We start from the raw sequence: 136,627 nt of genomic DNA, 5'->3' as shown, positions 1-136,627 counted from the left end.
ATGAGTACTAGTTAGCCTTTTTATCCCCTTATAAGGCACCTTTCCCTTTCTTTTTCTTTTTCTTTCTATTTTTTTTTAAATTTTGAAATGAATATGTTATATGCCATTTGTCTTTTTTTCATATTCTATCATGTCAGTTGTCTCTATATCAGATACGTTTTTCATTTCCTCTTGGTTTTTCAATCAGTGGGTGATGATTAAATCATCAGTAGTTCACAGTTGGGCTGTGAGCGAGCTTGGTGATTAGGCATTGAAGCTAAATTCGGAAGGTATAGTCTTGGAAATGAAAATAAGGTTTTCACAGACATCTGCCATTGGATGGAGAGTATGAAGGTTGATGTTTAAGAGTCAGGATCGTGCCATGCAAGGACTCGCAATCTAATCTATGAGGCTGAGACCACCCTTCGTGTTGGCTTTGTCATGTATAAAGGCGATCGATGATTGTGTAATATTAAAAAGCAATTTTGACCAAAGTTAGTGAGTGGATGGATGCTTGACGTCAAATGAACAATGATGGCCAAAAGTAGTGGATGGATATTTGAGGGAGTGGATTGGTGTGTGACATCAAAAGAACAATGTTGGCCAAAGTCGGTGGATGGATGCTTGACATCAAAAGAACAATGTTGGCCAAAGTCGGTGGATGGATGCTTGACATCAAAAGAACAATTTGCCAAAGTGGTGGATGGATGCTTGACTCAAAGAACAATGTGGCCAAAATTGGTTTGGAGTGGATGTGTGACATCAAAAGAACAATGTTGGCCAAAGTCGGTGGATGGATGCTTGACATCAAAAGAACAATGTTGGCCAAAGTCGGTGGATGGATGCTTGACATCAAAAGAACAATGTTGGCCAAAGTCGGTGGATGGATGCTTGACATCAAAAGAACAACGTTGACCTGAGGGAGTGGATTGATGTGTGACATCAAAAGAACAAAGTTTTGTTGGGGTGGTGGACGAACGTGTGACATCAAAGAGATGTTTCAGGTCTGTAGTACGAACCTAGTCAAAGTACAAACCTAGCCAAGACACAAATGATTTACGTATGTTTACATATCTGCGGATTAAATCCTGACCCCTGAGGGGAACAGCATGGTAGTCGTAAATGCTATCCATTAGACAAATTCTCATAATAATAATGAAATTATGTTGTTCTAATATTCGCAGAGCTAGAATTAAAATGGCAGGATATCTTCTCCAGTAGTTTGTAAAATTCTCATATTACAATCTTTCAGACAAAATATACAACAGAGTGTTCGAAAACGAATCCACTAAGATGCGAGCTTGGTGATCAGGCAATGAAACTCGGAACATATAGTCTTGGAAATGGAAAGAAGGTTTTCACAGACATTGATCTCCCACTGGACGGAAAGTATAAAGGTTGGGTTTTTTTATTTTTTGGTTTATTTGTTTTTTGCATCATCATGATGATGATTTAAAACTTTGAAAGGGGGGGGGGGTGTTAGGTTGTTGTTTTTTTGTTTGTTTAATTGGTTTTGCTTTATTTTTTTGTTGCTTTTTTTGGTTTGTTTTTTATTGTTATTATCTGTTTTTATGTGTTATTTCTTTTCAATAGTACCACTACTTTTAGTGATGTTTGATCAATTGTGGCAATTGTGTTGACTTGTTATTCTCCTTCTCACCTCACCTCATTCTCCTGAACAAGGTAGTCGTAGAAGAGACATAAGTGATGATTTTGCAGTAAGGGCCCTCTTTCCTCACCTTATCTCATAAACGGACTATCCACCTTGTCCATTCCTTTGCATTATCCATCCTCTCCTTCTGCCTCTCTCCAAGGTCTCTTGAATACTGGGTTTTGCAAATGTCGCATGGCCAGAAACATGGCCCAATTATGACAATTTTCTTCTTTTGACCATAAACAAGAGGGAATCCTGTGGCCCTGTCAGAGAAGCAACTCTTCTGTAACCTGTTCATTTGACGTATAGTTTGTTCATATGGCGCCAAAAATGCGCCTATAGAATTTATGCTCGAATTCATGTATCCTTTTTAAGATATCTGAATTGTGACTTGTTCATGTAATTTTACAAAAATGAATCAATGTCCTCTTTTTTTTATTTTCAGCTCAAGGAAGATCTATTGTTGTCCATATTAAAGATAAAGGAGCAGCGCGTTATGCTTGTGCCGATATCTACCCTGTCAGCAATTTGTACTTGAACATAGAGTTTGATACACCACCTAAAGTTGACCTGTACGTTTAAATCTTTTGTAGTCTGAATGTGCAATACAGCAGATATTATTGTTACTTCATTATTTTTTCCCCGTTAAACCTAAACAAAAGGCTGATTAATATTAATTTGATGAAATACATCCTTTCTATTGGTCTGTGTGTATGTTTGTGTGTGTGTTTGGTGTTTGTGAATGTGAGTATGTATGTGTTTTGTTTTTTAATCTGTGTTTGTACGTGTGTGTGTGTGTGTGTGTGTGTGTGTGTGTGTGTGTGTGTGTGTGTGTGGTTAGATCGTGTTTAAATCTAATTTGCTGACTGGCTTCAGTAAAATGGTATATAAAAATCCACAAGGTAAGAATATTTCAATTGATATTATATGGAGTTACTAAACCCAAAAGTCCTACAAAATGTCTTCAGTACCTTGGCTTCAGTCATGGCTGTCTTGAATATATACCGATCAGTCAAAATAGTAGGCCCTCCAGACTCTGAACATAATCATTTATAACAGCATTTACTTAATTTCACTCATTCTCAATCCAGCAATGGTTATGCATTTATTCATTTCCGCTATGATTGTGTAACATTGAATTCTATGAATGTCTTGTTAACAAAGTCTGATAAAAATAGACAGCTCGTAACAGTGTAAAATTTTGGAAATTTTAAAAGAATAATTGTTAAGGTTCAAATTGTTTAAAGTTATATTCCCAAAAAGCTAAGTCCCTAAACATAATGGTTCAACCGAGTATTATTTTCGTTTTCTTATCTCTGTTTTAGTGTTGATTCATATGGATACAACAGTGTGTTTTTGTGTTACAGTGAGATAGGTGTAACAAGCCATAATATTAATATCACAATACCTGCATTCTGATATGGAAACTAACCGATCACTGCAGTAAGCTTTTTGTAATCAAGAATACAAAAATATAAATAAAATCTGACTGCTCGCCATCTGACCTCACCTCATTCTCCTGATCGATGTGGTTGGAATGGAGACATAAGAGATGAGTTTGCAGTGAAGGCCCTTCACCCAAGTCTGTCCTCAGCTTTCCTCATTAATGTTGAATTGTCCAACCTTGTCCATTCCTTCATATTGCCCATCCAGCATTTTTTCCTCCTCTTCTATGGTCGCGTGCATAATGGTTTTTGCCAATGTCTCATGGCGAGAAACATAGCCAAACCAATACTATTTTCTTATTTTTAATATACTTACTTACTTACTTACTTACTTACTTACTTACTTAGGCCGCTCCTTGGGGCGCCCAACATGAGCCACAAGTCTTCGCCATTCTGTCCTGTCCTTCATAAGCGTACGCAGCTCCCGGGTGTTGTCCATTCCTGTGTCATCTAGCAGACAGTCAATGTAAGTTTTATTCTGCCTGCCTCTGCTTCTGGTTCTCTCAGGTGGTTCCCATAGCACAAGACTGCTTGCAATCTCCTCCTTGTGTCTCCAGCAGTGCCCCGCAAGTCTCAGTCTTCTCTTTTGAATCATCGAGGTCACTGGGGGGAGGTCACTGTAGAGCTCTTCATTTGATATGTGCTCTTTCCAGCTTACATTGAAGGCCATCCGCAGCATACGGGTGTATCAGCCGTCCAGTTGCTTCTCAAGGGCTTTAGTAAGAGTCCATGTCGCTGCTCCATATAGAAGCACTGACTCTACTGTTGCCAGGAACAGTCTCTTCTTTATTTCCCTCTGTAGGTTTGAACTCCAGATTTTCCTGAGTTTGTGACAGGCACTCCAAGCCAATGCTTTTCTGACAGAAATATAAGAGAAACTGCTTTGGGTCCAACCTCCTAGGTACTTGAAGTTGTCAACTTCCTTCAGCCATTCTCCATTCTTTTTAATATAGACAGGAGTAATTCCTGTCATCCATTCAGATAGACTACTCTTCAGTAAACCTCTTCGTTCAATACCTAAAATGCGCCTATAGAAATTATTTTTGAATGCTTGTATCCTTTTTAAGATTTCAGAGTTGAATGTCCAGCTTTCACAACTATATAAGAAGATTGATGTGACAAGTATCTTATTTACTTAAAGTTTAGAACGGAGTGCCATATTCTGCTTTTCCATATCTCATTCAGTCTTGCCATTGCTCTCCTGTTTTTAATTTTGGTTGTTGAGCTACCATTGTTGGTGTTACTAGCCCTGTGGTATTTAAAAGATGCTGTCTCTGATCTTCGACTACGATGTTGTGTTTGGAGTCGTCCATCACTTTGCATTCATCTTTATTTAACTCATTCCATGCATGCAGTTGCTTTGATGACCTGCAATAAGTTCAATGTTGTCGGTAGATCTGAGGTTGTTGATAGAATTCTTTCATCAATTGAAATGGTTGAATGGAAATGATGTAGGGTTTCAATCATGAATTTCTCCCAGAATAGTTGGTTAGTATGGGAGAAAGTAAACAGCCTTGGCACACTCCAACTGATATTTTGAAGAGCTAGCGGTTTGGTTTGTCACTGATGAAACTTTTGTAAAGAGCCTCCATAATTTGTACCAGCCCCCCTTCTATTCCAAATTTTGTAGTATGTGCTATAATCTGTTGGGCTACACATCCTATCAAAGGCCTTCCTAATGTTGATAAAATTGTGGAAGAGATCTCTTTGAATTTCCATATAATTAAGATTCTGAAGTTAAATACTTGCTCGACAGTATTTCTTCCAGGTCTTAAATTTCTAGTTCCCCTTCAAAATGTTCTCCCATTTCATATTTTAGACGGTCAAGTATTATTCTTAGTAATATCTTGCTAGTATGGCATATCAGGATCGGTGTCCTACAATGCCGTGCCCTTCTTGGTGAGTAGTATGATGTCAATTTTCTAGGCCATTCTTTAGTCTGCCTGATTTTTTGACATAGTTTTGGCAAGATGCCAGTGGCTATGTCACCTCCATGTCCAATCCAGGAGATTTATTGTCTTGGAGGTTGCAGATAGCTTTTTCATTTTTTTTTCTCTTAGCACTGTCAATGGTGACATCTGGTACCTTGGCAAAAATCAAGCAACTTGTGTTATCCAATTGTCACACCCCTTGCTTTTATTATATAAGAAATATTGATTTCAAAGTAAAACATTTTTAAGAATTAAAGTTCAGATGCTAGATGCTATCATTCTGAATCATCAAATTAATTTGTCCATTTCAGACGGGAAGCAGCACGTTTGTATGGTAAAATCATCCATATAGATGAAGACGAAATGGTTGTCCAAGTCATGTCAACAACAGATAAAGTGACAAAGGCCCGTGTTTACTTTTTAGGTAATTTCAATTTCGGTATCATTAAAACATTTTTTTTATGTGTGTACACAAATCATGTCTACATTGCTTCAAACTTAAAACTGTCAGTTCCCAATAAGTTATGTGTGCTATGTGTGCTTTCCTCTTTTCTTCTTGAGCAGCTTGTTTTTCGCAGCTTACAACTCAAAGCCCCATTGTAACTTGTATCTAGTTGGTAATTTGGAGAAGAGCAATCAAAAAAAAAAAAGAGATTAATGCAAACTATCCATCAATTTGATGATTTTTCTTAAATGCATAGATTGAATATTTTCAGCAAACATAACAAAAATTATATACATGTAGTATGGGCCTGTAGGAAATGGCATCTAAATTCTACTTGTTTTAACGTCAAAATACAATAATGAGAACGTATATACTTAGATAGAAAAATTAAAAGTACTAAATAAATAAGTAAATAAATAAATAGATAAATAGATAGATAGATAGATAGATAGATAGATAGATAGATAGATAGATAGATAGATAGATAGATAGATAGATAGATAGATAGATAGATTGATGAATGAATAAACGAATAGATAAATTAAGACATTCCTTACCTCTCAAATCCTATTTCAACTCTTTTCCAAGAAATATATTTATGAATGAAATGTTATACATTTTCTTAAAGCGAAAATTCTCCGTAACCAACCTCTCTGACAAGATATCACTTTGGGATGGTGTGTCACAAATATTTTCAATCATTTTCACATCATGCAACATAAGATATAGGACACAGCGATAGACATAGGCTAGCAAGTTATTTAAGGTGTAAGAAACAGTAACGCTTGGCTACTATACTTTTATAATTTAATCATTTCCTGTTCTATCCACATCAATACACTCCGCCATTCTCACAAAGTAAGATCATTTATTTTTGTATTTATGAAAAATAAATAAATAAAATAAAACAAACACTTTTTATCCCTTTATCCCTATCCAGGTAATAATAGGGAAATTATGAAAGCAAAGTTCAAAGCTTACTTTGAAAAGGAGGACAATCGGAAATACTTTGGGAAGTACGCCCCGTTATCAACACCAGAAGGACCGGCAGATGGAAATAAAGCTGGTAAGATTGGACAATTGATTTGTAGTATAGCAATATAAAATTGATAATAAATGTGTGGCGTTTTTGGGAAAATAATCATAATAGTAATATTAATTGTGATAATAATAATAACACTAATACTACTAATAATAATGATGATGATAATGATAATAATAATAATAATGATAAGGATAATAATAATTATAACAATAATAATAATATAATAATAATAATAATAATAATAATAATAATAATAATAATAATAATAATAATAATAATAATAATAATAATAATAATAAAGAATCCTATATAATATTGGGGTGAAAAGAGAGGAGTAGGAGCATCATCGTCATCATCATCATTATCATCATCATTGCGATCATTGTAATTCTGACATATTTTTTCTTTCATTTTAGGTGGTTTGGTTGTGTCTTCAGTTTTGCTATTGGTGACACTGGTTTTGAATGCTGCAGTCTTTCACATCTAATTCAGTCGAGATCCAGCTTGACTACTTTATCTGTAAACCTCCCTCAAAATGAAAAAGGAATAGTTTACATGAAATAACAAAATTATGTTGAATCTTCTTAATATCTTAAAAAGTAATGAGATTATTTTTGCCACTCACGATGTAAATCAAAGATTAATTTGAACTAATCTATACAACATTACTACTATCGTCTTTCTTTAAATAGAAGTGAGTCACTTTCCTAATATCAATTCATATTGTCGTGATTATTTTCAAAGATCAAAAATTGGAAAAAGGTCAAGGTCATCTATTATAAATTGTGTAATGATAAAACCAGTAGGAAAAGAAATCCTCTGTCATTTCACTTGAGATGCTTTGAATTACAGCTGCAAGTCGCCGCTTTATATGTTGTGTGATCAAATGCCTGATCGAAAGAAATCCTTCAATTAAAAATAAAAAAAATGCTCTTCTTGATTGTCAATGTGTATCATATTTTGTTGAACAAAAATACAGCTGTTCATTGAAATTCCGTGGGGTAAAAAGGGATTTGTCTTCTCTTCATAATATAACAAAATGCTTTATTCAGATTCATACCCTTACCTTGGAATTTCATGGAAATATTAATCATCCTTGAATATTCAGGGAAGATGAGTTTATTGCATAGGTTCATTATTCAAATGAGTGATTTTTCACACCTCGGGAAATGTTCCTTTTATTTATTTGTAAAAATCCCGCGGTGATTTGGCATTGGTTGATGTTTGCAAAAGGGGAACCATTTTTAATTATTTGAATTTTAGCAGTGTGTAATCGATGCATTGAGCTATGCAATAATATTAGTGATTGCAAACGCCTCTTTGACGAGTAATATATGAAAATTATTTAGAAGAGAGAGAGAGAGAGAGAGAGAGAGAGAGAGAGAGAGAGAGAGAGAGAGAGAGAGAGAGAGAGAGAGAGAGAGAGAGAGAGGTGGGGGAGGAAGAAAGAGAGAGAGAGGTAGAAGATATTCAAAAAATGTATTACCATCAGAAGGCATGGAAATCATTTCTGTTTCTTGTGAGCTTTCATATCTGCACAATTTTTTTTTTGTTTCATCAAAACCTGCAAAGCTAACAAAAGCAATAATCCGTCGAATTCAATACTGTCAAATGTTTATGTATACACGAGACAAACATACTGCCAATTTCATCACTCTTTTGTTAGCTTATGTGATATTTATGAAAAAGTTGATGTGTTATAATAATCATTTTTTCATCGTATCATTGGAACACCTTCAAACTGGGTGGGGTTTCTGACCTCCCACAGTGGACAGGGAGATACATACTGTGTCCTCTCTCTCCCTATATCTATTTTCCAACATGCTTTGTCTTTGTCTTGGAATGAGATTACTTGGTTTTGTCCTGGCCCTGGCCGGAGTCCTGGCTAGGAGGGAAACAGTCAAATGCATAGTTATTGTTTTGGGAGATATTTTTTTCCTTGTAAATCATCTCTCTCTTATGTATTATTATGTTTGTTATTTTGAATGTATAATATAAGCATTTGAGTGTTTGTTTTGTTTGTTTTTAAGGGTTTTACGGCGCTTGCAACACATTTAGGTTATATCAGCGCCAGTAAAAAGGAAGAAAATGGGATAGTAAAGAGTTATAGAATTACAATTAAAGCACCAAAGAAAAAGTAAGACATAGGGGAACTGGGAACAAATAGGGATCAGATGTAGATTCCAAGAGCATACCGCCAATGTACTTAGTTTGAGATCACCTAAAAGTCTCATCCAGACACAAGCACAGGTCCCAACTAAGAGGAATACACTCAAATGTTTACCAATTATATAATATAATATGTAAACTAAACATAATACAATGTATAACAGAGAGATGATTTACAAGGAAAAAAATATCATCTCCCAAAACTATAACTATACATTCGACTGTTTCCCTCCCAGCCAAGGAGCTCCGGCAAGGATCAGGACAAAACTAAGTAATCTCATTCCAAGACAATGACAGGAAACAATTGGGAAACGGGTATGGGGGGATAGAAGACAGAGCATGTACCTCCCTGCCCACTATGAGAGGTCAGGATCCCCACCCAGGCATTTGAGTGTATTGAGTGTTGGATTTTGAGCTTGTATCCGGTTGAGATTTATAGGTGATCTCAAAGTACATTGGCGGTATATGCTCTTGGAATCTACATCTCATCCCTATTTGTTCCCAGTTCCCCTTAGTCTTACTTTCTCTTGTGTGCTTTAATTGTAATTCTAGAACTTTTTACTCTCTCATTTTTTTACTTTTACTGGCGCTGATATAACCTAAATGTGTTGCAAGCGCCATAAAACCCTTAAAAACAAACAAAAACAAACAACACTTTCGAATCAATTCTAATTTACTGCTTATTGGATGATTTTGTTTTTCATCTTTAACTTACAAAGTGTTGAATGATAGATATATCTGGATATGATTGTTTGCAATTTGCCTTTCGAATTGAATTTGAAATTAAATAACATATGACAGTTTTAACTTATTTCCCACGTATTCCTTTCACGTGTATATATTACATTATATAATGCTTTTGTATTTTATTTCACTTCAGTGTATTTCTTATTACTTTGTATTTCACCAGATACACTTTTAATTTCCTATCCCACCTCTCCTGATTGGAATGTTGTTTTGTTATACTTTGGTTTTTATTCAGAACCCCTTAAAAAGTTAAAGACAGTGATGTTGGTTCTTCTGATGTACAAGTCATTATATAACAAAATATTTTATTAGATTTAAAAATCATTTCATGAAAGGCAAAGCGGTTGTTTTTGTAACATTCATATCCTCTAATTTCAATGTCATAGCACAAGTTTAACCACATTAATTGCATATTAATATGATATTATACCGTATTACATATCTAGGATGTCTATTACTCTCTCTAAGCACATACCATGTGCTGTAAAATTCTTTTAGCTAATATTAATATTAACCAATTAACATTAACTTCTGTACTTTGGAATGGCCAGAAAGCTCGTTCTTCAAATATCGATTGATTTAAATGACCCTCATCTTTCAAAAAAACAAAACTTTCTAGCATTGGACCTTGCGAGGTCCCAGGTTTGAGAGTTAATGCCAAAATGAAGATCATTTAAATCAATTGATATTTGAATGACGAGTATTCTGGCCAAATTTTTTAATACTACTTGACATTCAAGTGTACAGTACTTCACTGCCCTTCCTTTACAATGACTAACCACAATCCATTTTTGGAGGGGGGAGTTAGTGGCAATAGTCATGTGATATAAACACACTGCTGAAGCCGCACTGTTATGGGTGGGGGTGATGGGGTATTTTCTCAAAACCTACTCTTTCACACTTTCACAGCTATAGTCGGATGCCCACGATATGCAATATATGTGCTTAAACTTGTAATAAAATTCAAGTCATTCCAATTGATGTGAAAGATTTCAATAAATTTGTATGAAAATTTACCCCGGCAAAAAAATGTATGCAATTGTAATTGTAATATAATATAAGGTATCCAATACAACGTATCCGTTTATCACTTGACTTGACTTAGATGCCTTTCGCGTCTCGACCGAAAGATCGGGTCGCCTTGGCTGTTTCCAGTATTTCCTGTGTGAGTTGTCTCCAATATTGCCGGTCCTCTGCTAGGGTTCTCAGATTTTCAAGGTCCCTGCCGTTATGAGACTAATGCTTTGTCCAAGTGTTGTGAGGTTTTTGTTTAGGATCACAGGGAGTGTTGTGATCGGTCTTCCTCTAAAAAGGTTCCCGTGTTTTTGGAAATATCCCGACATGGCTTGGTTAGCTGGTATGTTTTTGTCCCTGCGTAGTATGTGACCGAAAAGTTGCCATCGTTGTTGTAAAATGTCAAGGGAGATTGGTCTTTCTTTTGTGATCTTATAGAGTGATTCATTTGAGATCTTTTTGGGTATTTGATGTCCAGTACCCTTCTTAGCTGTGTGCGATGGAAGGCATCCAGATGTTCTTCTTTGGATTTTGTCAACGCCCAAGTGCCGCAGTTATACAGAAGTACCGGTTTTACAAGAGCACGGTACAGTTTCAGTTTGGTTTTTCTCTTTATTTTGTCACCTCTAATCCATACATTGGTGAGTTTACTGAGTGTGGCGTTTGATAGCTGTTTTCTTCTTTGTACATCCTCGGTGTCTCCAATTAGTGAGCCGACTTTCTTTGTTCTTTTCCATTCCTCTTTGTTCCTCGATATTGTTGTAAATTCGGTTTTATTGGCATTGACTTGGAGGTTATATTTCATGAGGGTATTTTGTATGATGTCTATATTTGCTGGTGTTGATCCAATAAAATCTACATCATCTGCATAGGCGATTTCTCTTGGGATTGCATTCTCAATATGAGTCGTTGGTTTTGGAATGACTTTTCGAACTTCTTTCAGAGCGTGTTCTAAGTATATTGTGAACAGAATCGGGCTCAGACTATTTCCTTGGGGGGTCCCGATGTTACTTTCGAACTGCGTCTGTTTTGTGGCCCCGTATATCCTTGGTTGTATCTTTGTGTTGCTGAGGAGAAATCGGATTATTCGGAGCTCGTCTTCGTCTACTATGTCTGTTAATATCTCCAAAAGTTTTCCTCTGTCGATCGTATCAAAGGCTGCGGACATATCGATTCCGGTTATTGTTATGGATATGTTTTCTTTGAGTGCCTTTGCTGCCAACCATTTATGTGTCCATACAACGTCCGATGTGCTTCGGTCTTGGCGAAACCCGCTTTGGCTATGTGATAGATATTTTTCTATTTTCGGTCTAATTCTGTTGAGGACAATAGTTGACAGTGTTTTTCTTATGGTATTCAGTAATGTTATTGGGCGCATATCCGTTTATCTGCTTTGTAATCCACATTTAAAAAATATGATACATGAACCTCTAATTGATCAAAATCGTTCCAATGATTAACATTGACAGAGATATTTTAATACCATGTAGAGGATCTAAATTGTTTAGGGTTTGGTTGTAGCTAAATATGTATTTATTTCCATGTCACCTTAGGTAGACTCATGTTATAATACCATATAGAGGATCTAAATTGTTTAGGGTTTGGTTGTAGCTAAATATTTATTTCCCTGTCACCTTAGGTAGACTCATGTTATAATACCATACAGAGGATCTAAATTGTTTAGGGTTTGGTTGTAGCTAAATATTTATTTCCCTGTCACCTTAGGTAGACTCATGTTATAATACCATACAGAGGATCTAAATTGTTTAGGTTTTGGTTGGTCGTAGATAAATATTTAATTCCATTTCACTCAGGTAGACTCGTCTGTTTTCGTCTTATTATCACTACAAGCAATATCCCGATTGCGATATATGTTCGAGATAGTTGGTGTGCAGAGCAATCGAAGAATACAGAGCACACCAAAGTGAGTTTTAATTGTATTCCATTTTAAATGTTTGCTCTGTTGTCATCAAAATTCGACAGGATCTCGCTATGTGCCTTTATTTGTTACAAAAGTATTTTTCAATGAAAATATTACAAAATCGAAATATATTTTCAATGTTAAAAAGTGCACACATGCCAAAGATCTATAACCATTCAAAGCTTGTAAAAATTTCCCCATACCCTGTTTTAATTTTAAGTGATCTTTGCTTTATAATTACGTGATCTTAACTCACTTAGTCAAAAGACTATTATTACTTATTATTTTTATTATTATTATCATCATCATCATTATTATTATATTATCATTTTTATTATTATTATCCTCATTATTATTATTATTATAATTATTATTATTATTATTATTATTATTATCATCATCATCTCTACAATCACCGTTACTATTTAATCATTATTATATTATACATAAAATGAAATGTATTATTTTTATTTTATGATTATTTATTTAAAATAATCATATGTTTATACTTTCTGTCTGAACTTTATCTTTGAGACAAATTTTTGTTTGTTTGTTGCTTTAGGTCTCTTCCAACACAATTGAGGTTATATGAGAGACCGCTGAAACAAAAAAACAAGCAATCTAACAAAAATAGTACAAATGTCAATCAAAATCATAACCTAAAGATATCATAAGCTAAATTATAAATAACCAAGAACAAACAGGCAGAGGATTTACAGGAAAAAAAATATCCCCTGTCAAAAATACAATCACAAACCAAAGAAGCAGGATAGGCTAGTAAAGAGAAGAAGAAACGACATCACTATCGGATCGTACACCCATGCGAACATCATAGGTATATGATTCAAGGGAGACAAATTGTTAATTTTAATTACTGCAAATATGTACAAATATCTGTCAAATCTCATAATTAAATAAATGCTATGTTTCAATGCTTTTTATCTAATCAAAGTTGTGTAATTTTGTGTCTTTATTGTTTGAAAAGTATGAAATCTGTGTTCAAATTTGTATTGCTTAAATGTCTTTTCCAATTGGTTTCAAGGGTTTAAATAGAGAACTGAAGTAGATTCCAAGCACAAACTATCAATGTGGTAAGTTCAAGACTTCCAATAACTCCTATCTAGACACAAGTAGGAATATCCAAATGCTTACATAATATATTCAGAACAAAAACTTATAAATGCATGACAGACAAGTATCAATCTTAAGGAAATCCTTGGGCCTCAATTTGGGTGTCGAAATGACTCGAATTCAAGGCAAAATATGGGACACGGCAATTGCGTGTATGCTATTTTTTTTTTAATTCATTACGATGCTGTTTATCAATGAATATGACTGAAAGTTGGCACACAATTAGTAAAGAGGTCATTTTAGATTATGTTAAACGGCAAAACTTGTGCAATTACTAGAACTAGAAGAACGTTAAAAATAGATTTTTACTCTTTGGAGTAAAATATTTCTAAACCTACCAAGAGGAGATATTTTGTCGTTAAGGTTATATATGCACAGTTCTTCTATTTATGTTTCAAATTTTATTGGATTATGATATGTACTTTTCACATAATATCACAAAACATCAACCCAATTTGCCCTTCAATGAGTGAGAAGAGGAGGTGGATGACAAACACAAACAAATAATAGTAGGTGTGGACGGTACATAGCCATTTAGAAATTAAAGCCACGAGGCCCATAGGCTGGAACTTATCCTTTTTTTTTTTTTTGATTTTCAACTAAAAATTGACAGTAACAACTGACTGCCACCCTTTGGCTAGAAGGCCAGTTAATCGGAGAGTACTTTAAGCCAGATCTAGCTGAGTAGACCGAGATATAATATTGCCTTCTTAAGTATTTGAACCTGATCCATTTTAGCGAGTCTTGTGCTCTACAACCATCAAGGCAGTGAGTGGATGGAATGGGGAACCGTCGACTTCTTAGCTAAATGATTTCATATTGGGATGTATGCCAGTAAAATGTATGTATGCTAGTAAAAAAAAAATACATATTGTACTTGTAATGCATGTAATGGATATTTGGTTTTTAATTTCTGTTGTTGTGAAGAGAAAGAGGGATGTAATGAAAGGAAGCACAGCATGGTATTAAATAACTGCACTAAACGGATATAAACTATAAATTCACATCACTGGAAAGGCAGTAAAATGTTTATGTAGTAGTAGTAGTCATTCAGAGACAAGAGGCCTATGGAGCTGGAGTTTATCCCAGTTTCTATAGAGTAAAACAGACAATAACAATTGCTTTCTACCCTTTGGATAGGATGCTAGTCTACCGCAAAGTACTTTTTTGCCAGACCTAACAGTCAGACCCAACTACCCAATCACTGCTGGGTGGGCAGTGGGAGGGAGGAGGGGGCGGGTCAGAAAAAAAAATCTCGACTTCACCAGGGATTGACCTCAGTCCTTTTGCATGTGAAGAGAGTGCTCTTTCAGCGGAGGTATCAGGACCCCAAAGTGTTGTATGTGGGAGTGACAAAAAAAAAGTAATGAAACCAATGGTAAATGTATAGCTATAAGGTAACATCAATTGGCTTTACACTGAAACCGTTGATATGAAAAATATTGAAGATGGATTTGAGAATTGTTATCTTCAGCTTGAACGAATACCTGAAATAGACCTTTGGATTAATTTTGAGCAAATCTGCACAATGACGATACCACTTTCCTTGACACAAGTTCTGTTGGTATGACAGATTCCTTTTCATCATTGTAAACAGGTTTTCTTGAGCTTGCTCCCCCTTGGCAAGATAATCTGGAATTAACATTTATTGGCTGTCATTTTAACTGATCACTGGCCAATTATCTCTTGTTTTTGTTTGCCACGCAGAGCAATCATCATTCTTATAGATCCGATCATATTGTCACAATAAGTGTTTCCTAGTCAAATATGTGTCGTCATTATACAAGATATTTTTTAATTAGTGTTAGCGATTTTTAAAAAAGAAAACATTATCAATACATTCATGACCTATGCTGCACTGTGTGCCAATCCATCTTCTCTTTATAACCTTTTTTTTTTAATTTGAACATCCACTTTTGTAACACGTCTGGTCTGCAAATTTATTCACTGTCACTTTTGAAATCATGATGTGTTAAAATTTAAAAAGACAAGATTAAAAAAAAAAGATTTTATAATATTTTAATTACACCATAAAAATAAATAATTATTTATTCTATATAAATGAAGCAATAAATATTAAATGATAATACAGGTTTAAATAGGGTTTTGTTTCTGATACTAAGGTTCAAGTACACTTTGGGCATCAACAGAATAAAACAGTTTTAAAAATTAAATTAAATTAAATTAAATTTAAAAAAATAATAATAATAAAATAAAGTTGAAAAAAGAGGAACAGTAGTAAGTCGAACAAGAAATCATGAGTTTTAAATAGTATAAAGATATCTTGGAATTTTATAAATGTTACAAGGAATAGAAGTAAGTAAACTAGCCTTTTAACCATCATGGTATCTAATTTGACATTTATCTAGGGCATCTGAATTTAAATGTGAAAGTGCGAAAGAGGCGATTTTGTTGTTTTGTTTTTTTTTAAAGGGTTTTACGGCGCTTGCAACACACTTAGGTCATATCAGCGCCAGTAAAAAGTGAGACATTGGGATAGTAAAAAGTTTTAGAATTACAATTAAAGCACCCAAGAAAAGGTAAGACATAGGGGAATTGGCTCAAATAGGAAAAACAGATGTAGATTCCACGAGCACACTCTCAAAGTATATAGTTTGAGATCACCTAAAGGTCTCACCCAGACACCACCACAAGATCCCACGAAGAGGAATACATTCAAATGTTTAGAAATCATATGTTAAAAATTAAAAATAATACATAACAGAGAGATGATTTACAAGGAAAAAAAAATACCATCTCCCAAAACTAAAACTGGACACTTCCCTCTCAATACTCTCAATCAACCAAAGACTCCTGCCAGGTGTAGGACAATTTTAACTGAAGACACGATGAGACTATCAGTTTGTGTTCAGGGCTTTCATGATATTATAACAAAGAAAAAAGAAAGATAAAGAAATATTTTAAAAATAAAAGATATCTGCACTTACATGAGAAAGGAAGACATGAGAGGACAGTTCCAACAGAGAATGGAATTAGATTCAAGTGTAAACTATTCGTGTGCCTGGTCTGAGATAATCAAGAAGTCTCATTTAGACACTTAACAGAGAATAATAAAGGAGGGCTACACTCAAATCGTTACAAAGTGCATAATACATAAAAAAAAAAAATACTAAAGAGAGATAAATTTACAAAAAGATCTATCCATCTGACTGATTCTTTCCCTGCAAAAAGAATTCGGCATTGCCTGTGTGAAACCAAACGGCATTATTCCAGATCAAGGACACAAAGCCGTAGGGAAAGGAAAAGTGATAAAGGAAGATAGAAGAGAGAGTAAGAGTGTATACTGATGAAGAATCCATCGATTGAAGGACAGCCAAGTTGCCACATCCTAAGAGGGATTCAACCTACCAAATTTATATTGATGAGATTCAAAGATTTACTTAATTCTTTGAAATAATAAATATTTACATACTCACTTTGTACACAAATTATGTTTACAAATCTGAAAGAGGAGTGCTCTTCTATCAACAAAAAAATATAAATGAAAAACAAATAAATCACCGGTTTTGTGGACATCTCACACCATGACCAAATACTACACTGTAAAAAGTAGAGCAGTTCCTTTAAAATGATTATACATAATTAACAATTGTCTACTACTATTTGGATTGGTCCATTGCAAAGCACTTTGTTCTTGTTTCAAAGGGTCTTTAAATTGCTCATGACCTATTAGCTCATTTTCAGGGAAAAGTGATAAGAAAATTTAACAGGTTATTGATTTGCGATTATGGGTATCCCAGAAAAAAGTAAATCAAATAAAACCAGTTCAAACAGGAAGCTAGCGTCACAGTGGAACCTGGCTATTTTTTGTTTTTGTCTTTTTGGGTTTTGCGGCACTTGCAATGCATTTAGGTCATTTCAGAGCCACTAAAAAGACAGATAATGGGATTGTCAAAAAAAGTTTAGATTTATTAAAAGCAAATGAGAAATAAGTAAGACAAAGGGGAATCGTTGTTTATGCGACACATTTAGGTCATTTCAGCGCCAGTAACAATGAAGAAAATGGGATGGCCAAAAACGTTATAGATTTACAATTGTTTGTTTTGTTTGTTTTTAAGGGTTTTACGGCGCTTGCAACACATTTAGGTTATATCAGCGCCAGTAAAAAGGAAGAAAATGATAGTAAAAAGGATAGCAAAAAGTTCTAGAATTACAATTAAAGCACCCAAGAAAAAGTAAGACAAAGGGGAACTGAGAACAAATAGGGATCAGATGTAGATTCCAAGAGCATGCCACCAATGTACTTAGTTTGAAATCACCTACAAGTCTCATCCAGACACAAGCACAAAATCCAACAAAGAGGAACACACACTCAAATGCTTACATTATACATTCAAAATAAAAATAATAATACATAACAGAGAGATGATTTACAAGGAAAAAAATATCATCTCCCAAAACAATAACTATGCATTTGACTGTTTCCCTCCCAGCCAGGACTCCGGAGCCAGGACTCCGGCCAGAGCCAGGACAAAACCAAGTAATCTCATTCCAAGACAAAGACAGAAAGCATGTTGGAAAACAGATATAAGGGGATAGAAGACACAGTATGTACCTCTCTGCCCGCTATGGGAGGTCAGGATCCCCACCCAGAGATTTACAATTGAAAGCATACAGGAAACAGTAAGACAAAAAGAGGAGGGATCCAAATAGGGAACAGATGTAGATTCCAAGAGCACATTATCAGTGTACTTAGTTTGAGATCACCTAAATGTCTCATCCTGACACAACCACAGGTCCCCACTAAGAGGAACACACTCAAATGTTTACAAATCATATATATGTAACTAAAACAAGTATACAGTGCATAGCAGCGTGGCTCAGTGGTACGGTCTTTGCTTCCTACCCGAAAGGTACCGAGTTCAATCAACCGCAGCTGCGTTGTGTGGCCTTGAGCAAGTCACCTCGCCCTAGCTCACTTTGCAGCGCTGCTCTGCGGCTGACGCCTGGGTTATTCCAGTCTTCCCTTGGAATAGACCCTAAAGACAAATTTCCCCTTGGGGATGATTAAGGGAATTTTTAAAATTTTTTTTTAAATTTTATTATTTTACAAGAAAAATAAATATCCTCTCCCAAAACTCTTAACTATACATTTGGCTATATCCTTCCAAAACCAAGGAATCTCATTCCAAAAAGAGATAGAAAGAAGTTGCAAAACAGATATAATGGGATAGAAGACACAGTAAGTGCCTCCCTGCCCTCTATGGGAGATAGGAATTGTTCAAAAAGATGTAGATTCCAAAAGCTCACCATCAGTGTACTTAGTTTGAGATCACCTAAAAGTCTCATCCAGACAAAAGTAGGATCCCACGAAGAGGAATACACTCAAATGCTTAATCAGAAAGAAGATGATTTACAATGAAAAAATATAATCTCCCAAAACTAACATCATACATTTGACTGTTTCCCTCTCAGCCAAGGACTTCGACGAGGGGTAATACAAAACCAAGCAATCCCAATCCAAAACAAATACAGTGAGCAACTCAGAAAACAAATATAAGGGGGTTGAAGGAACAGTAAGCGACCTCCTCCCTACCACGGAAGGTCAAAAGACTCCACCAAGGCCAAGAACCTGGCGACACTGCCAACTTGGCCCACCAAGGTGTTCACAACTTTGTATTGTGCAATCTATCACGATACAATGTAATCAAAGTTTTTGTTTTTTTGTTTTTAAGGGTTTTACAGCGCTTGCAACACATTTAGGTTATATCAGCGCCAGTAAAAAGGAAGAAAATGAGACAGTAAAAAGTTCTAGAATTACAATTAAAGCACCCAAGGGAAAGTAAGACAAAGGGGAACTGGGAACAAATAGGGATCAGATGTAGATTCCAAGAGCATACCACCAATGTACTTAGTTTGAGATCACCTATAAGTCTCATCCGGTCACAAGCACAAAATCCAACAAAGAGGAATACACTCAAATGCTTACACTATACATTCAAAATAACAAATATAATAATACATAACAGAGAGATGATTTACAAGGAAAAAAATATCTCGTAAAACAATAACTATGCATTTGACTGTTTCCCTCCCAGTCAGGACTCCGGCCAGGATAAAACCAAGTAATCTCATTCCAAGACAAAGACAGAAAGCATGCCGGAAAACAGATATAAGGGGAGAGAAGACACAGTATGTACCTCCCTGCCCACTATGGGAGGTCAGGAATCCCACCCAGATGTAATCAAAGTGATTTTTTGTTCAATGACAAGTAACAAAAATGAAAGTTAGTTACTCAAACTGAAATCTAATTGGCAAGACTTTTAAGCAGCATTACCATCACTGAATCATTATAACAAGAGAACGATGCTTGATTTTACTGTGCGTTGCAGTGCAGAAAAAAATATTATATACAAATTATAAAACATTATCCCCGTGTGGTGTCCGGGGTCCCTCAACTGAGAGGGTCAAGAATAGCCCAACGCCAAGCCAGCGTGTCGTAAAAGGCGACTAATGGTGTGTGATTCCCCCATCTTTGAGTCACCTGGTCCTCCAGGTTGGGGGTTGGCAAAGGGTTAACACCCCTTTCCGTTAAACTCAAACCGTTACAGAAACACAGACAGACAAACCAAATCCTTTTTTTAGCTTGGGCGACCGAAGAGTTTCTGGAATTACAGAATTTATGAAGGACAACAGACAAAGCCGAAAGGACTCTGCTGACCCGATGACGTCTTCGCCAAACAAGCAGCTTCGAATTGCGTCGTGGAACGTTCGCACCATGTATGAAGCAGGAAAAAGCTCTCAAGTTGTGACTGAGATGAGAAGATACAGGCTGCATATACTTGGAGTAAGCGAAACCCACTGGATACAATCCGGACAGAAACACCTCAAGTCTGGGGAGAAGATTTTATATTCAGGGAGAGGGGACGGGATTCATACACAGGGAGTAGGAATAATTCTAAGCAAGTTTGCCCAGAAGTCACTGAGAGGATGGGAACAATGCGGAGAAAGGATCATCATGGCGTCCTTTACAACACGGAGTAAGAAGATCAGCATGAACATTGTACAGATCTATGCCCCAACAAATGATGCAACAGATGAGGACAAAGATACATTTTATGGTCTGCTACAACAAGTCATTGACAAGTTGCCAAGGAAAGACATCAACATATTGATGGGAGATGCTAATGCAAAAGTGGGACGGGATAACGTAGGCTATGAAGGTATCATGGGACGTCATGGCATGGGAGAAATGAATGATAATGGTGAGAGATTTGCAAATTTCTGTGCATTCAACAGTTTGGTGATTGGAGGATCAGTGTTCCCCCATAAGAGGATCCACAAAGCAACTTGGGTCTCACCAGATGGTGTGACAGAGAATCAGATTGATCATTTTTGTATCTCTCGTAGATTCAGACGTTCATTGGAAGATGTGACAGTACGGAGAGGGGCAGATGTTGGATCAGACCACCACCTGCTATTGGCAAAGCTTAAGCTCCGACTTAGAAAACACGGGGCCAGATCACATACAAGAAGAAAATTCGAGGTGAATGCACTTGATGGGGAAAAGAATGAGGAATTCAAACTACAATTGAGTAATAGATTCCAACCTCTTACTGAGCTCGAGGAGGACATAGATGTAGAGTCACATTGGGCAAAGATCAAGGAAGTTTACATAACAACTTGCCACGAGGTATTGGGGGTAAAGAAATCGGAACATAAAGAATGGATAAGTCCAACCACCTTGGACCTTATTGAAAAGAGGAGAACAAGGAAGGAACAAGTGAATGCAAGCCGAACAAGGGCTTCAAGACTGGATGCACAAGAGCAGTATCGAGCCATAGCTAAGGAAGTCAAAAGATCTGTGAAGAAAGACAAGGAAGCATTCATGAACAGACTTGCAGAGAAAGCAGAAGCAGCAGCGACTGGAGGACACATGAGGATCCTTTATCAAACTACCAAGACACTTGCTGGAAAATATGGGAAACCAGAGGTACCAGTCAAAGACAAAGATGGGAAAACTATTTTTGGAAAAGAGGCTCAATCTGAACGATGGAGGGAACATTTCAACTGCCTTCTGAACAGACCACCACCAGACAACCAGCCAGAAATTTTGCCTGCAAGGAATGAGCTACCAATTAGCTGTGATCCACCATCGATAGCAGAGATTGTGGGTGCCATTAACAAGATGAAAAGGGGGAAAGCTGCTGGACCAGACCAGATTCCACCGGAGGCTCTAAAAGTTGATGCGGAAAGAAATGCTGAGGCCCTGCACCCACTATTTGAGAGAATCTGGAATGACGGGATATTCCCAAAGGATTGGAAGGAAGGACATCTTATCAAGCTTCCAAAGAAAGGGGACCTCAGTAATTGTAATAATTATCGAGGCATCACTCTTCTTTCTATCCCAGGAAAGGTTTTCAACCGTATTATTTTAGAGAGAATTAAGAATGCAACAGATGCTAAACTGCGGGACGAACAGGCAGGTTTTCGGAAAAAACCGTTCAACCACCGACCAGATTGCCTCTCTGCGAGTCATAGTGGAACAGTCTATAGAATGGAACTCTCCTCTTATTGTCAACTTTCTGGATTACGAGAAGGCTTTCGACAGTATTGACAGAGCAACATTGTGGAAAATTCTGGCACATTATGGACTCCCTGAAAAGATAGTAAACCTCATTAAGGAAATGTATGAAGGATCAAGTTGCAGGGTTGTACATGAAGATCAGCTGACTGACAGCTTTGAAATTAAGACTGGTGTCAAGCAGGGATGCTTGCTCTCTCCATTCCTGTTCATCCTTGCCATTGATTGGCTAATGAAGGAAACCTCCAAAGGGAGAAGAAATGGGATACAGTGGACCCCCTGGACACAGTTGGATGATCTGGATTTTGCAGATGATCTGGCTCTTTTGTCCCACACCCAGGACCAGATGCAAGCAAAAACCACAATTATAAACAGCCTCTCGGAATCAATTGGTCTAAGAATACACCCTGCAAAGTCAAAGGTCTTGAGGATAGGTATGCGTCAAAGGGAGCAGATCAAAGTAAAAGATCAGGAACTCGAAGATATAGACACTTTCTGCTATCTCGGAAGTATAATTGACAAGGATGGAGGCACGGAAGCAGAGGTGAAAGCACGAATAGGAAAGGCACAGGCTGCATTCACATCTTTGAACAGAGTTTGGAGAACTAAAGATATCTCCCTTCAACTAAAGCTAAGACTTTTCAACTCAAACGTGAAGTCTGTCCTACTGTATGGATGTGAAACTTGGAACGCATCACAGGCATGTATAAGGAGGGTACAGATTTTTGTAAACAGGTGCATGCGTAAGCTACTCAGAATAAAATGGATGGATAGAATAAAAAATGAAGAAGTATGGAAAAGAACACAGCAGAAACCAGTAGGAGAGGATATAGGAAGAAGACGATGGAGGTGGATTGGACACACGCTTAGAAAGAATGACTCAACTATAACAAAGAAAGTATTGGACTGGAACCCTCAGGGCAGAAGATCAAGGGGAAGGCCACGAGGAACATGGAGAAGAATTAAAGAAGCTGATATACAGAGAAGTGGTAAGACCTGGAATGAGATAAAAAAGTTGGCTCAGGATAGAGAAGGATGGAAACTGTTTGTCTGTGGCCTATACCCTGACCCAGGGTGAAAAAGGCAATGATGATGATGATAAAACATTAAGGGTCATGCTCCATACTTGATCAGCAAGGCTAGCAAAAATTGATCAGCAAGGGCTAGCAAAATCTTTTATCTTAAAAAATACAAGCAATATACTATAATAATGCTATAAAGTCATATAATCTCTTTCGACTGTGGCAGGTAGAGAGTAACAGATTAACACAAGACTGAGACAACAAACAAAAGGAGCATAGATACCAATAATATGCCAGAGCTGGAATTTCTCATTTCTAAGAAGACCTTTAAAATATCCTAATAGAATTTTTGAAACTTGTTTTCTGTTTCTTTTTTCATTTTGTCAACTGATAATTAACATCTTTTATGACTCGATCTTATAATTATATGTTTCTTCCATTTAGTATTGGGCATTATTCTTTTTTCAAAATCATTAGATTTTGAGCATCAATCTAGGGTACAAGAATCATCATCATATTGATACAAGAATGCATAAGTACCTGTTGAGACTACGCATAAAACTTACAATATGTTTTCACTCTTACAGGTGCATCATTTCAATGTCAAGAAATGCTATTTGATCATTTTGATTGGTCTCATTAAAAAAAAAGAAAAAGAAATCAACTATAGTTTTCCATTAACTCATCTGTACCAAAGGTTTGCCCTTCACTCTTAATAGAGCACAGGCTGTCAACCTCTATCCTGGACTTTCCTTTCGATTTCTTCCCAGGGGGTTGACTTTGAAGCCTCAGCATAGAACTCTGCAGCTATGAGGCAACAAACCTGATGTTCTTTTGCCAGAGGGTACATATACACTTTCATATGAACGCATGCAATAAAGAAAAACACCCAAGAAATATATTACAAAATACTGACAAGAATATTCTAAAAAGTTTTGCATGACTGAAAAGTATGGCAATGCTGTATGTATTGTGACCGACATTTGAATCAAAACAAAAAAAAAAAGAACATTACCACAATTTGTTTTTGTTTTGTTTTGTTTTTAAGGGTTTTACAGCGCTTGCAATACATTAAGGTCATATCAGCGCCAGTAAAAAGGAAGAAAATGGGATAGTAAAAAGTTCTAAAATTACAATTAACGCATCACCCAAGAAAAGGTAAGACAAAGGGGAATTGGTTCAAATAGGAAACAGATGTAGATTCCAAGATCACACTATCAAAGTACTTAAATAGAGTTGCCCAAATGAGTCAATAAAATGGAGATAAAGATAAAGGGAGTAAATCTGACTCATGAGTCAGATTTACTCCCTTTATCTTTATCTCCAAAGTACTTAGTTTGAGATTAGTCTTATCCAGATACAAGCACATGTCCCAACTAAGAGGGATACACTCAAATGTTTACAAATCATATATAATATGTAAACAAAACAAAATACAGTGCATAACAGAGAGATGATTTACAAGGGAAAAAAGATCATCTCCCAAAACTCTATACATTTGATTATTTCCCTCCCAGCTAGGGTATCCAGCCAGAGCCTGGACAAAACCAAGTAATCTCATTCCAAGATAAAGATAGAAAACATGTTGGAAAACAGATATAGGGGATAGAAGACACAGAAAGTGCCTCCTTGTCCACTATGGGAGGTAAGGAACCCCACCCAGTTACCAACATTTAGAATCTTGTTTTAACAGCTTGTATTCTAACAATTTTTAAGCAGTAAATTGTGCAGGGCTGACGAGAAAGCAGCTTTTATAGCAATATTTGTTGTGTTTCTATTCAGCAGTTTTTGGTGGATCATAAAAGTGTTTAGTTTGTTTTTCAAAAGACAATAGATCTTTCTCTCTCTCTGGATGTATATACATATGTGTGTGTGTGTGCGTGTGTGTGTGAGTGTGTGTGTGTGTGTGTGTGTGTGTGAGCGTTTAAGGTTTTTACGGAGCTTATTTAGGTCATATCAGCGCCAGTAAAATGGAGGACGATGAAACAGACCAAAAACATACAAGATTTACAATGAAAAGCATACAAGGAAAGACAAAGGGAATGGTTCAAATAGGGAACAGAATTAGATTTCCAGAGTATACTGTCAGTGTATAAAACTTGAGATCGCCTACACGTCTCATCGAGACATGATCCCACTAAGAGGAATACACTCAAATATTTACAAAATACATCTAAAACAAAACTATAACAGTGCAAAACAGAGAGATGATTTACAAGGGAAAAAATCATCTCTGAAAACAAATACAATACATTTGACTGCTTTCCTCTAAGCCATGGACTCCCACCCATAGCCCTGGCAAAACCAAGCAATCCCACTCCAATACAAAGAGAGAAATCAGCCTGGAAGGGATAATATAGGAGGAAAGAAGACACAGAAACAGTGACATCCCCACCCACCATTGGAGGTCAAAAGACCCCACCCAGATAATACATCTAATTTACTAGTGCTCAGGAAATGGAAAGATAAGTGGCGATGAGTTCTAATAATAACAAGAAGAAGAAGAAGAAGAAGAAGAAGAAGAAGAAGAAGAAGAAGAAGAAGAAGAAGAAGAAGAAGAAGAAGAAGAAGAAGAAGAAGAAAAGAAGAAGAAGAAGAAGAAGAAGAAGAAGAAGAAGAAGAAGAAGAAGAAGAAGAAAAAAAGAAGAAGAAAAGAAGAGAAGAAGAAGAAGAAGAAGAAGAAGAAGAAGAAGAAGAAGAAGAAGAAGAAGAAGAAGAAGAAGAAGAAGAAGAAGAAGAAGAAGAAGAAGAAGAAGAAGAAGAAATGATTTTTATATAGCGCCTTACCTTATCAAGCTCAATGCACTTAATAATAAACGTAAAATCAGTCACTCCAACATGCTACATAAAACTAAGCAATATAAATATCTTGAAATGTTTCTTTTTAATGTAACACTGTTTAAGATGATTAAAAAAAAAAAATTCTGTATTATCACTGCTTCTTCTGATATATCTTGGAAGGGAGTACCAGAAAAGGGGAGCCAAATATTCAAACGCTTGCGAGTCATTTTTGGCCTCACAAGAATGTGATTATTAGACTTCGATCATAGAAGAAAACACAACTAAATATTAATGTATCTGTATTCAATCTTAAACTACAGGTAGGTCCCATAGTTACAGGACTTCCACGGAAAGGGGTCAACTCAATGTTTCCAAATTATATATTATCTTCATAACCTAAAGAGTAAATGACATGTGTAAAGGACAAATGATTTACAAGACAAAAAGTAATAAAATAAATTAAAAGAATCATCCATTTGACTTCCTACCTCTCAGCACAAAATCCAAGGCAGAGCATGGGCAAACTAAAGTAGAATACCAGAAAAAAGAACAAGGATACAAAAGACAGGGTGGACAAAGGGTACAGCAAGTAACATCCCGACCCATAGAATAAGTCAAGGATTCCTTTTCATGGATCGTAGCAACAACAAAAAAAAAACAATGGTAAGAACTGGCTTGTGATAAAACCAAACACATTCATTCTTGAAAGGTCCTCATTAATATTTCAAATATTTTCAGAAGAGAGGATTAGGCATAATATGTAACCTTCTACCTAGATCTGGTGTTATGTCGGGGTGAACCAAATACCAAAAATGAAATTACAAGTCAAATGACAAAAATTATTACGATTATTTTTTCTTTAAAACAAGTTAAAAAACGATGTGCACTCTCCTAAAAAAATAAAATAATTTTAATAAAATTATATAGTTTAGACTTTGAAATAAATTTCCAGTGTTTAGGTTCCCTCGATATAGAAACTTGATTAAGCCAGAGGGTCACAAATAAAAGTGATATGAAAATCACATGACCTTATACCGACGAGTACAAATATACAGGTCTGACATTCCTAATGCAGTTATGGGCCTAGTTCAGCATTGTTGTAATGGACAATATTTTGCATCATTTTTTGAGATTTCCATTACAACAATGAGCCCATAATGAATTGGGTTACCAGACCTGCAAAAAAGTTCACGTTGTCCAATACTAATCAAAATTAGACCCAGGTTTTTCAATGGTTGACTAAAAAATCAGCTTCTTTCTCAAATTTATTATATTTGTAAAACATTCAGCATTATTCTTCCCCCAAGAGTTGTTAGTTCTGTTTTGCATCAGCTCAATTTATGACAGTTATCGATGTTGATGAATAGAAAGTAAGACTAGATAATTCCCCAGGTAGGCAAGTTCTTGTGTAAAATAGTGATTGGAGCTAAGATGTTTGTATTTTTGACATTGCTCTCTCTGACACTTTATAACCAGTTTTCAAATTTCAGCATTATTAATCAATGGTTATTGTTTTTTGTTTGTTTGTTGCTTTAGGTCTCTTCCAACACAATTGAGGTTATATGAGAGACCGCTGAAACAAAAAAACAAGCAATCTAACAAAAATAGTACAAATGTAAATCAAAATCATAACCTAAAGATATCATAAGCTAAATTATAAATAACCAAGAACAAACAGGCAGAAGGTTTACAGAAAAAAAAATATCCCCTGTCAAAAATACAATCACAAACCAAAGAAACAGGATAGGCTAGTAAAGAGAAGAAGAAACGACATCACTATCGGATCGTACACCCATGCGAACTGGTTATTGTTTGGAAATGACTCAAGAGTCAAATGTCAAATCAGGCCACCTTGCTGATCAAAAGTATCATAAAGTGTAACAAATTTAGAATTAGAGTTTGATAAGATATTATCTTCTTAAATAGCCAACACCATTTAGTGAACTCATAGTTCTTGATTAAATAACATATATTATAATAAATAATGTAAAGTAATAACATTATATACACTGTATAATCACCATACTGAGAATCCATACTATAAATTGGCAAAGGTTAAGTTTCTAAGCTGATGACATATAAAACTCAAAAGTTACAATCTTCAAAAACTTAATTTTCCGGAGCATCAGCAGAGAAGTAGAGATGGAAGAGGGGATTATGATGAATCTTATTTGAAATACACATAAAGGTATTAAACAAAGCAATACAGTTCATCAACTAAACTTAGTACTATCATAATACAGGATGACAAAAAGCAATGCTTCCATCCACTGCTCCAGCAGCTAACAAACAATGTGCAGGTGAAAATGTACTGGCCAAAATATTACTCTTAAGTAAAGCACAATTTGAAACTTCTACTAAGCCACGGGGAGAAGTAGGAATGTTGTCACAAATTTCTCGACACTGCCTATCAAAAGCAAGAAGTCTTACATGATTACCATAAGGTGAAGCAATAACTCTCCCATCTGAACTAAATGATTGTTCCTTAATAAAACCACGACCAACGTTTGGCTCTTCAGAATAACATAATAACCGTGGTTTGACATTTCGAATTCTTAACTGTTCTGGTCGAAGTGATCTGCTGTTTTCTTGCTGCTGACTATTCATTGTGTGAACAATAGCCATTCGCCGTCTTTGCCACCTTGACCGTAATGGTATTGGCATTGTTGATGGAAAGTCTGTGTCATCCTCATTAGAAATGAGAAGGGAAGTAGAGTCAGGGTGAGAATCTATAACAAAACTAGTCCCAGATGACTCTAAAGCATTATTCAAAGATGAATCTGGGACAGAAGAAGCTGAAGAGCTAGGATGTAATGAAGCATAGGATGAGTCCTCTGAAGTTTGTGATGAAAAATTAAAGGCAGAGGAAGGAGACTCTCTTCCATTGCCTTGTGTTGATATCATTCCCCCAGTCGATCTATCATCTTCACTTTCATCACCATCATCATCATCACTGCTGCTGCTAGAAATTCCAGTAATGCTTCCAATGCGTATTGTCCTACTACTGTGCACATCAGCTAAAGTTTGGCCTTGGTCATCAGCTATGGTGTTGCCATGATTAAATGTTAACACAGGTGGAAAAGAGCTCCACAGGGCATTAATGGTATTTGTTTGAGATGAACGCTTTCTCCTCTTTCTTTCTGATGTGTTTGATGAGTCATTACCTGTATCTAAATCTTGGTCCTTTCTTTCATCAGAGATATGCAATCCAAGATCTGTTTTATTACGTGGAGGTGTTGACTGAATATCATGAACACAAGTCCACTGAAATAAAATTGAAGAAATTGGATAGATTATCAATTGAATACAAAGTATTAAAAAAATATAAATTTATGTATAGATAAAATGTTTGTTTGACTTTCAGTGACTGTGGCTTGGTACACTAGACTTGGCACAAAACATTGTAAATCCAACGGGCAGCATGCCTTCTTTCAGCAGTTGCATTAATTGGTGAATAGATTTGTTCTTGTCGGTGGTTTTTCAATATTTTTTGTTGTGGCTGGAAATTATTTGTTCTATGTTGTGAATACAAGAATGGCCAGTCAGATTTTTATCATGTTCCTATTGATACCTTATGTAGCTTGTGGTGTGTTGGGAAGTATGCATTAATTAGTTTTAGGAAATGTTGTCCAATATTGGTACTGACGTTAATGTCAAAAGGGGGTTAAACCAAGTATTATTAGGTGTCATTCTTTTATTTTACATTCTTCACTTGTATATTTATGTTTATATGAGGGGGGGAGGGGGTCCTAACCCAAACAGGACATTTTAAGCGCATGCTGTTACTGGTGTGTCTAAAGTGTTTGTATGTGTTGTGTTTTATTTAAATCAAGACAATGCTTTTGATGAAAAAGGGAAGATCTTGATGTTGTATAATAAAAATGATACAATTTCTATTTCAGCTTATGACTATAGTTCTGGGAATACAAATATTGATATACCTATCCTCTGGTTGTCTTTCTTTATTTTTATATGATTGAAAAGTATGCTTGACTCACATAAATTATTTTGAAGTGATTTCTTTAAAAGCAAAATGGTTTTTTTTAAAATAAAAAAAATACGCACAATGAGTCAAACAGAAGCCAAAAAGAAATAATAATAATAATTACCTCCATATCCTCATCCAATGTTGTATTGCGGGATACAACACACCAATCATAAGGATGGATCTGTGCAAGCAGACAAGGAAAAACAAATGTTAACAAGATAACATCTATCATGAGAAATAAAAGCTAATTAATATTTTTGAAGAGACAGCACGACCCTTTACAACATTTACCCAAATGCACATGGATTTCTTTCATAGTTTGATTAAAATGAGTAATTACCTCATATTCTACAGCAGTTTCTATGATGAGCTTCTAAAAGACATGATTTCTTTGAAATTCAAATAATGTGCAAATATTATAAAACAAAAAACATATTTAAATAAATTCATCAATCTCACAAAACCATATTCTTCCAAAAGCTCATATCATATGAATTAAGAATTTAAACTTAACAAATAAAAGTAACATCCAAAATCCATAATCACTGGTTTTTTATTGTGTGAGCATGTCATGAATTTCAGAAGCTAAAATCTTATCATTGTTGTTAAACTCTAAACAATATAAGAAAAAAAATATTAACAAAGATACCATCAGTATCAACGATATTTAATCAGATGTAGGCGATGAAAAGCATGTACAGTGTATAAAAATGATCTTAATTAAATGAAAGCAAGATGTCAAGGTTTGATACCGATGGCCAAGAACATACATATTTTGAAGGAAATGCATGAAATTATAGAGGTGAATAAATCCATTATTTTTCCCTTTTTTAAATTAAAAAAAAAAAATTGTAATACAATTAACAGACCTGATCTTACAGAAGCGTATAATGAGAACCATACCTGGAGAGTGGCAATAGATTCTGCATTGTCATTGTCTGGGAAATCACACATAAACTCAACCCGGTTTCTTCTGCGAGTAAACATGTAGTTGTACTGTAGGGCATGGTGCAATGGAGTGTTCATCAGTTGCATCAGGCGGTACAGATGTGGCTTGAACCTAAAAGTACAATTAAATCTTTAAAATTTTGAAAACAATTAACAACCACTTCTTTAAAAATGGACTACAGTATAGTAGTGTACATAATTGTATTTTACTATATTAGTAGGACACCTAGAAGGTGTAATGCTACAGATACAATTGTTATGATAAGCAGTTTAGGCCCTCAACTAATTTTTGTCCCGCATCTTTTGTGTTCGGCCAAGCATTAGAGTTCAGTAAGACATTGGTTTTCAACATTCATGAAAGGAGAACCCTCTGGATAGACTGAGTTTATTAATTAATGTGATTTATAATCAGGTTTCCAAAATGTGATGATTGACAAAAAGTTTTTGTTAGTTTTCAAAGATAGAGAAAGATAAAAAATAAAGTTATTTTGAAGAAGAAAAAAAGATGAAGAATGGCATAAAAATGCTCTTTCATTTCCCTTTCTTCAAAGACTGTTGACAAATGTTTGTTTTTTTAAAGTGAAGCAATAGCATATAACTAGAAGGGTTTTGACATAAATTGAAGATGGTGGAGAATAAAAAATTCAAAGGAAGCACTGAACAAAATGCACAGAAAGGTGTATATTTTGAAACTCTTTGGAGAGAAACGTTCTAAAGCCACCTTTTATGGGATTTCTTTTTTAGGTTTAAATTTTTTATCAAATGTTAATTTTTAATTTTTTTTTGGTGTGTTTTCTAAATGTAACTGTTAGGTTTTGCTGATAATACTTTGTCTTTACATCACAACTTCATATTTAATCCATGATCCCATACCCAGCTAAGTCCTGTTTGAGATGATCCAAATCCAAATCATGTATGAGAAGAAAATATCCACCAAGAGTAGAAACTATGAGCTTGCTTTCATCCATTGTCATCTTAGTTCTCAAGGCACCATTGATATAAAATACTGGCTCTGTACAATCATTTGTTGAAAAGCTGAAATGATCATTTTTTAAAATGACAATGAAAACAAAAATATGTCTAATAATTCCTAACTAAAGACGGATTCATGAATTTCATGAAATATGAAGAAAAAACTTAGTAAAAAGAGAAATCATCCTGACAAAAAAAAATTGACCACCCAAAACCTTCAAGAGATTGTGAAAGAAAATTTTGCGATTGACATCTGAAGATTAACTTTAAGTGATACCCTGGAAGAAAAGGAAAAACGGCAAAGTGTGACAGAAACAGAAAACGGCACACGTCGAAAGACCTGGAAGATACTGTGTTGCTTTGGTTTTCTAAAGCCATGACAAAAAGCTGCCTATCAACGATGATCTTATTTTGACCAAGGCCAAACAGTCAGGTGATCAACTCATCAATGATGTCATAGACTTACTATACAGCAGAGGTAAATTATTTTTATCTTCTTTTCTATCTATATCTAACTTTCTAACTTCCCCTCCTTCTCTCTCCCAATTTCTCTTGCTCCCTCTCTCTCTCTTTCTTTCAATATCCTCTGTTCTCCTTCTTTCTAAATCCTCTCATCTCCTCTCATTTGTTTTAAGTTCTTGTTCTCCTCCTTTCGATATCCTCTGTTTTCCTCCTCATTTGTTCTAAATTCTATTTGAAATAATAATTTTCATCATCCTCGTCAATGTCACCACAACAATTCCATGTTTTCATTATTAATAATTCTTGTTCTCTTTCTAACTTTTATCATTTTTTACTTCACAGGATGGCTGACCAAGTTTAAGCACTAGAATGACATCAAATGGTATAATGTTGATGGCAGGGCTTTATTGTTGACATTGAAAATCCACTTCTTGCCATCAAAACACAACTCTGTTCTTAAGTCTCTGTCTTAATAATGCGGGAGTTAACAGAAAATTTAAAGCATTGTACAGATGACATTAGATGCAATTCTACCTGGAATGCATGGAAGAAGACAAGAAACAAGTGGGACTGGATCACTTTGGAATGTATCCAAAAAAGCATGAAATGGGGTTACACCAAAAACAGAACAAATCATCAACAGGGTGGCATCGACATCACGACCAAATGAGGACACTGAAGACCAAATGAGGACACTGAAGACCAAATGAGGACACTGAAGACCAAATGAGGACACTGAAGAGGATAACAGTGGTGAAGAACAGCCTATCACCACAGAGTAATTGGTGAGAGAGGGTTGTGACTTTATGAAAGAGTGCATGCTACAAAACATCCCTCTATGCTCTCAATTAAACACATTAAGTCAGTAATCAAGCTCCTTGAAAAACTATTCCATGTAATGAATCCAAAGAAACATCAAAAAACAGTAAACACAAGTTCAAATTAAAAGAATGAAATTCATAAAGTATGAATAACAAAATCAAACCCCCACTCTTTAAAAAAAAAGACAAAAATTTTAAAAATATATAAATTAAAAAAAAAACAATTCATATAAATCACACATTGACCAATATAGAAACCAGTATAGTCCTATTGTTGTTTGCTGCAATGATAAGCTAGATTACAAAGGTCTGAAGTCAAAAGAACATATACCACTTTAGGTATTGATTCCTCTATCTGGATGTCTCTGTAATCCGGACAAAATGCTTAGAACTGAGGTGCACAGATTATGATGATGTGATGGTACATTAAATTTGAAAGAAGCAATGATTAGATAATCTTACAATCACACCCATAATTGTATCCATACACACACACACACACACACACACACACACACACACATTTAAAATAAAATGGTTGCACAAGGACCAATGCTGATAATGATGAAATTAAATCAGAATAACATTTTTTTAATTTTTTTTTTTTAAGGATTTTACGGTGCTTGCAACACCTTAAGGTCATATCAGCGCCAGTAAAAAGGAAGAAAATGGAATAGTAAAAAGTTCTAGAATTACGATTAAAGCAGCCAAGAGAAAGAAAGACAAAGGGGAACTGGGAACAAATTGGGATCAGATGTAGAATCCAAGAGCATACCACCAATGTACTTAGTTTGAGATCACCTATAAAAGTCTCATCCGGACACATGCACAAAATCCAACAAAGAGGAATACACTCAAATGCTTACATTATACATTAAAAATAAATATAATAATACATAACAGAGAGATGATTTACAAGGAAAAAAATATCATCTCCCAAAACAATAACTATGCATTTGACTGTTTCCCTCCCAGCCAGAACTCCGACCAGGGCCAGGAAAAAAAACCAAGTCATCTCATTCCAAGACAAGACAGAAAGCATGTTGGAAAACAGATTTAGGGGATAGAAGACACAGTATGTACCTCCCTGCCCGCTATGGGAGGTCAGGATCCCACTCAGCAGAATAACATAGAAAAAAGGATGAGTCTATAATTTCTAATTGCAAACGGTATAAACGAATTGAAATAACGTTGTTTAGTGTGAAAAAGTCTTCGACTTCTGTTAATGGGTTTGAGGGCTGAGGATGTAGATCTTTTTATTATTATTACTAAGATTTTCATAGAGTTTGTCGAAAGTATGAGTGGTGTGTTTATTGGCCGTTTATTGATGCATACTTAAGACATGTGTCAATTTTTGTTTCAAAAAAGATGGTAAGTAGTTCTTTGTCATATATGTCATGACTTAGGAATGGATCAAATTAAAAAAAGAGCATGAAATCATGAATACCAATTTATGACAAGACCTGTTTTGTTGTCCAAAACACAACAGATCTCAGCCCTTGTATGTGTCAAAATACAATAAAACCTAGTTGTTTCAATAGAAGATGACATTATTTGCTCAATTATGTTTTTCATTTTCTTGTAAATTTTATAATTTTGAACAAAACTGCTTTAAAAAATTAAGCAAATTTTACACTGGTTGGCAAGACTAAATCTTTATTTTTTATATAACAATAAAACAGTCCTACTTGTTGATGTCCCATGCAAATATATTCCCATCAAATCCTGATGTTACAAGCTGACCACTTGATGAGGCATACTCTATATTCTTCACCCAACTGGAGTGTCCTCTTAAAATCCTCAACTCTTTAGTAATAAATCGACAATCCCAAAGTCGAACTGTATTATCATCTGAACAGGTTGCAAACACGCGATTGTCCAAGAACCTGAAATAATCAAGTCAAAGCATTTCACTCAAATTGTGACTTAGGATTGAAAGTATAGCTTTGCTTATAATGACAAAAGAGATTATTTTCCAACCAGCAGAAGTTTGGGAAGTTTATTTATAACTGGCACAGTGAATGTCGATGGCTAGTTTTAAAAAAATCTTCAAACTATCATGTCATGGCAGCTTTTTGTAAGAAATGAGGAAGACTTGAAATAATAAAAACAATTCCTTAGATATTCCTAGATATGGCATAAAATGAATTTTTAAAAATAATAAAATAAAGTCGCATCTCTTTAATCCAGAATTCTGTCATCAAGAAATCTCTATTATCCTTCTCTCTCTCTCTCTCTCTCTCTCTCTCTCTCTCTCTCTCTGTTATCCTTCTCTCTCTCTCTCTCTCTCTCTCTCTCTCTCTCTCTCTCTCTCTCTCTCTCTCTCTCTCTCTCTCTGTCTATTTCTCTCCTATTATGAATTACAATCCTACTCAATAGAAACACAAACGTTTATAATCCAAAACATTTGGCTTCATTCACTCGCATCCCCATGAAAGCACAATATTAAAGCTATAGCTAGCCTTGGAATTTATTCATCTACCTATTTGGGGGTTTGAGAGAGTGAAAGAATAAGATTTATAGAGAACAAAAATTTGACTCAAAAATGCAAAACCCTAAATTAGATTTCAGATTTTGGACAGACTCATCTATTACTATAAATATTTTGAGAGGCATTTGAATGCAAAATATATATCTCTGTATACAAGTAAAAAGCACTGTGGAGTTATCTTACGATGTTAAAAACATAATTATTTTAGACATTAGACAATGAGTTCATTTTTTTATTTTTATCAACACTTGAATTTTAAATTCTTTGTTGATCAACCTATTAACTTGTTCATTATACGGGCACCTATGCTTGTAATTAATATAAAGGGCTCACCTGACACAATTTACACAGTCATCATGTGTATTATACCTTCGTGTAATCAATTTTGCATTCAATGGATCATACAACATCATACACCTGTGCTCACATGCTGCAGTAAGTATTTTCCTAAAAAAAGAATAAAAACCCAATAAACAATTATAAAGATTTCTTGTTACTGCAACATCGTCATACTTGAAGTGCTATGTCATATACTGATTTTCAATACAATAATTTTGAACTAGTCGCCAATAGCATGCTGTAAATTAAAATAGAATTAATATTTCACTTTATCACGACAATGTTTCCTTAGTCTACTTCATTGTAGTGAGGCGGTCATAGTAAATTCTCTCTGAGAAAATAAAAAGCAATCTCAATAAAGCATTTACCCATCTGGAGAGAAACCAAAACCAAACACAGCTCCCCAGTCTTGGCCTTTATGATGTGTGGTTTCCGTAATATGTGAGGTCTTGAAAGAAGAGTAAAGAGATGAAAAGAGCCAATCTTGTTTTCCAGGCATAGGTTTTCTTCCAATTTCTTGGCCAAGCATAGAATTCAGTTGAGAGTATCTATCACTCCACGCCATTGCAATTTAGTCTGTAGAGTTAAAAACCCAAAAGTATGATATGGTAAAGTTAGTAGCAGAGGTGGTGATGATGATGTGTTGGCGGTGGTAGAAGTATTAAGATGATGATGATGGCCATGGTGGTGGTGGTGTAGATGGTTGTAATGGTAGACATAGCAATGATGATGTGAAGATGGAGTAGAAGTTATAGTCACGATGATGTGGTGGTGGTGATGGTAATTATCATCCTGTATTAGGTGTTAATGATCAAATCAATGAGGTGATGGTGGTGGTAGTACAGTCCATTTCGGATAATCGCAACACCCTGGGATCAACGAAAATCTAGCGATTAACTGAAGTTGAGATTCCTGTCAACTATTACATCATTTTCCACCTGAGTTAACACAGGCTAGGGACCGTCCATGGCCTCATTTTTTAAAATGTATTTGTTTTGTTTTGTTTAGATTGTTTTCTGTTTGTTTGTTTGTTTTCTTAAATTTTATTTTCCATTTATTTTTATTTTTGTAAATTCCATCATTTTCCCTTGCGCTTGACATCACTCAATTCCCTAAAAAGGCATCAATGGTCGTCTGTTTTCTTGCTAAAGCCAGATGTTTGTAAATGTGTTGCTCAATAGATTTGTATGATGGAAGCAAATCTGTTAAAGAGTCTTCTTGAATGAGGCAATGGAGATTTTTCATGAGGTCTAGCATTTCTGTATTTAACAAAAGTTCCTCCTATCTAATAATAATAATAGCGCACATTTGTTAAGCGCAGCTTTTCCCGCTATATAAATGCAGGCTCTGGGTGCATTACAATGACATACACATATATCAAAAATATCAAAATACCCATGCACAGCATGATTCCACTCACAAACCCTTACTTACACGCGTGTGCGCACACACACACACACACAATCACAAATGATTTTTTTTTAATTGCACGAGTGCGATAATGAGTTTGCATCCTGGATACATCATCATAATCATAACATAGTAGTGTGAGTGTGAGTGTGAGCACCATTAGAAGCTGCTGCCTCACATGTACTCTTTCTTATTTTCATAAATGATCTACCAGAAATATTACAGGCAGAAAAGGCCCTATATGCTGATGATTTAGTTATGTCTATGTGGTACACTACGAAAAACCTACCAATAGACTAAATGAAGATTTAGGCAGCTTAGATTGAAACACCCTCTACTTGTGATAATGATAATGATGATAAATTTAAATAGAAGCTTAAAGCAAATAATTGCAATAAACCAGTCTACTCATATTTACAAAGAGCCATCCTGTTTCCAATAAAAAAAAATAACTCTCCATACAAGGTCATCGACTCGAGAAAGAAGTAAACCCAACACATACAGCCCATCATTTAAGTGCCTAATTTAATTTTATCACATCTCTAAATGATAAATGTAATAATAATATGGATCTATGATCTATCTCTAACTTCACTTTAACGCAAATACGTCGTATGAACCCAGCCCCAACTCGAGATATATTTTGCTATGGCTATGCTTATACCTTCGTATCCTCATAAAAAGTAAATTTCAATCCATAATTCGTGAGATTAGAGTTAGAGACCACTCTGAGAACAGAATCGGCTTGTTTATTAGGTATTAATTTCTAAGAGCAGAGTTTTAGAAGAGACTGAAGCATAGAATTAAACGAACTCCTTGGACTGAAGCAACTAGGTTTCAGAGAACAAAGAACGGTCACTCTGAAGGTTCATGTCCTGTTGTTTATTGTTTACCATCTTCGCGGGACAACATGATTAAAATTACGGTCGTTTCATTGAGAACTGCAGATCCTATTAGGCATTGAAGCATATCTCATTATCATGCGTGTAGAGAATGATTAATTTCATTTTAAGTGTGTGATACTGAAAGGAGTGTTGTTTAACACAACACCACACCTGCCTTCATAAAAGTAAACGCAACATTGGACTATTGTGAAGTGAAATTGAACAGACTGCACGGTGAGATAGGTAGAGACAAAGTTTGACAATGTCAAAGTAAAGAAATTGCGGTGTTCTAACTATCCCAGCCTGCGCCACTTTTCTTTCTTTTTTTATTAATAGACTTCCACCTTCTACACTGACCACTCCGGATAATCGCAACACCTTGGGATCAGCAAAAATGTTGCGATTATGATAGGCTGCGACTGCGGTTATTCAGAGTCGACTCTGAATAACTGTCTACGGTTATTCAGAGTCGGGGAGTCCAATCTGAATAACTGTAGACAGTTGACTCTGAATAACTGTCTACAGTTATTCAGAGTCGGGGAGTCGACTCTGAATAACTGTAGACAGTTATGAGTGATGAACTTCCAGTTACCAACCACACGGTTTTTCTGGGGTTTTTTCTTATCTCCCACCTCTGTTTAACCCTACGGGAAAAAATCGTTTTACTTTTTGGTATTTTCTTGTCTCTTCTGTCATGGCAGTTTTTTGCATTGCGGCCGCAAAATTTGCAATTTTTTGCAAATTGTCGAGATTTTGCAAAAAAAAAAAAGAAGAAATATTTTTTAAAATATAGTGGGGACCAGTGATGATAATCTTCCGCTGATTTCTGGGATTTTAGGATTTGTTCATAAATGTTCCGTTGTTATTTGTCATGTCAAACATTTTCTGCTCAGTGGTAGTTCAGGGGGAAAAAAAACAATAATATGCCTTCTATCATTTTTTGACACCTCTGCTCAGTTGCATGAATTTTGGTGACACTCCTTTATTTATGACGTTAGTCTAGACACGCTGGCGCCAAATGTCAAAAAGTAGCACAAGACACACGGTGGCCATGAATGAGAAGATGACCGAAAAGGAAGGGGATGGAGCAAATTGGTGTAAATATTTGTGTACTTTTTAGCTGTAACATGATAATACATTCATTTGACGATTTTATAAGGTTTATAAGCGTGTCTTTTTTTTTTTCTTCCTTTTTAAGTTTGGTTTTGTTTTTGTTTGATTGTTCTGAATTTGTTAATAGAATTCATTACAACTTGTGTCTAATTATAAAACAATATTTTTAAAAAATCAAAATCAATTCATTAATTCTCTCTCTCTCTCTCTCTCTCTCTCTCTCTCTCTCTCTCTCTCTCTCTCTCTCTCTCTCTCTCTCTCTCTCTCTCTCTCTCTCTCTCTCTCTCTCAGCCACCCTTCTATCTTCATATTACGTTTATAGATATCATTTGGTAATAGAGAGATATTATGTTAGGCTGATCGATTTAAGAAATGGTTGTTTATAAGCTAATCTAAATTTGCTTTGTTGATGGAATATGTTTTGCAATTGATTAAAGATTCTTATTTATAAGCGACTGAAGTTGAAAAATCGCCAAGTTTTAAGAATTTGGCACTAAAATTGCCAAAGTCACAAAATAACTAGTAAACTGGTATCAAATTGAAAGAAACTCATCTCGCAAGAACTCAACTCGATAATTTGATAGGCTACTCGTCTCTAAATATCTGTACACATGGTTATCCAGGGTCGACTCTGAATAACTGCCTACAGTTATCCAGAGTTGACTCTGAATAACCACTTCGTTATGATATTATTATCAGAAGTTGAGTCTCCTGCCCACTATTATTATTCACTATCGAAGTCCTTAGGACTGGAGGCCATTGAGAGGCTGTCTATCGGATCCGCAGAAATATGCGATTTTGGTGTCAAGAATCAGAAGAGGAGAGGAATTTCCTCCTTTTACTTTAAAAAATGGTGGCGTTTTTATGCACCTCCGTTGGAGGTGTACAAAAGGCTGTCATTATCCCCACGAAATTTTGTTATCCCCAGACATGTATTTGAAACTCCGCTCTTTTAAACAATTATCCACATTCAGGAATATGGAATGTTTCCGAATGCACATAGAAATAAGGAAAGTTAATAAAATATCTATAAAAACATAAAATTAACCAACATTAAATCAGTTGTTACTACATATATACACAATATGCGTCGACTTCGAAGTGGGTGTCATGGCTGAATGGTTTAGTCGTCTGCCCTGGAAGTTTTACCAGAATCGACGTTGTGGGTTCGAATCCTGGTTCCGCCCCTTTTTATTTTTTTAAAATTTTAAATTCCATCTTCTTTTTACAGAACGTTGCAAGTGAAAAATGTCCCATCCATCCTCCCCCCACCTTTTTTTTTTTAAACTCTGTCTCTCTCTCTCTACTCTCTCTCTCTCTCTCTCGCGCTCTCTCTCTCTCTCTCTCTCTCTCTCTCTCTCTTGGTTCCTTTCTAGTTTCTAGCAAATTGTCATATTCCTCCCCACTCCGATCTCAAAAAGTGTCTAAAAAGAATAAATGATTAAAAAGCAAACCAACAGAAATATTCAGAGAGCGACCAATTAGTCGGATAGAGGAGAAAAAAAACAAACAATAATTTATTTTTTTTAATTTTAAGAAATTCATGCTCAGAAACGGAACAAAAGGCCAAACAAAAAGGAGAAGAGAATAGACTCGCACAAAAAAAAAAAAAAAAAAAAAAAAAAAAAGAGGTGGGGAGGAGGATGGATGGGACATTTATCCCTTGCAACGTTCTGTAAAAAGAAGACGGAATTAAAAAAAAAAAAAAAGTGGTGGAACCAGGATTCGAACCCACAACGTCGATTCTGGTAAAACTTCCCAGGGCAGATGACTAAACCATTCGGCCATGACACTCACTTCGAAGTCGACGCATATTGTGTATATGTAGTAACAACGAAATATCGTTATCCCCAGACAGGTGTCTAGGGATAACGAATTTTCATTATCCCCAGACAGGTGTTTTTATGCACCTCCTATAGTAAATTAATGAAAATGAAAATGAAAATGTTGCTGCATACGTCTATGAGGTTTAAATTGTAGTGATTACCGATGTACATTTATACAATTATAATAAATTAAAGAATAATAAACAATAATTTTTAAAATCAAAAGTAAAAAGAAACATGGCCCACAAATACTGATCTCAAATAAATAAATAATTTTAAAAAATTAAAATTGAATTTTTTTTTAAACCATGATAAAATGCTTTTGAAAAAAAAAAATTATGTCTTTCTCAATAAAGTAAACTTTTTTTTTTTAATGTCTACAATGGGAATCGAACCCAGTACTTTCAAGGTTAGAGTCTGACTGAGCTACAGAGCCAACTGACTGTTCATCACATTTAATGTCTTTCTAAAACATTATTTTACCTTCAATGCAACTTCTATTTTTTGGTTTTATATTTCGATTTTTAAAATTATTATTTCTATATAAATTTATTAACAAAAACATCCTACATATGTCACAATATAACTTTCGCAATGTCCAAATACAGAAACATAATATCGCTGATGAAATTGGGTGGGATGCTCATGCGTGACGGAGGTGTATAAAAACGATCCGTTAAGATACACAGTCAGCGGAGGTGCATAAAAACACTACGTTAAAAAATTATATTCCCCCTGGCAGTGAAAGACTTCATGTATCTAGGTGTGGTGGAAGATATAGTTGCAGTTTCCCAGAAGTTAACTAGAGTATCACCTCAATCTAAAAGTGGGGGTTTGTGCTGTAAAAATGGGGCTTAATAAAAAGGCAATCATTCAAAATTTTCCTCATGTTTCGCTTTTTGTCACCATAAGCACTGATCAGGGGTAATTCTCTGTCACAGATTTTGAGTCTTTTGCACAAGAATAAGATTTGAGCAGTAAAATCATTTTAACTTTGGAACCATTTATTCTACATCAAAAAGAAATTATCATATTGAATTGGTTTGAAGAACTATTTGTCTGCGCAAAGGGAAAATTGAGTTATTAATTTTTATTTCTGAAAAAATATCAGACTGCCCTGCTGAGAACAGTAGACAAGATCAACGACAATGACTTCTACAGAGACAGAGAATAAAACAGATTTTCCTGTGATAAAGAGGCTTGAAGAAGTCGTGGTGAATAGGATTGCTGCTGGTGAAGTCATTCAAAGACCCTCGAATGCTTTAAAAGAAATGATAGAGAACAGGTAATCCCAGGCCCAAGTGTCCACTGAGTTTGTGTGTGTATGTGTGTGGAGTCTAATCAATCTATTAATTCAATATTAAAAGTCAAGTTGCTATGTTCGAAGTCATAGGCTAATTTCAGTTCATAGTTCATATTTTCTTCAATGTGTTTGTTACAAACAACTACACCCTTTTGACTCAATTTTTTAACTGGTAAAATGTTGAACTGTATTGTCTTCCATTCAAACATGAATTACTTGACTTATGCCTCTTGGCTCCTGCGGAGCATAGGACCTCAACAGCACTCTTCTATCTTCTGTCCTTGGCACAGACCTTTGCCTCACTCCAGGTAAGATTGGAGATGCACAAATCTTGGTGAAGGCTTTTCCTCCAAGTCTGTTTTGGACGACCCCGTTTCCTCTTGCCCTGTGGGTTTCATTCGAGAGCCTGCTTGGTTATGTTACAGGGCTCTTTCCGCAGGCTATGGCCAACCCATCACCACTTTCTGCGTCTGACCTGGACATCCATTTGTTCTCGGTTTGTTCTTGTCCAAAGGTCAGCATTTGGCACTTTGCCATTCAAACATGATGACTGAAAAAATGATTAAAATTCTACAGCATTCTTATTGCAGATTTATATTTTTGAATGTTATCTTTTACTTTCAGTCTTGATGCTGGTTCTACTAATATTCAAGTGACTGTTAAGCAAGGTGGTATGAAACTGCTGCAGATTCAAGACAATGGCTGTGGGATAAGGGTAAGAAATGAATAACATTGTGAATAGATTCATTCAATATTTCTATCACTGCAATTCACTCCACTTAATTGCACACCTTTGGGAATTGAGGTAAATGTGTTGATTAAGTGCAATGTGCGATTAAGGGAATGGAATATTTAATATAGACTTGACTTGACTTAGATGCCTTTCGCGTCTCGACCGAAAGATCGGGTCGCCTTGGCTGTTTCCAGTATTTCCTGTGTGAGGTGTCTCCAATATTGCCGGTCCTCTGCTAGGGTTCTCAGATTTTCAAGGTCCCCTGCCGTTATGAGACTAATGCTTTGTCCAAGTGTTGTGAGGTTTTTGTTTAGGATCACAGTGAGTGTTGTGATCGGTCTTCCTCTGAAAAGGTTCCCGTGTTTTTGGAAGTATCCCGACATGGCTTGGTTAGCTGGTATGTTTTTGTCCCTGCGTAGTATGTGACCGAAAAGTTGCCATCGTTGTTGTAAAATGTCAAGGGAGATTGGTCTTTCTTTTGTGATCTTATAGAGTGATTCATTTGAGATCTTTTTTGGGTATTTGATGTCCAGTACCCTTCTTAGCTGTGTGCGATGGAAGGCATCCAGATGTTCTTCTTCGGATTTTGTCAACGCCCAAGTGCCGCAGTTATACAGAAGTACCGGTTTTACAAGAGCACGGTACAGTTTCAGTTTGGTTTTTCTCTTTATTTTGTCACCTCTAATCCATACATTGGTGAGTTTACTGAGTGCGGCGTTTGATAGTTGTTTTCTTCTTTGTACATCCTCGGTGTCTCCAATTAGTGAGTCGACTTTCTTTGTTCTTTTCCATTCCTCTTTGTTCCTCGATATTGTTGTAAATTCGGTTTTATTGGCATTGACTTGGAGGTTATATTTCATGAGGGTATTTTGTATGATGTCTATATTTGCTGGTGTTGATCCAATAAAATCGACATCATCTGCATAGGCGATTTCTCTAAGGATTGCATTCTCAATATGAGTCGTTGGTTTTGGAATGACTTTTCGAACTTCTTTCAGAGCGTGTTCTAAGTATATTGTGAACAGAATATAGATGCAATTTTATTTTGTCTTAATCAAATGTAGCATATTTTTGATACCATCTGATGATTAATTAAGTTGAATGAACGTATTCATATTGCGAAGGTTTTAGAATTCTACAGAATAGCGGTTCAAAATTTTTGTTTGAATATATAAGTGACAAAGTGAAATTCTAAGACATTTTTGGAAGGGAAACAGATAAGCCAAGCTTTAAATGTGATTTGGATAAAAGGGTTACACATGGGGTAATGAAAATGGGAGAAAAAAATACTTGAGCTTTTATATAGTGGAATATCCACTAAACCTGCTCAAAGCGCTTTACAAGGGGTCCCTGGCCAACAGCAACACTTAACATGTAGGACGTTACATGACGCCTGTTAGGCAATATTACAATTTTTTTCTGACAAAGACAACGCTGTTAATAACTAGATATTCATTTTACACCGATAAGAGAATGTGAGTGAAGTGCCTTTTCTAAGGACTCAACTATACGCCGAGGCTCGAACCCAGGACCTTCCAATCCGAAAGCGAGTGTCATACCATAAGACCTATAGCTGCACAACTTGCATTAGTAAGCAGAACAAGGATATTCGTATCAGGTTTTTTATATAGATAAGGTTGGAAAAGTTGAAATTTTAATCCTAATTTTACTCTTCAGATTCAAAACTTTTGATAATCAAAATCAGAATAAAATTGATTAAATCAGTTTTGTTTTACTCACCAGTGGATTTATTTCCAAGTTGCTGCACCACCACAACAGTTCTAAGACAATTTTTAGCAGTGATTCGTATGACACAATGTAGATCTTTTATCTTATGTCTTTCTTTTTTTTTAATCTTAACATTTCATATCTTTTGTTTTTTTTTTTTTTTGTTTTTTTTTAATTTCAGAAAGAAGACATGACAATTGTTTGTGAAAGATTCACAACCAGTAAGCTTCGTGAATTTGAAGATTTGAACTCAATTAGTACTTATGGTTTTCGAGGGGAAGCCTTAGCCAGTATTAGCCATGTTGCTCATGTGACAATCACAACCAGAACCCGATCATCCAAATGTGCCTACAGGTATTTGTTTTTGTTTAGATAATTGCTAAATTTCAGGTGTTATGCTGTTATTCGTACTCAAGATAATTGTTTTTTGTTTGTTTTTTTTTCATCTCATGAGACTATCTGTATCGAAATATGTTATTTTATTTCAGGTTGTGGTTGTATCAACCTAATGAGAACATGATATGGCTGACAGTCAAGTGTGGAGATAAAGATAAAGGGAGTAAATCTGACTCATGAATGAACAACACAAAACAAATGACGTTTTGGCCTTTGGCCTTTTTCAAGTAAACACAAAATACAAATATATTTATATTAGATTTTCATAATATTATAGGCGAAAATTTGTAAATGTGTGTGTGTGTGTGTGTGTGTGTGTGTGTGTGTGTGTGTGCAATGGAAGAGAGACAGAGAGAGATAGATAGATCTATCTCTCTCTGTCTCTCTGCCATTGCACACACACACACACATTTACAAATTTTCGCCTATATTATTATGACAATCTAATATAAATATATTTGTATTTTGTGTTTACTTGAAAAAGGCCGAAACGTCGTTTGTTTTGTGTTGTTCATTCATGAGTCAGATTTACTCCCTTTATCTTTATCTCCATTTTATTGACTCATTTAGGCACCTCTATTTATTAGTCAAGTGCAGGTTTGTGGTCTTGTGGTATGACAAAGGACCAGGGGTCGAGTCCCACTCTGAGTGGCGCATAGTTGAGTTCTTGGAAAAGGCTCTTTACTCACATTCTCTCACGGTCCTGAGGTGTAAAATGAGTACCTGGCCATTTACAGCCTTGTCTCTGTCAGAGAAATTGGAATATTGCGTCTCTGTCAGAGAAATTGGAATATTGCCTAACAGGCTTCAGGTCTCATCTTACGTGTTAAATGTTGCTGGAGAGAGACCCCTATTGTAAATTTGTACAAAATGTATATATGTGCATAAATCAAAGTTTGAACGTGATAAATCACACTTTTGCCTTGTGTTTCTTCTATTTTGTAAAATTTATTTATTATTCATTAACAAAACACTAGGACGCTATTTAATCAATTTTATATCAGATTAAAATGTATGATGAGATTTACTCATGTAAATGTAAGGGAGCTAACGAGTATGCTGTACAAGTACATTGGAAATTATCGACTACTTTTGATAAAGAATCATTTTGGGCCAAAGTGTTCATGAATGGATTATAACAAGATTCACACACACAATTCACTCCAAATATCGGAGCATACTCAATGTCTCAATTGTTTCTATGATACATGTTTGTGTTGAGAATATTGGCTATTAAGCTTAAATGCTGGCCAACTAACTTTGCAGGTTTGTGTGTGTTGAACCCGTGACCTCCAGAAGTCAGGGAGAAGTAGCTCTAGATAGACTAGAATTTGAAGCTACTTTTTTTGGGGTCGTGGATAGCTCATACAGTAGAGTCACAATCTCCCCGGCCAGGCGGAGTTGTCATAATAATGATAATAATAATGAAATTTATTTATATTGCGCCCACTCCCCTATACAATAAATCTCTAGTCATACCAGTAAGGTCATGGGTTCGAGCCCCCCTCACCACTGCAAAGTTTGTATTCTCTATTGCCTTCTGGCACTTTCCTACTCACTTCATTTCTTGTTATTATCAACATTAGTGCCTGCTCCACTCACTTTTCTGAATTATGCATGGATTGCATTTTTTTTTTTTTTTCCCTTTGTAAAGTTGGTCGTTATGCTTTATACTACTTTACTATTTTTTCTTTATCAACAGAGGAAATTTTTCGGATGGAAAGTTGAAAGAACCCGTGAAACCATGTGCTGGAAACTTTGGCACTCAGATAACAGTGAGTACTGCATTTTTTCTACCCAGATTTTATTATAAGTTTCTACTAAAACTCCCATCAACACTGTCATTAATTGACAAAATCTTCCTGTTATGAAGTTCTTTTATGATTGAAATTTCTACAGTGTGTTAGGCAAGAAGACTTTTCATTATTCAGGATATACTGTGTTTTTTAAATGATAGGTGTTGGGCATATCATAGCAATATCGATATATCAATATAAATGATGATATCGAATCATATCAATTTCAAAATGCCTTATTGATACTAGGCTTATTACTCTTATTATTTGTCTCTCTCTGGTCTTTATTTTGATCATATATATATGATCATATATATATATTTGTTAACATTTTATTTTACTTTAAATGATTGAGATAAATGATATTAATGATTTTGTTAAATTGCCATATGTATTTCTTATCAGTTGTAGATCCAATGAGTTTAATATGAAGTTTGTGCTTTCACGTACAAGTTACTTGTTATCAATATCAATTATACTTTTCATAATAATTGTATTATGCAAGACTTATACTGCGTTATTTCTTTTAAATAAACATTATTCTTGTGCTACCCACACTTTTCTTGATGTGTTGTTACATCTTTAATGATTTACTTATTGTGTCTAATATTATCTTTGTAGTATTATGCTTCTAACATTTTTTTTTTGAGCTTTTGAAAATAAATGTGATTCATAATGATGGTACCAAAAACAACACACAATAATCACAATAATAGAATAAAACTTAAAGAAACATTTTTTTTTTTTTTTTTGCAAATTGGAGGGGGGGGGTGTAGCGGATTTATCAAAATAGGATTTTTAATTTTCAATATATTGATGGAAAACTCATTGCATAAATAAATATTGATATGATATATCATATTGTATCGATATAAAAAATATTATGATATCGCCCAACACGATTACAACTTACCATTTTTGTCCTAATAAACCGACAGCCACAGGGTGGGGGGGTGGATTTATTGGGCACTCATACATGTCGATTTTTATAAAAACACAATTACATTATTCATTGTTTCCTAAATCTTTTATTACTGTGTTTTAACAATGTGGCATTAATTCTCTTGGTAACAACGTCCAAAAACGTTAAATTTTAAATTCTGCGTTGAGTATATATAACATCGCATTGTATCCATTTTAGGTTGAAGATCTGTTTTACAACATAGTTACGAGAAGAAAAGCCTTGCGTAGCCCAGCTGAAGAACATGCTAGAATAGTTGATGTTGTAAGCAGGTAAGAAGTTTTATTTAGTTCTTGATATGTCATAAAAGTAAGGCTCAAAAACGTGAGGTGTTGGGTACTGGAAATTGCTCACAAGATATTGCACTTACGGTTAATGTTTCTACGAGGGTGAGTCAAAAAGTAATGGGACTCTGCTTATTTATGTTAATCATCTCTCTTTTTGTAAATGTTCCTTTGTATTGGAAACTGTCTCTGTTTTGAAAGGATGTTTTTATGAATGAAAATGTATATTGTTCATTATTAACTGATTTGGGATTTGTTTTTATTCCAGATATGCCATTCACAACTGCAAAATAGGATTCACTCTTAAGAAGGTATTCTCTGGGTTTCTTAAAATGTTGGATACTCTCTTCATCAAAAGCTATTTGATTAAAAAATATATACCATATCACATCATATCAGTAATAGGGCTTTAGAATGGACCGAGTGTTCCTAAAATGCCCTTAAAACATAAGTAACAATATATTGGATGTTACACATTGCATATCTTTGAGATAAAAATATTATAAGGGGATGAACCTTTTTTTTTTTTTTTTTTTTTGGTGCTGGCTTCCGGCGACAACAGACGTGTTGTGAATGTTTACCTATTTTCTACACATATTATTATTATTAAAATCCTATAAGAAAATTTTTTTAAAAAACAACAAAAAACATCCATTCTTATTTTTGACATATCATGAATGCTCAGTCATGTATGTATTTTAAAGCAAAGAGTTTCCTCTCAAGGGCGTTTTGAATAGTCATTAATATCTTGAGCATTATTAGTTTGAAATTTCATCATGCTGTGATCCAAATCAAAGTGTTGTAGTGGGTGGTTGGATGGGAGCATCACCCTTGAATCGTATACCTATGATGTTCGCATGGGTGTACGATCCGATAGTGATGTCGTTTCTTCTTCTCTTTACTAGCCTATCCTGCTTCTTTGGTTTGTGATTGTATTTTTGGCAGGGGATATTTTTTTTTTCTGTAAATCTTCTGCCTGTTTGTTCTTGGTTATTTATAATTTAGCTTATGATATCTTTAGGTTATGATTTTGATTTACATTTGTACTATTTTTGTTAGATTGCTTTTTTTTTTTGTTTCAGCGGTCTCTCATATAACCTCAATTGTGTTGGAAGAGACCTAAAGCAACAAACAAAAAAAAAAACAAAAAAAAAAGTGTTGTAGTTAAGAAGTTTTTAACAAAATTCTTTTATCTTTTGGTTTTGATGACGTTTACTTTTTACTACTCATGGCGTGAAGAAATTTAAAAAAATAAAAGAGTGACATTTTGTTGATATGAATAAAACTCTCATTCTTATTTAGTTTAATTGTGGTTAAGAAACGGCACTTTGTATTTATCTTATTTCTAAATAGCAAGGAGAGAGTATGGCAGATGTGAGAACTTCCCCATCCTCTTCCCATGTTGACAATATTCGTACAATTTATGGTGTTGCCATTAGTCGGTAAGTCTCATGAACTACCATTTGGGAACAGAAAAAGGAAAAATGATTTTCTATCCAATATCCGGTGTAGTAAAAATTTCAAAATTTAGCAAATCAAAAATAGCAATTTGATGATAATAGTAATGATAATGATGATGATAATAATAATAATAATAATAATAATAATCATCATCATCATAATAGTAGTAATAATAATAATAAAAGTGATGATGATGATGATGATGATGATGATGATGATACAAGATAGTAATAATAACGCACATTTGTTAAGCCCAACTTATCTCACTATATGCTGGGACTGGGCATATAGAAGTTAATTAAATTCTTATATGTGAATTTAATGATTGAAATTATTGTTAGAGGTTGATTAAAGATTAAGACTTTTTTTTGTTAACATAGCATGTTTAACATGCCTTTCTGTGGAATGTCGTCTTTGAATTAACCTAACTTTTCTTGTTTTGTTTTATTTATTTTTTCCAAAAGATGACTTTTGCCTCTCTATATTGTTTTACAATCTTACAATAGGTACGGAAAACCCAAATTTAGATTATATAATTGTTGTCTTTAAGTTGCATTCAATAGGTAGAACTTTTTTTCCTGATTAAAATGGTATAAAAATTATTAAAATTGGTTAAAAATTTAAAAAGATATGTTATTTCGAAATTTGTAGAAAATCGCCCAAATTTGGGCTGCTTTGAAGGCAACCTTTTGTCCGTTTTCAAAATGCCGTATTTTCATAAATATTCAAGCCAGACCTCTGTATCTTTCTAACAATACACATCTTTTTATAAACAATATGTGTATTTTTTTCCTGAGCTCAACTCTAAGTAAAAAAGAAATAATTTGCCCCAAAGTAGCTGACAAAGCCAAAATTGTCAATTTCAACACGAAGTTTCGAAATATCAGCGATTGTGCCCCTTGTCTGAGCCGGCGTATGAGTGAAGTGAATACGGCAAATTTGTAGCTGTAGTTTCGTTTTCAGTTGGCTGGTGACTGCAAAGCTATAAATCTTGCTTTCGTATACATCATTTTAAAGCTGAGATTTTAAACTTTCTTTTGATACCAGAATCGTCCAAATTTTCAAATTTTTCTTAATTTTTTTATCAAATTAAAGTTTTTAACTTGAAACTTCAAACTTTGAAAAAGATCATAAAAATGCGAATCTGGTATCGAATGAAAGCTTGTTCAATTTTCTTTCTGATGCAGCCATTGGCGTTACTATTAATAGCGCTGACGCGAACAGCCGAGCGGAGAGAAAAGATGACCGTCAGTTACGGTGTTCGAGTAGCGGAGCGCCGGTTCAAAAATCGGAGTTTAACCCTCTTCTTCAACTCAAAGCCATAAAATAACGGCAAATCCTATGAAAAAAGCATAAACATTTTTTAAAAGATGAAGATTTGAGATTTAATCTGATACCAAACACGTTTTATTTGACGGACTGAAAATGAGAAAAAGAGAGTGACGATTTGAGTTGAAATTCTCGGTTTGCCAATAAAGCCATGACTCGATAAGAGGGTTTGCCGTACCTTCTTACAATTTAAAAGTGATATTTATTTACACTTTGCCATTGTGTAGAGAGCTTTTGGAAGTCAATCATGAAGATGCAAAGTTGGATTTCAAACTGCATGCTTTTGTCACTAAGGCCAACTATTCAGTGAAGAAGTATACATTTCTCTTGTTCATCAACCGTGAGTCTATATCTTCCTATTTACAATAAGTACTGATTTTTTTTCCCCTTCTTCTTTCTTTCTTTTTAAAAAAAAAAAAAATTTTCTTTCTTTTCTTTTTTTTTTTTAAATAATTGATTTTTTTTTTTTTTTTTTGGTCACTTGCATAGTTGGTTTCCCTAACTATAGATAAAATCAGTATGTTTGATAGATATTTTAAAAACTTATCAGGTACACTATCTCATTTATGACACAATCTGACGATATATTATATAAGACATTTAGGGTTTTAATCATTCTAAATTGTTATTTTTTCCCCCCTTAGCATTATTCTTAATGCATTAGCTTTCTGATATTTATATTGATATGTTCTAGTATCTGTCACTGTGTCTTTTCGTCATTCACAGATCGGTTAGTGGACTCTAGTGCCATCAGGAAAGCTGTAGACACAGTGTATCAAGCTTATGTTCCTAAAGGAGCGCACCCATTCATTTATATGAGGTTTGCATTTAGTGATTGTCCTTAGCTATGAATAATGTAAAATCCCTTGTACTGTATATTCTATAAGCGATTTTATTTGGACCACCTTTTATTTTGATTTAACTCCTAAAAGCTAAACAAGAGCAAGCCCAATTCCTCTTTTTGTCCAGCTCATCGGTTATTCTTACTGAAGTACTTTTGACAAAAGGGGTTTGATAAATTATTTTACAATTAGCGTGATCGATACCCTACCTAACAGATTCTTTTTTGTTTCAAAATTTCAGTTTGGAAATCAATCCCAAGAATGTGGATGTCAATGTTCATCCCACAAAACACGAGGTTCATTTTCTTCATGAAGATGCCATCATAAGTTCCATTTTAGCAGCTATTGAAGAGAAATTGCTGTCCTCAAACACCTCTAGAACATTTTTTACTCAGGTATTCATTTGGACACCTTGCACACTTTTATGCTTTCCTGCCTGTTGAACGAAAAATATGAAACTGCTTTTAATTCTTTTTTTTTTTTGTCGAATTTCTAAGCTTTGGCAATTTTCCTTTTATTTTTCTGATGAAAATTGATGACAATATTCAGATTTTACTCTCTCAATTGAACCACATTTTATCTATTCATAAAAATTTAAACAGCAATCTATTTTGAAAATGAAGGGATTTTTGCCTCTTACCTTGAAGTTTGGAAATCAGAAAAACAAGTAAAGGCTTGTGTTTTATGTTTGCTGCATCAGGCAGGATTTTATTTGTCTGAAATAAAGTTTAAGTACATGAACACACAAACATTCTTCATCGCTCATTACAATACAAACATCTTGGTTATTTTGACTCTAAAATTTTGTTGTGGGTTAAAATGTTGATCTTAGGAAATTAGATCTACATTTATTTAGGACCATTATTGATCCACCATCTCATTACAGTTGTATGTTATGACGAACCAGATACTTGAAATGGAATTTAAATTCTTTGTTATGAAATTTGAGGTAAAATTGATATGCTGTTAATGAAGAGAGAAATAGTAATTTCTTAGACTTAAAAAAAAAACACCAACATTTATCAATCTGAAAATTTTGACTTGAGATTGAATTTTGAGCACTGGTTCACCCAGACATAATAGCCTTTTTTTTTTAAAGAAAAAATAAAATCCTTTCACTGTACATTGCAGGCATTGTTGCCAGGGGTATCTGCAGATTTAAAATCAATTGAACAAGAGAAAGAAGGTGAGGCTCATTGATATTATGCTTAGAGTTACTAATTAAGGTTACAAAAATCAATCAATATAAACTCAAAGATGAATTAAATGTTATTCAATCATTATTTGCAATAATATCAACACCATTCAAGTTTAACTGTGCAAGCCTAAGTATGACATTGCATATTTCTCCTGCACACTTAAAATCAGACATAGAATATCGTCTGTGAAGGCATGGAAGAGTTAAAATTGCCTCAGAGTCTAGATTTTGGGTCAAAGATTTGGAATAATTAAATCTTACTGATGAGTTTTTAATGCCTTTTTTAAAATGGTGTAATGTGATTAGAAATGACAGGATGCACCGTGTGTAATTAATGTGGGTTTTTTTTGGGGGGGGTTTACTGTAGGAGTCAATTTAAATAATAGCTATCATATTATTCAGCCTATTTTTGTCCACTTATTTACATCTTATTAGTCAATGGTTTATCTCAGACACACTTTGTCAATCGGTTTTATTTTCATAGATGGCAGTAAAGAGCCTGTGAGAGCTCATGAAATGGTTCGCACTGACAGTCGAGAACAAAAATTGGACGCATTTTTAGGACAAACTGCTAAAAGTCATTCAAGCACTAAACCAAAACACATGGAAAAAGATACTGTGTAAGTATTTATTGTCTTTTAAAATATGTATGATCGAGGCTCCGCTTATTGATACATCACACCGGAAAGGTTTTGGATATCTTTTAAAAGCTTGACTGATGCAACTCTCTCTATTTGAACAGCACCAGTGAGAGAATACTCAGGCTGCAAAAAATTCAAAACAGTGTTGTGAGATTAGTCTTAAATGTTTAAATAGCTTCATTGGCTTCCAGTTAAGGAGCAAATATTATACAAAGTTCTGGTATTGTGCTTTAAATGTCTTAACTCGTATCAACTAACTTATCTCTACTTATCTCATCGATCCCTTTGCTTGTCATTCAATGGAAAATTGCTTGCCACTCTAGAAAGATTTCTTACTTGTCATGTGGAAGACACTCTTTTTCTAGAAACATCCCAACCCTCTGGAACAAACTTCCAAAAGATTTAACTGGTAAAGCGCTCTCTTAGCACTTTCTCTTGGTGTGGTGGAATGCTCAGCAAATGCAATGTATTATTATTATTAGTAGTAGTAGTAGTAAAGTATTATTATTATTTGTGTTATTATTGCTATTATTATTATTATTATTGTTATTATTATTATTACTATTATTATTATTATTATTATTATTATTATTATTATTATTATTATTAAATATTCCAGAAAATCTCATTTTTCTTATGAATGTGGTATTTTCACCAAATGTTTTACAGTTGGTTATTGTTATCTCTCGATTTTTTTCATGACTCGCTATAAAGGTTCCATGTCATTAATGATTTGATCTACAGCGTACAAGAATCTATTGCAATGAATGAGGATAGCAGTCAACAGAATACCAAAAGGAGAGCCATAAAGCTAACAAGTGTAGCAGAGCTTAAGCTGACAGTTCAAGAGAGTCATAGCCAAGGTATTTCTCTTCATGTTATGATTATGATTATGTGTTCGTTGGTTCATGCTTTTTGAATGACCAAAATAAATGTGTGAGGCAATGGGGGACAAAATTTCAACCAAAAGGAGCACTGGAATGTACACACATCTATTCAATTAGTTATGGACTCTGTAGCTTGAACTCGTGAAAACAAATTATTGGAGCTAACCATGTATAATTTATAGATTTTTATCTCAACACTGACAGACTGGAGTTCTAAATAGATATGTAAATGTTGCTTCTCGAAGCTCGAAGAAATAGATAATAATGTGAAATTGAATGTAAGCTTCAATTTAATTATAAAAACATATCAAATGAACGTTTCAGGTTTCCCCTTTATGTTTTTGTAATTAAATTGAAGCTTACATTCAATTTCACATTATTATCTAAAAAGATCTGTGAAATAAACCCTAAAAAACTCATCGTTAGCAAATGGAAAAACAGTGTTGCCATACTCTGAAAGAGCATGTTTTTAAACTTTTGGCTAGAACTCATGTCCTTCATATATCGATTCTGGGTGGGGATCCTGACCTCCCATAGTGGGCAGGGAGGTACATGCTGTTTCTTCTATCCCCCCATACCCGTTTCCCAATTGTTTCCTGTCATTGTCTTGGAATGAGATTACTTAGTTTTGTCCTGATCCTTGCCAGAGCTCCTTGGCTGGGAAGGGAAACAGTCGAATGTATAGTTATAGTTTTGGGAGATGATATTATTTTCCTTGTAAATCATCTCTCTGTTATGCATTGTATTATTAATGTTGAGTTTACATATTATATTATATGATTGGTAAACATTTGAGTGTATTCCTTTTAGTTGGGACCTGTGCTTGTGTCTGGATGAGACTTTTAGGTGATCTCAAACTAAGTACATTGGTGGTATGCTCTTGGAATCTACATCTGATCCCTATTTGTTCCCAGTTCCCCTATGTCTTACTTTTTCTTGGGTGCTTTAATTGTAATTCTATAACTTTTTACTATCCCATTTTTTCCTTTTTACTGGCGCTGATATAACCTAAATGTGTTGCAAGCGCCGTAAAACCCTTAAAAACAAACAAAAACAAACAACATCATATATCGATTGATTAAAATGACACTTATCTTGCCCAATACTCTCAAACCTGGGACTTCACGGAAATTCCATATTTGAGAGAGTTTGACGAGACAAGGGTCATTTTAATTGATTGATATTTGAAGGACGAGATTTCTGGCCAAAAGTTTAAGTACTTGTTTGTTTTCATAGAATGGCAGAGCAGTTACCATTTTCTTGTTTGTTTTGGGGTTTTTTTAATCACCTTTTCTTGGGCATCTGCTCTTAACCAGATAATTTCACATTAATTCTCAGCACAAACACAAGTAAAGTGCAGCGTAGGATAGTGTGTTTAAAATTGGATGTAGATGATTGTCGGTGTTTGACTCCATAAATGGAAGTGCCATAACTAAAGTCAAATATCCAGTTTGAACTAAAAGTTAATGTGAAATTGTAGCTGTCTTTTGCATGTTGAAGAAGGATGTTGGCAATTTGTATGTTTATTATTCATATGTGGCACACTGCCTCCATCCAGTGTTAGGTCTTTGAGAATCAGTTGATGAAAAGCTTCCATAGTGAGCAGGTCACTTACTGTGTCTCCAATACCTGTATTAGATCTGTTTTCCAACTTGCTTTCTCTCTTTGTCTTGGAATGAGATTTTGATTTTGTCCTTTACCTTGTCGGAGTCCTTGGCTGAGAGGGAAACAGTCAAATGTATAGTTATCTGTAGTGTGTTGTTGTATTTGTTGTTTTGAATATATAATGAAAACATTTGAGTGTGTTCCTGTTCTTGTGTCTGGATGAGACTTTTAGGTGATCTCAAATGATGCACAATGATAGTATGCTCTTGGAATTTACATCCCTCTTTGAATCATTCCTATCTGTCTTACCTTTTCTTGTGTGCTCTCATTTTCTTCATTTTATACTGGCGCTGAAATGACCTTAATGTGTCGCAAGCACTGGAAAACCCTTAAAAACAACCAAAATAAACTACTGAGAGATTTGACATTTTACTATTTTGCTCCTGAAGAGATTATATTCTTTTTTGGTAACACATCAAAAAATGTCAGCGAAAGTCTCATATTTCTGGCTATAAGTTTCAATTTTCACTCTCAACCATCCCAACATAATATTATTTTGAGGTGAAAAATTCGCAGAATTACGACATTCTGGCTCCCATTTCAGAAGTTCAGGAACATCTTGAAAATGAAAGCTGAGGCTAGACTACATAATTGGTATTTGACAGTGTTATTTTAACCCATGTGAGGTTAAATTATTGATCTATAAAGTTAACTATAGCGACTTCCTTTTTATATGCTTAAAACTACGAATTTTTAAATGTTTAGCTAGGCAGGTCTGCATGACTTTCTTTGGTATCGGAATTTAGTTTTATTATGATTTTCATACTTTAGGTTTGCGGGAAGTATTCCAGAACCACACTTTTGTCGGCTGTGTGAGTGAAAGACATGCATTGATTCAACACAGCACAAAGCTTTACCTTGTTAATACCTTTAATCTCAGGTAATTTCTTTGTTAATTGGTTTGCGCTGTGGTGATTGAAATAATATAAATGTTTATTTTTAAGTCCAATCTTTTTTTAGCTTTTTTCTTTTAAAAGATTTAGGCTCTAAATAGTTCACCCATGAAAAAACTGTCATGAAGATTTGCAATTTAAACATTTTTTCTGTGGATTTGGTCTCTTTAAGTAGTACAGTGGTGATTGCCTAAATGCTCGGGGGTCAGGAGGAGAAGAAAAAACGGCATTTAGGCAAAGTGGGCAATTAGACAAAATTGGTCAATGGAGCTAAAAATAATGAACTTGATAAGAGTATTGCCAACGTAGATAGTGATTTCCCCTGATTATTTGGACGTCATTTATGGCCGTTTTGCAGGATTTTATTTATTTATTTATTTTGCTTCTGTTTTTAAATTTTTTTTTTTTTTGCTTTAGTATTTTATTTGCATTCTTAATGTTTTTTGTTTTTTTTTTAAATTGTGGAACAAAAATAACCAAACAAAAATGGAATGGAAGGGGGGGGGGGAATTTTCCTTCCCCCTTTACGTGTTTTTTTAAAGGCTAGGGCTATTGGTCAGTACTGACCCCCAGACGCTAGTACCTGCGTGTCAGTGCTGACGAACAGGCGCCAGCGCCTGGGGGTCAGCACTGACCAATAACCTGGTGTTATTGGTCAGTATTGAACAACAGGTGCCGCCGCCCACAGACAGCCTCTCTCGGTCTGTGCCACCGCCCGTCATTAATGCACTAACGAACATCGGACAAAGACCTCTTCGCATTTATTCGTCACTTCCTAAAGTAAAAAAACAACAAAAAAACAATTAAAATCCCAGGCTTTCAAGGCCAACTTATCCGATGACACAAGCAACACTTGGTCACTTAGATAAATTTGATGTCTAACGCGTTAGATCGTGGCCTTCGTAAAGTTATGGCCTGATACTTACCAAAAAATGACGTCAAACTGCCAGTCTTTTGCCATAAAGAAAACAAATCGTGAGTCGTATTCAGTAGTTCAACCAACGAAATAACTTGTTTCCTTGAGCTCTACTAACAACTCACTAACCGGTGCAAAACCAAATAATGACGTCAAACTGCCAGTCCTTTTGGATTTCAGTATCAGCTATAACATAACGATGGCTACGGTTAGATGCCGTTGGGGCAACGGTATGACTGTCGTTGTTTCAAGCCACCATTCGATTCTTTTTTATTTTATGTTGTCTTTGTGTGTATGTGTTTTTGTTTTCTTTTTTTTTTTCGTATATTTTCGTTATTGCTTAAATTAAAGAAAAATAGAGGAAACGTGTTATAATATAATATTTCTTGTTACGATTCTTTTATAGTACATTGTCCATTCTATTGATGAGGTTTTTTAAAAAAATGTATTTGTTTTGTTTTTGTTTTTTTGTCATGCAAAAAAAAAAAAAAATAATAATAACGGAAAGGAGGAGAAACCTGATAACGAATAGATAATGCCATTTGGGGGGGGGGGCAGCGTGGCTCAGCGCTACGGTCTTTGCTTCGTACCCAAAAGGTACCGAGTTCGATCACCCGCCGCTGCGCTGTGTGGCCTTGAGCAAGTCACCTCGCCCTAGCTCGACTTGATTGTCTTACCTTCTTTGCTTCTTTCTTTATAAAAAGAACATTACTTTCCTCCTCATGCCTTTTGATGGCATCAGTTAAAGCCTTCAAGGAGGCAAATTTGTTGCCGACAGCGAGTTCCATAATTTGTAGCTTTCTCCTGTCTCAGTGAGATGCGAGCAAGCCGAATTTCAAATGACGGAATGAAAAAAGACGAGACAATGAAAGAGCTTCACTTTCAGTTCTGGCGTCACGCATCAGTGAGCATGCGCTTGGAGGAACCGAAATATAAGGTTGCCAGTTTGGCGTTTCAACATCAAATTTGGTATTTTCTCAGGATTGAACAATATCATTTGTTTAATTAATTGATAAATTTATTAAACAAATCTCACGTAAACCGATAAAAAAAAGGTGAAACCAAGGACTTCCTTGCGACTAGTATGGGACAGGAAATGCGGATTTATTTGTCGTAGAACAAGTTATTTCAAAAAATGGCATTTTTCCATAATTTTGGCACCTTCAGTACAGGCGCCAGAACTGACCAATAGATACCAGTACCTATTAGTCAGTGCTGACCCCCAGACGCTGGTGCCTGTTCGTCAGTACTGACCCCCAGATGCTAGCGTCTGGGGGTCAGTACTGACGAATAGTCACTCCGTTTTTTAAAAGTGATGTGTATTTCCATTTTCAATATGGAGATTATCTTGTGTGAAATAATCATAAGCAGGATAGAAGGAGTGGTCAAAAGGACAAAGTTGTTGGCAGTGGATTGGATGTTGGTAACTTGTCCTGTGCCATCCAATAGAAGTGCGGCTATGTGGTCTTGTCGTATGACATTCGCTTTCGGATTGGAAGGTCCTTGGTCCGAGTCTCGGTGGTGCATAGTTGAGTCCTTGGAAAAGATTCTTTACTCATTTTCTCTCACCATACTCAGGTGTAAAATGAGTACCTGGCCATTAACAGTGTTGCCTCAGTCGGAAAAATATTGTATTTTTAAAGCACTTTGAGCACGTTTAGTGAAAATTCCCCTTTTTTTTTTTTTAAAGCTCAAAAAAGCAAGTCAAGGGAGAGAGGGAGGGGGGTCCTTTTTCTTTATGTCAAACAAGACTGTCCACATTGTGAAATTGTGCCACAGTTTTGGGAAGATTTAGGCAGAATAGGGCATCGTGGCTCAGCAGTACGGTCTTTGTTTCCTGAAAGGTACCGAGTTCAATCACCCACCGCTGCGCTGTGTGGCCTTTAGAAAGTCACCACGCCCTAGCTTAGTTTTCATCGCTACACTGCGGCTGACGTCTGTGTTATGCCAGTCTTCCCTTGGAATAGACCCTAGAGACAAATTTCCCTTATGGGATGAATAAAGGGAACTTTATTTATTTTTTTAAAATTTATTTGTAAAAATCTTGACTGATCTCAGCCCCTTTGCATGTGAAGTGAGTACTCTACCCACTGAGCTATCATGACACCCCCCCCCCCCCCCCCCCCCCCCGTTTAATGATTCCTGTTGTTTAAATGGTGTATGTGTTTATTAATATTTTTTTTATTATTTTACTTTCATCCAGCAAAGAACTTTTCTACCAGATTCTCCTTCAGGATTTTGGAAATTTTGGTGTTTTAAGGCTGCATGTAAGTCTCTAATTTCATTTCCTTCTCAATTAGCTTTTTGTGTTGTTCCCTTATACATGAGTCACGTTTACTCACTTTATCTTTCTCTCCAGTTTCAGTAATTCTCACAACACATACAAATAGAGAAAAAGATTCAGATACAATGAAGGTTTTGCCTAGAAGAATACAAAAAAAAATAATTTTTTTAAAAGGGATGGAATGGTCAGAGGATGTCATGAGATTAGGTATGTATTCATGTGATGTCGGGGATTGGAGACAATACTGTGTTGGATCAATAAAAAAATTTTTTTTTAATTTTTAATGAGCTTTATATATCGCAATATCCAATAAATGTGCTCAAAGAGCTTTACCTGGTCAACAGCAACATTTAACATGTAGGACGGGACATGACGCATGTTAGTGTTAGGCGATATTACAATTTTTCGGACAAAGACAATGCTGTTAACGGCCAGGTACTCATTTTACACGGTGAGAGAATGTGAGCAAAGAGCCTTTTCCAAGGACTCAATTATGCACCGAGCACGAGGCTCGAACCCAGGACCTTCCGATCCAAAAGCGATATACCACTAGACCACATAGCCTCACTGGATCAATAGGTATGGATAATTATTGCCTCGAGTCTATATCTCAGACATCTTGACCTTAACAAGGCGAAGAGTGATTTTGAGGGAGTCTTTTAGTGATGGACGCATTCAGTACTCGGGGTAGGATTGTTGATGATCTAAAGCTAATTTCATCATCAAAATAATTATTGTGCACATTTTTCATCAAAGATTTACTCGTTTACATTTATTTATTTATTATTTATTTATATTATTCAGGAGCCTGTGTCAGTAAAGGAGCTGATAATGCTGAGTCTGGACTCTGAAGACAGTGGTTGGACACCTGCTCATGGACCCAAAGAAGAAATGGCAGACTATGCTACACAGTTCCTCATATCCAAGGCAGAGATGATGCAAGATTATTTTAGTCTGGAAATAGATGAGGTTGGCTATTATTATTTACTCTAGGCCCATGTGGCACCAGCATTTCTCAGCACAGAGAAATTACCAGTAATAAAAGCTCGGGATCACCATTACCAGTACCGATAACAGTTTATGAGAAACGCACCCCTCCACCACCCCACTATGTGTGAGATTATTTACTTGTCATCACAAGCTTCCTGGCCAATTCCATGGTCTCAGTCCTACTACTGAGACTGAGAGTCGATAATGATACAGAGATCTCTTTTCTCCTGTCTTCTCTTTTTTTTTCTCAGTACCGGAACCTTCTTGGTCTTGGCAAGGCCAGAACTGCTATTACAATTACCAATACATCGCTCTTACTAATTTACTCTATTTTATCCATTATTTCATTTTTTTTTAAATCTGTTCTGTTATTATAATAATAATAATTATATTATTATTATTATTATTATTGTATTATTATTATTATTATTATTATTATTATTATTATTATTATTATTATTATTATTATTATTATTATTATTGTTACTGTTATTATTATTTTCATCATGATCATCATCATTGTTCTGGGTGGGGTTCCTACTTCCCATAGTGGGCAGGGAGGTACTTGCTGTGTCTTCTATCCCCTCTTATCTGTTTTCCAATAGCCTTCTGTCTTTGTCTTGGAGTGAGATTGCTGGTTTTGTCCTGACCTTGGTCGGAGTCCTTGGCTGAGAGGGAAACAGTCGAATGTATAGTTATTGCCTTGGAGATGATATTTTTTTTCCTTGTAAATCATCTCTCTGTTATGTACTGTATTATGTTTTATTTACATGTTATATTTGATTTGTTAACATTTGAGTGTATTCCTCTTAGTGGGGACCTGTGCTTGTGTCTGGATGAGACTTTTAGGTGATCTCAAACTAAGTACTTTGATGGTGTGCTCTTGGAATCTACATCTGTTTCCTATTTGAACAAATTCCCCTTTGTCTTACCTTTTCTTGGGTGCTTTAATTGAATTCTATAACTTTTTACTATCCCATTTCTTCCTTTTTACTGGCGCTGATATGACCTTAATGTGTTGCAAGCGCCGTAAAACCCTCAAAAACAAAACAAACATCATCATTGTTGTTATCACAGTGCACCAGTGCTTACATAAGAGTGGCATTTAAAAAAAGTATGCAAATATGGTTGAGATTATTGTATAATCACAATCTGAAATATGAAAATATTAGTTTATACCTTCATTTTGTGATAGTTGGCTTTGATATATTATATTAACATTAAAGCTGATAGATAGAATAAAGGTTATAATTACACAATCTTAATTGTCAAACGGTTTAGCTTATTTACCATTTGTGTAATCGAGAATTATTTATGTTTGAGGGTTTTTCCAATACATCAACCAGGGATGCCAAAGGTCTTGTTTTTCCGGCTTCTTCCTGGTTCTTTTTTTTTTTCACACCTCAGCAGCTTTTCTTGTTTCCAAGAAGAAGACCGCTGAAGGTCCTTCTTCTCAAGACAGAAATAAAATTATTGGAATTGATGTGACAAAGGCCCCATACACTTGCAAGATCATTTACAGGGTTTGTTTTAGGTAAGATGTGATGGTTCCACTCAGTGTCAGCGGGGTTTTTTTTCCAAAAATCATTTGGCATCCCTAGTCAATGAGGCCATATCAATTTAATAATCACTAGTGAATAAGCACACATAGGTACATATAATAACCCCATCCCCTTCAACACTTCATTCATCATTTTTTTACAAATGTCTTACAATGTTCCGTGTCAATTCTCCAATTGACCAGAATGGCAACCTCCTGACACTACCGATGCTACTTGATCAGTATGTCCCTGTGATGGATGAGCTTCCTCTCTACATTTTAAGGCTATCCACGGATGTAAGTGAATAATTAGCTGGTAGAATAATCTGTGTACAGTATTTTGTTCTTTTTGAAACTGTTTGTTTTATTCATTTTTGTACATTACTTACCACCAATGTAATTTTAGGATGTTAGATAATCTTACAGAAACTTTCAACTCATTTAATTCAAGAATACATCCGGTTAATCAATCATTTTATACTACTGTAGAGCACATTTAAAATGTTACTGCTTGTGAGGGATTCATTTCTGTGCCTTTTTTTTTTAAGCTGTTCTTCAATAAAATAAAAAAACTACTGATGTAAACATACCTGCCAACCTTTTTGTGAAACTTCACCAACTTGACTCTCCCCAACCGCCTCACACACATGCACACACACATACTAGAGCTGTACTTGGACACTGGAAAAGCTCAATTACTGCGATACCCTTGCTGCAAATTGAGACATCGAGTATTAAATTGAACTTCATCGCTTTCAAACCAATTCACATCCAATAGTAAACAACATAATAAAGCCTACAAGCCTGTTAACATTGAAAATGCCTGCTTTGCCTAAAGTTTAAAACAATTAATTATGAGTAATACTCCAATTGTTATATTAGCCATTCTTTTAACACGTAATGCTCAACAGACACCAACTTATGACACTGTACCATTGTGGTTTATCACTTTACATCAAACACTCACTTATTAATGTCTCATATGAGTCTGTTTCGATATAATGCCACATGTATCGTTTCACATTAAACACCATTTTCCTGATGTCTTGGTTTTAATTGAAGTAGAGAGAAACAATTCACTAACCGAGCAGGAAGGTTCCCTTTTAATGTGAGATGGATTAGTGGACATCTTAACGGGCCAGGGAGGGGGCATGAGGGAAGATGAAGAAAACGATGGTTGTCTTATGCTGTACATTGCGCAGATGAAAGAGAGATTGAAGATAGGGATGTCACTGAGGGTGTAGTATTTTAACCCCTTAACAGTGAAGCTCATTTTTTTTTGTTTTCAAATAGTAGTTTCCTTTTAAACTATTTTTAATGCAGAATAAACTGTTTCCACCGTGACAGCAGTAGGATTGCTGTGACTCAGGTTTCAATTAAACTATATTTACATTGCCATCACTTGTCATTTAGTGAAAATTGTAAGATCGTCTGTTAGGTCCAAGTAAGATTGAATTTTGCCTTCGAAAGGTTAAATTGTTGGGTTTTTTCTTTTTTTTTTAACACAGCTTTGCTGTTTCCTTTTTTTTCCTGATTGACACGCGGTTCACTGTACTTACCCATATACACACAAAACGAGACAGCTAGGTTTCATTTGACACAAAAAGAGACATTTAGGTCTCGTCTGTGCTATGGCAGCAAACCAAATTGAACTACTGAAAACTCAAAAGACCTTCCCAAAAAGATGTTGCTCACAAGACTCTTGTAATCCAATTCCCGACACAGTTCTAACACACACACAAACACAACAAGTAATCCAATCAATTCTGAGTGGCAGAGCTGCTAATACTTTTAAAGGAGTTGACTTGAAATTACAGTGCAGCACAAAAATCTCAAACATCTCTAATACTAATTTCACTTTCCTGTTTTAATCCCTCTATTTTTATAGTACTAGCAACACGAAAATCTAAAAAATTAGAGGAGGCCAACACGGAAATCTCGGACAGATTGGTTCTTCACTTTCTTATTCATTCATAAAATTCTTTTGTCTATTTTTCTATTGAACAGAAATAATAGCTGCTATCACTCTCCATTGGCATTAACTGTGCTAGTTTATGTGTTTTTACGTGCGGGTATGGGTGTGTGTAGAGCATGTGTGTGTGTGTGAGTGGGGGGAAGAGTGTGGGAAGCAGATTTGACCAGTGTCTTATGCATGCGACGTTTCGCTCCGGAAAACATGGAAATCTTGAACAAATAGACCTTGTCCCAACTTGTGCGAGATCCCCGTGCTACATTGTAGTAAATTTTTCCTCTCAGAATCAATGATTTCTTTTTCTTGATGAATTGTCTATTAATTGTGTCAACATATCCTAAATTATTTTTGCCCTGTGTCACTCTCAATTTAATAGATATATGCATGTCCAAACAGGTAAATTGGGATTCAGAGAAAGACTGCTTTGAGACGTTTTGTCAAGAGACGAGTCAGTTCTATGCAATGCGGAAATGCACATTGGAAAGTCCAAAGGAGCAGGAGGCAATGGTAAGAAAGTCTTCTGTTATTTTGTTAGAAATTCTTTTTAACTCTCCTTACTGGCCATTTCATCAGGATTTTGCCCCAAAACCTCACAACCAACCCTACACAAAAATAGATAAGTCTAGAACTGGTGTTTCCTTTTTACAAAATCCGACAAATTTATAGGAAGTAGGCAGCAATGGGGAGTGAACCTGGGATTCAGGGAGGTGTACACCAGTGGGGAGTGAACCTGGGACTATGGGAAGAGGATATCAGTGGAAAATGAACCCGGGTTATGAGAGATGGGTACTAGTGGAGAATGAACCTGAGACTATAGAAACCGATGGGGATTGAACATGGGACTATGAGAGGTAAATACCAGTGTACAGTGAGCCCAGAAGGTACTTCTCTTTTTCGAAACCTACCGAAATCGTCAAAAGTTATGGGAAATGGGCACCAATGGGCAATGAACTGGAGACTCAGGGAAGTGCACACCAGTGGGAGTGAACATGGGACTCTGGGAGATGGAAATCTGTGGGAATTTTGAAGCCAACTTTGGGAGGTGGGTACCAGAGGAGAATGAACTTGAGACTATAGGAGGTGGACAGCAATGCGGAATTAACCTGGGACTCGGGGAAGATCACACCTGGAGGGAGTGAACCTGGGTCTAAGGGAAGAGGTTATCAGAAGGAAATGAACCTGGGACTATGGGAGATGGATACCTGTGGAAATTGAAGCCAGACTATGGGAGTTTGGTACCAGAGGAGAGTGAACCTGACACTATAGGAGGTGGGCACCAATGGATATTGAACCTGGGACTCAGGGAAGTGCACACCAGTAGGGACTGAACCTGAGACTGTGGGAGATGGATATTAGTGGGAATTGAATTCGACTATGGGATTCGGGTACCAGTAATTGCTTTTTTACAAAACCCGCCGAAACCCATATTCCCAGGTTCACCCCCCCACTGGTGTACACTTCCCTGAGTCCCAGGTTCACTCCCCACTGCTGCCTACTTCCCATAACTTTGTCGAGTTTTCGCAGGTTTCGAAAAAAAGAAACACCCGTCTAGAACAGTGTAAAATTTTAATAACTATAACACATTTTTCTGAAAATTTTGTATGTGTAAAGAAATCAGAATGAGAAAAATGTTGGCTGTATCGTAACGAATGTGACATTTTCCTATTGTTGACAAGGAAAGTTTTAAGGAAGCATGGGAATTTACCTATTTTTCAGATCTGATCTATCATTTCTAGATTTAATTATTTTTTGCTTTACTTTGCAAGCTTGAAGTGGAAACCAGAATTTCAGGTCTTAAGTTTTTTCCCCTGTCATCCCAGTCAGCCTATCTTCGTTTTAAAAGCACAGCTCTGTAAGCAAATCGTCACCAAAAAAAAAGCGTTTTGTGTGAGGCAAGAGAAGAAGCTTTTGAATGCTGTCAGGCATTTGAAAAACAGTGTGCCAAAAGGTTGTAATGCCTCGTCAGAATTGTATCTCAAGTAGCTAGTATCACTAGTATATGTTATCTCGACTTCCAGGCAAAGGTAAATTGAAATAACAAGATACCTTGTGGATCTAGATTTCTGCACAGGCCTTTTTGAAAAGTTTATTATTTGGAAATGGGATTACCATACATATTTCTATAGAGAGACATCTCATAAGATTGTGATTTGACAAATTGGATTCAATAGTCTGATGTCACATTGCCCAGCAATGGCGGCCATCGTAGTTCTAATCATTGCCTTTTTCACCCTGGGTCAGGGTATAGGCCACAGACAAACAGTTTCCATCCTTCTCTATCCTGAGCCAACTTTTTTTATCTCATTCCAGGTCTTACCACTTCTCTGTATATCAGCTTCTTTAATTCTTCTCCATGTTCCTCGTGGCCTTCCCCTTGATCTTCTGCCCTGAGGGTTCCAGTCCAATACTTTCTTTGTTATAGTTGAGTCATTCTTTCTAAGCGTGTGTCCAATCCACCTCCATCGTCTTCTTCCTATATCCTCTCCCACTGGTTTCTGCTGTGTTCTTTTCCATACTTCTTCATTTTTTATTCTATCCATCCATTTTATTCTGAGTAGCTTACGCATGCACCTGTTTACAAAAATCTGTACCCTCCTTATACATGCCTGTGATGCGTTCCAAGTTTCACATCCATACAGTAGGACAGACTTCACGTTTGAGTTGAAAAGTCTTAGCTTTAGTTGAAGGGAGATATCTTTAGTTCTCCAAACTCTGTTCAAAGATGTGAATGCAGCCTGTGCCTTTCCTATTCGTGCTTTCACCTCTGCTTCCGTGCCTCCATCCTTGTCAATTATACTTCCGAGATAGCAGAAAGTGTCTATATCTTCGAGTTCCTGATCTTTTACTTTGATCTGCTCCCTTTGACGCGTACCTATCCTCAAGACCTTTGACTTTGCAGGGTGAATTCTTAGACCAATTGATTCCAAGAGGCTGTTTATAATTGTGGTTTTTGCTTGCATCTGGTCCTGGGTGTGGGACAAAAGAGCCAGATCATCTGCAAAATCCAAATCATCCAACTGTGTCCAGGGGGTCCACTGTATCCCATTTCTTCTCCCTTTGGAGGTTTCCTTCATTAGCCAATCAATGGCAAGGATGAACAGGAATGGAGAGAGCAAGCATCCCTGCTTGACACCAGTCTTAATTTCAAAGCTGTCAGTAAGCTGATCTTCATGTACAACCCTGCAACTTGATCCTTCATACATTTCCTTAATGAGGTTTACTATCTTTTCAGGGAGTCCATAATGTGCCAGAATTTTCCACAATGTTGCTCTGTCAATACTGTCGAAAGCCTTCTCGTAATCCAGAAAGTTGACAATAAGAGGAGAGTTCCATTCTATAGACTGTTCCACTATGACTCGCAGAGAGGCAATCTGGTCAGCGGTTGAACGGTTTTTCCGAAAACCTGCCTGTTCGTCCCGCAGTTTAGCATCTGTTGCATTCTTAATTCTCTCTAAAATAATATGGTTGAAAACCTTTCCTGGGATAGAAAGAAGAGTGATGCCTCGATAATTATTACAATTACTGAGGTCCCCTTTCTTTGGAAGCTTGATAAGATGCCCTTCCTTCCAATCCTTTGGGAATATCCCGTCATTCCAGATTCTCTCAAATAGTGGGTGCAGGGCCTCAGCATTTCTTTCCGCATCAACTTTTAGAGCCTCCGGTGGAATCTGGTCTGGTCCAGCAGCTTTCCCCCTTTTCATCTTGTTAATGGCACCCACAATCTCTGCTATCGATGGTGGATCACAGCTAATTGGTAGCTCATTCCTTGCAGGCAAAATTTCTGGCTGGTTGTCTGGTGGTGGTCTGTTCAGAAGGCAGTTGAAATGTTCCCTCCATCTTTCAGATTGAGCCTCTTTTCCAAAAATAGTTTTCCCATCTTTGTCTTTGACTGGTACCTCTGGTTTCCCATATTTTCCAGCAAGTGTCTTGGTAGTTTGATAAAGGATCCTCATGTGTCCTCCAGTCGCTGCTGCTTCTGCTTTCTCTGCAAGTCTGTTCATGAATGCTTCCTTGTCTTTCTTCACAGATCTTTTGACTTCCTTAGCTATGGCTCGATACTGCTCTTGTGCATCCAGTCTTGAAGCCCTTGTTCAGCTTGCATTCACTTGTTCCTTCCTTGTTCTCCTCTTTTCAATAAGGTCCAAGGTGGTTGGACTTATCCATTCTTTATGTTCCGGTTTCTTTACCCCCAATACCTCATGGCAAGTTGTTATGTAGACTTCCTTGATCTTTGCCCAATGTGACTCTATGTCCTCCTCGAGCTCAGTAAGAGATTGGAATCTATTACTCAATTGTAGTTTGAATTCCTCATTCTTTTCCCCATCAAGTGCATTCACCTCGAATTTTCTTCTTGTATGTGATCTGGCCCCGTGTTTTCTGAGTCGGAGCTTAAGCTTTGCCAATAGCAGGTGGTGGTCTGATCCAACATCTGCCCCTCTCCGTACTGTCACATCTTCCAATGAACGTCTGAATCTACGAGAGATACAAAAATGATCAATCTGATTCTCTGTCACACCATCTGGTGAGACCCAAGTTGCTTTGTGGATCCTCTTATGGGGGAACACTGATCCTCCAATCACAAAACTGTTGAATGCACAGAAATTTGCAAATCTCTCACCATTATCATTCATTTCTCCCATGCCATGACGTCCCATGATACCTTCATAGCCTACGTTATCTTGTCCCACTTTTGCATTAGCATCTCCCATCAATATGTTGATGTCTTTCCTTGGCAACTTGTCAATGACTTGTTGTAGCAGACCATAAAATGTATCTTTGTCCTCATCTGTTGCATCATTTGTTGGGGCATAGATCTGTACAATGTTCATGCTGATCTTCTTACTCCGTGTTGTAAAGGACGCCATGATGATCCTTTCTCCGCATTGTTCCCATCCTCTCAGTGACTTCTGGGCAAACTTGCTTAGAATTATTCCTACTCCCTGTGTATGAATCCCGTCCCCTCTCCCTGAATATAAAATCTTCTCCCCAGACTTGAGGTGTTTCTGTCCGGATTGTATCCAGTGGGTTTCGCTTACTCCAAGTATATGCAGCCTGTATCTTCTCATCTCAGTCACAACTTGAGAGCTTTTTCCTGCTTCATACATGGTGCGAACGTTCCACGACGCAACTCGAAGCTGCTTGTTTGGCGAAGACGTCATCGGGTCAGCAGAGTCCTTTCGGCTTTGTCTGTTGTCCTTCATAAATTCTGTAATTCCAGAAACTCTTCGGTCGCCCAAGCTAAAAAAAGGATTTGGTTTGTCTGTCTGTGTTTCTGTAACGGTTTGAGTTTAACGGAAAGGGGTGTTAACCCTTTGCCAACCCCCAACCTGGAGGACCAGGTGACTCAAAGATGGGGGAATCACACACCATTAGTCGCCTTTTACGACACGCTGGCTTGGCATTGGGCTATTCTTGGCCCTCTCAGTTGAGGGACCCCGGACACCACACGTAGTTCTAAACAAAGAAAATCGGTACTTTTTATTCTTCATGCTGGCTAGAACTTTTCATATGTCTTGTGATCAGAATGTGTAAAAGTCAAAACATGATCAGAATTATAATATTTCTTTTTTCCTCTGGATACGCTTTTATGCTCGTCTGAGAAATATCTCATAAGGGTGTCCGCCATTGTTCCGATAGTTTAGAGCCAGTTACTAAGACACCATTACCATGCGTCATTAGGAGGGAAGTGACGTTACGACTGTTGAAGCGTATTAGGGATCTATTACTGTTTTCCTTCCTATTGCAGGAATGTGACATTCAAGACTACAAGAACAAAGACAAAGATACAGATTCTGCAACAGGATGGCGTTGGACAGTAGAGCATGTACTATATCCTGCCATTAAACAGACTTTACTGCCCTCTTCAGACATGGAAGATGATCGCACAGTCATTCAATTAGCCAATCTGCCTGATCTATATAAAGTGTTTGAACGATGTTGATACCGTACATCCTTGTTTTGGCTCATGCTCATGTGCTTATGGTGCTGTGATTATCCTCGGTTTCTATTCATTTGAGTGAGAGTGAAAGGCTTATAGCAAAAGTATTTCTTAACTCACTCAATCCTAAAGATTTTTGCTACTTTTCAAAAGTGGAAAAAATGTATTAAAAATGAGCATGTACATAGATAGTTTTATTCAACTATCATTAACATGGAAAAACTATATATAACATTAGCTTTGATACTGCGCCTATAATTTCTCTCAGAAAAATGTAATAAATAGGCATGGGGTAAAAGTAACCCGGGTAAACCATGGATATAGTCGGTGTTAGGGCTGAGTGAGTTAAAGTCATTGACTATTGAAAAAAAAAATAAATTATGTAATGCAATTGAAATGGATACTTTTGTTTTGCTGCAAATGTAATTCTCCTTGAGCAAAATATGGTTCAACATTGAATAAACTGATTCAACATTTACTTTTCATTGAATGAATCTTCATGCTTGATTTTTACTTTCAGAATATAAAACTAAAGATCACAATTTTATTTACGACACATGTTTTAAAAAATAAGCTTCAGACCTCAATTATTTGAGTTTTCAGTTTCTGTATAGACATCATATTAATATTAACAAGATACCTCCCATGGTGGGCGGGCAGGAGGTCACTTGCTGTGTTTTCTACTTCTAGCCCCCTATATTTGTTTGTCTTTGTCTTGGAATGGGATTATTTGGTTTTTTCCTGGCCTTTGCCAGATTCCTTGGATGAGAGGGAAACAGATCTATAATGTCTGTTTTGAAAGGTGATATTTTCTTTCCTTGTAAATCATCTGTCATGATAGTTATATTTTTTTTTTGGTAAACTTTTGAGTGTGTTTCTCATAGTGAGATCCTGTGCTGGTGTCTGGATGAGACTTTTAGGTGATCTCAAACTAAGTACATTGATGGTATACTTTTGGAATCTACATCTGTTCCCTATTTGAACCAATTCCCTTTTGTCATAAAACACAAGATAAACAATGGGGATATCCAAGATGGCGGACGTGTTTACATTTCTCTCCTGATTCAATCTTCTTGATCTAAATTCTAGAAATATTTAGGCAGTGACAATAGTACTCAATATTATTATTCAATATTGATATTGAATCTTCTCGCTCCCCTCACCAGAAACACAAAACTTGAATGAAATATCGGACATCAAAACTTGTTCATTTTCGAATTGGATTTATGTAATTTCTGCCTTCGAGAGGATTCCGGCTTGTGTGTGTACTTGAGATATCTAGTTGAGATTAGTTAGATACTTATCAGATTGGAGTGAACAACAAGATACAGTGATACAGTACAGCTAAGACTTAGATAGATCTAGTCATTTAACAAGTAAGAAGATGAGCTTAAACAGCAGTAGTAGGAAAGGTAGATCTGGCAGTGCCAGTACTAGTAGTGGCAGTAGTAGGAAAGAAAGCCCTGCACCGATGAGTACAAATAAGGCAAAAGCAAAAGCTGAGACTGAGACTTGCGGAAAATGTGAATATGTATGCAAAGAGATTGAGAAATGCTTACAGTGCGAGCTCTGTGACCAGTGGTTTCATACTTTGTGCGAAAAGATAGATGATGACACCTATCAACTGTTGAAGAAAGACTCAGAAAAAGAATGTCCGCTGCTGCATTACTACTGCTCTAAGTCCTGCAACAAAGTGGCCTCAAAGTTCTTGGGCAATTTCATGCAGCTTGAAAAGGAAGTAGATAAACTCAGGAAAAAAGTAGAAGACGTTGATAAAAGTGTGAATATCATTCAAAAAGGTGAATTCACAGAGGAGATGATAGAAATAGTGAAATCAACAGCAAAGGATGAGATAGAGGCCTACCCTATGTCTGAGGCGAGTGAGATTAAGGAGAGACTCAAGAGAAGTACAGAAGAAAAGTCAGATAGAGTAAGACAAGATATAAATGAAATGAGGAAAATCAATGAAACTGAGGAGAAGAAGCAGGCAATGGTGAAAAAGAACCTGGAACTAGAAGAGGAGAGAAATGAAAGGGCTAAGAGAGTGAAGAATGTAATTATGTATGGCATACCAGAAGCTAAAGATGGCGACAACAAGGAAGATATAAGAAAAGCCCAAATGGTACTCAAAGAGTTGCAGGTTCATGGAAACAAAGACAGCCTCAACCCTATAGAGCAAGTGATCAGATTGGGCAGAAGAGAAGATAGACCAAGACCCATGAAAATAAGTCTGATGTCAACGGATCAGCGTAACACTGCTCTTAGGAACAGCAAACAGTTGAAAGACCATAAACGGGAATGCTTACAGAAGGTGTATATTGGAGTTGACCAAACAATTATGCAAAGAGAGCAGGCCAAGGAGTTAAGAGAGGAGCTGAAGAGAAGACGAGAAGCAGGGGAAGATGTAGTCATATATAAGAAAAGAGTCATTTTCAGGGAAAAGTTTAGTGAACAAATAAGAAAGAGAGACTGCGATGTTGTAGGAAATGACTGGGACTGGGATGAGGAATGACTATATTGGAAACATGTCAGTCCAATTGCCCAAAATGTTTCTGAGCAAGGACTCGAAGACAACAAGAAAATTCAAAAAAGAGAAGTACCAGTAAATGATAAGGAGGGGCAGCACGTGAATATGAAAAATACCCTGAAGTTCATGTACACGAACGCAGACAGTGTGATGAATAAGAGAGAGGAGCTAAAGGCTATGGCAGAAGAAGAAGATCCAGATGTGATAGCAATAACAGAAGCTAAGCCAAAGAATGCAACAACACACCCAACCATAGCAGAGTTAGGTATTGAGGGATACACTATAATAGCTAGCAGAGATTTTGAAACTTCCGGCAGAGGAGTATACTTATTGGTGAGAGAGAACCTCAAGGTTAACCCCATAGAGGAACTCACAGATCACGACTTTAGGGAGAGCGCTTGGTGCTCGATTGGAGTAACTGGACAAAGTCAGATACTAGTAGGAGTGATTTATCGGAGCCCAAATAGCACAGGAGAAAATAATGAGAGAATGTTGGAGATGATAAGGAGAGCATCACAAAAAAAGCATTCAGAGATAATTATTATGGGAGACTTCAACATGCCGGAACTGGAGTGGAAAGGGATGGACGAACCAAAAGAGGGAAGCCTGGAGGAAAGTTTCATAGAAACCATTGAAGATTGCTACCTACAACAGATAATAAAAGAACCCACGAGACAGAGAAAAAACCAGAAGCCCAACGTATTGGACTTGATATTGATGGAGGAAGAAAATGACATAATCGACCTAAGACTGAGCCACCCACTGGGAAAAAGCGACCATGCGACCATATTCCTAAAACTGAGGGCGACATCAGAGACTGTAGATGAAAAACTGACACTCAGATATAGGAAGGCTGATCTAGAGAGTATGAAAGAGGAACTGGGGCATATCAAATGGGAGGAAATACTAATAGAGGACACCGTAGGAAACAACTGGAGTAGATTTACCAGAGTACTTAACCAATGCTTCGAGAAAAACATCCCGAAAAGCAGAGGGAACCGGGTTGGGAGAAGAAATCAACCTTGGATGACGCAGGAAGTGAGAGAGGCATTACGGAAGAAGAAGGCAGTAAATAGAAGATACTCTAGAAGCAAAAAGGAAGAGGATTGGGACAAATACAAAAGAGTGAGAAACGCAACTACTAAAATAGTCCGAAAAGCGCATCAAAAGTATGAGAACAAGATAGCAGAGGAAACGAAAAAAAATCCAAAAGTATTCTGGAGTTATGTAAACAGTAAAATGAAGACAAGACAGGGAACCTGTGACATAAAAAAAGAAGATGGCACTTGGGCATCTGAAGATGAAGACAAGGCAGAGGTGCTAAATCTCTTCTTTGCAAGTGTCTTTACAGTGGAGAACCAGAAAAACTTGCCAGATATTGCTAAAAGAAGTAATATAGATACTACACAATGGCCGATTACTGAAGAGAGAGTAATGAAGAGACTACAAAACCTAAAGGAGAGTAAATCACCTGGACCTGACAAACTTCATCCTTACATCCTAAAAAACTTAGCAGAGCAGCTAGTAGAACCCCTAACCAAGATATTTAACCAGTCGATGAAAGAAGGAAGACTACCTAGGGAATGGAAAGAAGCTAACGTCACAGCCATATTCAAGAAGGGAGACAGAAAAAATCCAGAAAACTACAGACCAGTGAGCCTGACATCTGTCGTCTGCAAGCTCATGGAACAGCTGATTAGAGAAGAAATGGTTGATCATATGACCAAGAACAAACTATTCAGCAAAGATCAACATGGTTTCATGGCGGGAAGGTCTACAGTAACAAACCTACTTGAAACAATGGATGACTGGACGAGAGACCTGGAATTAGGCAACAATTTAGATGTCATATACCTCGACTTCAGAAAGGCATTTGACAAAGTTCCACACTGGCGCCTAATCAGGAAATTGGAACAGTATCAAATTAATGATCAGACAGTCAAATGGGTCCGAGATTTCCTCAAAGATAGAAGACAAAAAGTGATAGTGAATGGAACAGCATCAACAGAGAGACTGGTAACAAGTGGAGTTCCACAAGGAAGTGTACTGGGACCAGTTCTCTTCCTGATTTATATCAATGACTTGCCAGACAATCTATCATCTAAATGTAAATCTTTGCCGATGATACTAAGCTCTATGGAGTAGCTAATACAGAAGAAGAAAGAAACACCTTACAACAAGATTTGAAAAAGCTTGAAGAATGGTCCGAAATATGGCAGATGGAGTTCAATGTAGATAAATGTGCAGTTCTTCACCTAGGAAAAAACAACAGAGAAGCAAACTATATAATGAAAGAAAAACCCCTGCAGAAATCCAATGGGGAAAAAGACCTAGGAGTATTTATTGATAGGAAGCTAAACTTCAAGAAGCAAATTAAAGATGTTCAATCTAAGGCTAGTAAAACACTCGGAATAGTGAAAAGAAATTTCAAGAATCTGAAAACAAAACACATGACTACCATCTACAAGACTATGGTTAGATCAAAGCTGGAATATGCTAACTGCATATGGTATCCGAAGTTTGAGGGAGACAAAGACTGTTTGGAAAGAGTGCAAAGGAGAGCAACAAAACTTATCACACACCTGAAAGACAAAACATACTGTGAGAGATTGAAAGAATTAAATCTCCCGACCTTAGATTACAGGAGAAGAAGGGGAGATATGATCCAAACATATAAAATAGTAAAGGGAATAGACAGGGTAGAGGCAGGATTCCTTAAACCAAACAAGAACATTCAGACACGAGGAAACAGCAAGAAACTGAAAAAAGAACGTTTTAAAACAAATGAAAGAAGGAACTTTTTTTCATCTAGAATTGTAAATAACTGGAATAAACTACAAGAAACCACAGTATCAGCAAAAAATTTGAATAAATTCAAAGCAGAGTTGGAGATAAGCAACACCCTAGGAAACAAGTTCAATTATAAAAATTGGTCCAATCATTAATAGATGAGGAGGAGCGAAGGAGACTACACCAAGTCTAAAAGCTCTATACAGAGGTATCCAGGTATCCAGGTAGGTATCCAGGTGAGACAGATCTTTCTGTTTGTAAAATTTGATAGTTTTTATCATGGACAGAGCCTTATCTGTGAAATATGTGGAGTTGATTAATTTCGTTCCTTGTTAGTCATCTCTTTATTCTTTATAAAAAACTCTTGGAGGGCATAGCCATTTTCTTTAGCATAGTTTACTATATTTGTCATCTCAACGATGATGGTTAATTTTAAACTTGTATAATTCAACTAATTCAATTTTTACAAGTCTTGAATTATAATGGACTGCAGTTGCCATGGTTTTATGATTGATTCTTGTCATCAAAACTACATAACATTGTATTCTAGATTGTCATGATAAATTGCCATACTTTCGCTTACATTTTACATATACCTCCCCAGTAATGATGGTATGGTTTTTATAACTAAATGTACAAAGACAAATAATCTGACAACTCTTACACCCGACAATTACTAAAATTAAAGCAGCAATACTGTTATAGACCTTACACAATGCATATTACAGTAATCAAATTCACTTTGATGAAAACTAAGACTACTACAATTCTTGAGTCGATTATAGCATGTAGAAATGCAACTATCAACTACCATCAAATTCAAATGTACAAAGGCGTAAAAAAACAAAAATCCACTTAGACAAGTCTTACTCCTATTGCTGCTTTTATTGCAGTAACTGCTCAAGATATCTCCCATCCAAACGTATTGCAGCAATCAACCTCAATTTGATGAAAACTAAAAGCACTATTAGGTGGTCGGTTAGTGCATTTGAACACGATGATGGTTGTGTATATTTGTATAAGGTGGTTCATTTTGAATCGAAATGAGGGAAGATATTTTTGATGGAAATGGAAACCTGTTTGTTCTTCAGACGAAAATAGTGTATCCCTGACTTAGCATATGTATCTGCTCATGCAAAATTAGTCAAGAGTTAAGAATCTATTAATAATACAAGTTTTTTGTCGAGACCGAGGTTTTACTTTCACTTTCAGATTTTTAAATATTTTGATACACCATAGATAAACTCCCGGTTTTCACCTCGTATTTTCTCAGGTTTTTGTTGTTTCATTTTTTTTTCCTGACAGGACCTTGACCTTGATTGTTTACTGATGTTTACAAATTAATGTAATCAGAGGTATTGGAAAATAAGTGAATGGAGGGGTCAGAACATAATTTGTTCAACTCTCCTCACAAGGTAGGACTAGGGATCAATGTTGATCATGTGTGCAGTTGAGATTGTTGTTTCCCCTCCCATCCACCCAGCAGTAATTGGGCAGCTGGACCCATTAGATGTGGCAGAAAGCATGTTAAAATAGATTTGCATCCTCCTATCCAAAGATGGCAAGCAATTGATACTTTTTAACATTAAAGAAAAAGGGATAGACTCAATCTCCAAGCTCTAAAACACAACTTAGATCTGTCAGAAAGTACCTTGCAACCATCATTTTACCCAAAGAATAATAGCAAGTGGGAGTCCCGATAGCTCGGATGGTAGAGTACTCCCTTCACACACAAGGGACCAAACTTGATCCCCTATGAAGTCAAGATTTTTTTCTGACGCCCAACCCCCTTTCTTTAGTACTTTGTGATAGACTTATCCAAAGGGTTGTATGAGATTGCTATTGTGTGTTTAATGAGATAGAAACCGGGATAAACTTTGGCTCAATGGGCCTAAAGGGGCTGAGGGACTAAAAAAATAACAATCAGCTTTTATTGTCCATTTAACACCCAAGAAAAAGTCCTGTTCCGTGAGCCATGAGGATAATGCAGAAAGGACTTAAACATGTAACAAGCACCACAAAACGCTTTAAAAACAGAGACAAACCTGAAGATAATAAAAAAATCACTTTTATTCATACAATAAATATAATGGACAAATGAATGAGAATGGGGAGAGGCTGGTTGGCATTGCCATTGAAAACAAACTCAGCATACACAATGCACAAGAATCACACGCGGCATTTAGGGTAGAATCGGGTACATTCGCTGTCAGGGAAATTCGTCGCAGCTTTCTACGATGTATTTTCAAGCAAGATAAAATTTTCATCTCTTCACCCCTCCAAGGAAGAGCTCATTTTCGGTAATCTTGGGTTTCTTAAGTTGATTGCATCAGACAAGGGTCCAGCCAATCACATAATATAATCTATTAATCAAGTTGGAGTGGAGTGAGTCGCTCCTGATCACTTCTTGACAGGTCTGACGTTTGCTTAATTTTTTGCGCTTAATATCCAAAACGATATTGTATCGATTTTTATGATCAATATAAACCTTTAGCTGTTATTTTATTAACCCATTGCTTAGAATCTTCTGTATCTATTTGATTGACCGTTCTAGATGGGATCGAAGTTGTAACCTGAGCTGAGATGAGCTATGTAAATGCTTTATGGACTGGAGTTTGTGATTAGATTTGAGATTCTCGTGTGGTGGTAAGGTTCCGATCAAGTTTTAATTTAACCTAAATCTATGTTAAGAAGGTTAGACTATATCTGGTAAAATAAGAATAAATTTAAATTTCAAAGGGCTCGAGGAAGAAGTGCATGTTAAAGTAGGTGTAGTGGACTGTAAAGTTAAAATGGGTGACAGTATCGTGAAGATCAACATTAGCGGAAAGGCCAGTTGTGCTGTCCCCACAGGAATATATATCCGATTCCGCATCCGTTAGCAAAAGAAAAAGAAAAAAAAATTGGCTCTTTTTTGCCGAAAATTTTGGCCTTGTATTTTCGTTTTCAAAGAAAATCGGCGTTTGGTTATCCTAGACACTCCTTTTTACTTCCGTTACTTATTTTAATTACAAAAGAGCTCTGATCCATGACCGGAAATGTAGTTCAATCTCACATTGCCTCACAACAACAATAGCCTACTCAAAATCAAAATGGATCGCTGTCTACAAAGACAGAAGTCAGGTCGCAATGTCACAGCCCATCAGAGGCACAGTAAATACAAACAGTGGACTCACGTGTCTGGGGCAAATTGTTCTGCACTGTGTGCAATGTTGTGGTCAACCACAAGAGAAAGTCTGTGGTCGAGAAACACAGGGACTCGGCCAAACATCAAACGAAGAGCAAAGGTGAGCCCTCTGGCTCTGTCCCTGCGAAACGTCAAAAGACGATAACTTCTTGTAATGGTGTGACCTCCACTTCATCAGCACCCAACACCATCTCCAGTGAAGGTAAGTTTGGCTAAATCACAAGTCTCCTGCACACACACAAAAAGTTCAACTTCAAACATACTATCCCGCCATGCCATGCTAATAATGCTATCATTATAATAAATTAAGTGTGTATAGTATTTTATAGTATAGGCCTATAGATCTAGTATAGGCCTAGCCTGCACCCACAATAGCAACTTGTTGAGTAATAAGCTCAGGAATCTATTTAGATCTAGATATAATCTAGTTTCTATGCGCTAAACTTGTGAAATATTGACATGTTTTTATTATTAAAAGAACTTTTTTATTGATCGTCATTATTAATATTGAATTGGTCATTGCTGGTTGTTGCTGCTTTCATCATAGATAAACGTTGCTGTTGTAGAATGATTTCATTATTGACTAGGACTAGGAGATGTGGCTAGAAGTGTTATTATTTTCATTATAAATATTATAATACAGTGTTAAGTTACATTTTGTCTCCTGCCTCATAAATTTTAATTTTAAGCCTTTGCTTCTGATTTTCATACTGTTTTTTTTTTCAGCACGTAATGAGTTATGCAAAGACCTGGTTGCTGTTTTTGCGGCCTGTAACATTCCCCTGTCAAAGCTGGATCACCCGCAGTTTCGGAACTTCCTGCATAAACATGTAGTGAATGGAGGTGCTGTGCCAAAGTCCAGACAACTGCAAGAATGCTACCTGCAGCGTGAGTTGGCAGACAAGAAAGACCTGGTGCAGAAGGCAATCGAGGGAAAGCCAGTAGCTGTCATATGCGATGAAATGTCTGATGACATTGGCAGGTAGCGCATTTTTTATTTACTTTAGAAATAAAACAGGAGCGCGATAGCTCAGTCGGAAGAGCGTCGGCCTATCATGCGAACTGACACAAGTTCGAATCCCAGTAGAGCCACATTTTTTTCTGGTCCCCCCTGTCCACCCAGCAGCAAATGGGTAGCTGGGTCTCTCGAGATCTGGTGGAAAGTACCATGCGATAGACTAGCGTCCTGTCAAAGTGGTAACAAGTAATTGTTACTTGTCCATTTAACGCTATAGAAACCAGGATAAACTCCGGCCCAATGAGCCTCAAGGCTTTGTCCTAGTTAAGATCACCCAATTTGTCAGCTCAAAGGTCATTAGAATGTCTCCCGAACACATACCAAACACACAACACCGCAAAACTCAACTACACTTCAGAATGTTTAATTCGAACATTTTTTTAACAAAATTTATGTTAATCCGACAAAGCTAAAAATTCCTGAATTTTTTCTTAATGAATTGAAATAGACAAGATAATCCAAAATACTCTTTTTAAGCCTTATTCCGAAATCATTGTTCCCGTCCCCAGCAATTCGGATTAACCGTTCTGGAGTGCATATGATTTTTTAAGAATCATTTATTTTTTGTTTTTTTAATAATTTTTCCCCCTTAGATTTGTCCTCAACGTTTTGGTTGCCCCCATGGAGCCGGACTCTGATGGCAAGATCAAAAGCTACCTCCTAGACACGGTGTTTCTGCCGAAAACAGATCATGCACAAGTGTCAGGTGCAGTGATCACCACCCTTGTCAACTGGAAGGTGAAGTTCCAAGACGTTATCACCTTTAACACAGACAATGAAAAAGGCATTCCGTGAAGTGATCAAAGGTATGATTATAAGATTTTTGTGTAAATATTTTCCCCAGACTTAAGATATGGTAATAGTAATAATAATACTAGCATTTAAATGGCTTATCATTGAAAGGATTATTACATGTCTCTAATTTATTCCACAGTTGAAACAAGTTTAAGCTATAGTAGTCTTGCCTGGAGGATGGAAATACTGAAATTGTGACCATATCTGTTTTAATTTGCAGATCACCACAGATTGCTTTTGACTTACTCTCTTTGTGTTTGTAACTGTATTATGGTCACATTATTTTACAAGCTCATGACAAACATGTACTTTTATTTCAGGTGTGATGCCAAACTGCTCTCTTGTTACGTGCCTAGCACATATCATGAACTTATTGGGAGAGTCATTCCGGAAGCCATTCGAGCAGACAAACAAATATGTCAAGTCAGCCAATGCCATATTTTGGCATGCTGGGGCCAGGAAAGCACGTTACATTCGGTACCTCAAGGAATCAGACCCCGAAAAGACACCCAAGTTGGCCCCTAACCCAGTGGGTACAAGGTAAGTGTTGTAATAATACTAATAATAATAATGGATAATTCTATAGCGCACATTTCACCTGGGGGTGCACAGGGCTCTTCACACAGTAGAAGTTGTTTGCATATTTACTTATTATTCATGAGTGGCAGTTTTTTTATCTGAAAAATAGATTTTCTGTTACTCGTTCCCGGATTTTGTGGAGAGAAATATTTATTTTCCACATACGTATATATTTTGCAAATTTCACCTTCCCAAAATGATTATCTATATATGTGATTTTATCCTCTAAAATTTTCTTTGCCTTCTCCCTTTTCAGGTTTAGTACATCTAATCTTAAATGCCTAAAAAAAAAAGAACGGAACAGGTTTGGCTCTGGCAGTCAGTGAGTTACAAAATAGTGTATAGTACAGAATAAGTATGGCACATAAGACATTTATAATTATATTTTTACTAATTCTGTTAATGTCCTTCTTTATTTCAATATAGATGGAACTGCTGGTTGATGCTGTCGAGTACCATCGAGAGAACATGGATGCCTTCCTTGGGTTTATTAAAGCAGAGGTAGCCCACTCTAAAGTGCCATATTGTGACTCACTCCAATACCTGGCCGGCCTGTCTGCAGATATCAGAATACAAATTAAAGCAGAAATGGACTTCATCTCTGAAAAGTGCAAAGTCTTTGTGCAAGCAACAGACTTGTTTTCAAAGTCAATCAACAGTTGCTGTCAAGGTAAGGCGCTTTCATTTCAGCAGGTCTATTTTGCCTATAACACATAATTATGCATGTATTGCTTTTTTAAGACTTTTTTTTGTATTTCCTCTGTTGTATAGTATCAACTCAGTCCAGTCTAAGATTTAACACATCACTCCTCCCTCTTTGAGTTTTAAAAAAAATCGTTACTCTAGTCATAATGGTCGTCCTTGCCTTAATCACAGGAAACTATATTTAACACATAAAGTCTGATAAAAGTTGCCTGTGTTCTTACCACCAATAAAATCATCACTTTCATTCTAATTTATACTTCTTGTAAGCCAGCCAACAAATCATACTCATGATTCCGTTTTTCTCTCTCTCTTTCTTCTATTTTTCAAATCCAGGCATGGTCCAAACTTGAAAGTTTGCAGTACTCCTTTAGAAGCTGTGGAGTCAGCATGAGGGAAGCATCTAAGCATTTCCCAGAAGACCTGCCCTCAAAGGACAAATTGGCTCTGCAGGACCGATACTGCCAAGCTGTCTCTGCAGTGTCAGAAAAGGTTGATAAGTATATGACCCCAGATGGCCAACCAGCAGTTGAATTTCTACAGCAAATTCAATTTTTTGATCCAACTCGACTGGTGACATTTGACTTTAACAAAGACCGTTTACAGAGTGCTCTGCCTGGTTTGTCTGCTGTTCCAGAGAGTGAGTTTCACTGGTACAGGGAAACTGTGGGACCACAAGCGGTTAAAGTGTCTGGGGGTTGCCAGTGGACCTCACTATATTCTGGAACAGCAAGGCAGATGAGTTGCCTCAGCTGTCAAAATGTGCACGAAAGTATATTTATGCTCTTGTGAATTCAGCTGATGCAGAGCGAAGTTTTTCATTGTACAACCTGGTCTTTTCAGACCGCAGACGATCTTTGAGTGAGGATAACCTCAAGGGTCTTGTTTTCATGTTTTATAACAATTTTATTGATTCTCTGTTGTAAGTGGTACATGTAATATTTCTTAAATTTCTTTTTAGCTTTAGACAACCATTTAATAAATTACAAAATGACATCCAACTCAAAATACAATTTTATGTCAGAGTTATTCTCACCACCCTGTTGCATGCCTAAACGTTATCACCAGTGTTGTGATAAGATTTAGTTGGTCATTAATATTGTTGTCATCGTATTGTGAATTAATGTTGATTTGATTTACTTGTTCTCTCAGCTTATAAATTTACATTACCACGTTACAAAATGTCGGATGTTTGGCATAATTTATGGCATAATGTTGGATTTTTGGCATAATTTATGACACAATTTGCCCTTTTTTTGGCATAATATTGGCATAATTTTGCCCCAAAAATGGCATAATTCCGCGGGGACAGAAAAGGGCAGGGCATCCAGTAGTATTTTCAGTTGACGAAGAAGAAGTAATTGCAAAACATGTTGAGGTTTGTGCAGATTATGGCATGCCTCTTGAAGCAATGGACATACAGCTTATTGTGCATGGTTACTTAAATAAAATTGGAAGAAATGTCTCAGCTTTTAAAAACAATGCACCCGGGCCTGATTGGGTGGCTTCATTTCTAAAAAGAAACACTACTCTCTCCACAAGAATGTGCCAGAACATCAAACGCTTTCGTGCCAAAGTGACACCCAAGAGATAAAAATTTACTTTCAACAATTAGAAAAGTCTCTTGAAAATGTCCCCAAAGAAAATATAATGAACTATGATGAGACCAACCTCTCAGATCAGCCTGGAACAAAAAAGTGTATTTTTCGGAGGGGGGTGAAATATCCAGAGCGGATAATCAACTTCAGCAAGGGTAATATAAGCATCATGTTCGCGGGTACTGCTGATGGGCAACTTCTCCCCCCTTATGTTGTTATAAGGCATCACACATGTGGGATTCATGGATGGAAGGAGGGCCCCCGGATGCTCGTTACAGCAAAAGCATATCGGGTTGGATGGATTCGATTAACTTCGAAGAATGGTTCAGAAGTGTTGTTGTTCCGTGGGCAAGGAGGAAAGAGGGAAAAAAAGTTCTAATCGGAGACAATTTGAGTTCCCACCTAAGTTACTCTGTAATAGAAATGTGTGAAAAATATGACATTGGTTTTGTGTTATTACCCCCCAACAGCACTGACAAGCTCCAGCCCCTTGACGTCTCCTATTTCGGCCCAATGAAGCGAGCTTGGAGGAAGATTATGACGGATTACAAAATGAAAAATCCAAATTCAACGTCGTTGGACAAATCTGATTTCCCTAGACTATTGTCGAAACTTATCACTGATTTGGGGATGAAAACAAGGGACAATCTCGTTTCAGGGTTTAGAACATGTGGCATTTTCCCCGTAAATGCCAACAAAGCTTTGAAAAAATTCCGCCAAGAAAAAGACGTTAGCTCATGTGACTCCAGTTTGGTGAGTGAATCATTCGAGGAATATCTTCACAACTTCAAATTCACCCCTGGTGGTAACCAAACACGCAGGAAAGCAAAAAAGAAAGTGAACGTTATTCCAGGCAAATCATTGTGTGCCGATGACTTAAAATCAAATTCCACAGCTAAATCGTCTGTTGATTGCACACAAGAACCCATCGTCTCAGATATTGTTCAACCTTCAACATCTGCAGAAGAGGAAGCCTCAACATCAACTGCTGCCCAAGGTCTCTCATCACCAGCTGCTGCATCAAATACTTCATCAGATGATAGCATCTCGGACAACTCAGTATATGATGACAGCGACGGTGATTGGGAACCCCCCGCAAAGAAGAAGAGCTGAAACATTTTCAAGGACTTAAGATAATTTCAGAATAATATTTTGAGTCTTATATCACTGACTTACTATTTTTGTGTGTAATAATGGTTTAAAATGTCCTAATGTTAAACAAAAGAATTAAACCATGTTTTATGATAGTAATGTGTGTTGTAATTGAATTACTGTTAAGGTGTGCAAAGTAGCCCTGTTTTCTCATATTAAAGTTTTATCAAGAAAATTTACTTTATCTCTCTTTGGTTTCATAATTTTCACAAATTATACATATGCACCTCTAGTACAACACTTGACCCCTCCAAAATGCTTTGATATCAGTTATTTGCCATTGCATGAGTTCAGAATTTTCACTGGAAGGTTGCACCAAGTGCAAAGTAGCCCCGTTCTACGGTACCTGTACCTCTCTTCGGAGACAGAGAAATATAATGTCCAAAACTTACAATGTAAAACGTGTCAATTACAAAATTCAAAGAAAAGACGTGATGATAGAAAAAAGGCAGACTGAGTTAAGAAGTTTGAGGAGAGACAAGAAGTTGTTGGAAAGGAGGGTGAAGGCTTTAGAGTTGGTGGGGGAAAGGGCTTATTTTCTCATGATGTTGGAAAAGGAGAAGAGAAAACGAGTTAATACCGAAATAGCACTAAACAAAGCAAAGTTAAAATTAAAAAACCTTGAGGATTTGTTACGGAGTGAGCAAAATAGAATTCTGATTTTGGAAAGTGAATTAGAACAACCAACAAATGGAGATGACCACGTCATCAATACTCACACAGGACGGTATTGCGACAACATGCAACTGGCAATTTATAAATGCTTGGTTAGCATTGTTCCTGTGGAGAGAGCTGGCGACCTGATTCTATATCCTGTTCTTCACGACCAACAGCTTTCCTGTGCTCCGGGACCCTCGACAGTTTGCCGCATGGCTCATGAGCTTGGTGTGCTGTCCAACCTCCAGACTGCAGAAGCCATGTTTTTATCGGACAACACTACACTTGCATGGGATGCCACCTCCATTGAGGGCACTCATGTGAACGAGGTCCACATTGTTACCTCACAGAGGAAAACTATGTACCTGCAGGTTGGTCACTTGTCCGGTGGAACAACAGAGGACTATTTCAACCACATAATCAACACCCTCAAGGGAATTGCTGCATCATATGCTTCCTATACCGACCAGACAATGGAGGATGTCTTAAGCATATTTTATGCCAACATAACCTTTACCCTGACAGACAGAGCTGCCGTCAACCACTGCGTCAGTGCCGAGCTGAGTACCCTATGCTCCTGAACAAAGAACTGGTGGAGCTAAACTGTAACGTCCATCCACTCGATGGGTTAGCCTCAACCACAAAAAAAGCTCTTGGTATTCGTGACAGAGCTAAAAATATACCAAGTAATGTATATGGCAAGGACTGTCATGCAGCCAACTTCATTTATTGTTTTTCAAAACTTAGATACAAAGCAAGTTCTGGTGATCCTGCAGGATTCAAATTATTTTTAGACAGATCTGGACTCAGACAAGGCATTCTTCCTCTGTATGTAGGAAACCAGCTCCATGTTTTGTTCCATCTGCAGGCATCATTTACAGCCTAAAGGAATCATTCACCACCTACCTGAAGAAGTATTGCACTGCAACCCAGATTCGCCTGTCCCTTCTCGGAGACCTGAGTAACAGTGATATAATGGTGCAGGTACAATTTCTAGGTCTCTTTGGGAAAGTCTTGACTGGACCCTGGATGTGCCTCTTCTACAAGAATCCAGAGCAGAAGAGACATTTGGAAATAGTGTCATATACGAAGGGATGTATGAATTATCTGCATGAGCTCTCTGCTGACCCTTCTAAATTGCTTGAAGACAGCGATGATGACTTCGGAGTCCCCATTGCAGCTGACAACGTCTATCTAGCTCTGAAGAAGGACCCTGCTGCAGAATCCTTTCCTGACATAGTTAAATGTGTCCGTTCTGCCATGCTTGCCACTCTAAGGAGACAACTAGCTCCATACATCGACGGGCGTTTTAGCCAACCAACACCTTCCATGCTGTCACAAACATCTTCGGCATTCATGGTGATATTATTCACTTGATCACATGAAGGTATTTCAGTCGCCATTTTGATTCTTTTTTTACTATTAGGATTAGCTCGAGATCGAAGGATTTTTTTTTCTATTAGGGTTAGTCATAAACCTTAGTAAAGGTGCTAGGATGTTTGTTTTTCCATAAGTTAAGTAAAGGGGAGACATTCCGAAAGCTCCTACATCCCCAGTATTCTTTAAATTTGTATTTTCACCGTTGATATTTTGTCAGGCATTTATTTATTCAATTTGTCATTATATAGAAGTATTTTAAAAACTCTAGAACAAACCTTGATAGATTTGTGAAAGTTTAAAATTTCCTAATTTGACCATTGTTTTGATTTTCGGCCGCCATTTTGATTTGTTAAGTATTGAAAGGTAGTGCAAAGCTGTCCGAGAGTTGTTTTTTTTTTCTATTAGGGTTAGCTCAAGAGGTTAGTCATAAGTCTTATTAAAGGTGCTAGGGTGTTTGTTTTTCCATAAGTTAAGTAAAGGGGAGACATTCCGACAGCTCCTACATCCCCAGTATTCTTTAAATTTGTATTTTCACCGTTGATCTTTTGTCAGGCGTTTATTTATTCAATTTGTCATCATTTTTTCTATTAGGGTTAGCTCGATATCGGAGTATATCTTTTTTCTATTAGGGTTAGTCATAAGTCTTAGTAAAGGTGCTAGGATGTTTGTTTTTCCATAAGTAAAGTAAAGGGGAGACATTCCGAAAGCTCCTACATCCCCAGTTTAATGTATTCACTTAATGTAAATGTTGCTGCTCGAAGCTCGGAGAAATAAATAATCATGTGAAATTGAATGTAAGCTTCAATTTAATTACAAAAACAGATCAAATGAACGTTTCGGGTTTCCCCTTTATCAACAAAACAGGATGAATGAAACACCAAAGATGAAAGAGATAATGTGGTAGTGGCGTAGTTAAGATGAATAAACAAAACATTGGTTGGCGGGAAATTAGTATGCTCCTTTGTAAGGAAGCACGAATTAAAACAGAACGCTAGATATTTCTAAAAAGGTGCGCAATTAATTAAGTGAAAAGAGGGGAGGAACTGTGTAATGCAGTTTAGAAAGTGAAATATAAAAACATGTAGAATGTTGTTGGAAGATAAGTACAATGGAATTGAAAATCCTTTCTTAAATATAGTCTAGCCTTGTGGAGAACATTGTGCCATTTGAGTCAATAAAAAAAAAATTATACGGCGCACAACTCTACTGAAAGATTTGAAAATTAGAAATGTATTTTTTACTGATAGATAAACAGATAATTTGATTTCCTTTTATAATTTAAAGTCAGTGGAGGTGCATAAAAACGGTGCCAAACACCACCAAACATGATCACTAGAGTACTGTACTGTAAGGTAAGTTTTCGATCCCAGGATCGTCTTTCAACTCTGCTCACGTCTGCTACTTCAGGTTTATTTTCGCAGTTGATTTTATTACCACAACCTGTTTTCATACACGGACAACTATATGTTGCTGTGTCACGGGTCAGAGGCTATAGCGGCTTACACTTCATGTTGGGCCACACATAAAAATCAACAGAGGATGTACCAACTTACACAGACAACGTTGTTTACCAATCTGCCCTCATTAAATAATGGTGGGTATAATATCGAATGAAAATAGTTCCTTCCCCGCGAAATTGCGGGCTTTTTACTAGTTTGTCCAAGAAAAAATAGAATGAAAACAGTGAATAAAAAGATGGCGTTTGTCCAGTTGATCGAAGACAACACAGTCAATTTTTTAATGACTCAATATGTTTGTTGGTTGTTTCATCATGTAGGAGGGTAAAAAGTTTGTTACAGTTTTCAAACAGAGGCTGTACGAAATAATGCAGCAGCTTCTTTCACAGAAAAAGGGTTCAAAGGAGGGAAAACAAAGAAAAGAGACTATATCAGAGGCTCTTTTACTAAACATCACAGCTTCAAGTTTTTTCTTCTGTGCTTAGCATTTTTAAGGAATATGTTTGCACATTCCAAACAAAGGCAAAGGCCCCTATGGCCCACAAGCTGCATGAAATGCTGATGGAGTGTGAAAGGAAATTTGTATGCTGCTTTATGAAACCTGAACACAAACCTAAACAATTACACAAACTCACAACAGCAAACTCACAACAGACAAAATCAGTGATAGTGATACATCATATCGCCACCACAGTGACATTTACATTGGACACTCTAAAATAGAAGCATCATCACAATTCATGGAAAAGGTTATTCAGGGCTATGTGTCAACTGCTCAGCTCATGCTTCAAAAACTGCCAACACAGAACAGTACTATGGGGGCCTTCTCAGCAATGGACCCCGAGCTGACTAATCACTGGGTTGTCATGACAAACGTCAATACCCTCGGCAGAAAATTTGACCACCTCGTGACAGATACTGAGAAAGGTTATATAAGGATGAAGTGAGAGCCTATGTCAATGACAAAACCTTACCCCCAACTTTGGACAGAGTAGACAAATGGTGGGCTCACGAATCGATATGCTCCAAGTACCCCACCATGTCCAAAGTCACATTGGCTACTTTCACTGTTTTTCATGGCCCTCTGGTAGAATCAACATCTTCAGCAATGTCAAGGATATTAAATAAACAAACAAACAGGATGTCTATTCCAATGCTAAATGCAATCCAGACAATTAGATATGAATTGAAGGTCAATAACACATCCGCACTCGATTTCTTCAGAAGGCAAAATCCAAAGACAGATCGAATCAACCCTGTTTTATGCAGAAACATGAAAACTGCCTTCACCTGTTCTGAACGTGGAAGGAAATGTTAAAGTATATAACCTCATCTTACTGTATGTATGATTATTGTTTCACTATCTCCTGTACTCATAATTACTACTTATTAGCTTGTTAGCTTACAAATGGAACTCTCTTCTGTCAGAGATCAATTTTGGTGTTACTTTCACTTCCTGTTCTATCTAAACATGAAAACACCAAGACGTCTGTGTTAATTCTATAATATTAAATCACTTTATTTTACTATTTCCCACATGCCATCCATACTTCAATTATGGCAACTTCAACAGGTTATGAGCCCAGGCATAGAAATAAACTATTATTTATTGGTGATGAACGAAATTTTAAGCTGTGGGAAATAAAGTTCCTTGGATTTATGAGAATCAGAGATTTACATTCTGTGTTTGCCAACCTAGACGACAAAGACCTAGTAGTTAATGACAGCAAAAATGAAAAATGCTTTGCTGAACTCGTACAAATCCTAGATGACTGATCCTTATCTTTAAACCTAAGAGATGCACGTGATAAAGAGAAGGCAACCTCTATTTCTTAAATAGTGTGACAGACAGACAAAGTTGCTACGCTACAACAATGGCAGGAGACCATGGGACACTGTAACATTCGAGATATTCTCTCTTTAGAGACAGTCGTTCAAGGTATGACAATCACTGATTGTAAAGAAAAAGCATCTTGTGTGCTCGGAAAGACGACGAACAGTATTAACTGGCAACCAGACACTAGATAATGTGCAATTTTAGATAAGATTCATGTAGATTTAGCCGGACCAGTTGAGCAAATTTCAATTGATGGACACAAATATGCATTATGTTGCAGTAGTTATACTACTAGTTTTTTAAATGCTATTTTAATTTGTATTGAATCTTTATTATAATAATATTAATATTATAATTATTTTTTGTTTAAATCAATAGTGTTTTTCATTTTCAATAAGGAAAATTGACTCATCCATTACAAATACATAATACTATTATTACTTAATTCTATATGGCAAGACTAAGAATTGTTTCCATACTAGATATTCATTTTTAATCTTTTTTTTTAATGTTATATTTTTGTTTAATACTAATCATTTAGGCATATTACCAAAGCTGAGTTTAAGGGGTTGTGTTAAAGTATATAACATCATCTTACTTGTTTCACTATCTCCTGTACTCATAATTACTACTTATTTACTTGTTAGCTTACAAATGGAACTCTCTTTTGTCAGAGATCAATTTTGCAATTAAAAAAATATCCTGTTATATCCAAACATAAAAACAACAAGACGTCTGTGTTAATTCTATAATATTAAATCACTTTATTTTACTATCCCACATGCCATCCATAGGCCTACTTTAATTATGGCAACTTCAACAGGAAACTCAACCAGAGGGCAAAAGAACTCTGGGATCCCCACTCCCAAAAATACGTCTCAAAAATTGAATCAGTGCAAAGAAGAGCTGCACGCTATGTCCTGAACAGACACCACAACACCTCAAGTGTATCAGACATGCTAGAAAAACTACAGTGGCCGAAATTAGAACAACGCAGAAAATCAGCAAGATTAACAATGCTAATTAAGATCAAGCACCATCTCGCTGAATGCCCAGTCATCAAGAAAAAACTGATACCAGCACCTTTGAGACAGAGAAGAGGTAACAACAACCAATACAGCCACATAACACACAGAACACAATACCGTGGTTTTTCCTTCTTGCCGCGTACGGTCAGAGACTGGAACCAGCTTGACGCGCTAAAGTGACCGAAGCCATTACAATTGATGCTTTTGTGGCAAATTGCTATGCAGATACTTAGGCCCTACACAAACCATCACTGATCAACGTTGACGACCCCTGAATGTCCCTGGAAATTGATTTTAGACTAACGATTATAAACAAGGAATACAGGGAGATTAGAAAGCAGTTTCATATTTGCCATAATAATTAACCAATTGATTGTGGGCAATCAAAGGAAGAAGGAGAACTCAGACAAAGAGGTTATAAGAAAAGCAGAACATCCCAAAAACCCATGTTACCACTGCTGTTATTAGTACAGATATGAAGAGAACTCATAAGTCTCAGCTCAGTGTTCACCACATTAACATAGCTGTAAAATACAGTAAAAATTTTAAATCAGTGACATAAGTCCTGTCCTTGGACAGGAGTTGTGGGGGAGGTGGGAGGGAAGAGGAGGAGGAGATTGTAGCAATGGAGATTACACGATTTCATGGACTGGCAGTAACAGGTAGATGAAATGTTCATGCTTTTGTTTTTGATAAAAATTGTATTTTAATGATTTAAAATATTCTTGAGACTGGGTTGCATTTATGAGGATGCTTACCCGATCAACTGCTAAAGTTCAGGGGTTGCAAGTTTTGATCTCAGCTGAGTGTACCTTATTTAACTATAATTACTTTCTCCTTTGATTAATGCATGATATAAAAGGCTGCAAGACATATGAAAGGATTTTCTCTCTAAAAGAGAAATCCTGATGACAGCAGGACTCCGTATTGAAGGACTGTGAACCAGCAACTTGTGTTCTTCAAGCTTCAGTATTTTTGATGAAGTTTAGACAGAACAATTATAAAGCATGGCGAATTTCAAGAGGTGCCTGGGGACTTTCGATGACACAGACGAATAAAGTCGACTTCAATATCAACACTTTTTTTCTTGTGAAACTTGTGAGTAGCAGCCAAATCATATTTCATTTCAGCTATCACTTGTATGTCCACACCCCAGTCTTCTGCTTTCTTTTTGATGTGCTGAAATTTTTTTTTTAAGTACAGGGTGGGGGGGGGGGGGTGACGAGGAAATGGAATCAATAGGATAATAATTATAATAATAGTAGAGGTTTTGATGTTAAAAAACTATGACAATCCTTCTCCTCCTCATCCTCATTACTATTATTATTAATCATTATTATTATTATTATTATTAATATTATTACAGTTCACTCCGCTTAATCGCACATCAGTTAATCATATACTCCGCTTATACGCTATACACTCCCAAAAAACAAATTTTTTTCTTTATAATCGCGTTGCCTAATTGCATAACTTCTCCGCTCAATCGCTACATCTTGATTCCATCTTGATTGGAAAAAAAGACATCTAAAAAATAAACAAAAAAGTTGTGACTCGATTGATTCCTTACTTTGGACAACAATATAAACATCAGGGGTGTCCTACTGGACTCCGTTCAGTCTAACAAAAAACAACTCCTGAATAATGAAGATGGGGATGAGTCATCAGAGTGTGGCACAGAAAAACCTGACATGCTGGACAAACTATACTGCTTTATCAAAGATGAATGCTTGACAAATGATCTACCAACATTGGTGAGATTGGAGTCAAGGGTTTGTAAACAGCTTACAAAAGAATAGAGAGCAATCAACGCTTCACGATTACTATTACTATTCTTACAATCAATAAGGCCACAATTTGTTGTCGATGAAACATGAAAAAGAAAGGGAAAAAAGACAACAAATATATATATATATATATATATATATATATAAATCATCAAAAAAAAAAAAAAGAAACAAAACAGAACAAACAAAAAAACAAAACCCTTCTAATGAGGCCATATCTTGAACATGACAGTCCAAGCCCGCAGAAAGCTCAGAGGGGCAAGTCCTACATGAATGGCACGTGAAAGCTGGTGCTTTAATGCTATTTTAGCTTCTCCATTTTATCGGACACTCTGCTTAACCGACACACTAACCCAAAGTCCCAATGGTGTGCAATTAAGCGGAGTCGACTGTATATCTATTATTAGTTATTACTATTAATCATTATTATTATTATTATTATTATTATTATTATTATTATTATTATTATTATTATTATTATTATTATTATTATTATTATTATTATTATTATTATAGTAGTAGTAGTAGTAGTAAGTGCTCTTAACAGACGAAAGTCAAAAAGTCTGAAACATTTTGTGTTTTATTATTATTATTATTATTGTTATTATTATTATTATTATTATTATTATATTATTATTATTATTATTATTATTATATTATTATTATTATTATTATTATTATTATCATTATTATTAGTATTATTAGTATTAGTATTATTATGATTATTATTATTATTTTTGTTTTCATCATTATTATCGTTAATGAAATTCTGTGATTTCATGGCTCCTTCAATATTTCGTTTATTACCCAGTAAAACAAAAATTGTAAATATTGCACAAGAAATGATCCATCTGTTTCTCTTCTCTGGAAAATAAAACAAAACAAACAAATGCCCATATAGGGCATGGTTATTAATAGAAAATGGTTCTCTTTAAAAAGCTTTGACCTTTGCCTTACTTTTATTCTATTTTTTTCCCCAGGAGTTGAGGGTGGCGGTTGCATAATTTTGCTTCTTTGGTGATGCTAATATTTCATAATATGCTTACCTCTCTTGTTGAAGACTTGTGGAGAGAATATACAGCATTTGAGGAAAGGCTCAGACCAGCTCGTAAAAACTGCATGTCAATCCCTATGAGATGAAATTGATTGGATTTCATTAGGTCAACAACTAAAAATAGTATGTACCATATGCAATGACAATCAAACTTCTGAATTCAATTCCTGAAAAATGAATACTTAAACATAAAAAAGTATCTTAAATATATGCAATATAATGGAGGAAAAAACATTTATATTAGTTTGCAAACTTAACTTGACATAATATACTAGAGATGGCCTGTAAATTACAAGAAATAATCCATATGAAGTGTTACATATATGGAACAGCCCCATGATTATCCACAAGAACCTTTTTCCTAATCATCAAAATTTACATTCCAGTCCAGATAATTCGAAATCTGATTAACCGAATTTCTTTTAAATCGAAGAAAATACGATGTAATGAATTATTTTCTTCTTTTTCTATATAAAATATTCATGGTTAATTCGAATTCGAACAGTCGTTATTCTCTTTATTCGAAGTGCAAGTGCTTGCCCATCACTAAAAAAAAACAACTCTGGAAGGTCATAACGAACTGCCTGTTCTCTGTATCCACCCTCCCACGCGTTTTAATGACTGAGCTGACTAATAATAATAATAACTAGACCCCTGAGGCATGTAATGGCGTGTTGTTCCCTCTCCGTCCTCTCTCTTCTTTCTCCAAATTGACCAGCTGTCTCGCGTCATCCCTCTTTCCTTCTCGCACTCTCATCACTAAGACTAACTTGTGGTCTGCTGGCCGCTGGCTAACAAAGGGGGTTGGTTATAAATAGATCTAACACACAGTGTTGACCAATACACGGCACGAACAATCATAGGCCACACCCCACTCCACGCGTTTCTCTTTCTCTTCTGTGCCGTCTTTCTTTATTGATCGATGGATCTAGATCTAGAAGTAGAGGGCCTACACAGCATGCAGTGTTAACTACTACTCTGTGCTGTTGTGTAGCTTGTAAGTGTAAGGGCCAGGGCACGGCTTGGCCAGGGCCAAAGCATACGTGTACAACAAGGGTACAACAATGTGTAGTCTTTCTTTCTTTGTTGTACAACTTGGCTTTCTACTCAAATCGAATTCTGATAAATAGAAGTCATTTGCTTTTCCCACCCAATTCGACTGCACTGTATGTGATTGTAAAAACTGGTTGAACCAAATTTCAGGGTTGAACATATTTTTGCTGTAATGTAGTGACCCTAGCTCGCTAATTATGTGAAAATTATGTGAAGTCCAACGACGGAATCATGCTGTAACTTGCAGGCCCCTATAACACCACCATGACACTAATAAACATTGGCAATAAAAACATCTTTCCCACCAATCTCTCTGTATTCTCAATTAAATTTGTCTTATAAAACATTGACAATTCATCAATTTAGTTATATAGTTTAATTCTAGTGTTCCAACTTTAGTTGAAACAGTTTTCCTGTTACAGTTTACATTGTATCTGTACATCAAAATAACTCAATCTGATAACATTCAAATTACCTTCATTACGCTTTGTACCAAAAGGAGGATTCATGATAACAGTATCAAACATTTTGTGAAATCTGGAGTTGCAACTGAAGGCCAAAGTTCTGACGTCTGCACAGATCAAATCAATTGATGGCATTTCAAATTCCTCTGCATTCTTTGCACATATATCCAATGCGTCTTGATCAATGTCGACCCCAAGTACAAAGCTTAAAGAGTGGATAATAATAATTTTTGAACTTATACAAGTGGATCAAATTGAAAATAATAAATCATCTAAGTAGAGTCAAATGTTTAAAGTGGACTTTAGGGATTGCCTAATTAGTGGCACAATATCCAGTGTCAAAGACATTACATAATTGTGGTAAAGTTGTCTTAGGTATAAGATTTTCCTACCACAAAGCCTTTTACCTGTCTAAACAGAGAAACGGATGGCATTACCATAACCCTTTCAAAGATATATTTTTGGTGGCGTGCGCTTATTTGCAGATCTGATAACCCAATTCCATTGCTGTAAATTACGCAAAATATTGTCCATTACAACAATGTTAAACTACAGTAAAATTACTTTAAACCGAAAGAAGCTAAACCGAAAAATACCTTAAACCGCAAAGAATTTAATAAATTGTACTAGTTTCTTCATTATCTTTGTACTAATTCTTACGATGAACCGAAATACTTCTAAGAAGGACTTTCTTTAAACCGAAACAACTTGAGAGCACCTTCCCCTTTTCTCTCTCTATTTTTCTTCAAAAATTCGGGAAGGTGGCCCCACATAATAATGCCCGGCGATATTAAAACAAAGAGCGTAAGTATAAGATGAGGGTGAGGGGTGGGGGGTAGGCAAACACTTCAATCACTGCACTTGGGTTTGGCCAGCACCACGATCGCAGACTGGAAAAGGAAGACAACGGGCGAAAAATGAGGAAAGAGGGGGAGTTGGGGTGTAGAATCACGCAAGCGAGATGTTCTCGCTCGTGTGTTGATGCTTTGGAACTGACTGGATTTTCAACACGACAATAAGGAGGGGGTGGTAGACAACTTACCATTGACATGCCATTTCATTTCCACTTTGATTGAACGTGTGTGTGAGAGGGGGGGGGTGGTTCTATTTAATAAGGCCTTTGAACCTAATGGCTTTTCAACAAAAGAGAGATGTGTAGTAGACAACTTAGCATTGACACGCCTTTTCATTTCCATTTCACTTCACCTGCGCATCATTCATTATCAATTATCGCACAAGAACTTTCGATCTTATTTTAGCTTTACATTTTACTAAAAGAAAGCACTGTGCTTACACGTTGGAGTTTAAAATCAAAATACTATGTGAAGTCGATGGAAAAAAAGTTGATCAAGACGGAGATATGTAAAAAACAAGGCATCCCGAACTCAACTCTTTCAACAATTTTGAATTGAAAACGAAAACCCCCAAAAATATTTTTAAAACACCAAAAAATAAAAATTAAAAAAAAAATTAAAAAATAATAAAATTTTTAAAAAAATAAAAAATTTTAATGGTTACGAAGACGGCATTTATTCAACAACTACATTTAAGGAGAAACCCATGATACGATTAAATATGCAAATTTCTTAAATAGTTACTACACTTGAAAAACATCGCAAAATGGGAACTTGCTTTAAACCAAAATGTCTTTAAACCGAAATGGTTTAGATGGTCCCCAAAATTTCGGTTTAAAGTAATTCTACTGTAGGTCCATAAGTGGGGTCGGATGTCAGACCTGCATATATGTACACATCGATTTAAGGAATTTTTTAAAAGTTCTATAGAGCCCAACATATATATGTTCAACTACTAAAGACCATAGCAAAATTTTGATGACTACATGAAAGAAATTGTGCAAAAAAGGAACACCACTCAAATAGTTTTGTATCCTGCTACATCCACCCAATTTGCATATTGTTTTTATCAGACTCCTGGTCTTCACTCTCTCTTTTCCAATAGATATTTTTTTCAAATGCTACAGCTCATGTCCAATTAAAGTTGAATTTATAAACTATTTTGAAAATTACATTTAAAAAATACTGAAATAATGAGGATTTGGCTCTTGTTCGTCAGATGAACGTCAAATACCTCTTAAACATTAGTAACTCCTAATTTGACTCGTTATAGAAGATATTCATGTTTAGAAACTAAATATTTCTTACTCTGCACCAAGCATGGTGGCTCCTATGCTCAATACACCACATCCAACACCAAGATCAGCAATGGTTTTCCCTTCTATGTCGTCAAATGTGGAGGTGATGGTATGAAGCACACAAGCTGAAAACAGTAAAAATAAGTTTGTTTTTTGTTTTTTTAAAAATAAAATTGTGGCCGCTCCCTCAATCATACTGCAAAATTATAAAATAATGCAACAGTAATAAAATGATTAAGATACACTTGGGGGAAAAATAAATGCATCACTTTTTGAAGGCTTCTAACTTTCGTCAAATTGTGTTTCGACGAATACATGAATATGGCTATAAGACAAGGGACTCAAACGGTGATGTAGCCTACTGTACAAGTATATGATCTAAAGGATTGCATTTCCAGGACTCGTACATTGATGACGTCACCCATGCCTTTTTGTTGGTAAAATTGTAAATATCATTCACTGCCGATTCACTCACTGTGACAATAAATAAATAAAAGCAAAAAGAAACAACAACAAAAAAAAACAAAAAAAGCACGCACACACACACATCACTGCCACGCCATACAACATGGAATGTGGGATGGCATCAGCTCCAAAGAGAAATCGATAAAAAGCAGAATCAACTTACTGTTATTGACTATGACATGCTTTGAAGCAGATAAAGTAATCGACAATCTAAATGCACTCAAATGATACAATATAAAATGTGCAGATTGTTTGAAGACTAAAAAGGGGGTCAAATAATAATAGAGGACACAGGCCCTGGAAGTCTCAAAGCAAAGCATATAATACCCGGCATCAACTGCACACACTATGAAAGGACTAATCAGACATACAAAATGTGTGTTGATTGACCATAGAGGATGATGATGAAAAAAAGCCATAGTTCACACTTTTTTTAAACATTTTTTTTAAACATTAGACATTATTTTTTCGTTTAATTTTCCTCGGTTGGAATTTTTGCCATGAATGCAGAATCGCAGAATGTAGACCAATTTATGCAGAATGATTCCGCAAAAAGCGGAAGGGTAGGAGCAAAATGAATAATATTGGTTTTAAGATGCCGTTGGAAGACCGACAGACTTTCACATTGTCGGGCTTTTGGTGGTAAAGAATTCCATATGATTGGAGTAGAAAATGCAAAACCATCATCATATCAGCAAAAATGATGAATGGGTGATGGCCTAGTTGACATCAGTGTGTAAAGTAAAACTGACCTTGTTATTTTATGAGGAAACATCAATGCATTACCTACCTCAACCAGATCTTACAAGTCCAGGTTTTCCCTACCATAGAGCCGTATAAAGAAATGAATCTTTTTCGAAAAGACAGTACCCAGTCACACACTGCAGCAATCTGTCGCAACTTTTTAGAAGAACAAAACTTCGATGTTCTCCCTGGTCATCAATGTCTCTCATCCTTCCTCCAATCATAATTAAATTAAATATCAAAATCTAGTATAATCCTGTATTCAAATTAAAATAACTATTCCTTTGCAAAAACAAATTCTCAGTTTCCCATTTTTGTTATAAAGTTTATAGACTTACAAAAGGTGATGTGTCTGTTTGCATTTTTGTTTTTTGCTAAGTACACATGGATGGTAGACACAAATGTAGTTGTTTTTAGGACAATTGGGCCATTCAATAATTTTTCAAAACTCATGAGTTTCCTTCCTCTCCCTGAATCTGTAATACTTTAGCCACATCAAAAGACATGCATAAATAGTAAAGCGAGGGCAAGCTTAGCAAGGGAAAGTCAAGGAAGAGGTGGTCTCAAGGTATTGCGGACTGGATGGGGAGAACAACTACAGAGGCAGGACACATAGCAGAGATGAAAAACCAGATAGGAATTCTATTGGGTTGTTTGGAGGCCAGCAAGGATCCACCTTAAAGAAGAAGAAGAAGAAGAAGAAGAAGTCCTAACCATGTGTCCTTTCAATACACAAAGGCGGTGTTTTATATTGACCGATTAATCTTTAAAATATGAATTATCTTTAAAAGAAAGATCTCTAGGAAAAAGTGGCATCCAAATAACTATACTTTCACAATATGGGAGAGCTCATTTGTTTTCAAGAACAGCCTTATGTAGGTATTAGACTAAGACACTTCAAATACAGGTGTGGTAAAAAAATAAAATTATCTCACCTGCAAGATGTGGTGTAGTGGTATACTGCTCGAGTAAAATTTTGGGATTATCAAAGACATCCACCTCCTGTAAGAAGCCTTCCAATTCCTTCAGTTTCATTGGTTTTCTTGAAGTGGCCATCAGGTTCTCTTTCTCTGTGAATAAACTGTCCCCTCTTTTCTCACTGCCCTAGCAGGGAGAAAATGTTTGCATCTGGTAAGGCAAAGATAGGAGGAACAATAATAATTTCATTCATTAAGCGACAAAATGTGTAAGCAAAGAATTGAAAGCTATATATCTGTATCCTCGCCCAAAATAAATCAGGATATTATGTACTCTGTATCTGTGAAGTACTGCAAGGGGAAGCAAAGTAAGTTATCTTGATCTTGTCAATTTAGCAACTAATATGATCTACTTTTATGCTCAAGAGTCATAACTGTACAATTTCATCATATGGTCACTTATCAGAATTATCTAAAGGCAGTGTCTACGTACACGGTAACCGGGCACCTAGCCTCAGGGTCTACGTACACGGTAGCTCCGGTAACTGGTTTGCGCTACATACAAGCAATGGATGGACCTCCCTCTGTATGTGTGTGTGTGCGTGTGTTATTTTAAATAATCAAACAATACAATTTAACCCCTTAATAAAGGTGAGATCCAATGTTACCATGTATAAATGTTATTGTGTACGTAGATCCTGAGGATAGGTGCACGGTTAGTAACAAAAATAATGATACCAAAATATCTGTGATACTCCTCTTTATAACGAAGTTATGCATCTTTCATTGAACCCCCCTAAAACTTTTAGTAGCGAACGGCAATTTCCAGTCATAACTTTCCTATGGGCGAGTTGGGTCACAATTTGACTCCCACTGCTGTTGCTCACTTCTGCCTAAAGTTACCGTGTACGTAGACACTCCGTTATCTAAAACTCAAATTTCGGATCATACCATTTTGAATTTTGAACAAAGCACTTAACACAAAATAGTGACTAAAGACTAGTGGCTAATAAAGACTAGATCTATAGACAATTCAATTAAATTAATTAATGAATCATGATCGAACATCTAATTCTAATACTAGAACTAGAACCTAATATTTCCTAATCATTCAATCAAATTGAGTTATCAGATTTAGAATTTTAAATAAGTACCTACGCCTCCGGTTTACTTAGTGACAATCAATACTGTCCGTTTAATGATTCACAAACTGGGATAAATTTCGATTAACAGCATATATGTGTAGAACGAAACCACACTCACACGCTAATACTAATGGTGCTCACACTCACACACCTAGGCCTACCAACCATGTTATGACTTATGACAATCGACCCAATCAGCAAATTTTTTACCGCACTCGTGCACCGTCGCAAACCCGCCATCACAACACACTAATCAACTAGATGCTCTGCGGTTTCGGGCTCGTTACAACAGGTGGAGTGGAAAGTACCCACTGATGACTGATGAGGATGAAGCGATTTTGCCGTTAGGCAGGTTCTCGACCGAAGCCGATTCGCTACCACCCAGTGCTCCTCTTACTGGAGGAGAAACCTGGCAACCTCTCCCCCAGTTTCGATGAGTTTATGTCCCCGACCCCTCGAGGGATTGAATTCGTCCAAACCGACTTACCCACACAACACACGGCTTTGCAAGACAAGGACAAGACAGCAGTAAACAAGTGACTATCTAGTGACAGTCAGGGAGCGAAAGAGAAAGTTGATTAGATTAGCGGAAACGAAGGTGCTATGAACGTAGCGGTTCCTAACTCAGATTTAGTACCATAAATATTATAGCGTTAACGTGACTATGACAAATTTAAATGCACATGATAGAGGAATGTTGCTCTATGTACAAAGAAAAATAAACAAAGAAACTGAAAATATAAGAAAAAAGAATAGAGGGCAAAGTTGTTGATTTTTTTTTGGTTAATTTTTTTTAATTGTCACCCCCCCCCCCCCCTCCCCCCCCCCCCCCCACCCAAGTTCCCTTCTTTCTTACAAGTCGACGAAGGTTCATCAACAGCCAGCATATCATATAGAAGGAACGAAGTTGACGTCACTCAGCTCTTTCTTATTTCCTTTTTAGATAGCCTATTTATGATAAGCCCTCAATAAATTATATCAATTAGACTAAATAATGCGTTTAATGTTACACGCAGTTTTGTGTGATGATAATAGTAATATGTTAACTTTGCAGGTGGATGTTAAAGCATAACTTCAATTATTAACTATTTTCAACATATTTTGGCCTACAAAAATAAAAGCAATGGATCTATTAAAGAAAGCTGACTGCACTAACATTGAAAGCCAAATAAAAAGAAGAAGATGGCGCTGGCTGGGTCATGTGGCCAGGCCAGAATGGAAAAAAGGTCAATTCCCAAGACAGTCCTGTACTGGACAGCAGATTGGAAGAGAAAGCGGGGGAGTCCCGAAGAAACCCGGCGAAGGACTATGAAAAAGAAAGAAATAAAGGGAGCAGGCCTGTCCTGTAATAAAGCCACTCCAAAAGCAGCCGACCGCAAAAAAAAAATAATAAAATTTAAATGGAGATGTCTGGTGGATACCCTATGTGCCTCAAGGCCCGAAGAGGATTAAGGAAGTAAGTTCATAAACTATATGAACCTTGATTTTAAAACAAACAAACAAACAAAAACAACTCAAAGATTCCTCCTTGGGTCGAAGCTATCAAATGAGAGAGAACACTATCAAACGGATGTCCCCAGTGGTGTGTAATGTCACCCATTCTATACATTCTATACACCGATAACTGCCGATCACTCCATTCAAACAGCCAAATTATAATTAAATTACCCTGACGACACAGCGATTGTAGGTTTTTTCAACCATTATGATGATAGCATAAATAAATGATACATTTTGATCAAGTTGATTTATTCATTAAATGGTGCTCTGTTAATATGCTTCACTTAATAAATATCACAAAGACTAAAGAACATATTTTTGACATTGTGCTTAAAGAACAAAATGAACACGTGAAACTAAATATTAAAAAAACGAGGAGGTAGAAGTAGTAGATGAATTTAAATACCTAGGAGTGTATATACTTTTTTTTTTTAAAACAGATAGATTTTATTAACCAAAAAAAAAAAAAAAATGGGACAGAGATTGCGTCTCATGAGGAAATTTAGATCTTTTGAAATTAGCAAAATGGCAATGATCTTAATGTATAACTCGTTCATAAGAAGTGTAATTTCCTTTGGTGTTGCGATATGGTATGGTAACTGTGGGGTGAAAGAGAATAATAAGATCCAACATAATATAATAAATATTGCTGGGAAAATCGTTGGTTATAAATTTTTAACAGCATCTGAATTCCACCAGAAAAGTAGCCTCAGAAATAGCAAATTCTATACGTACCGAACCATCCAACATCATTTATTTAAGTTGTTACCATCTGGTAGACGTTTTGAAGGCACTAAAACTAGAATTAACAGATACAAAAACTCTTTTATACCCACAGCATTAAGAGTAATAGATGAAAAGAATTAATGTATATAATATCTTATCTGTTATTAGACATTGCCTGATAATGGTATATTGATTTATTTTTCTAATGAAAGTTTGAATCGTTATTGTACCTCCCTCCCTCTCTCTCTCTCTCTCTCTCTCTCTCTCTCTCTCTCTCTCTCTCTCTCTCTCTCTCTCACACACACACACACCCACACATTCACACACACATTATCTATCTGTCACACACACACATACACACTATTTATCTATCTATCTATCCGTCTCTCTCTCTCTCTCTCTCTCTCTCTCTCTCTCTCTCTCTCTCTGACAGTATAATTGTCCTTGATACACACACATACACACACACACACATATATATATATATATATATATATATAATATATATATATATATATATATATATGTTTGTCATCATGATGATATGCCTTTTAGATAGGTTACACGAAGCTTATTTAAATCTAAGTGCGAGTCTCTGCTGAGTGTGTGTTTGCGCGCGCGTGTGCGTGTGTGGTTTCACACTTTTTGTTTCTTATATGTCTGTTTGCGTATATTATCTATTGCTGTAACCTAGGTGACCATGGCTGTAACCAAATGAAAAATTGCCTTCATGGACAATAACGATTATTATTATTATTATTATTATTATTATTATTATTATTATTATTATTATTATTATTATTATTATTATTATTATTATTATTATTATTATTATTATTATCATTATTATTATTATGGCGAAACTCTCTCTCGTTGTCTCTCTTTTATTATTATTATTATTATCTCTAATATGACTACTTTTTTTTTGTTCTTTTTTTTTTTTTTTTTTTTTTCACTCTTAGATGATCATGATATCATATTACTGAACAGCCCTCCATTGTATAGTGGTTTTGATCACAAAAATACCCTTGGGAAGAGAATCTTTACAGTTTGAGTAGTATTCAATTAAAAGGACTGATACTGCAGAAGAATAATTACGTGCCAACGAGGCCATGAACACAAAGTAAGCTGAGCTATGTGACGTTATTTTACAACATTTCTATTTTCATAAAGGATTTGAAAAGCTTGGCGTATTCCAAGGAAATTGTCTGGGGTTTTTACACATATGATCAGAATTTGAATTAACAATCTGGGTTTATTCATAGAATGTACGTCTTAAAATAGATAGATAGAGAATGCGGGTTTGTTTTGTTGTGTTGTTGGTTTGATTTTTGTTTTGGTGATATTTTTTACCACCCAAAGAGATTGTGCAGTTCTCATCATATTCGAGTAGCTAAATGGTTATTCATAGGTTTGTGGAATGTGTACGGTTATCAGTTATTTGTCTTGCCAGTTTCAACCATTTTCAAAGACACGATCACAGTGCATGAACTCACTTCGGAAATTCCATAAAACTTTTTGACAATTTCAGTGACGTAAATGACGTCAGTGGTAAACTAAACAGGGTTGCCAGTTTGGCATTTTAAATGCCAGATTCCAAAAATCTGGCATTTTTGAAAACCGTTTGGCATTAGAAAAATCATTTGGCATTTGGCATTTTCATTTGGCATTTTCTTTTCTTGTATATTATACTTCAAATGACACCTTTTCTTAATTATTTCTAAACGCGTAAAAACAAACATCTTCACATTTCTTTTTCATTCTTAAAATCCAACCGTGGTGTAGTGGTTTAGCACTCCACTTAGTAGTCAGTAGGTAAATAATTACCCCAACAGGAAATTTAGTATAATTCAAAAAAAAAAAAAAAAAAAAAAAAAAAGAAAAGAAAACACGCAAGCCACCAGGATATGATAGTAAATTGTCTATCAAAAGTGAGTAGTTTTCTTAGTGGGGGTGGGAGTCAACAGACTTTGGCATTTTTTTGGAGTGTTTTGGCATTTTTTGAGTCTTCCCCTGGCATGTTGTTGAAAAATAATCTGGCAACCCTGAAACTAAACCATAAGAAACAAAATGGCGGAAGCCACAGTTGAAAGTCCTCACCTATCTTCAATGTTTTTCTGTCACGAATGTCAGCGAGAGGTTCAGCCAAACATCCCGGTAGGTTTCTAATATTAATCTTTAAACGATGGAAATGAATTTTACGTCACGAAATCCGACATTTTCCCCCATTCAGACTTCGAATTCAAATTTAGGACAGTCAAGTGGTCAGAAATCGGGATAATCACTTTCACACAAATCACTTCTCTCACGTCAGTGACACTGATCTTGTCGTCATCACATTTCATATCACTAAAATAATTGTTCTCTAGTTTCCCAAATCCTATTAGAATACCTCCATCCCCATGCAAGGGCCATGTCTAACTTGGAGACATTGATGGAGTGGTGGCGAGGGGAGTGATTATTTTTGTTATTATCCTGATTCTGATTCATCAATATCAATTCAGCAGATTATGAGAAAATGTGAAAATGTGCTGAATGCTGACCAATCTCAATTCAATGACTGCAATTGCAATGCCAACCAAAGTGAGTCAAACAGAGAGGTACTCTGCTGAATGTCCATTTTGTAATATGCAAATACCGTGTACGGTTAATATATTTGGTACCAGTACCAGTACCATCAACAGAGTATAGATTCAGTTTCAGATTAGGAAAAAAGTTCTTTGGAAGGCAGCAGACCTCTTATATTATAGGCAGAATGCGGTGATGAAGGGAGTTAATTTTTGATATTTTACATTAGGGAAATTCCATGAAAATGTCAACCGAAGGGGTGTTTTACAAATTCTTAAGACTTAAGAACATGTTAAAATTTGGTACCAATTTGTTGGAAAATCATTCAGGATTATGAATATAAGGATATTTTATGCATATTTGTGGTACAGGATGCTTATTGTAACTTTATGTAAGGGTATCCCCTATTTGAAGAACAAAAAGAATATTTTCTCAATATTATAAATCTTGCAACTTCTACAAAATTATAGCCACCTTTGTTGTTGTTTATTGATATTAAAACAATTATAAGTATCAGGAACCTATATAAACATTCAAATTTACGATTTTAATGAAATGTTGTCCTCATCGGTCGTTTTAATGACCTTGGGAAATTGTATGTCAGTCCGTTACCATTAAAACAGTATTTTTTCATCTACGAAAGATGTGATTGTTGTACAAACTCACTATTTCAGATTTTCTGTTCTTACATGAATGGCTTTAGCACTGTAGGATAGTTTTTCAAGAAATTTATCATTTAAGGTACTTTTGTTGGGTAACGGACTGACATTTTTTAGGGTAACGGACTGACAGTAACAGACTGACTAATTCTATTTTAATTCAAAGACAATATATAAAAGTTGTTTTTTAAGTCTCAAGACTAATGTCCACTCCAATGTGTTTCAACTGACCAGGCAGCCATTTTATAAACATTTGGATCATAAAATTTCAAACACTGGTATTCAACATCAAGCCTGCTATTTTGCAATAGGTAAGTTGAATCTTTTAAAGCTTGTGAATCTTTTGATCACTTGAAGATTTTTGCTATGTTTGAATTGAGGGAAAAACACTGTTTTTTGTTCTATAATATCCTTATGACAATGGAGCCAGTAGTAGTCTTCTGTTAAAGGGGCAAGAAGCCCTGGGAGGAAGAAAAAAAAATCAAACATTTAAATTAATGTGAAAAACTTTTGAGTCACTGAGGCTTTAAATATAGTGGGTCAGCAAGCTGTTTAGCTGTGTATAATGTCAATATTTTAGTTGTTACAAAGTAAATTGATACAAGTTAGAAATGAGTTTTATTTTCTTAGTTTTGCGGTATTATTTTTAAGAAAACAAGATTTGCTTTTTTTTCCGATTTGACTTTCATAGCTTATGATGTAATTTCGCTCAATTTTCTTTATTCACAGGTTCAAGATGACTACTCTATCCATGGTTCAAAAGCAGAGGAATTATCAAGAAAGACTGAAAACTGATGGGCATTACATTGTTTAGGAAAAAGATAGGCAACAAAAAGCAGGAGTCTCAAAGAAAACTTGAAAGTGATTGTAAAGGACGCTTAAAAGAAATAACGGGATTTTTCAAGCAAAATGGAAAAAAAAAAAAAAAGAGAAAAGCCGATCAATCTACAACTCCAAAAGAAAGTAAACCAAGCACACCTAAATACACATCTGCCTCACATTTCAGCACAGGAAAGTAAAATACTGAATTCAACTTTGAGTTTGAGTGTCTACAATCCTCCCAAAATTAAAAAAAAAAAATTAACTATGCCTGTACTGCTAAGGGCATCCAATCCATCAACCAATGGTTTTTGAAATATTTTAATCATGGAAATGGACTTTCAAGATGAAATAAAATAATTTGATCGAAAATTTCTATTTGGACAAGAAGTACTCTTGGCGAGCACCAAGGGAAAAAGATTTCATAATTGTGAGAGATGAAAAAAGAGAAAGGACGAAAATTCAAAAAGTTTCCTGTAAAAACCCGCCCTGAAAAAGAGGTTGTCAATTGTTAGTGAATTTCATCCAGGAATCAAAATTGGCTAAAGTTTATTTTGCTCCCTCAGAACCTCAGATTTACTTCTAAGAGAAGAGAAATCCCACACTCTGCATAGGAAAATGAAATTTTTGAAGATCTTTCTCAGATCTTATAACTGGCTTTCTGGTCAAGTGCAGGTGAGGAAGAGATTGACTGCCAATACTATCGACCAGTTTGCAGTGACGGTCATGGCCTATTGACAATTCCTAAGCTTGAGGAATCAAGATGAAATACAGAATAAAAATTAAGATTCAAAAAGTACCAAAAGAATGTTAAACCTTCCCCAGTTTTAAAGTCCTTTCTTATCTACATTTTTTTTTTTTTTTTTGGATAATTTAATTTCATAGTTGAAATAAAGTTCCCATTTGGCTTTGACAGAATAGATTTCAACTCCACGAATCATTATTTTATTATTTAATTTTTTCAAAAGCAAAGTTGGGATCGAGGTAATCAGATGTCACCCATCAAGTTACTCATCATGCCCAATGTAGCTTGACATCCATATAAAGAAGAGTATTGGTTTGATCAATCACACTGGGTATTCAGTGTTGCTCATAATTACATAATGTGTTCTTTGCTCTGGATTTTATGTAGTAACCATTATTCTGAGTAATAAAATTCAGAGGTGTCAGTCCGTTACCATCCATTTGTCAGTCCGTTACCCACACTTTTTCAGAGACTGCAGATTCAAATTTTGGACAATCTTTTAAAAATTGCTAATGGGTTGTAGAACAACATCTCGTGGTTACTATAAAATAACTTATTTGTTACTGGAAGGTTTCACTTCAGAAAGTTTGATCCATCTACATATAAAATTGAAAAAGATGGATTTTCTGATGTCAGTCCGTTACCAACATTATAATGTCAAAAAAATTGAAGTCGATAAAGATTCATCTTTATCCTTTTGATATATGATAAGGGCGGACATGATACATGTCCATGGGAAATTTTAGCTCCATACAATAAATACATTGCATTTCAGAGCACGAAATGTAAGCATTTTTGGTCTGATTTGTCAGTCCGTTACCCGTGGAATTTCCCATTAATGTACACAGTTCAGTCCCTTGATTGATGGACATATTTCTTCGAAATGGCGACCATTGTCATTGACAGACCTGTCTACTGTCTAGGCCTAGTCTACGAAAAATTCGTAGAAATATGGATTTTGGCTCTAGCTACAGGACTGCATTCGACTCTTAACTCAATAAACCTGGTTGCAAAAGGAAAGTTTAGTTTCTTTGAGCATTTTTGGATCATGATCATGCTGAGAGCAGGCAAATAATGTATTTCCAAATCTATTTAAGGTGACTTGTTCTTTTTTTCCCTTGCAAACTACGAATTATTTAAATTTCAAGTAGTCAAGTAGGCAGCTCTGCATTGATATTCATATGATTACAGACTAAAGATCTGCCATGAGCAACTAACCAAGTCAAAGATCTACATATTTTTATGTTAAAAAATCTGAATTTGATAAAGATCATCAGTATCAATCTGATGTACATCAAAATACATGATTTTAACCCTTTACCTCAGTTATATATATTGCCTTTTAACGAGGATGAATAAGAATTTGGAACTACAGTTCTAGACCGTTTCCTACATATCACAATCCGGCACTTTTGGCCGTGGTCTCTCAGAGAGGAGTAAAATTTTACAAATGTTTTGTTAGTGTTAGCCAGACATTTTATGTTGCTAAAGAAAAATGACAAGACATATTTCAAAACATTTTCTCATCACTTGAAATATCATTCAATAGATTAAGAGCCATTTGCATCGACCAAATACAGGGAAACTTATAAATGAAAAGAATGCACAAACACTTAGTAAACATCCATAAATTCAATTGGCAACCGTAGTATATTTGAGATGAAATTTTTAAAAATAAAAAATTCTCGTATCACACACGTATTTCAGATGCTTTATCACACACATATTTCAGGACAAATGGGTATTATTTTAAAGGAAATTCAAATGCCTTTCTGAATAAAATATTATTAAGGGCTAGTAGAGACTCTTCCTTCTAAGTGACTAAAATTACGCCAGTTACCTACCTCTGGTTTTCTGGGAAATCTCATAAAATATAATTGGAGTCATTGTTAAGTCTCCAAACCATGAAAATCATACAATAAACATTCATTTAGGCATTTCAATCATTCATTGATCACAATGTGAGCACAAAACAGAAGCAACATTTTTATGGCTGGGTTTATTCAGTGCTTTTTAATTTACAAAAAAAATGGTATTGCCTTGTTTGCTCATTCCATGTGAAAGAAAAATTTTCCATTAACAGCTCTCTGGGGTGTCTGGCACAATTTGTCACAATCCATGGCCCCTTTTTGCCCTGTAACAGCTAGTTGGGGAATAAAACATTTGTTTACTCTCTTTGATAAATTCTATTAAAAATCTGTGTTTGTGCTTGCATATTTTGCAAGGGGTGCCATTAGGGCCCATATCATTCATCAGTAGTGGCTAGTAGAGGTGTAGTGATAGTGGCTATTGAATTTGAATGGGTGGATTCATGAGACGGATTTCGCCATTTACTTTTTCAGAGGAAAATTGGTAAAATTCAGTATCATTAAAGTGGACAAATAGGGAATCATTTTAAAGGGAATTCAAAGGGCTTTCAGAATACTTATATAATATAATTCAGGGCTAGAGACTTTTAAAAAAAAAAGTGACAACTACTAATATGAATGAATATGACTGCGACACTAGAATTACATTATCCATGGTTTTCAGGAAAATCTCATCTAATAGTGAAATCTGATTGGTGTCATTGTCCTTTTTAAGACTCCAAACCTTGAAAAGCATACCATTAAGGCATTACATTATAAATTGAACGCATTGATCACAAAGAAGAGCAAAATTGAATGGTTCAGTTTATTCAGTCTTTTCAATTTACAATGAAAGACTTTGCCATATCTACTCATGCAAGAGTATTCTCCACCACCAGCTTTCTGGTCACAACATGGTTTTTCCCGTAACAGCAAGCTAGGGAGCAAAACTTTTACAAAAAAATACTCATTTTGTTGTTTTTCAATGCAATAAAGAATAGACTTTGGCTTTGACTCTGCATACCATGACATTAACCTCTTCTGGTGGGGCAACATTTCTCTTAAATCATAATTTCTACCTTGTCCTGTTAGTCATAGAGCTATAACTTCAGTCAATCAAGATATGATGTCATTTTTTTAGAGTCGAATAGAGCCATATATTTAAATTAAAATTTGTTTTTTTTATAAAAAAAGGTTTCATCATTCAATATTTCTAAACATTTACAAATAATAATTTACTTTTTTCTCTTCTCTTCACCAGGCGTACACCTGTTCAAGATGCAATAGTGGATTTATTGAGGAGCTAGAAAGGTTTTTATTTTTTAAAATATTAATATCTTTACATGTACTGACCATCCTCTCTATTTTCATCATCTCCATCAATCAAACAATCACACTCTGCTTCGGAATTTTAGTCGGTGACAAGTTAGTTTTAAAATTCTTATTATTGTCGTAATATCATAACAAGAAAGAATTGATTTTAAAGATTTGCAAACTGGCTTATTTGAGTTTTGATTTTGATTAAGAAATAAAATGACTTTGAAGCCTTTTTTAAAGGTTAGTGTGTGTTTTGTTTATTTTTAAGCAGACCTGCTTCAAACCATGCCAGCACTTCAAATAATGCCACAACGATGACAGACCCTGCTGCCCAATTTGCTGAGGTAAATCTGCATCATTTGTTAGAATCAGCAAAGTATAATATACTCTGTTACAAATATGGTCCTTTGAGTTTGAATTTGAAAGTTTTGTGAAAATGTAATTTCTTTAAAATTTATTTGCTTTTGTGAGCTGTTTTCATATATTTTTTTCTTTATATGTGGATTTACCATAAAACCTGGATTAGTGGATCTTGCATCACTGTCTGGAATTCATTTTATCCGGTGTAATCTTAAACAGTTGTGTTGGTTGATATTAAAGCAAGGAAAGAGGGATTGTTTATATAATCTACAAAACAAGGGAAAATACTATGTTGTGAAGAATTGACTGTATTGTTGAGAACATGAAATAAAAAAACAAACCAGAAACTAATGCCAAAAGCGCCCACAGAGTATTCAACAAAAGTTGCGTCTCTTCTGTAATGATGGATGTGTCATAGTGTGATCCTTGATTTTTTGGTCTCCCTTGTAGATGTTAAGTCAAGCATTCCTGGATCCCTTGAGAACAGCGGGTGGTGGTTCACCCGGTCCCATTTTGGGTGCTCGTCATCGTTACAATACACGCCAAGCCAGCAGCCAGGCAGCAGCAGCAGCTGCTGCAGTCAATGGTAGAGGGGTCATGGATGAGAGTAGTGTGGATGACAGTGATGAAGACGATGTATGGGGTGTATCGGTTGCTCCAAATGATTTTACTGCAAATGGCAGTGACAGACAACCAAGGCCACAGACTTACCATGGGTATGTGTACTTTATTATAAAAGATCTTTTCTATTGGAGTAAACAATATGCTTTGAAATATTACACTATCTTTGTTGCTCACATTTTCAGGGTTCCCGCGCAACCTTGAAAACAGGGAAAAACTGAGAATTTAGATTATATTTTTCAAGGCCTTGAAAACTGGGAAAAACATGTGTTTTCTCCAAAACCTTGAAAAAATGGGAAATTTATTTTTAGAGAAAAAATGCCAGGAGGGTCATACGTGATACAGGATCACACCAATTTTGTTGGAAGCCTCAGCTTGACAAAGATCTGATGTTGTCAGCCCAGCAAGGTGAAAAAAGTACTTTAATCATCTTGAAGAGAAGATGAAAGAAGAGGAACAAGTGAAGAAAGCTTTGAAAAGGAAGATCATATGTTGATGATATTCAGGAATTGAAAAAGAGAAGACAGCTCTTGGAAACGAAGAATGCATTTTTTTAAAGGAACATGTAAGAGGCATCTGAGGCAGCAGAAATGTTAATGAAATTCACTCTCCATGCTAAGGGAATATGCTGAGGAAAATGCAAAGGATATCAAGTCTGACATCCAAAAAACCACTTCTGATACTGAAGAGAGGTGCAAATCCTTGACTGATTGACATTGAAACAGTTCTGGGTGGATTAAAAAAAAACATTTTTTTTTACATATTACTTTAAAGAAGGGGGGGGGGGGGGGTCAACATAAGAAATGATAAAATTGAACCCGGTTCGCTAAAATTAGATTTTGGTGGGATATTGTCATGTGACCATTTGTTTGCATAAAAATTAGTAGTACTTCATCTTCAGGTTTTTATACTCAAAATAACGTATTTTGTTACCCATGGTATGGTTAAATCCATGCCCATTTTTAGTTTCAGTGGAAAGGAATGACTGATTTCGTGAAAGAGTATCAAATGGTCTTGATAACTAAGTAAAGACAAAAATATATCAATGAAAAGTACAAACTCTCCTCTCTCTTCAACAATCAATCACTTTGTTCTTAATTGAGTCATGTGGTCACAATCCAATCAGAGAGAGATAGAAGTCTGCATGAGGAGAGTTTTTCCCTAAACTCGTTTACTTTGACTTTTAAATGCATTTTTCTCAAAACTACAATTTTGATCACAAAAAACCTAACTTGTCCTTCAATTTTCAACCAATCATCTTCTAACTTTCTACAAATGAGTAGTGTTATACAAATACGCAGGTCCTCTAGAAGACAGATTTTGGAGAAAAAAAATAAATTTTATGAGTATTTTGCAGTTATGTAACTTTTTTCAAGGGGAAAAATTGAGTAATAACTGCGACCTTAATTTTTTAAGTTTCTAATTAGAAAAATAAAAAATCGGGCTTCTAGAGCCTCTTTGTTTTCCTTTTGTTAACCTGTGGCTAAAATATTATGGCAATTGGTTGATAAACGAAAAAGCCTTAGGCTTTTAAAAGTTTGTTGTTTATTTTCCAATACGGTGCTGTTTCCATAGCAACAGGCAACTTTTTTCCAAAAAAAAGTATGCAATTGCAATCGTCCTTCCCAAACATATACAGTATGACTGTGCATAGAAGTTTAGGATATTTCATCAAAAAATGACCCTTTAGTGTCGCTTCGATGTGTGGTGGAACAAATAGGTGCAGTTTCCCACTTTCTAGAAGTTAGCTAGAGTATCACTGATAATTTATCATCTCAATTGCTCTAAAAATGTTTGTGTGTGTGTGTGTGTGTGGGGGGGGGGGGGGTTAATGCTGTAAAAATGGAGCTTAACGGCAGTTTTTGGCACCATCAGCACTGCTAAATCCTAATAATTTTTTTTATTTTATCTCTTTCTTATTGCAGCATCATTAACTATGTGATACAGCGTCTTAGTAACGATCTTGGTGGAGGAAGAGCTTTGTAAGTTGTCTTTTATAAACGACTTTTATTTGTTTTATTGAATATAGTAGAGATCATGATACCAAGAGCTTATATTTAAACCTCAGCTGATGCTGTGTGGAAGATCTCAGCATTTTAAGAAAAGAAGCAATTTAATATCATTAAGTATGACTATGGCAACCCAGTCCATTGTTTAGAATATTTCAATTTTACATTAGTTTTACAACACATGTGTCTATGTTATTTCCTGTTTTTCTTATCTATTTTGGTATATCAGTGGTGTACAGCTCCATGCCAACCCAGGAGATTATGCATGGGGTACTGGTGGTTTAGATGTCATTATTTCACAGGTGAGTAGGCATCATTTACCTCGTGTGTATTAAAACATTTTTTAAAACTTATGCCAGTTATGCGGTTGGACAACAACAAGAACATTCCCATAGTGGGCAGGGAGGTACATACTGTGTCTTCTATCGCCTTATATCTGTTTTCTAGCATGCTTTCTGTCTTTGTCTTGGAATGAGATTACTTGGTTTTGTCCTGGCCCTGGCCGGAGTCCTAGCTGGGAGGGAAACAGTCAAATGCATAGTAATTGTTTTGGGAGATGATATTTTTTTCCTTGTAAATCATCTCTCTGTTATGCACTGTATTATGTTTTGTTTTATGTATTATATATGATTTGTAAACTTTGAGTGTATTCCTCTTAATAGGGACCTGAACTTGTGTTGGATGAGACTTTTAGGTGATCTCAAACTAAGTACACTGATAGTGTGCTCTTGGAATCTACATCTGTTCCCTATATGAACAAATTCCCCTTTGACTTACCTTTTCTTGGATGCTTTAATTGTAATTCTCGAACTTTTTACTTTCCCATTTTCTTCCTTTTTACTGGCACTGATATGACCGTAATGTGTTGCAAGCTCCGTAAAACCCTCACACAGACATATGCCACACACAGCAATTTACTTTCTCAGTTACTTGGAGAAATAAATGGTACAACAATATTCCTTCCAGGCCTCTAACGAGCCTGTAAAACAAGGAAAAGTCTGAAAAATCCTATCCAAAATTCCTGGCCAGATAAAAGTCTGGAAATTGAAAAAAAAAAATGAGACAAGGCTTGGAAATCATTATTACTACCACTAATCCTGCAACCATCATCATCACTACTGTAGCAATCACAATCACAATTACCACCACCACAGTGTCATCATCACAATTACTACCACTAAATCATTATCAATACCTTTACAATTACAATCACCACCACATCATCTTCCTCACAATCGCCAACTATAACCAGATCATCACCATTAACATCAAAACTGTTGGTACTACTGTTCATGCAATGGAAAAAAAATTTGATATATTTTGGACAAAGGAAATTTGTAGGGAATAATTACTACTTGCCCTGTCCTCCTTCAATTAACAGTACAGTTTACTCCACTTAATCGCGCATTCCTGAAAACCAGATTTTTTTCTATTTAATCGCACAGCTCCGCTTAATCGCTACATCTTTATTCCTTCCTGAAACTCCATGCGGTGCCTCTGCGATTTGAAATTACAAAATTTATTATTAGAACATTACTTTCAAATAAGCATGCGTCCCAATTTATCCACAGCAGTATGAACAAGGTAATATTAGAGTTGTGTTAATTTAGAAATTAGGCGAACGATTTTGGGTTATCCACACTCTCTGAACTACAATGCAGATTACAAAATGATAAATGTTGAAATAATGTCAATTTAGATGGCTGTTAAACAATTTTAGGTTTTCCACATACTTACTCAAGAAAGCTTCCAAAATGATCAGTAGATTTCCTCATTTTGCCCGGAAATCTTTATTATTATAATTTTAAAAAATTTTTTTTGAGTTCTGTTTATTAAATATCAATTTTAGCTGAAACATTAAGTCTGCAATTGGTTTCATCAAATATTTTTTAACTTCATCATTTATCACTTTTTGGTCTAGCCTTATATTTCATATGCAGAAGAATACTTTAGTATTTTAATTTTTCTAACCAGCATAACCTTTTCAATTTACATTTATCACTATGGCACTTTGGATTTTATTTGTAGCTTTTGAATCAACTGGAAGGCACAGGCGCACCACCAGCACAGAGGGAAACAATAGACAGTTTGCCAAAAGTCAAAATTCAACAGTCTCATGTCGGTAAGATAAACAAAGTTGCTTTTTTCTAACATCTGCTGTCATATTTTAAATCCTCTTTTAAGCATTTTTTTTCTTAAAAAAAAAAATTAACTGTTGATTTCCAGTTACTCTATCATTTTTAGCAACAATTCTTTACTGTTGGCAATTTAGTTTATAAAATTGTATCGCATGACAATGGCTCCTTCAAATTGAATTACACAGGTTATCTATCTGTTTTATTAGGATTATTATTTTGCTTATTGTAAATGTGGAAGCATATGAAATCAAATGGGGCGGAAAGTAGTACTGTGTGATAGACCATTGTTCCGTCTCGAAGATAAATAAACAATTTTTTTTCTAGAAATCACATAAATTACTTACTTCTTGCAAAAATTAAGCTCTACGATGGTACAGCCTTAAGGGAAAGTGTGGCAGTTGGAATTAAAAAATTTACTTACGAGACCCTACAATTGGGGAAATTCCCTTTTTTTTTTTTCCATCCTGATTTTCCTATTTATCAGTTATTTTCCCGATTTTGATTGTATTTTATTCTCCCAGATTATCTTTATCATTAACGCCAGCCATCACACTTATTACCGCATGTCATATGTTCATTTAAATCTCGGCTATGCCCAAAATGTCTCCAGAATTTTGTCTTTGAAAATTCATTTGATAGCTAGTTATTCAATAAGAGAAAAAAAGGTACATGACATTAAAAAATATTCACCCATTGCCATAGTAATTGAAATTGTTTTGTGACCATCTTGGATTATTATCATTTAAAATGAAAATTTAAAAAAAAACCCAAAGGCTCAAAAACCAATTGACTATTAGTAAAGAAAATTGGTATGTTGATTTTTATAATTTCTAAATAAATCATAACCTTTTTGAGGTAGAGGATATTATGACATGATGATACTGATTTCATGGAATTAATGTTACTAAGGGATGAACTTTGGTATTGGGAGATAATTATGATGGCTTTTAAATGTACACACGGTTGTATATACAATGAAATTGAGTGGTATTGATTGAAACTTAGCATTTTAAAGTATCTAAAAATGTAAATAATTCTTTTTTTATACTGGGTGACAAAATTTGAAAAAAACGACACAGCTCAACTAATTAAGAGATTCTTATTGCTCTTGGAATCACTGACCTAACAATGGCCAATATGCCTTTTTACCATACAACCAGCCGTAAGATATGCTACTCTCATTTCTTTGAATGTTGAGGCGGTTTCCTTCCATTTGGATGAATGATCATTATGCGGGGAATAAGCTAATGCTAATACTTTAATTAAAACATAAACAAACATTTTGTAAAACATGTTTAATGATGTAACAAATTAATTTATGATGGTCATAAATAACCACTTATTGTAATTCCAAGTGCCTAGAATGGTTTCTCTATACTTGGGGAGATTATTTTTGACTGCTCCTCATATTTTGTATAAAAGGAATATTCTTTATATCTTTTTGAAAGAGTTTTCATTTCTCAAAAACAAAATGTATTTGGTAAAGGGCTCCATTTGATTAATTATAAGGCAACCAAGATCAGATTTGCATGACTGTGACAGCAAACCTGATTCTGTCGCTGACTTATTGGATTCAATGCTTGAATTTCATTACAAAGTACTCAAGTTTTTGTTGCCTTTAAAAAATCTTATATCTTTCCACAGATTCAGGTCTTCAATGCTCTATATGTATGGACGACTTTGAGTTAGAGCAAGAGGTGCACAAACTTCCCTGTGATCATTTGTACCATTCAGACTGCATCGTACGTTGGTTAGAAATGGTAGGTGTCAATTGTTATTTGGACTTGATTTACTCATAAAATAGATTTCAAATTTGTTTATTCCTGTTGACTTTTATTTTACAATTTGGTGTGCGCTTGAAAAGTTTTGAAGATTCTTAATTTTGTTCATGTGTATGATTAAATTGCCTTTACAATTTCTGAAAGTTAATGTGAACAAAGGACATTTCAATAAAATACATACAAGAGTAATTAATCCCAGGAAAAGTGATAGCATTAGAAGTTATGTAAAATGTAAGGGGGTGAGGTGGCAGAGTTGTTTAGGCATTGCAGTGTGTCCAGGAAGGTCCTAGGTTAGAGCTGCGCTTCAGACACTTCCGTCTAAGTTAGTGTCATTTAAATAATCCAAAGTGAGGCGAAAAACATATGGTGAAAGATCTTCTAAATATGCTGAGCCTCAACTTGGAACAGCCTGCCCAAGGACATTAGATTTTTAGACTCAAAATATTCTTTTAAAAAACACTTTTTAAACAAATATAAGATTTGATCATTAGAAATCAAGAAATGTTGTGACATAATTTTATTTTTTATATCCCCTATATGTTTTGGTTTTAAACAACCACAACTAATAATTCAAGTATACAACTGTACAATTTTGATATATCTATTTATGTCCCTGTTATGTGTGACATATTTTTCATTGTATTTTTATAATATATACATTTAAGAGGGTTGGATCCCTGGTTTTTATAATCTCATTGCCTATGCAGTATTTGGAATCATTTAGTAATGTCAATGCAAAGTGATCCCAGCTTATTAGTATGGATGAAACCAAAGGAAAGAGTAGTTAAGTCTATACTTGGACAAAAGAAAAAGCAACATTTTCAACAGAAAAAAAAAAAAAAAAATTCTCATCATTAAAGAATACTTCCTTGTTATGAGCCTAAGATAAAAATTCTTGGGATTTTTTTTTCTAAGCTGAAGAAAAAAGGTGTAATTTTTAATCAATCTTAGGTTTTCTTTATTTAATATTTTTATTGCGACATGTCTCATGGATTAAGTCATAAATGCGAGCTTTATAATATTCCATGATCTTTTCACAAACACACATGCTAAAAATTGTCGTTGGTCAAAATAATTTATTCTGAAAGAGTAGGAATGTGTCAAATTTCGGGCCCTTTTCTTTTATTTTCATCAGATGTATATTATCATAGTGAAAAATCCAAATCAACATTACTTATGGTTAAATTTCAGCATTATTCAATCTCTTTCTCCTTTTTTATTTTTTCACTATCTCACAACAGCATGGAACATGCCCTGTATGCAGAAAAGATTTGAACGGGGAGGATACGTCTAGGAATGAAGCAAATTTTTCAAATATTTACCCCTCCGGCAGTAATAATGCCCCATCTGCTTCCTCCTCTTCCTCATCAATGGACCCCTCGACCTCCTCATCGTTTTCTGTTGAATTTGACTAGTAGAGGCTACCATCACTAGAGTTGTCCAATGTTACCAACAATACCTATTGCAACCTTTGTGTTTGTTTATTGATTGACAGTTTCGTTTATCCCAATAGGATGATATATTGAAAATTAAAATTGTCATCAGGTCAACATGACTAATTATTACATTATGATCATTACAGAAATTTTCCTGTTATTTTGGTTTTCTGATGTTCACTGCTAACTGCTAAATTGGAATTCAGGATCATTCATATCTTACACTCTTACATAGGTGTGAGTTTGAAATAATAATTCTTTATATATAACATATGGAGAAGTTTGTTGTCAGATTCCTTGGCAAACATCTTGATGTTTTAATTGTGTTTTTTGATATATGTGCAGAAAGTGAGAAAAAGCCATTCATAACTTTGTGTTCTCTATCAATAAATATATTTCGAGCCTCAAAGCAAAAGTTTTGAGGTTTGGTAAAATAAAATTTGAATGGTGCATTATTGTCCGATAGTTCAGTTATATACTGTCAATTTTGTGCTTGTGGTAAAGAACATGATAGGAGCTCGCAGATATTAGAATTTTATCATCTTGTTCAGGAAAACTTTTTATTTTTATTTTTGGCAAATAAAAAGTTACCTTTTTCTTGAATATAGCATTTAGGCATTTCATTTCTCCTGTGGACCTAGACTTTTGACTTTTTACAAATTATTTATTTCAAGTTCTAATATACTCTGAATTTCATGAAACATAAACTTAACTCTGAATTTCTATAATTTATCACCCTTCTCTTTATGATAACAGCATAAAGTGATGTGCCAAGATATGCAATCTTCTGAAGCTTGTATTTTGATATTCACAACAAATTAATTTGTATATTCACAATAGTTATGTCATTTAAAAAAATGTTGAATGGGGTTTTGATTTGATAAAGTATTGAATAATTAGATAAATAAATGTACAAAGTGCCACTTGTGCCACTATGAAGAAGTGCTTGTGAAAGATCGATTACCCAATGTTCTCCCACAATCATTTCTGGACATGACAGGCCTCGAAGTGAGTCGTGAAATTCATTCAATCATTTTCAGAATTCATGGTCAGAAAAAAGTTGGGATATGAAGAAAGAAGTTTTGATATTGAAGAGAAAATAATGTGATCAATGAAATTGAGGGAAAATTGTGGGGGTTATTAAAATTGAGCTGTGACTATAGCAAGAGAAAATGCTGACCAAATGATGATCTGATTGGGAACCATAGTTCGGATGGTACGTCTATCCAGTCGGATGGAACGTTAGTCTTTGTGACTTGGAATATTTGTCGCTGTCTTTCTGTTAATTTGCATGTGTCTGTTGTCTAACTCAGATCAAGAGGAAGGCCACGAGAGCTCTTATTTGTCAAATACAGACCTTGGAAAGCTTTTGATTGATCCATGCTAAAGTCAGAAAATAAATTTGTGGGGAATAATTGCTACTACACTTTTTTGCATTCTTCAAAATTATCTCACCACTACAAGCAAAGAGAAATAATTACACTTTCTGCTTCTTTGTTGTTTGTTTTGAAGGGTCCACTCAATTTGCTCATATCGAGTGATGTTGGCTTTATCTGAAAAGAGAGTACATGGTTTCTAGTCATTGTTTCTCCATTGATATAATCGTTTTTAGAATTGTCATTTCCATATCTAATTTGAGGTTCCATGACTGTAATGCACTGAATCTTAGATACAACAAGACTGGCCTTTTCATTGGATCCAAGCTTATTGGATACAAATTCCACTGTGACTGACAAACTTATGTCATAAGGTACCATTGAGTGACACCCGATGTCTTAGTTGAAAAGAGAATTCTTAGAGATCAAATTCTTTAGCAATGAATAACCCCATAGGTTGCAATGGAAATGTATATATATAGCCTTATTATTATTATTATTATTATTATATTTATTTGTAGTTTTTTTTTGTTTTTTTGTTTGCTTTTTTAAAAAAATTATTGTCGGCATATTTATGTAAATTCTAGGAAGCTTTGTCTTCCAACTTTCCTTTAAAAGTTAATGTGGAAAGTTGCGAATTTAATACTACATCATTCGACTTAAAATTATGTTAAAGATGAATAAAACGATATTGAGTAATTGCTGATTTCTCTTTTTTTTTTAAAGTGATTTTATTACTTGAAAATAATTTTGTTTGTCCTGAGTATGCAAGAAGAATCTATGATATGGCCTCTTTCTATTTTATTCTTTTTCACTGGCTGTCCCTTTCAATATTAAAAATACAAACAAACAAAAATTATTTCTATTAATTTATTTTTGTGGGACTGATTGACTTTTATTAAGTCGATTTTTCTGAGTCTGGATTCCTTAAATAATTTAAACTAATGAAAGAAGCAGTGCTGAATAAGTCATACAAGGCTAATGGGTAACAATATTCAAATTAGCGACAGGAATGGCTAAAAAGCTATTAACACATTTATATTGGTTTCACATTTTCACGATCATGATTCAGTTGTCATATCCTTTCTTAAAAGAAGATCAGTTGTTGCCTTTTGGTAAATGTGTTTTGCACAAACATTTCTAAGTAATGTTATATATTTGGGTTTCCATTATGGAAAACAGATGTGCCCAAATCCAATGATACCCTAGAATATGACCTTTTGTTCGGTCTTGTCATTAAGTCGCAACTCTGTGCATTGAAGATAATCACAACTGTGAGTGTGGTGAAAACAAAAGGACATGCCTAAGCCTTCATTTTGATTTTATCAATTTCTCTTGTCAAACTCAATTTGGCCATTAAGTTTCTCACAGATTCTCTCATTATTTCTTGTTGACACTAATGTGTTGCTCAAATTCAGTGTCACACCAATCAATTCTGTTTCTGGTTCCTCCATACTCCTTATATTGGTTCAGAGGATTCATATGTTCCTTGTTTCAAAGATTCAAATCTTCTTGTACCATGGAAGAGTTATTTTACTATTTAGATATATATATATTTATATATAATTTATCATATCAACAGGAAAGAAAGAAAATTGTTGGTCTCTGTAGATCAAATTTATTTTAATTTTTCAGTTTTCTTTTTACATGACATCGCTGATAGTTTGCAGCAAATGCATGCTTCATGATAATATAGGATAATAGGGTCTATCACCAGTCCAAATCTTATGCAATATCAAGAAATTCTTTTTAGACTTCAGTGTTACTGGATAAACAATATGTTTACATTATCATCTATATGCCATCATCATAAATTCTTTTGGACTAAGTCTTTGCTTATATGATTAAGTTGTTGCTGTTCACTTTTCTTTTTTTTTTTTTTAGTGCCTCAAATGCAATTTGAATTAGAAAAAAGTTAATAGTGACAATGCAGTCCAGGCCTTGATGTCCTCCATCCACGATTTTTTTGGCTGAACTTTGGTTCTATCCCCCATCACCTTTCCTTCGAGGAAGTCTTTTCTTATTGAGTGACAGCATATTGTGTGTTCAAAATATCTGTTTTCTTGTCCTTATGGTATTTAGTAAATTTCTTGTGTTAAAATGTCGCAAACTTCCTAATTACTTATATTATTTTTCTTCTAACTAATTTTACCCATACGATGGTAAACCCACATCTCAAAAGCCTCTATCCTAATTTCCAAATTTTTATATAATGTTCAGGCCTCTGCTCCATAAAGTACTTCTTCAAAGGGTTGTCTCTTCCCTATAGATTTTTTCAGAAAATATTCATTTCTTACTCTGGGTGTTTACGTAGTAGGGCCACAACCCTTTCTAGAGCGACTAACTGCAGTAATCATATTAACGCACCCTTGTGTGCCACACATTCTGTTGTTCCATCTTTTAGTCTATAATCTTGTCTGATTCCTGATCGGGATTCCTGACCTCCCATAGTGGGCAGGGATGTACTTACTGTGTCTTCTATCCCCCTATATATGTTTTCCAACATGCTTTCTGTCTTTGTCTTGGAATGAGATTACTTGGTTTTGTCCTGGCCCTGGCTGAGAGAGAAACAGTCAAATGTACAGTTAGTTTTGGGAGATGATATTTTTTTCCTTGTAAATCATCTCTCTGTTTTGCACTGCATTATGTTTTGTTTACATATTTTATACGATTTGTAAACATTTGATTGTATTTCTCTTAGTTGGGACATGTGTTTGTGTCTGGATGAAACTTTTGGTTGATCTCAAACTAAGTAATTTGATGGCATGCTCTTGGAATTTACACCTGTTTCCTATTTGAACCAATTCCTCTTTGTCTTACCATTCTTGGTAGCTTTAATTGTAATTCTATAACTTTTTACTATCCCAACTTCTTCATTTTTTTCTGATGATCTTAATGAGTTGCAAGCGCCGTAAAATCCTTAAAAACAAAAACAGGTTTCAGTCCTGCACTCTCCACCATCTCAGTCTTAGTGTATTCAAAGGAAGACATCTTTTTTTTTTCTGTTTTATTAAAGTAAAAAGGATTAGGTGAGGGATTTTCATATCATGGAAAGGTCCTTTAGAATATCTTACTAGTTACTGTCCTATATTATTATCATTGCTTAGAAGTTTTTGAGTATTAGGCCGGCCCATCCAGTCACAACATGTGGTTCATTCATAGAAAGACAAGTCAAACTAGTGTTTCTCCTACTAAATTTAGTTGTTATTTATTTATAATGAATAATGTTCTCTAATGGTATTCTGAAACAATGTTCTTTTACTGTATCAAGATATAATCAGCTTTGTCAAAAAAAAAAAAAAAAAAACATTAAAAAAAAAAGAAAAGAAATGTCCCATATTTTTCTTTTGTATATACAAATTAATGAAGGTTTGCAACTCCAGAAGTGTGTGTAATTAATTAATACCTGTATTATGCTATTAGCATAATTTGTGATAAATTCTTTTAATAATTTTTGTAAATAAGATGTAACTTTTTTTGTCCCAAAGTAAAACTGAAGTGCTGAGAATTGAATGATAAGGAGGATGGTTGAATGTATAGCTAAATGAGCTTTTTTTTTTCACGGGACAAATATGCATATATAGTGCTTCTGTTATTAATATTTGATAATTTCATTGTGAAATGAAGTTTGTAAATATTACAAGATGGTGGTATGGAAAGATAGTGCCATGAGTTACAGGACTTGGCATCTAGTTTGATGGCTCTGATTAAATTGTTTGATATGAGCTAACCATCCCTTAATTCAAATTTATTTATCAATGAATGAACTCGCAAACAATCTCACCAGCAATGTTGATTCATATGATTTTCACTAAATCACACGTTTGATCCCAATGTTTACCAATCTGCCATGCTGTCATATTATCTGGATGAAAATTGAAATGACTTTGTATAAAGTTATATTGTAATTCACAATTTTTTACTTTTTTTTTTTCTTTATTTATTTACTCTTTTTTTTCCTTTTTAAAAAAAAATAATTTTGTCCTTAATCAGTAACATTTTAGAGTTGTTAAACATTTTGCAAACTAATGTGGGAATTAAGTTAATTGTTCTTTCACCAAATCTACTTTCTAATCCTAAAAAGGAATTTGGACTGATATTGTTTGCGAGTTATATTGTTGTCATATCTTTTCTATCATCGGCAGGGTTTTGATGTTTTAATATATATGATATTCAAACCTTTTCTTATTCATAAGCTGATCCCTATAACTAGGGTCATCCATTATTGAACGTCCAAGTCCTTATGAAAATAATATTATAATTTGGCAATTTTCTTTCAATAACTAAAACCCTATTCATCCAATCAGTCATGATTCAATATGGTATATTTGAGATAAATAAAGCTGCACACCTGGGTGGGGATCCTGACCTCCCATAGCGGGCAGGGAGGTACATACTGTGTCTTCTATCCCCTTATATCTGTTTTCCAACATACTTTCTGTCTTTGTCTTGGAATGAGATTACTTAGTTTTTTTCCTGGCCCTGGTCGGAGTCCTGGCTGGGAGGGAAACAGTCAAATGCATAGTTATTGTTTTGGGAGATGATATTTTTTTCCTTGTAAATCATCTCTCTGTTATGTTTAGTTTACATATTATATTATATGATTGGTAAACATTTGAGTGTATTCCTCTTTAGTTGGGACCTGTGCTTGTGTCTGGATTAGACTTTTAGATGATCTCAAACTAAGTACATTGGTGGTATGCTCTTGGAATCTACATCTGATCCCTATTTGTTCCCAGTTCCCCTATGTCTTACTTTGCTTTAATTGTAATTCTGTAACTTTTTACTATCCCATTTTCTTCCTTTTTACTGGCGCTGATATAACCTAAATGTGTTGCAAGCGCCGTAAAACCCTTAAAAACAAACAAAACAACAAAGCTGCACACCCACTGTAAGCAAAGCTGGAAATGTAATAATTGTAATTATTTTATGACTTATCGAGACCTGCTATTGTCATAAAATTCACATTTGTCAAATGTTTTATGAGATGTTTCTGTGCAAGTCTACTATCATACTCGTTAATTTTTCAATTAAAAAAACTCCATGTCATTACTCTGGTTAACGTCTCAAAGTAATGCTGAGTTGAGTTAATCCTGTTTGGTGTATGATTAGTGACAATGTTAAAAGAAGTAACAGATAGAATATTTATTGACAAATAATGGCTAAGATAATAAAAAGCTATGACTCGGGGTTGTTGATTTTTACTAATTTTTGTTATTATTTAAAAACTGGGTGTCTTTATTGAATTTTTGGTACAGCTCAACTAAGGTTGTCCTTACTCACAGCTAAGAAGTGACATTGAACACTGTTTAGAGTAATTATCCGTAGGATACGGATTTGAAGTGAAGACCATTCAAGTGTGTAAACGCATATCAATGTTGATGACTCAATATATTATACTGCAGGTGATTTAGGATGAAATGACTTTGGGACAAGATTTTTTTCCTTGTTCATACTTTCAACCTTATGACTTTGATTTCTAGTGTTAGGGTCATTCTTTGCTTGAGTTGCCCAAAGTTCTCTGACAGGCTGTGTAGTGTACTTTGACTGTGACTTGCATTGACACAGAATTGGGACCGTTGATTACTAGACTGTCATGGATAAAAGCTAAACCTTATGCTCATCAAACCATAGCAGGCCTGTCACTATACTTATATTGGGGTGGGGTCCTTGACCTCCCTTGGTGGGTGGAGAGGTCACTCTTGCTACATCTTCTCTCCTCCTATATCTGTTTTCCCTTTCCATATTGCTCTTGACCTTGTTCTGAATTGACATTGCTGTTTTTTTTTTTCCTGGTCCTGGCGGAAACTTTGACTGCTGCATGGGGTCTTTGATCTCCCATGGTGGGCAGGAGGTCATGCTGTATCTGTTTTACGAGTTGCTTTCTGTCTTTGTCTTGGATTGAGATTACTTAGTTTTGTCCTTGACTGGGAGGGAAACAGTCAAATGTAAAGTTATAGTTCTGGGAAATGATATTTTTTTCCTTGTAAATCATCTCTCTGATATGTATTGTTACATATTTTTGTTTTTAAATATATAATGGTATGTAAAAGTTTGAGTGTATTCCTCTTAGTTTGGACCTGTGCTTGTGTCTGGATGAGACTTTTAGTTGATCTCAAACTAAGTACACTGATAGTGTGCTCTTGGAATCTGCATCTGTTCCCTATTTAAGTCATTCCCCTTCGTCTTACTTTATCTTGTGTTCTTTCAATTGTAAATCTAGAATTTTTTTGACTCTCCCATTTTCTTCCTTTTTACTGGTGCTGAAATGACCTTAATGTTTGCAAGCGCCATAAAACCCTGAAAAACAACAACTTTAACTGAAAGAGAAGAAGCTAAATTTATAGTTCCCTTTTTTGTTTTGTTTTTCTGTTTCTTTTTTTTTTGGGAGAGAGATGAAATTGTTTTCCTTGTAAATTTCTTTTAGTCATGTACTATTTTAGTTTTTAGATCTTAATGTAATATCTGGGTGGGGATCCTGACCTCCCATAGCGGGCACTGGGTGGGGTTCCTACCTCCCATAGCGGGCAGGGAGGTACTTGCTGTGTCTTTTATCCCCTCTTATCTGTTTTCCAATTGCTTTCTGTCTTTGTCTTGGAATGAGATTGTTTGGTTTTGTCCTGACCTTGGTCAGAGTCCTTGGCTGAGAGGGAAACAGTCAAATGTATAGTTATAGTTTTGGGAGATGATATTTTTTTCCTTGTAAATCATCTCTCTGTTGTTATGCATAGTATTATGTTTAGTTTACACATTATATTATATGATTGGTAAACATTTGAGTGTGTTCCTCTTAGTTGGGACCTGTGCTTGTGTCTGGATGAGACTTTTAGTGATCTCAAACTAAGTACTTTGATAGTGTGCTTTTGGAATCTACACCTGTTTCTTTTTTGAACCAACTCCCCTTTGTCTTCCCTTTTCTCGGATGCTTTATTGTAATTCTATAACTTTTTACTATCCCATTTTCTTTCTTTTTACTGGCGCTGATATGACCTTAATGTGTTGCAAGCGCCGTAAAACCCTTAAAAACAAAAAACAAACCATAGCGGGCAGGGAGGTCCATACTGTGTCTTCTATCCCCTTATATCTGTTTTCCAACATGCTTTATGTCTTTGTCTTGGAATGAGGTTACTTGCTTTTGTCCTGGACCTGGTTGGAGTCTTGGCTAGGAGGGAAACAGTCAAATGCATAGTTATCGTTTTGGGAGATGATATTTTTTCCTTGTAAATCATCTCTCTTATGTATTATTATATTTGTTATTTTTAGTATATAATGTAAGCATTTGAGTGTATTCCTCTCTGTTGGATTTTGTGCTCGTGTCCGGATGAGACTTATGGGTGATCTCAAACTAAGTACATTGGTGGTATGCTCTTGGAATCTACATCTGATCCCTATTTGTTCCCAGTTCCCCTATGTCTTACCTTTTCTTGGGTGCTTTAATTGTAATTCTAGAACTTTTTCCTATCCCATTTTCTTCCTTTTTACTGGCGCTGATATAACCTAAATGTGTTGCAAGCGCCGTAAAACCCTTAAAAACAAACAAAACATTAATGTAATATTTTGCTTGTAGACAATTGAGTGCATCCTTTATAGCAGGATCCTTTCCTTGTGCCTGGATGGGACTTTCAGATGTCAAAACAGACACATCGATAGATAGCTTGTGGCTTCTTCCGTTCCCTATTTGGACCAGTCCTCTTTGTCTTACTTTTTCTTTGGTGCTTTTAACTTTTGATCTACAACTTTTCCCCTATCATCTCTCATATTACAAGTGCTGAAATGACGTAATAGTGTTGCAAGCGCTGTAAAATCCTAAAAACAATATATATATATATATTATATTAGATGATGCGAGAGAAAAAACTGGATAAGCCTGTAACTGCCAGACCATAACTGATGCAAGTCTGAAATTTAACCATAATCAGACAAATTTATTGAACTTTATTTACACAAAATGTCAGAAACATTTATTGAGAACTATTTATCTGACGATTATTTTAATAGATGCACCTCAAATTTCTGACCTCCCATAATAGGCAGGGAGGCTTCTCAAATTTTGATGTGATCTGTCGATCCCCCATTTTGCTTTATGACTGTGCAATAGCCTTTTCCCCCCGAGCTCTATAATAAACATTTTTATGTCTTAGATAATGATTCGGATCCATAACATTTGAATTGACTCTTTTCGCTCTGCTTTTGTGTAAAACGTTGTACGACTCTTTTACTCTATTTGACATCATTGTCCATATTATGCTGTAGTCCATTTAATTCAGGTCAGGGTTCATTGGAGACCAATTTAATCTTAAGAAATAAATTAAATGATTTGTGCGTTGCATGGAAAATTATGTAACATTTTTAAAAGGAAAACAATCCAGAAGTTTTCCCAATAGGCCATTTGGTTTTCAACGAGATGGGGTAAATTTCTACCCTATTCACACAACTCTCCAAAAAAACAAGACACAAGTTTAGGAACTTTCGATATAGTAATTTTTTTATACGACTTTGGTATAATTTGCATAGTTTCTTGACCAATCATAGATTTTTAATCAAACTTAGCATTTATTAACTTAAGGTATTGTTCTTGTTGCTTGCAAATTTTTGACTGTTTCTGATTTCTTCTTAGTATTGAAATAGCGTCACAATATTTTCTGTTATTTTTTTCTTTCTTGCACCCTATATGTCAGCGATATGGCAAATTTGAGCTGTAACTATTAAAACAAGCGTCAAATAAATATTTCTCAATAAATTGTTCTGAATTTTTGTGTTCATAACGGTCAATAAAGTGGTTTGGTGATGGTAAAATTTCAGACTTGCAATAGTTATGGTCCAGTGGTTACAGGCCTCTAAACTTTTCCAGTTGTTTTTTTATCGCACCCGACATATAATAATATTTATTTATATATATACATATACAGTGCATATCTCAAATCCAAACTCCACGATCCGGATGTCCCTATTATCCCGACAGGTTGCCTGGAGACGGAATTTTTTTCTCTCCTTATTTGTACACTTTAGGGACTTATCGGTAATCCAGGCAAATTGCTGGGAACAGAGGTGTTCAGATTGGAAAGATGTGCCTGTATATATTTACACACAGATATCGTTTGTATTGCTTGGGGCAGGTCTGCTAAAGGCTCAAGTTTTGTCAATTTGAATAGAGATTTACTGTCTCCTATGCTTTAAATGATGCTTTTGAATTGAAATGAAACTGTATTCAATAAAATTGGTTGAAGACAACCGCATTAAAATTGGACACTGAGGCATATGATGTTGTATCATTTCTTACCTACCACTCCAAAACGAGCGAATCATCCTGAACATTTTAACATAAAAAAGGAAGAGAGAGAGAGAGAGAGAAAGAAAATAAAATTTGAGATGGACATCACTGACATGATTTTCCCGCATTAATCAGATTTTTTAAATGTACCATTGTGAAAGTTCATGATTTATTTTTGTATATTATCAACCAAATTTTTGCTGAACATTTCATGAAATACAGTACAGTTTGTAAGCTGTGTACAGTTGCAAAACTTTTTAACACCAAAACTGTAATCTATACAAAATATTACAACTTTCTAGTTGACAAGTTGATTTGAAATACATTTTAAGTTACAACCCAATAGGGGAAGAAAAGTGTGGTGTCAATAAACAGGTTCCAATCTCATTTGAAGTGTAAAACCACTCTTCCAGAGGACTGAATCCATACCTTTCTCTAAATGATCTTCTTGTTTCAGAGTGATAGCATCTTATTTTCTAGTCTAATACTAATATGCTGTTTGTCAATTAAGACCATCCATACTCGCTTTTACATCCTGTAATCATTAGAATCTGCCTATACATCCTGCCACTAAAATAGTTATGCTGGGTGGGGATTCCTACCTCCCATAGTGGGCAGGGAGGTACTTTCTGTGTCTTCCATCCCCTCTTATCTGTTTTCCAATTGCTTTCTGTCTTTGTCTTGGAGTGAGATTGCTTGGTTTTGTCCTGACCTTGGTCGGAGTCCTTGGCTGAGAGGGAAACAGTCGAATGTATAGTTAATGTTTTGGGAGATGATATTTTTTCCCTTGTAAATCATCTCTCTGTTATGTACTGTATTATGTTTTATTTACGAATTTACATATTATATATGATTTGTTAACATTTGAGTGTATTCCTCTTAGTGCGGGTGGTTGGATGGGAGCATCACCCTTGAATCATATACCTATGATGTTCGCATGGGTGTACGATCCGATAGTGATGTCGTTTCTTCTCTTTACTAGCCTATCCTGCTTCTTTGGTTTGCGATTGTATTTTTGACAGGGGATATTTTTTTTCTGTAAATCTTCTGCCTGTTTGTTCTTGGTTATTTATAATTTAGCTTATGATATCTTTAGGTTATGATTTTGATTTACATTTGTACTATTTTTGTTAGATTGCTTGTTTTTTTGTTCCAGCGGTCTCTCATATAACCTCAATTGTGTTGGAAGAGACCTAAAGCAACAAACAAAAAAAACAAAAAAAAACAAAAATATTCCTCTTAGTGGGGACATGTGCTTGTCTCTGGATGAGACTTTTAGGTGATCTCAAACTAAGTACTTTGATGTAGTGCTCTTGGGATCTACATCTGTTTCCTATTTGAACCAATTCCCCTTTGTCTTACCTTTTCTTGGGTACTTTAATTATAATTCTATAACTTTTTACTATCCCATTTCCTCCTTTTTACTGCAGAGTGGCCAACCTTCCCGATTATTTCGGGAAATTCCCTAAATGGATCCACCGTTCCCGATGTCCCGAAACTGCGTTTTTTTCCCCGAAAAAAAAACCATCGTAAAAAAAAGACGAATTGCGAATGAAAATCTGTACGAATTTTTTTTAGTACTCTTTGCCTAGTAATCTTGTGTAGCATCGATCGTCTTTCAATTCCTCACAGTAATGCAGCATCAGAGAGGATATTTAGTTTGGTTAGGAAGAATAGAACTGAAAGCAGATCTCAGTTGAGCAATGCCACTCTAAACAGTCTTTTAGTTAATAAAGTTAGGGTCTCCTCATCAAGCATGCCACCTGTCCAATTGACTGACAAGTTCTTGCAAAAGTGCAAGAGATCCACCATGGATAGCTTGCATTCAAAAGGCAAATAATAGCAGTAAACAAAGCCTGTTATCATGTACATAGTGTAAAAAGTATTGTAGTGATGCCGTGGTCTCAATGTGTGTGTAGTTTTTTAGTTTTAAATTGTCAAGTCATATTTATTAATAGAATAGAGGCTGTGACTTCTGCACCAAATTCAATAGAGGGCATAATGCACCTCCTAAGCTTGGATAGAGGATACATATGTCAAAAGTTACCCCTTTCACTTCCAAGGTTTACAGGTATGTCAACTTAATGTCTGTTTTCATTTTCATTCTTTGTAAAGTATTAAATTAGTATTAGGCTGTATATTACTTCACTCTTAACATTATTGTGCGGTCACCAAAAATTTTCCCTAATTCAGTTTCTGAAAAGTTGGCCACCCTGTTACTGGCACTGATATGACCTTAATGTGTTGCAAGCGCCGTAAAACCCTCAAAAACCAAACAAAAACAAAATAGTTATGCCACGGTATGATTCAATACGTAACCTATTCATTATTAGTCCGAAGGGCTGGTTACATACACTTCCAAGGATTTTGGAACTGGAAAATAGGTATGACGTCACAACTTTTCTTTCCGATTACAATGCTTCTTAAAATTATCCTTAAGACTTTTTTATTACCTATTGTGGCCTGAATTCCCTCTAGGCCAGAAAACTTTAGCTGTCCCCAGACCAGTGGGTCCTTTGTTGGCCCTATGCCATAGCCTTGCTATCTCTTCTACTTCTACCCCCATATGTCTTGTCTTTTCTTTGCATGCCTTGCTTTGGAATGAGACCATTTGATTTTGCTCCAGTCCCGCTTTGAGTCTTCTTTAGAAACTGGTTGGGGTCTTTTAACCTCCCATGGAGGTCACTTGCTGTATCTTCTATCTCCCTATATCTGTTTTCTGATTTGCTCAGTCTTTGTCTTGGAATGGGATTACTTTATGTCCTGGCTCTCGCCAGTCCTTGGCTGAGAGGGAAACAGTCAAATCACCCCCCCCCCCGCCCCCCATTATATTAAAATAAAATTGAATTCTCTCTTAATAAGTCTTTTTTTTTTACAGCAAACAACTGCTCAAAAGTTGTAATGATAAAACAATGCTTTTAAAGCTCGCTTTTCTCCACTCATCTTACAATATTAAACAAGGCATGGTCTTACTCTTCTACCCTTCAACCCATCAAAAGAGAAAGTTCCTAGTAATAAATTTAGTTGTTGACAAGAATTTATCGTCAATCCTGAGTTACAAAGAAAGAAAAATAATACAGTCAACATCTTCATTTTTACTTCATTTAATATTGCGTAATGAGTAAAATAACATGTATTAATGTCTACCATAAATCACATTTTCTATCAACTGTTGCTGATATGCTAAAGTTATAAAACAAAGTAAATCAAAAAATCGGAATATTCACATTTGATGACAATCGGACACAAAACTGGTGGCTGATTTAAACTTCTAGATTCAAATGTCCTTCCATGAATTCTCAAAATAAGGATAGAGATCAACATGAATCTTTGTCGATTGAGCAATGAAATTGAATGTGTTGTCATTATTTACAACAATGGTCCTTCATTATGAAAATACATTCATGTCCGACAATCATATTAATTGAATATGATAAGTAAATTGTTTATAACACATCATTAAATTGATAGTTTCGCGGATCACCGAGTTACAATATGAGTCTCTTTGGCACCCACAAAGTAAATTATTATCAAACAGCATCACTGTTTTAAATCCTTAGCACCTTTTTGACAGTTTTTATAAGTGTAGAATAACCAAAATTAATCATATAATATTGTATGTTTTTAATTTTTGTTTTCTGGAAGTCCTTTTTTTATTAATGTTTTTTTTTTCATTTAGTTAGTTCTCATTTAGTACAACGAACACACAAGTCATAATCTAATATAAATTATTACAGTATGATACTCAAATGCAATAACATAATAGATCACTTTAAAAGAAAAATCCTGTATGATTTTATGTAGAAAAAAATGGGATAAAATAAAGAGAATAAAATATATAACAGTAGGTATATGTACTTTGTGATATTAATTTTGTCGGAAATAATCCATGTAGAGAAAACTAAACGTAACCTCTATGAATTCAACCAAGTCTCTTTTTAACATTATCTTAGTATCGTTGTTCAAAGTCAAAGTTTCACACATTCAAAGTGACAAATTAGGGAGCAGGCACTGTGTAAGATAAAAAATTTATGATTTTTATCAAAGATTTAAAACAAGCCACAAGAAAATGACAGTTACATTTTATTGTAAATACCCTTTGAAAAGACATACTTTGTAAGAAATCTTCTTCTTCTTTGCATTCGTGCACTTTGTAAGAAATAGAAACCATGTTTGGTTTGTTTGGCGTATTCAGGGAAGCTGTCTGGAAATCCAGAGGTACAATACAAAAAAAAATATGTAGGTAATGTTGCAATACATTACAAGTTAATAAATATACAGCCATATGAGTGATAAATAGATTCTAGAAAATTTAATACACTTTTTATTTGCTATCTGATAACAATTAACAATATAGTGGACAATCCAAGCTTTCAACTATTTCATGAAATTTCTTAAAACTCATTGGACACTCAACCCCTTTTAAATTCTTAAATTCTGGAGGCCAAATTTATTATTCAAATGCAATGGTTTCGACCAGGAGCTTACTTTGGACATCTCTGATAAGATGCATTATTTTAATTTATGGAAAAACTAGAAATTGTAGTCATTTATGCGAACCTTTTGTTTTGTAAATTAACCTTGGTAAAAGGTGAGAATGATTTAGGACTAGTTTTCTATTTCATCAAATATTAAACAGCTTACAAAGTATTTAAAAGATTTCCGTTTTGATATAATTTAAAATGTACAGTCACTACAATTTGAATATTATCAAATTGATAAAAAAAAAAAAATCAATTTTGATGTAACCAGAAAATAAAAGCAAAACAAAAAATGACTGATAGAAATATACACAAAAATAAAACATGATATATGAAAGTATTATAATGATCAATACACAGTTAAAATAGGCAATACAATACTGATAATAATACATAAATAATTTGGACCATGCATATTAATAACGTTGGTATTACAATTTACCTATTTATAACCCATTTTATGTCACCAGTATTGAACTATTGGAGCAAAATCATAGAATAATAATAATAATAATAGTAATGATGATGAAGATGATGACTCATATTAATGATTATGCCAGATCATAACAAAAAACACCTCTCAATTGTGGGAAGTGTAGGAAGTTGTGCTCGACAGAAAGTCCATTGAGCGATGCAACGTTTGGTGAGGAGTCCCACAGGGAACACTACTTGGGCCACAAGGGCCAATATGTTACTTGATATTCATAAATGACATTGGAAAATATCTATCTTGAGACACCAACATTCAACTTAGTGGCAGATGACAATTTTGTCTTCCGTGTAATTGAGAACAAAAGCGACATAGAAAAAAATGTCTCGACTCATTAGTAATATGGGCAATACATTGCAAATGAATTTCACCCTGTTAAGTGTTTTGTAATGACAATTACAAGTAAAATGCCCAATAATGAATAATTGCATAATGCTCAACCAGCCATTTCATATCTTGGGAGTACATTTAAATAATGTGCATTGGGATGATCTTGTCAAGCACATGTAGCTGCAAAAGCAAACAAAATATTAAGGAACAGGGATACAAGTCGCTTCTAAGACCAATACAATACTCATTTCAGTATGGGACCCACACCAGCAAAACGACATCACAATGAAACAGATCTAATGAAGAGAAGTGTGATTTGTGGTTGACTATGTCTCGAGAACCAGGATGAATGACAAAGGCATTAAAATAATTGAATTTGTAAAATTGTCCATTTTTTTTACAGTTAGGATGTTTCAACACAATCATTTATTCTTTTTTTTTTAATCTCCAATACTTGAGCAATAAATAAAAAGTAATAAAGATTCAAATCTACAATAAATATTTGTCACGGGTTACATATTATTATATTATACATAGGTCTGCACAATACTTCGAATATCACATGAAGTTTTGAGCTTAAAGCTTAAAGATACAACATTAACTACGTAATGAATCTAAGAAGCCCAACAAAACAAATTATTTTATAAGAGTAAGACCCGACCATTGTGAGATATCTGTTAAACTGCTTTGCTATAAGAAACTCGTAGTTCTATGAATTTATAGCTCCAACTGCTGAATTTCATATTAACTTTATCCCCACCCAATTATAAATGGGGTTCCTGGCCTTCCATAGTGGGCAGGGAGGTACTTACGGTGTCTTCTATC

General features: G+C 35.5%; 5 protein-coding genes, 1 long non-coding RNA gene and 1 pseudogene across 9 annotated transcripts in view; 5 read left to right on the top strand and 2 right to left on the bottom strand.

Annotated features, from left to right (window-relative positions):
* The window catches only part of LOC144966423 (uncharacterized), a 50,124-nt gene extending 42,142 nt beyond the window's left edge, over positions 1–7,982 (top strand). Inside the window, exons 12-16 of the mRNA XM_078902854.1 lie at positions 1,232–1,376; positions 2,079–2,205; positions 5,321–5,433; positions 6,395–6,520; positions 6,916–7,982. Of these exons, the coding sequence (XP_078758980.1) occupies positions 1,232–1,376; positions 2,079–2,205; positions 5,321–5,433; positions 6,395–6,520; positions 6,916–6,986 (582 nt within the window). The 3' untranslated portion in view covers positions 6,987–7,982. The remainder of the gene's footprint in view (positions 1–1,231; positions 1,377–2,078; positions 2,206–5,320; positions 5,434–6,394; positions 6,521–6,915) is intronic.
* A 17,933-nt stretch (positions 7,983–25,915) lies between these two features.
* On the bottom strand, positions 25,916–38,106 carry LOC144966425 (DDB1- and CUL4-associated factor 10 homolog). The gene is made up of 8 exons (XM_078902857.1): positions 37,925–38,106; positions 36,219–36,426; positions 35,845–35,958; positions 34,709–34,906; positions 31,639–31,800; positions 30,721–30,877; positions 29,939–29,998; positions 25,916–29,093 (listed from the first exon to the last, which is right to left on the bottom strand). Exons 2-8 carry the CDS (start codon positions 36,413–36,415, stop codon positions 28,062–28,064), a joined length of 1,920 nt encoding a protein of 639 aa, XP_078758983.1. The 5' UTR covers positions 36,416–36,426; positions 37,925–38,106; the 3' UTR covers positions 25,916–28,061.
* Positions 37,864–71,318, top strand: LOC144966424 (DNA mismatch repair protein Mlh1-like). Of its 2 annotated transcripts, XM_078902856.1 has the most exons (21): positions 38,606–38,746; positions 39,143–39,241; positions 42,195–42,368; positions 43,011–43,101; positions 45,029–45,201; positions 46,946–47,018; positions 48,181–48,272; positions 48,553–48,595; positions 49,638–49,726; positions 51,302–51,414; positions 51,801–51,894; positions 52,158–52,311; positions 53,048–53,102; positions 53,599–53,734; positions 54,500–54,618; positions 57,079–57,187; positions 60,320–60,383; positions 61,205–61,369; positions 63,135–63,227; positions 65,299–65,409; positions 70,649–71,318. In XM_078902856.1, exons 3-21 carry the CDS (start codon positions 42,232–42,234, stop codon positions 70,841–70,843), a joined length of 2,106 nt encoding a protein of 701 aa, XP_078758982.1. In that variant the 5' UTR covers positions 38,606–38,746; positions 39,143–39,241; positions 42,195–42,231; the 3' UTR covers positions 70,844–71,318. The 2 variants fall into 2 exon arrangements, with proteins under 2 accessions (XP_078758981.1, XP_078758982.1); XM_078902855.1 differs by lacking the exons at positions 38,606–38,746; positions 39,143–39,241 and adding an exon at positions 37,864–38,378.
* An 8,449-nt stretch (positions 71,319–79,767) lies between these two features.
* On the top strand, positions 79,768–81,691 carry LOC144966422 (uncharacterized). The gene is made up of 3 exons (XR_013644216.1): positions 79,768–80,326; positions 80,956–81,168; positions 81,478–81,691. It is a non-coding gene; the product is annotated as an uncharacterized LOC144966422 (long non-coding RNA).
* A 2,026-nt stretch (positions 81,692–83,717) lies between these two features.
* Positions 83,718–85,149, top strand: LOC144964110 (uncharacterized; annotated as a pseudogene). Its single transcript, XR_013643746.1, has one exon. The product of XR_013643746.1 is annotated as an uncharacterized LOC144964110 (transcript).
* A 6,108-nt stretch (positions 85,150–91,257) lies between these two features.
* On the bottom strand, positions 91,258–101,902 carry LOC144966421 (rRNA N(6)-adenosine-methyltransferase METTL5-like). The gene is made up of 6 exons (XM_078902853.1): positions 101,816–101,902; positions 100,202–100,394; positions 98,068–98,182; positions 95,917–96,110; positions 94,381–94,463; positions 91,258–92,726 (listed from the first exon to the last, which is right to left on the bottom strand). Exons 2-6 carry the CDS (start codon positions 100,320–100,322, stop codon positions 92,565–92,567), a joined length of 675 nt encoding a protein of 224 aa, XP_078758979.1. The 5' UTR covers positions 100,323–100,394; positions 101,816–101,902; the 3' UTR covers positions 91,258–92,564.
* Positions 101,903–105,570: 3,668 nt separating this feature from the next.
* Positions 105,571–121,926, top strand: LOC144966420 (E3 ubiquitin-protein ligase RNF115-like). 2 transcript variants are annotated; one of them, XM_078902851.1, is made up of 9 exons: positions 105,571–105,711; positions 111,454–111,503; positions 111,778–111,853; positions 112,320–112,585; positions 114,416–114,472; positions 114,729–114,801; positions 116,528–116,621; positions 118,282–118,397; positions 119,660–120,822. In XM_078902851.1, exons 1-9 carry the CDS (start codon positions 105,625–105,627, stop codon positions 119,831–119,833), a joined length of 993 nt encoding a protein of 330 aa, XP_078758977.1. In that variant the 5' UTR covers positions 105,571–105,624; the 3' UTR covers positions 119,834–120,822. The 2 variants fall into 2 exon arrangements, with proteins under 2 accessions (XP_078758977.1, XP_078758978.1); XM_078902852.1 differs by having other exon boundaries at positions 105,572–105,711; positions 111,781–111,853; positions 119,660–121,926.
* Positions 121,927–136,627: the final 14,701 nt, after the last annotated feature.

This window comes from Berghia stephanieae, chromosome 2 (assembly GCF_034508935.2).
Source record: "Berghia stephanieae isolate SIO BIC M18660-M18661 chromosome 2, UCSD_Bste_1.3, whole genome shotgun sequence".
Lineage (NCBI taxonomy): Eukaryota > Metazoa > Mollusca > Gastropoda > Nudibranchia > Aeolidiidae > Berghia > Berghia stephanieae.
The sequence above is the reverse complement of the archived record's forward strand: the minus strand, read 5'-3'. Positions and strand labels throughout refer to the sequence as shown.

Bases quoted from the DNA above. Each gene is read 5' to 3' on its own strand.
- LOC144966425 (XM_078902857.1), bottom strand. From the start codon at position 36,415: ATGGCGTGGAGTGATAGATACTCTCAACTGAATTCTATGCTTGGCCAA. The intron at 35,959-36,218 runs GTAAATGCTTTA...TTCTTTTTTTAG, and splicing joins TTTGGTTTCTCTCCAGATGG to GAAAATACTTACTGCAGCAT. The intron at 30,878-31,638 runs GTATGGGATCAT...TTGTACTTTTAG, and splicing joins CTCAAACAGGACTTAGCTGG to GTTCAAGCCACATCTGTACC.
- LOC144966424 (XM_078902855.1), top strand. From the start codon at position 42,232: ATGACTTCTACAGAGACAGAGAATAAAACAGATTTTCCTGTGATAAAG. The intron at 57,188-60,319 runs GTAATTTCTTTG...ACTTTCATCCAG, and splicing joins GTTAATACCTTTAATCTCAG to CAAAGAACTTTTCTACCAGA. The intron at 61,370-63,134 runs GTTGGCTATTAT...CCAATTGACCAG, and splicing joins TTAGTCTGGAAATAGATGAG to AATGGCAACCTCCTGACACT.
- LOC144966421 (XM_078902853.1), bottom strand. From the start codon at position 100,322: ATGGCCACTTCAAGAAAACCAATGAAACTGAAGGAATTGGAAGGCTTC. The intron at 96,111-98,067 runs GTAAGAAATATT...CCACTCTTTAAG, and splicing joins GCCACCATGCTTGGTGCAGA to CTTTGTACTTGGGGTCGACA. The intron at 92,727-94,380 runs GTAAGCATATTA...AAAAAATTTCAG, and splicing joins ACAAGTCTTCAACAAGAGAG to CACATCAAAAAGAAAGCAGA.
- LOC144966420 (XM_078902851.1), top strand. From the start codon at position 105,625: ATGGCGGAAGCCACAGTTGAAAGTCCTCACCTATCTTCAATGTTTTTC. The intron at 111,854-112,319 runs GTAAATCTGCAT...TCTCCCTTGTAG, and splicing joins CTGCTGCCCAATTTGCTGAG to ATGTTAAGTCAAGCATTCCT. The intron at 116,622-118,281 runs GTAAGATAAACA...ATCTTTCCACAG, and splicing joins AATTCAACAGTCTCATGTCG to ATTCAGGTCTTCAATGCTCT.